This window comes from Polyodon spathula, chromosome 22 (assembly GCF_017654505.1).
Source record: "Polyodon spathula isolate WHYD16114869_AA chromosome 22, ASM1765450v1, whole genome shotgun sequence".
Taxonomy (NCBI): Eukaryota; Metazoa; Chordata; class Actinopteri; order Acipenseriformes; family Polyodontidae; genus Polyodon; species Polyodon spathula.
Window position 1 is genome coordinate 6,685,124 of NC_054555.1, and position 108,014 is coordinate 6,793,137.

Sequence of the window (108,014 nt, forward strand, 5' to 3'; positions counted from 1 at the left end):
TTTATTTGTTGATAAAGGTTTTGCTTTACGGTTACTATAAATAAATTGTCATACATTTTATTTATTTTCAAGAAGCCAAAACTATGTCAATCTCCCAACTTCTTTTGGTTGTAAAAGCCCAAGCTGCTAGAAAGACTAATACAAGTATATAATGAAAAGTACAATAACAGAGAAGACACTAATCATGTATCATGTAAAACCAGTCACGAACTGCACGTCTTTCTACATATGCATACAGTTATGGACCATGTAAGTACAGGAAACAGTAATGTTACAATCCAAAAACTGTCAATAGAATGTAAACGTTACTTAACATTTAATCTTTTACAAAATATAAATATGTTTAGGTCAGGAGTCAAAGGTGAATTGCTACTGTGGCTGTTGTTTCTTGGGGTCTTGGTGTTCCCATGGAATAGGGTCGTTCTCTTGAGTTGTGGATTCAGCTTCTCGCTCATGCCAAAACTGCTCTACATCAGGCAGGATAATGTCCTTGTTTATTGGACTGTGTGGGTTTTCCTTGCTGGAGGACGGTTCTTGATTTTGGTTAAATTTGGTCTGTTCATCCTGGCAATGATCGGAATTGGGGGGTGCCTCTGCTGGACTATTTTCGACTTGAGTTTCCTGTGGTTCTGAATCGGGATTTTGTTTCTTCATGATCAGCCTTGTCCACAAGCCTTTATATCCTTCTCTAAATTCTTCAGACATGGACAAGATGATGAGCGGGTTCAGCAAGGAGATGGCAAACATGATTACCTGGGCTGAAATTACAAAAAACAGCGGTGGGGCAGGACCATTCTCCATAATGTGGTTCACCCAAACCCAAGACACCCATTCGGGCAGCCACATTGAAGAAAAAGTCATTGCAGTACTCAACAGCATTACAGTCAGCTTTCTGGAGCGTATTTGGTTTCTCAAGTTTAGTGTTTTTGTCCCTCTCCTCTGGCATCTTCCGTAAGAACGCCAGAAGTAAATAAACGCAAAGCTTAAGGGAGCCCAGAAGATAACAAAAGGGTAGAGCTTCACATAAACCGACATGAAGTCTTGTGCTGATAAAGGAATGGCTTGGATACAAACAAGTCCACCTCCTTCGTGCTTTAGTGTTGCAAAAAGCCAGGCAGGGAGTGGTAAAATGGAAGCCAGTATCCACGAAGTCATCAGGACAGCCAGGATAGTTTTGTTTTTTATCTTGATTTGTTTGTTTGGGTTACTCACATACATGAAACAGGCTTTAGCCAGGATTGTAATGGTGAAACTTTTAGCTGCCATGCAAGACTGGATGAACCAATCATTGGTCTTACAGACAAACCACCCAAGAGTCCAGCTCGCCTTCGAGTACGCGGCAGCTTTGAACGGAACTGCAAACGCCAGAATCAGAAGATCAGCCATGCTTAGATTTAATATTAAGGAATTGATCAGAGAAGGCTTTTTTTTCCGGGCGTTGCTGATCAAAACGCCGATAACTGTGAGGTTGCCAGCAGAACCCAGAACGCAGATAACTGCCAGTACCGCAGGTAACAGAACTTTCCACTCCTTCGAATCGAGGTGCTGATGCCCACCTGCAATGTAGCGCAGATGGTCAACGGAGCTGTTCGTGGTGCTGAAGTTAGATACTTTGCTGGCTAACTTCTCCATGATCAGACTGCAACGGGTTTCCAAAGACGAAAAACTGAAAATGGTTTTAACAGTTCGACTTCAGCTTGTTCGCAATCCTGGGCATATCGGAATGAGGAGTTGATGTATTCTGCGAACCCAGGTTAAGGTTGGATATATAAAGGGATTTGATTGACAGATATTTGATCCAGCAGGTTGGTCGCCTTTCATTAGCAAATATAATATTAACAACTATCACAGCTGCCTCGCGGGGCCAATTAAAACATTAAAAGCGGGCGCGTGATAAATAAATCATAGGCTCCCGAAACAGAAATGTAACTCAGTTTTCAGTCATTTTTTTTATGAGCCTGCCCTTTTAGCGAATTCTTATTATTTACACCTACGCTACACAGCTGGATTTTTTTTCTTAGAAGTTTAATGAGGTTGCTAATTATCCTCTTGTCTACACCACTGTTTCTTTTTAATTCCCCCAAACTAACAATTAAATGGGAGATATTATTATTTGAGAAACATGCCAACATAAAACTATATTTGTTTTATATGTTGCGTTGTATTTACACAATCTGATTGCTTTTTTTCTTATGTGTTTGATAACCCCTGTGTTATTATAATATCTTTCTGAAAGACTGACACTATTCCATCTTTTTTTTCCCCTCTCACACAAAAAAACTATCCGCATCTTTGTTAAATGGTTTACATTTGTGATAAATAATTACGAAAAAAAAAAAAAAAAAAAAACAACAACAACCCTACCAATGGAACATATTCTCGTGAATAAGAATATTATAACCTGACATAAAACGAAGGATGGTTTATACTGTAAATATAAAACAGCTGTGTGTAACTAAGGGTTACGATTAAGACCAGATTCGATGACAACATTATTTTAAACTGCTTCTTCTGGGACAAGAGAGGGACTAAAGTCTGCTGATCAAGTACGTTATTATTATTATTATTATTATTATTATTATTATTATTATTATTATTATTATTATTATTATTTTGGTCGGAAGAAGCAGCTTCCAACTTTTTGTTTTGTTTTGTTTCATCTTCCTCAATCGCAATAAACGAAAAAAACCGGAGTACGGGTGTATAATAATAATACTAATGATGATGCTGTAGCACGACTAACTAGAAAGCAATTTGTCGACAATGTCTACTGATTCGTGTTCTCCCAGTTCTTCCATTGTGTTGTTGATCAACAGGTACAACAAAATAATAAACTGTTTTGGGTAGAAGTTTAATTGATCCAATTAAAAACACGATTGGATTTAAGACCAGGTCTGGAATGACACGAGTTGATTAGCCCTGATTTAATTCAAAGCTGAATATCATTGTTTGATATATTGTATACCACAAGATGGCGCTGTTGCACTTTGAAATATTACAAAATCATTAGTACCTGTTTTTATCAAAAAAATTATGGGAACTGATTTTTGCTTTAGGCTGTAATCTTTAAACAAAACTTTGACACGATTTTAATAATTTTAAAGTATTTTTTAGGTATTCATCCTCCTGCTGCTACATTCAGACAGGAAGAGCAACAGATAGCATGCGCAGAGCTTCAAGTGTGATTCCATGTTCTGAAAGGTAAATCTGTACCAGTTGACATGTCAGGGATCTTGACTGGAGCTCTGCTCTTTTTGTTCTCTCTGGGTCTTCAATCAGACACCTCATCCTGAAGCTTTCTTCTTTACTGACGCACTGTATTGCCGTAGCTGTGATCAAACAGCTCAGCCGTCCATAGCCAGGACTCCTAACTGCATACAGCGGTCTGGGTTGATATGACGGCTGATCCTGCCATTGAAATCATCAGCATGGTTACACACGCAGGCTATTACCTCTCTGAATAACCCTAAAGTGTTTACGTGGGTAGAGCGGTCCAAGTGTTTGTCTTGCAGTGCCAGCTGCTATGAAGAATGAGCGGGCGCATCTATTTATCAGGCAGACAGAGATTTAACAGGAAAGGCTGTGCAGGGGTTGTACAACAAATGTTTTAATGATCCATGCAATTACAGTGTTTGATGAGTTTTTATGGTGATAAAAGATTAGTAACGCTGGTTATAGCCTATAGCCAGGCCTGGTGTAAGTGGGCGCTAAGAAAAGGTGATTTCCAAAATAAGAAATGATAATTGTTGATGAAACATGACCAAGCATTCAATACAACCATCACATTGGCATTAATTAGAGCCAGTGCTTTCATTAAAAATAAAATTGATGGGAAGAAAGTTTTTTTTTACTGACAGCTGTGTGCCGTGGAGATGGTTGGTTTTATTAATTACAACTTGAAAAGGAAGACTTCTGCCAGTTGAGCCTGTGTATCAGTCCATGTGCCTAACCTGTAAGAATTATCTATTGGAATCAATGTAGCTGTCAAAAGTTCATTTGGCTATTGATTGTTCCATCTGCCTTCTCCCAGTCACTGCTTAAACAGACACAACTCTTGTTTGATATGTCTCAGCAGTACTGACGTGAATAATGAAACTCTACTTCTATTGTGTGATTTCACCTGCTCGTAGCGATACAGGGATCCCGTGTTCAAGGTGATCCTGTTTAGCGCACAGCCACGTTGATTGACAGCTAAACCGTTCCCCCTGTCCCTGGAGGCCAACAATGACTCATTTCATTACCCTTAAGGCTGGTGTGATTGCCACCCAAAAAACAAAATACCTGCTGCATTATTGCATCAGCTCGAATTAAACGCTGTCCCTCTCTCCCAGTGTTCCAGAAACCCCACTAAAGTAATTGATAATAACTTTGATTCATGTGCTGGTCTGCCAGTGTTGTAAGTAGAATGTGATCTATGGAACCTGGCAGGGTCCTGTGCTGGAGAGTGTTGGAAACTTCTGCACACTCATTTGCATTTTTGTTCTTGTAAAAGGGCACTGGTTGCAGCAAGTACTGTACAAACAGGGTCGTTTGAGCCACCTATCAAAGCTGTATGAATGCACATGACCTGAACATGTTTCACAGATAGATGCATATGACCTCGTAGACCGTCTGTTTGTGGAGCATTCATTAGACTGCAATGTATTCACCAATCTGGCAAATCCATGTTTTATTATTCCTGGTGTTGCTGCCACTCCTGCAATCATGCTTAAAATAAAAACCTTTGATTAGTTCAAACAATGTTAGGAACATTTAGGAAAGAATACCACATCAGCTTGAACCTTGAACCACCCTGCTTGAGAAGTGTGTTGCATTGCGGGCAAGGGAGTGAGGGGGTTAGTTATGATGCCTGCTGCCCATGTAACTTGTATTTCACGGCCGCATTGCTTGGATTTGCACCAAGAGATACATGGCTACTGTCAAGTCAAGAGCAAGTCTTCATTTTTAATGGGTTAGAACACTCAAAGGGCTTGTTTAAATTCTATAATATAAATACCAGGTGACAGACTTCATTTTGGTGGTGGCGTTTCTATTTTAAATTAGTTTAAAATAGCAATGTGCTGCTATAGCTTTTATCATCACATAAATCTGTTAACCAGGCAAAACACATTTAGTCTTGAAATGAAGCTATTTAAATGATAGATACATAATTGAAAAACAAATATGATCATAACGAATTAGCTGAGCATTACCAGGCGCCACACTGACAATAATGCGCTGCAGGAAAGTTGAAAGCACTGACATACAAAAAACAGATTTTGATCATATATCAGTCAGTGAAGCAGAATATGCAAATAGGTTTAAAGTGATCAAAATCCTTGGAGGATAACGAATGTAGTTCCATTCAGTATAGGTCATTAAGAAAAAGACATAATTGCTCTCCAGTGACAGACTTACTAATAAAATGATGTCCCAAACTGAAGTGTCAGCTAATGTGTGGTTTTAAATTGCATTTTCCTCTTTGAATGTTGTAGAGGACATCAATCTGTATACCCAATCATAGACCTACATACGCGCATTCAACAAACTTTCACGTTATTTCTGGTCGTACAATCCATTACGGTAGCTAAAAAGTAAGACTGCTGTGTTTATTCAACAGAGACAGTAGATCCAAATACCAATGCTGTTCACTGAGGTGGGAAAGAATTTAAAACAGGGGGGAGTGGCTTTCATGTTCCAGCGCTGCGCATCTCGCATAGTACTGTCTGCAATTGTGTGGGAGGGTCTTTAATTATTCAAAGAATGGTGGTATTTAGATCACATGCAGAACCCATTATGATTTTAAATTACAAATAATCATTTATTTCTTTAATTTATGGGAGGTTCTTACTGTTCATATGTGTATCCTATAACAAAAGCTAAACCAAGTATCGACAAGAGTCTGTTTGCTCAATAAGCTCTTTAAAACCAGAGTAAGTAATATGCATGGTCATACATACAAACAATTGCTGTGAAAGGTATAAGCCGGGGGTTGTTCAGAATGACATTTTGTTGCTGGAGTAGCTCTGTAAAAATGTTGTTTGCGGAGGGCAGTTTGGATATGCTAGAGGCAACCAGAGGGTTTGAATATAATGTGTGGAACAGAATGGATGGTGGCTCATAATGGGACATGACAAATCCTGCTCTTGTGCCCTGAGATCAGCGGGGCCCAGTGATCCAAGACCAGCCATTACTCGCTGGGATGAACACAGCACAGACTCTGACACTTGCCTTTTCTTCTCTGTCCTCCAGCGCTGTGGAGCACAGCCAAAGCTTCGGCAGACTGACTGGGAGACTTTGGCAAAGGCCTGTCTGCTTGTCCACTGGCGCCAGAACATCGAAGCACAAACCAATATTTATGTAAATGGCACAGTGCAATGTCATTCCCTGTGGCTGTCTTTTAGGGGATGAATGCACCTGTTGCTGGGACATGACAGCCAGCGTTAGGATATTGAAAGGAGTCCACTTTTCTTCTTTTTTGATTGCACATGGCACTGCTTTCCCCCAGAATCATGTACAGTAAATTATAATCCCCATTATAGTTCTACTGGATCTAAAATGAATCTGATGAATCTGAATCCCAAATGCACCACAGTAGAGTCTGTTATCTCTGATTGTCTGGAAGTAGCCCATACAGCAGCCTTCTATTAGTCTAAAACTAAAGGCCATTATCACAAGTAACCATGCTCACTCTTGCTTCTAGGATATTCTTTAAGAAGGGAATGCAAAAACAGCTCTGATGGCTGGTTTGTTCTCTGCCTCCTGTTGTAACACTTTACAGTTTGTGCATTGAAGGAAAACATCGCTTAATAGAGGCTAATCATTTTGGCTAACAATTGTATGTTTGACAGTTTTTCAGAAATTAGGGGAGAGCAATTTATTTGATCATTGCTGCCGACACAGTTTATATGGGGCTAGTCGCTGGCAATGTGCCGCTGGCTGGAAATGTCTTTCAATGAGCCTAATTGGAAAGAGAGCATGCGTTTTCCCAGCATTCTCAATTTGCTGCACTTCCTATTTATTAGAGAATGCACTGAGCTGTTTCATTGGGAGGTTGTGGCTCTGAATTGAGACACCTGCCACCAAGTCCTTCCCTAGAGTCCTCCCGACTGTTCAAACCACATCACAGAGACAGAATGATGTCATTCCTCTGATGCACAACCTGCTGTCGTACTTCAAGTTGATCAAATTGCCTGGCAAGACAGCTAACTATTACTATATATAAGCTTAAGGATATCTATATTGTATGTCACAAACATTTAATCAGCACTCAGGATGTGGGTACCTTGTGGCTGAAACTAATTGCATTTTGTTCAAGTTCAACAGCCTTTTACACTGTTCCCAAGTTCATTACCAATTCAGAAATATCTAAAATGACAGACTATGGCAAACCCCAAGGCAAATTATCATGCATTTTTGTGTATATTCATTAGTTCTGTTTCTTTCTGGTTTGATCTGAATAGAACTGAAACCTTTCTGGCATCTGATGAAAACAAAGGGTTATGTTGCTTGACTGCTTTTTACTTTTTCAAGCTTGTCTGCTCTCTCCTCCTCATGCTGCTTTCCCCTCGCCCCACTTGCACAAACATTTAATTTCCAGCCTTAAAAGTGAAGTTGTAAAGAATATTCTCTCTCTCTTTCTTATCTGCTGTACTATAAGATGCCTGTATTTTTCCCCCTCCCAAGACCTACTTGAACCAGAAGGATGGTTGCTACTGTACTACCTACAAAAATGCAGGCACTGCAAGATCATATCATGGCATGGCTCTTGATTTTTCAGCTGTGTAACAAATTGCAATTTTCTTTTATGAACCAACCTTACAAAAACACACTCAGCCTGCAACTAAGCATATTAACTGTTCACCACTAATGGAATGCAGCCATTTCTTTCATGTTGTGTTAACTGTTAGGTCAGAAACATTGGTCCCTGCCACTCATTAATGTCTAGTTAGTGAAAATATTTAAGGTTGGCGTTTGATTTTGCTGTAAAGCCCAGGATGTGATGATGATCTGTCCTGCGCTGCTGAACACAATATTGATTGTAAGCTGTCAAATCCTATGAATGAATGCCATGCAGGCGGCTGACAGAAATAATAGCATGTCAGGTGAGCTAATTTACTTAAACCATTTTAAAAGCATCATCTTTTTTCTGAGCACCGGCTTCTTAGCATGATGCGCCAAAGGCTTTGTCCAATAGATCTGCATAAGAAAGATTCACATCTGAAAAAGACAGACATGGACCACAAAGCTACAGTTTTGCAGGTTGCAGTTTCGGTATATTATAAAAAGCACTCTGCTGTCAATTATGCATTTATGAATGACACATTAACTTGGAAACCTCCATAATGGTAAACTACATGTCCCACATTTTCAACATAACCCAACCTCATTCACAGACCCTGTTGCTATACATGTTATGAAAAGGAAACAAGCAGTACAATGCACATTTTACTAAGTTGGTGTGTGCCAGAATGGGAATACTCAATTTCTACATTTTTGTTTATAAGTATTTGCAGTGCACAGTAATCTCTCTGCACAGATAGATTCTTGGTGATTTTTCACTCTAAATACAGGGGCATGTTCAAAGATATATGTATTCTTTGTGGCTCTGCTGTTGAGATATAGAACTCATCACAATCTCTGATGCATTGAGTACCAGCTGTACAGTCAGATGAAGAGTAGCCAGCCTGAACCCATAAACCTTCCAGAGCATGAGCTGCCATAAAAAACAAAATCTTGCCGCATTGGCAGACCTACCACTCCCCAGTGGATTCAGTGTATTGCACTGGCCATACGGTAACTTGATTTTCAGAAGTTATGTTCTTAATTTATTCAGGAAAAGACACAAAACACAAGGTTGCATTTGAACTTTGTAAAGGGCCCCCAGCTGTGTGTTTGCATGATTTTATTGGATTATTTTGTGCATTATGATCTATATGGATGAACAGTTGTGTCCTTCCCTTCTGTGACTGAGCAGCAAAGAACAATAGAGTCCAGCCTCTCTAATGGTCATCCTTAAGAAGGTAAACCTGTGCCCAGAGCGAAAGAAGAAAAGTACAGCACATTTGGCTCTTGAGCTCTTTAGACAACATATGTACAGAAATACTACATATAGAATAACCAATTCAATTGTTGCAGTGACTTGTATCGAGTTATGCATTCTGAGAATGTTGTATGGGGTTTTTGTGCAACTTTTGTCCACTGGAAACACAGCGGCATGTGCCTTGTTTCAACTGACATAACTTTTTTTTTTTTTTTTTTTTTTACTTCAATGAATTCTAGTAAGCAAAATGACGGCATGACAATTAAATACATTTAAATACATTCTAAGAAAACTTTGTTTCATTAAGAAGTTTACAACTTTAGTTGTTTTAGAAGACATGTATTGGAATTATACCTAAAATTCCCTGATTTTAAAAGCTTTTGCCACCTGTTTCAGTTACATCATGGTACAAACTCCCAATATTCTCTAAACCCAGATGCCATACAAACAGGAGAGACAGACATGCAGATGGGAAGAAACGTTTTTTTTTTTTTTTTTTTTTTTTTTATATGTATGACGTTTTTGACATAAATTGTCCAGAAGCAGCTATTGCATGTTCAAACACTGGTTGTAGCAAAATACCTAAGAAATTAGCAGCATAAAAAACATTAAATAGAACTAATTTATAATAATACAAATGACTTAAATAAACTTAAATACATTTTTTTACAGACAAAAACAAATTAAATGAACAGATGAATAAAAGATTTAGCTAGCAATGCGAAAGGGATTTAAAAAAAAAAAAAAAAAACACTTTTAAATGAGTGTGATGCTGAAATTGCTGCTGATTTTGAAGTCATGGCATTGACTTCAGTACTGCTTGTCTTGACAGAAGTTACTTACCAGGGGCAAGGATAGTGCAATGTATCTGCTATTACCCCACAGCTACATAATATAGTCAGTTAACACAAATCTGCATTTTATAATATGCTTGACATGAGGCACTGGGACTCAGTAGTTTTTTTTTTTCTTTTTGCATTTATAAAATGACATTGGTTTCTTGCAAGTATAAAATGAGCTGGATTTCAAAATCAGAAGCCATTCTAAGGGGCGTATAACAGTTGAGGCTTCACAGAGCTCCCTCTGCATCTGGACAAGCACTGTAAGCTTAGTGATGTCGATCGCATCTACAAGTGAGGTTGGTTCAGAACAGACCCACTAGCTCACAAGCTCAGCAATCTGTGCTCCACAAAAAGGCACCACGGCTTCTAAAGAAGACCAAACTGCTCGCTGGAAGTCCATCCCGGCAGTGTTTGTTCAAAAGTACCATACAAGTCCAGCCGAACTGAGATGAGGAAGTGGGATTGAGAGATGCAGTAACACAGCAAAAAGCTCCCCTTGGCCTGGGTTCAGACAGCTTGGATCACAACTTCCTTTCGTGAGAAGCTGTACCATCTGTATAACGCCTTCAGTGGGAATTTACACGACCTATTCAGCTCCGAACGATCAAGCAAAGAAACAACAGGAAGAGTGTCTGACTAAATTATCTGCAGAGACTGCATTATGAAGACAGAACACACATAAATTTTTTTTTTTAAAAACACAACCAGTAAAGAATAGACCATTTTTGCAATTCTTAGGTTTCAAACATAACACTTAAAAGTTTCCTTCTGCAGCAAATTGGAAAACACACAAAAAATAAAAACATTTACCAGGTGTGTGAAAATAAACAGGGGTGGCTGTGAAGAGAAAAAAAAAAATCAGTTTTTTATCAACAGACCAGCAGCACCTCTTATCATCAAAACAGGAGTGTTGGATTTGTGGCACTGGGGTTGTTTTTATTTATTTATTTAAAACACAAGTCCCCCTGTATTACAATGATCACACCCAATGTTTTATTAACTGACTATAAAGCAAAAAAAAGTGACAAGATTTAAAAAAAAAAAAAAAAAAAAAAAAAAAAAAGATCCAATATTTACTAATTAGCCACTAGAGTTGGTGGTGATGGAATACAGAAGAATCCTAGTTCACTTTGTCCTGGAATATATATAGGTTGTTAGTGGCGGCTACAGCTATAATGTTCTCTGAAGGGTGCCACGCGGTGTGCAGGATCTTCTTGCTGAAGTCCAGGCTGTCCACACTGATCTCGTCCTTCCTTCTCTTCCCTCCCATGCACACTTTGCGAGGTTTCAGGATGGCTCTCGGCTTGCTGTTCTCTCTCGAAGCCTCCAGAGTCACGTCACGTTTGGTATTGCGATCAAACATTCGGAAGAAATTGTTATAGGAGCCGGTCATTATAACGCTGTAAACAAAAAAACAAAAAATACATTATACATATAATACAGAGAATTCAAATTCGATAAACAGCTCTATACCCAAGGACAAATCAGAAATCGATGAAATGCTTAATATAAAACAAAAGTAATTGATAAACTGGAAACTATTTCAATAATTAGCTACAACGTTGTGCCTTCTTCGTTCTTCAGATAACATGGTAGAAACAGCTGGGTAGAGTGACGATGCTGTTTAAAGTAGAAAGTTTCAAACTTGAACAACTTAAAACTTTCAATTACTTTATACTTTTAAAAGGCTCCTTTGAAAATAAGTCAGAGATTCCTATGTTTGATTAGGCTCAAAATTCACTATTAAATAAAACCAAAAAATATATACCTTTTTAAATTACATTTTTTAAATATGCCTTTCCAGCTGGTGTTAAACTTAACACATCAGAACCAAATGTCAATGTTTCAAGAGAATAGCTGTTGGCCGTTACAAAAAATATATTTATATTCCTATACATTTTACATGTATATTTAATAGTACATATGATGAGTTTAAAATGTATGGAAACTGTCACAGACAAGCAAAAAGCAATTTAAGACAGCTGATTGCAAAATGTGTAAGATGCCTTTTTAAATAAAAAAAAAAAAAAAAAAAATTAAATAATCTAACTCACCTGTCAGATCCATTCCAGACACATTCGAATTTATCAAATATGCAGTCGTTTTCATAGAGTGAACACAGCTTGCTCCTTAGATAATCATGCACCTAACAAAAGAAAATACAATTTTAAAGGTGGCTCTGCAAAGGACCATGAAGCGATACAGTGTTTCAGCTTCCATTGTATGAAGCGATACAGTGTTTCAGCTTAAATTGTATGAAGCGATACAGTGTTTCAGCTTCCATTGTATGAAGCGATACAGTGTTTCAGCTTCCATTGTATGAAGCAATACAGTGTTTCAGCTTCCATTGTATGAAGCGATACAGTGTTTCAGCTTCCATTGTATGAAGCGATACAGTGTTTCAGCTTCCATTGTATGAAGCGATACAGTGTTTCAGCTTCCATTGTATGAAGCGATACAGTGTTTCAGCTTCCATTGTATGAAGCGATACAGTGTTTCAGCTTACATTGTCAAGTTGATTATTGTTTTACTCTCACCTTCAAGCCTTGAAAACACAACAACTGAACAATGTAATGAAGATCAGGTGTGTTTGTTTGTGAACACCGCTAACATGAAATGCACAGCTCAAACTACAGCAGACAGCAAAGCCAGACTTCTTCAAGGGGCACAGGACAATGCTGAAGAAGGAGATCACAAAAGAACAATACATACCTGGTATGTCTCTATGGGTCTGTTCTCCATGTTTAGGTCCCACACCTTGACTGTGAGGTAATCCCGTGTCATCATGTACCTCCCGCTGTGACTGAATTTGACATCCGAAATCGATGAGATTATTTCAGAGAAAAAGGATCTATTACTGGGGTCCTCTGGCTCTTCAAAGACTGCACAGAGACAATGACAAACATTTGGATAGTATTACAGGGCCTGGTAGCACAGTGGGAAAATACACAAGGCTTTCCACCTCTGAATTTCATGGAAAAACCATTAAATGATGAAAAATAACCGCAAGTTTGTAAAAATGAAGTCTGCGTTTAAACAGGAAGTCCCCTGTGACTCGCACCTTGTGTGAACACGCGGCCTAATAAATACCAGGCCGACAGTGTGCTCCCCTCGAACAAAGCAATTACAAAGGACGCGGCATGGAACATTTTGTACAACGTCAAAACTTTGTTTGCAACATGACCCCACTTCTTAAATGTGAAGATTGGATTGATTTTCAATCACTTCAGTCTAGGCTGGAGAGCTGGTCCCCTGGAGTGAGTGACAATAATTGAGGGAAGAGAATGAATCCTTCAGATTGAATGCAGCCGCTGTTGCATACGGCTTTGCCTAACAGTTTCTTCAAATGGGGAAAAAAAACCAACAGGTTTATAAAATGTATGCTTTAATAATAAGTAATGGCTACAGATAAAATCAGAATTGATGGATGATATTCAATTACAATTAAAAATCCTAAAAGGTGGGGGTTGGGTATTCTTGCAAATGATTTAAACAAAACAATAAAATAATGGGAGAAGCATCTCTCTGTGCAGTGCAGCAGTAAAAGGATGCTGCTGCCTCTAGGTAGAAACAGAATTAGCTGGGCAATAGGAACGGAATGCAGCCAGCACATTCCTGTGGCTCCCTCTGCTATACTGCAGTGGCCCTGCTCTCAGCACGTTGGGAATTCCAATCTTTCGACTGGGAAACAAACTGCCTGCAGCCTTCAACAACTGATATGTCCGCAAATGAGAGCATGCACCATCCCAGATCTCCACAAGCCAGCGGGAATCCCGCTGACCCACTAGATAAAAAACGAGCTCTGCCACTCATGAGGCAGCCAGTGAATTCCAGGACCCGTTCTCTCTACGGAGAATTTCATAATCGCCAAGACATTCCTCACTGACAGAGTTCTCTTATTTAATTAGCACTGCTGTCTTTGTTGTTGCTAAGTTACAAATGTATCGCCTGTTTCAATTTTAGTGTGACTGTGAGTAGTGTCACCTGATAAGGCATATCTTGTCTATAAAGTATTATATATATATATATATAAATGTAAGGTATAAACCACAACAGGCCGTGTGGTTCCTATGTTATATACCACGCATTTTAAATTAAGACAAAACCAAAACGTTTATTGTGTATACATCTGCAGTGTAATATAGTCCCAAATGTAATCCAATGTATTGTTCACTTATTAAAAATAAACTGCACAAGTCAGTCTATTGTAAATTTCCGCATCGAAAGTGGCATCTCACTAGAAACTAGAGGACTGAGCACAAGCTGGTGGAGTTTCAAATGAGGAAGGAGCAGCTGCGATGGATGCTGAAGCCTGATCTTCAGGTGAGTTTGTGTCACACATATTCAAGTCAGTTTTCATCCTTTTGAATGTTGTTGTTAGTTTGTAGGACACTCTTGCGTCGTGCCATCGAAACAGACTTTACGCACCAATCCGACCACGGTGTCAGGGAACAGTGCTTCAGTTTCCCGCAGACACTTCAAATCCAGGCCGGTAATTTGGGGGGTGGTGTCTGGCCTTCATGACTGACAGGAATACATTACTGCTGGTTTTAAACTCGCTGTCAGTAGAGATGTTAAAACCTCTACTGTTAAAATATTTATTTAGCCCAGTTCAGCATTATAAAACTGAATACTGGTCCCCAGTTGAACTAGTTACACTGGCATAAAATTCCCTTAATCTTGTTGAGATTTTTTTGTACTTATTTCCTTAAAATGAATGTCCTTTTTTTTTTCTTTACGCGCATTAACAGCCTGTGTGTTTTTCTCAATCTATTTTCTTCTATTTCATTTAGCTGTTCCTCATTTACTGTTATGTGTCTACTCTTGACAGTTGCTGGTGCACTTGTTTTATTAGATTTTTTTCAGATGGACTGCTGTCTTCAATGGGAAAGTTGGAGTCTCATCCTCAAATATATTAAAGGAAACAGGTAGAATGTCACTCATTTTTGGCTGTGGTTTTGTAACTAATAACAAATAAAATGGAAGTTTGCCATGGAATTTAGAATGTAGTGGTGCGTAGTGATTTATTCAGTGTGAAGCGGCTCATTAGTATGCAAGCCATGGTACACGATATATATACGCACGGATCATGTGACACTGTTTATATATATATATATATATATATATATATATATATATATATATATATATATAGAGAGAGAGAGAGAGAGAGAGAGAGAGAGAGAGAGAGAGAGAGAGAGAGAGAGAGAGACACACACACACACACACACACACAAATACATATTTTCTTCTCAGTTCATTTTCATTTAATGCTGGCCGTGCCTGTATCCGACGTTCAAGGTGAATTCAGTGTGAGTTGCTTCATAATTCACTGTATAGTCCCTGGTCTGGAACACCAACACTGACAACCCAGACTACATCATTCTCATCACCCAGCAATGCCCAATGATTCAGTGTGTTCTGACAGCAGAGACCAGGGTCAGTCTCCTGCCTCTTCTCAACAGGAACACTGGAGAGGAATATTCTAGCAGGCAACAAATGAATCAGCTGAGTTTTGAACCTGTCGACTTGTGGTTTTTAATTGGGTCACAGCCCAGGTCAAGGTGAAGGGTACTGTTACATTTTTGGAGATTCCTGAACACTGAAAAGTCGGTATCACGAGTGGATTATGATGTCTATATTGCAACAATTTTGTTGTAAATGTTGGTTTTATTTTGAATTAAATAAGCAACTGTTGCAATTTCAGTGCAATATCAGTTTAATCAGAACAAAACACAAACTCTACCAGGAAGACACAACGATGTGTATTTGTATATCAAATGTGCAAGGGTAGAGTTTATGTATATTGCCTGCTTTTAAAGGGGAGATCTGGCCTTAATTTATAGACTTTCATTAAATTTCTAAATGTCTAATCGTTTGCACTGCATTTCAAATTATCACATTTGCTGGTTGACATGACAGCAAAAAAACAAGTCGTTGTACTTTGGGAATGGAAACATGAAAAGAATGTGTTTTTTCTATAATAATATGCATGTGATTAGCTTGACAAGAAGAGCAGGGTCATCTGTGGTATCTGGACCACTCCAACAGCAATCACCCACAATATTACAAGCAAAATACAAGCAGCCAGCACCCGGCATTACTGCATGCTATTGATTGTGTGAGCGTCTAAGGAGATGCAAGCCTTTTAACATGCAATGCAGTGTAGCTTACACAGCCTGAATAAGGTGGAACACAGTCCTTTAATATTCAACTCTGTCACTATCCAAGACACTGCTGAATGAAATTTTATAAAAACGTGCATTTATCATGAGGGAAACTGATGTAAATTGTACAATCTTGGTGTCGATGAACTGTCCTAATTTAGTTGTCCCTCCAGAGGATGTGCCAGGGCTGTGTATGCTAAAGTATAAAGTCAGGAGAGGTAACTGAGTCTCTCTTCTTGAATGAACTGCTCGGGGTTGTCATGGTGATCAAAATAAGGAGAATAACAGTGCTTGGCTCTTATTTAAAGCTGAGGAAAACCTGGAATTCATTAACCTACTGAGAACCTCACTATGAATTGAATTGATTTTGAATTCAGAAGTCAAGCAAAGAGGTACTTAGATAGATATATGTCAATTTAGAAATCAGATTCGGAAAATAGGATGAAAAACCTTATCAGGCAATGGCTTTCTTAATTACCAATAACTTAAAAATCTCAATGAAATGGTCACACTTCATTTGGAAGGGAACTATTTTAGTTTATTAACAGTTAACAGCTAGCTTACTAACATGTGTTATTAGTTACTTACTATAGCAAACTATTTCTAATATGATAAACACAGAATAAAATAAAAACCTGAGCTGATCTACTGTACATTACTACAGTGCCATACAAAAGTGCCTTTTATAAAATGTAACGATATAAAGTTAATAATCCCAACCTATGAATTTGTTTATAAATAGGTTACTATACAGTATTTTAAGTATTAATTAAAAAATTGCATTACCAAAAACGCACAATATTTTTTTCAACACGTCAGTCAGATAGTTGATAATAGCTTGTTTCTTACAGGTTTTGTAAGTGTTTACAGCAAAAACGTTTCAAAGAAATGTGAATTTTGTATAAACATAATTTCCAGAATTTCTCAATGTTGTGCTACCATCAAATGTTTTTAAATTGGAACCCAGGTCCAAAGAAAACTGGAAAGGCAATTATCTGAACAGGCATTCAAGTCAAGTACGCTAATAAGTGCAGGGATGACACTAAAGTAAACTTGGCACCAATAAAGGTGTTCAACATCTAGCCAGCGGTTGGCATTTTTTGTTAATAAAGCGATCATGAAAAAGAAAACAACTAAAAAGCCTTACATTTGGAGTGCTTGTCGCACAGCGCCAATGCTCTCATGTCACACAGCCGGATGGTGCCCTTGCTGCTGCTGTAGACGAAGGCGTTGCACTGGCTGGGGTGGAACTCTGCGGCCGTGATCACCTCTGTCAGCTCCTCCATGTTGGCAGGCTTTATATCGACAATATCTGGACACAGTGAGGTCAGGAAACAAAACGAAACCAGCAGAGTTCATGTGCAAGACATGCAGCTTGTGCTTCATTCAGCACGGGCCTCTATTGCCACACTACAAATATAAAATATATATATATAATTCATTCTTATAAAAAAAATGCAGTTATACCTCCTTTTAAACATTAGTTCTACTGCAGCATACAGACATGTGTATTTACAGTGATGGTTACACAAAACACAGGGCTTGCCATTGATAAACACTGTACTGTATACCCAGTGCTTTATATCAATAACATTTTATACCAGTAATTACAGTAACAGTGTACCCCTTTCAAATAGATTTTTTTTTTTGATTGATTATTGGCTGGGCAATGATTACACTACACCTGAGATGAGAGGTGAGAAGTAAGACCATTTGATTGTGTTAGGAGGTAACTTATTGTAAAAGGTGCCGCTGACCTTTGGATGAGACTTAAAACTGAAGTCTGATCTACTCCACAGGCATTCCCAGTACATAAATGATTTTGCTTTTTGAAAAATGCAAAAGGATACTAAAGCTCCTGTTGGTTATTTCCAGATTCCACAGATTGATCCTCAAGTCATCCGCAGACATGTAGGTCTCGTAGTCGCTGTTGACGGATATGGAGTTGATGTGATATGTGTGTGCATTGGCAAATACCCTCCTGGGTGTGGCTTCAACCATGAGGTCCATGGGCTGCAGTACAGGTACCTGTAGGAGCAGAGGTCAAACAAGAAGCCTTCAGAAATCACACTTTAAAACACACTGCGCCTGCCTATACTGTAATGAGCAGATGGGTTCAACAGCATTAGTGTTTCACTTCACTGTGATACAGAGCCACTGGCTATTCATATGGCTCTTCTAGTGCACATTCTGGATGTGACACCAAGTCGGTGGGTGGCCTGAACTACACTCTAAGAGGTTTCTTTAATTGCCCTTAATGAAACAACGTCTTCTGCTCTGTATTTCCTGAGTGGGTCTGTCAGTGTGTGTCAGTGTGCAGGCCCTGGTGCTTCTCGGGCACAGCTGCAGGGAACAGGAGTTGACAATCGGGGTCGAGAGACACCAGAACATGGAATATACTGGCTCAGGGCCCAAGCTGTGATGTGTCTGCTTTGCAGACAAATTCAGTGATTCATCATTGACGACAGCCAAGCTTTACTCATCTGTGTGGGGACAGGCTCTGGCACGTTAACCGCATGAGTCACAAAGACATAACAGAAAAGTTAATGGTTCAAACTTTAAAACATATTGCTTTGTAGCTCTGTTTTTTCAGCATTTCTCTATGATTGTTACAGGCACGAAACAGTTGTACAGAATCAATGTTTGATGTTGATTTAAAACATGTATCTTACTCCATCCATAGATGATTTGGAAAGAAAAACTACAACATCTTCATATTGTCATGTATTTTATACGCAATTTTTGAGGAATATTCCCTATTTCTAGTGTTACACATTTAAATATTTTGAATAAAAGTATATTTGTGAGGTATCCTTACTTATGGCAAACTACTGAACCATGCAGTAACTACATGCACCTCATTAAGAAAGTAGCACCTCATTGAAAAACAGCTTCTACACAACACTGTCAAGAAGTGTTGACACACGTTTTAATATCAAATACTGTACAGATGACTCCAGTCATATTTCACTTGTGATTGCTGCTATCCAGTTTTTAATAAAAAAAAAAAAATAAAAAAAAATTGAAAAATGTGTATTTGGGGAGCCCTTCTAAAATGTGGCAAATCGAATCCATCGCACTCTATACACAGAAAAGCAATACAAAGCAATCCATCCACCAGCGAGGGCTATAAGAGGTTTCATACAAGCTTACTTATTTCACAAAAATAGAATGATGCTGAAGTTACTGAGCTTTAATGCTATATATTTTTTGTTATTTGTAGCATATAATTGGATTCTGTTCTAGCCATGCAATATGTCATTTTGAACATGACACTTTATTACACAGAGAATCCATACAGCAAATGGCATGGTACAATATTAGGGTAAAGCCTAAGGCAGTGATCTCAAGGAGTTGTTTAAAGGATGACATTTTCCTCAAACTGCTTCCAAGTAACTGACCTCAGCACTGAGCACCTCTCTTTCTGCAGTTGCCAGAACTATAATTGAAGTTAAGATGCCATTTAAAACTTCTTACCAGTGATCATTTTGAAAGTACTGTAGGTGCCCTTCTCTCTGCAGGGAATGTAGCTTTCCTTTCCTTACAATAAGGTGCCCAAGTCAGTTCCAGGATAAAAGACTTCAGGATTCCCATGAATGTTAAATGTGATGTGCCGCTGTCTACCTTTTTTTTGTGCTGCAGGAATATTATTCCCTTTTAAACAATGGTGCTTGTATAGTGTGTCAGGCACTGCAAACACTCTAAGCTTTGAACAACTAGAGACTTGACAAGCACCAACAGCTAGGCAGCAATCTGCTATTCCATCCACAATGACAGAGCTGATCCAACAGAATCCATATTCTAGACAGTTTTACTGTTTAATATGGTAATTGTAATAATTTCCATGAAAAACGCTCAAAAGAATCCCTGGTAAATTGAATTAAGCAGCAGCTAAAGCTAGGGTAGGAATGCTGTAGAGGAACAGGGCTTTGTTACTGTTCATGCAGTAAGTCAGTATTCAAATCTCAACATTGCTGGATCCATGGTGCGTAATATTACAGTTATATATGCCAATGAATCCCATCTGACATAAGCCATACTGTACCAAAACTACATTTGAATTACAGCTGGAATTATTAATGGTAATCTGAATTAAAAAAAATATTCTGAACAACTTGAGCAAACCGAACTTAAACACAGATTTCAACCTCTGCCTCCAGGCAAACACCGTGATGACATATATTATACACCTATATAATTAGTCAAAACGCTGAGAATACCAGCTGCTGCTTTAAAGACAAAGTAACTCTGAATCTGTATCAGTAAATTGCACATGATTAACTATTTTCAAAAAGCTAAGGATAGCATTTAGAGCTGTAGGCTTATGAAGTTTGATAGCCACTGTGGTATTGTTCTTCAGAGCCGGTCTCATCTCCCTTCAAGATATTTTACAATGCTCAGGTTCACTCAATTTACAACCAGCCAGTTTGATTTGTATTTTAATTGCACATCATGCCCAAAATGTTCATCTCAAATCAACGATTAAAGAACATAATTTTGCAAATTAGCAGGATACTACGATAGATGTGTCATAAATCACTAAACATATGGGACGCTATTTAGAGGCACATTTAAAATTGGTTTTAGGAGTACAAAAAAAAAAAAAAAAAAAAAAAAAAACCCTTTTAAGCTTTTAAAAATGTCTTAATTGGATTTTAATTCACATTTAGAGGACACTAGGTGCTTTTCAAGATTACATTAATATTAATACATTGCATTCTGCTTTGTTTTATTTAATTCAATTTGAATGATTCCTTTACATTCTAAATGAGCTGACTTTTGAATTGTGCATGCTTCATCTCCTGTTTGAAATTTCTGTAATCTCAATAATCCACATCAACACAACCAAAACAGTGAAATGAACGAAGCATATTCAGTGATTGCTGACATTTTTTAGTAATTTGCTGCTAAAGATGAGAAGAAATGCAAACCGTCTTGTTCAGTGTTCCCTGCTGAACAGACCCAATGCCTTGTGTGTAACAAACAAATGAGTAAACCAATGCAATAAAGCCCAAATCAGTTCAGTATCGTACACCCAAATATATAACCATCATTGACATTAAAAAACACTCCCGTCAACCTAGCTGATCACTGGTGCCATGGTGATTTTCTCTAAAAGCTGGCAGTGACTAATTACCCCCCAAAGCCTGTTTCTATGGATGTACACACTTTCAGTGGACATGGACATCAAACCCAGACCCTTCGTTAAATGTCACATCAATACTAAATCGAATGTGTGCAACTTGACACAGATGCTAATGACAAGAGAGCTGATCTGAAAGCCTTTTTGCACTTGGGCCAGTTAAAACCTTTTTGTTATTTCCAGTCATGAGTAATGACAGCATCCTTGACATCTTGGTGGGGGTTGGCGGTAACAATATCTGCTTTGAGCCAGATGAAGACCAGCAGAAGATAAGGACGAAGCACAACATGAACAAATCTGTACGGCTTACAAACCTAACCTTCTCAACTGTTCCCAATCACTTTCTTGCCGTAAATGACTGTGTTCTGCTGTGTGTACTGTTGCACAAACATGCAAACATAAAAAAATTATGGAATCAAAAGGAATATGCAACTAAAACTTGTGGTAAATCAACATCTATATCAATATCTAGATCTATATCCTCCAGGAAACAAAACAATGCAATGGCACAGAACACAGATTGGCTGTGTGGTTTTCATTTCATGCTGCACATCACTCCAACAGTAATGTTAAGCGCAGGGCAGGGCCAGCCTGACTAAAGTGTAATGCTACTGGAAATGTATGAACAAGAATAATCCTACAAGGGGCGATCCTGGTCAAGAGCAATACAAGCAACATAGCAGAGGTTAATTTGATTTCATATGGGTGAATTGTGCGTAGAATATGGCTCTTTTCTACTATTTTTTTTTGCTGTGCATGTACGACTGTTAATCAAGGCCGTAGGCAGACCTTGTGGACAGCAAACTTGAGACTTTTTCTTTGACTCAACAGAACGGCAACCACTTTGTCCTAAAAATCACAAGCAGTAGTATCCCTAGTGCTGTTTTTTTCCACATTATCTACATGAGACCGACATGAATTCCTGAAACATGGTATGCTGTTTTTTTTCAGTTTTTTATTATTTATTTATTTATTTATTTATTTATTTTAATCTAGTCGTTTCCAATGATTTTTACCCCATTTTTCTCCCCAATTTAGAATTGCCAATTGTGTTGTTATTAATTCCGGTTCACCGCTGCAACCCCCAGGCAACTTGGCAAACAGTTGCTGACACACGCGTCCTCCAAAACATGTCCCTGCCTAGCCGTCTTTTTTCGCACTACGGATCCACAGCGAACCTGTCAGACCTATAGTGCCTGAGGACAACACAGATCTCAATGACTCCACTGCAGCCCTATTAGCCCCATGGGTTGCTGGTGCGTGGTGAACCATGGATTGCCCTGCCGACCTAAGCCCTCCTTACCCAGGTGGCGCTCGGACAATTGTGCGCCGCCCCCTGGGAGCTCCCGGTCCCGGTCGGCAATGACATAGCCTGGATTCGAATCTGTGATCTCCAGTCTATAGGGCGCATCCTGCACTCCACGCGGAGCACCTTTACTAGATGTGCCACTCGGGAGGCCCCTCCAGTACTCTGTCTTACAGTATTCTTTTAAAACACATTATAGATTCCAGACCTTTGTTTCAAGATGCTACAAACAATGTTTTATGTTTTATCATCTTGCATGTTATAATATTCTATTTGAAAATTTTCAATACAAAATGTACTGGGTTACTGTATTTCCTTCACACATGTTTTTTTTTTTTTTTTTTACTTCAATCTTACTCTATTTTGGGATATTGAAAATCCCACAGTGCCTGGAAAAGATCTGATGATCCTGACACCCTGGGACAATTCTACAGAAGAAAGGTTCACGCTGTCTTTTGCGTGAAGTTCCCCATTCCACCAAGGACTTGCATTGGAGAACTTAATACAAGTTTACCCTTTACACTTTTCATTATAAAATTCTAAGGCTGTTAAAACAAGCTTGCAATAAGTTATTTGCATTTACGGATCAATAGATTTTAGTCAGTATGCTGGGGCAGGTAATTCTTAGGCATGTCCTCTAATTTAGACACCATTACAGTAATTAGGAATCTGTCTAAGGTTCAATATTCCGGTTAAACTAAATAATAATAACACAATAAGGGTCAGTAATTCAAATACTGTATGAACGGACAGTTTTCTGATTGAAAAACAAAGGCAAAAAATACAACCATAGCCTTGCAAAGGGGCAGCTGTATCAAGAACCCTGGCAATAACAAAAACTATTACAGCAATAATCAAACGGATCTAACGTAATATTACATAGCCTGTGTTAGCACTACAATTAAAAATATAAGCTTTCTACTGGTCTGTTTTCCTTTCCACTGTAAGCCAATAACACAGCTAGCTCATTTGGCATTCCAGTCTCATAAGCACTACTCTTAAACAGAGGGTAAATCCTCTGCTCTTTCTATCCAACGCTTCAGAAGATTAAAAATAAGTCCCTTCTTATAGCACATGTGAAATGGGTCGCCTGGCTTAGCTGCAGTGACTTTTCATATGTCATGCATGCACACTGACATGGCTGCTTTATCACATGAGTGTTTTATTACACCATGAAGCTCTGACAGCTATACAGTGCCGTGTGAGCTTTTAAGCCTGGTACCTTAGAGCCTTTGGTGAATGCACAGCAATTTCAATCCCAAATGTCACATGAAATGCAGAGGAATCAAGGGCTATATAAAGAAGATTAGCGGCATGTGCAGCAAAGACATAGCAAAAATGATCTAAAACTGAACAAATAACATGAGATAAAAAAAATGAGGACAGGGTTTAAACCTCATTTACTGTCCTGCTTCTTGCTTTTGAAATTGCTGCCTAGTACAGTAACCATTTCCCACGTGTGTCCCTGTAGAGCCTCAGTATTGAGAGCAGACGTGTGTGTAAAGCAGGCGCAGGTCCTGCTGTACAGTATCTGCTGCGTGCAAACACTGACTTCACTCGCCATGGGGAGATAGTATTCTCAACCCATGTGGATAAACCCTCATCTTGTCATTAAAAAAAGCCACCCCCTGCTGCCCAGTGTAGCTAAAATCTGGAAACTTGCCTCACCACTGTCACCTTTCTATTCCAACCTGCCCTCCAGCAGTATATTAACCTGCGTAGGACCATATATTTCTTACACCTCCAGCGTCTCCATATTAGAATTGCACGCAACTTGTTTTAGTAGATAGAAGGCTAAGGCTTTTTATTTTTTATTTAGAATCTCCATATAGCTTTTATTAGTCTAGAAATGGAACAAGAAAAAAAAAAAACATAAAGACCATAATTAATTGCTTGACTTGCGAGAATTAAGCATGCATACTTTAAGAGTTTTACAAAAAGCAGGAGCTAGAATTAAAAGCTGTGTTTATTATTAAATCCCACAGATTTACAGAAGGTACATTCCATTCCACAAAGGCGCTTCCACCTCCAGCCTGCGTGGTGTGATAAATTCACGTTTTTCCACACATAAATTTCACGTTCCAAATGGGATTTTTGCAGGCTTGAGACATACATCACGGTCCTTGTGCTATATTCTCCAGGTTTAATGATCTTCTGCAGAACAGAGAAGGGAGCAGTGGTAACAACTCAGGGATACATCAACACAATGATTCTAGAAATGGGTTCAGTACTATAAATACACCTAACCACATCAACGGAGCATCTGCACAGAGCATCACTAATGCTATTCATGGCCGTCACCCTTGTGAACACTTCTATCACTCATCAGACTGGGCTGATGACAGTCATTGGCTAGCTGTCTGACAGAAAAGTAGACCATCTGTCATCTCTGCTGCTTAACACTGTAAAATGCGATTATAGATCCGAATTTAATAGAAAAGTGAATCTTCCTCGCTATTTTAACAAGATCACACACCAAAAGATACAGACAAGAAGCAAGCAACAGAAATGCATTGTAAATATTACTGGCTAATAATATTGCTAGCTAGTAAGTAATGCAGCTCTATTACAACCTGTCTGATATATTGAGTCTATATATAGTAAAAGGGTGGTCAACATGTTTGATTTGTTTTCAGATAACGTTTGGTGTGACAAGGAACTGTCTACATTGATCTCTAAAGAGTACTCAGCATGTTTAAAGTAACACACAGTAGGTAGGAAATACAAGGCAGGTAACTTTAAAATAACAGGTTCTCTACACTATTGAATTCCTCTTGATAAAAAAACATTAATAATCAATGTACAATGATTGTGATTGCTTATATATTCCCTACTTTGTTTTCTCGGTTTAATTTATAAATTACACTAACATAAATTCTTATTAAATTGAAACATTTCTACATAGTCAAATTACCTGTAAACTGTACACTAAGAACCATTGTCAAACTACAGCAAACAATGATCTAGATATTGTAGTGTGTAGGTATTAGCATCTGTTAAAATCAGACACAGTTACCAGAGTAACATATTAAAAAGACACAATCAGTTTTGGCTAATGGAGACAGTAGTCAAAGCTACTGTTAAATATACCTTTGTCTCCCTTAACTGAAAGTATTATCAATTAAAATAACACTTTGAAATAATTGTTATTGACAGGTATTATTAGGGCAGCTGGTGTGTGTGTGTGTGTGTGTGTGCGTGTGCGTGTGCGCACAGAACACTGCCTCAGATTGAATTAGGTGCCTGTAATATTCTCACTGCTATGTTTGTACACCACGTAGATTTTTACAGTTTCTGACTGTTCATGCAGCGGAAATGGCTTTTTTCAGTTTTTCGTCTGAATTAAATATTGCTGATTTTTAAAACAGGTAGCATGTAATACTCAATTAGATGTCGGTTTACAAAAAAACAACCATTTAAATACCAACAGAGACACAGCACCGCTGGAATCAACTTGACTGTTTAAAGCAAATCACAGAATAGGGAGCTTTCTTCTCTGGAAATCCTGTGTTCAGTTTAGTTCTTGATCTGGCAATAAGGTGCAGTGGAGGTATTTTTTCATCAGATTTTTAAAACAGCGGTACAATGAGAGAATGAACTACTTCAGGGTCTGGATGGAAGTTTAATTGGTTGAATTAAAAAAATCTAGAACAGGGCTGCAACAAAGGCCTGGCCACCCCTAATTTAAACAGTAGCAGATCTTAATTCCGCAGCTCTAAAATGTGCAGCGTTTGATTTTTTGCAATGCTGATAAGTGGGTCAGTAAACATCCAAGTGGGGAAAACCACAGCTGGATTAAAGAGAGAGGCTGCTTAGATCCAACACTGTTTAGATTATTAAAAAAGACCCTCATGAATTGGTTCCAGTTTTGTAAAAATGAGTTGGTGTTTTTCTCCGTTCACAAATTGGAGTAGCTTACAAAACATGTTTTTATATACAATTACTACATTTTAGTAAAAAAACAAACAAACAAAAAAAACAAACTAAATAGTATTCATATATTCTTTTTTAATGGTCCTGTGTGACTTGAATTGTAATTCAACTGTCTTTATAAATAGGCAGACACCATAGTGAGTGAGGTTGGCTGCACAGATGAACAGCTGACCTCTGGACCAAAAGTAACAGATTTGAATTGTGCCTTGGAAAAATCTGGACCTGCTCCATCTACCAAAACCATAGCACAGCACTCAGGGGGGGGCTGTCCTTCAAGACATGTGTATATGTAAAGCCAAGGTCATGCCTACCGAATTCCTCCCGCTGCACATCATGTCCCTATTAACCCTTTACACCCCTGTGGAACAGTACTTGTATATCCCTGGGAATCAGTACAGAACATAGGGATAATAATAATACTAATAATAATAATAATAATAATAATAATAATAATAATAATAATAATAATAATAATAATACATAACCCTGAAGCCAAAAAAAAAAAAATGTTTCAAGAGGACAAACTGGTCTTTCAAAATTTATGTAGCTTGTCAGGCCATGCAAACTAAAAGTTGTTCTGCATTAACAAACATAATGGATTTGTATTAAGAAGGGAAAAACTGAAAGATGCAATAAAAGAAGAGCCTTTTCCTTGTGCACATATATAATGAATGTCTAAGCATGAAAAAAATGCTGCCTTACCCGTAGCGTTGTGATTGTGGAAGGATCTCGAATTCTGCCATCGTCATCCTTGAGATTATAACCTTCTGGTCTTTTATCTCTTTCACTTATCTTCCAGAGTTTGACTGTTTTATCTGAAGAGAAACATTGAAATGAAATATTAGATTTATAACCAGGGGTGCACAACTCTCAAGGTTAATTATTATTTGCTTATTTACTAGATGCCTTTACCTAAGGTGACTTAAAGAGACTAGAGGGTGTGTGAACTATGAATCAGCTGTAGAGTCACTTACAACAATGTCTCACCCCAAAGCATAAGCAGGTTAAATGACTTGCTTAGGGTCAGTGGCTGAGCTAGGATTTGAACCAGGAACCTCATGACTATAAGCCCGTTTCTCTAACCACTGGACCACACAGCCTCCATTTATAGGTTATGAATTAAAGAGTGAACTGAGCATGACACAGAAAATAGTTTAACTGGTACAACTGAGTAATTTAGGGTATAGTCAGAACAAATACCTAGACTAATGGCCCTGGTTTAGTTGGTCTGGACATTTAATGTCTTCTGAAGACTGGATTAGACAACTCTGCTTACTCAGCCTGTCTAAAGTCAGCCTTACTGTAGTGCTGGGGTGTCCACAGCTCCACTCCTGGTCTTGGTTCCAACTTGTTCTAAGTTGTTTAATTGAACCAAGTAAACCTCCATTCAGACCCTGAAGTAGTTAATTCTCTCATATTACCTGTTAAACTTGGAGCGGAATGGTCCTTCAGGACTGTGACTGGACAGCCCTGCTGCAGTGGGATGCAAACAACTTCACCCTTGAGATTATAACCTCCCTATCTTTAATCTCGTTCACTTATCTTCCAGAGTTTGACCATTTTGGCATGTTCTGATGACTACTAAACTAGCTTCTATAGAACTATACAGTAACCTCATCACTGTGTAGATATGGAATGGAAGGGCTCACAGAGAAACTCTAAAGGAGCATGTGTAGCAGCGCTAGTGGCAGAACTGTCTGTAACGTACCGTTTGTGGACAGCAGGAAGTATGCAGCATTCTGCTGAGGAAGCCACCTGATTTTGTTGATCTTCTCTTCGATCTCCAAGCTCTTCAGGTAATCGAACTCTGGCTCATGGCTCTGAAAGGTACTGTAGACATTGTACTCCCCTCTTCTGTGAGGCTGGTTTTTACTCTTAATAGGAAACAGCAAGAGAGAGACAATGAAATACAATACAATGACACTGGCTCCTGCATCGAAGGTCCTACATTGGAACTCGTATGCACCTGAGGTCAGTGTAGCCTTCGGCTGCTGTGTGTTTCCCATGATGCAAGAAAACACTTACTTCATTGTCAAAATGTTATAGAAAATGCAAATGAAAATAAAATTAACCTAATAACATGCTGAGAACTGTCTTTATGTTATAGACTGTATCCCGGACTCTTCCAGCTCAATCATTTACAAGAAATGCTTATTACTTATTTTTACCGAAAATAGAAAAGCAGAAGGAAGAAATATATAACAGACAAAATACAACTAGACTAGGATTTTGCATATATAAAACAAAACATCCGAGAGGCAGCCCTTTTACAAATGTCTGACTAGATGATTAAACAGGCCAAACAGTTTCATTCGTGTAGCAAAACGAAAAGATGACAGTGTATTAAACATCCCTCTAACAAGCCTTAAAAAGCCAATTCCAAAATCAGGGCTGGGTTAGACCTCGGGAAGTCTGCAAATCAATAACAAACGCATTAACATAAAGACTTTTTACTCAGCAGGCCGACAGTTATTTGTTGTGAAGGCGACGCAGGCAGACAATCTGTTCTATAGGGGAGGATTAGGAGCCAGCTTGAAGCTACTTCAAAAGAAAACAAAACTGGGGTTTGACATTCTGTGCCACTTACCTCCTGCTCTCGCTGGAATATTACCACGCGCCCTCCCTTGTCCCCTGTCGCGAGCAACTCTCCTGTGTGGTCAAATTCGACAGTGGAGATTATGTCAGCTGAAAGACAAAAGAAAATATGCAATTTGTTAGCAGAGAAAGAGGAAAATGTCTGGCCATTTTAAATTCATCATATGAAATTAGTTTTTTTTTTTCTTTTTTAGGTTGTGTGCTACGTAAAATGATTCATGTTTAATAACTAAAAATAGCAGAGTACAGATTGTATTATGTGGTTTAAGAACCATTACTCATTATTCTATACTTTATTATTATTATTATTGTTATTGTTATTGTTATTGTTATTGTTATTATTATTATTATTATTATTATTATTATTGTTATTATTATTATTATTATTATTATGTGTTTGGTATCTGGACAACATTATTAACCATGCAATTGTATTTCCACACACAAGATGTTACCACCACTAAGACAAATTGTTTTTTTATTGAATTTCAGGCATAAAAAATAAATAAAACAATTTTATTTTCAACAATGCAACACTCAAGCAATAATAATAAGTTTTGACTTTGTCTTTTAAAACTAAGATGAATTGTTTCACATTTCTCCAAACACATAATGCAACTTGACTTGTCTCATTCAAATATATTTTTCAGAATGATGTCTGTGCTTACAACAGTTCATTGGGCTAATAAGTACCACAAATGGAAGAAGACCATTCTAATTTGACCATTTCTGTTAATGACCTTTCAACTGTGTCAGGACAGTATAATCAGTCACAACATTTCTCACACTGCTTTATTGATATGCAAATTCACAAACAACTTCAATGGGTCTAATTACACCAATTTAGAACTCATAGTGTTATAATTGCACCGTACTATGGTGCTATTGAGAACAGGGGATCCAGGCAATAACGTGCATACTCCATTCATGTTCAGTAAGCATGACAAGGTCCCGGAAATTAACATGACATCAATGTGACAGCAGATCACGTCACAGGAAGAATTAATTCATTTGCAATAGATTATTTTTTTGCTCTTCCTGCCTATGTTTTATTATACTAAACAGCATTGCAAAACTAGGGCAAAATCGAATGTTTAATTAACGCCACCTGACAGAAATGAGGACAATGGATTACTAGATTAATGGAATGCAACCGCAAAGACTAAAAGTCACATGTCTGGTTCTGAGAACACAACACATGCAACCAGGGTCACTGCTTAAATAAACTAGCTTACTATCAATGTCATGCCTCTGAGCAAACTATATATATTTATTGCACACAAGCAACAAAGAGTTATTCTGTCATTGCACGTACAGCACTTTTATCTTAGATGACAACCTCAAAAGACCAGATCCAGACCTCTTTGGATAGCTTCCATGTAGTATAAAAGTATGCTTCGTAGAGCAATCTAACTTGTACGGCAGCAAAAGAAGAAGATGATTGTGCTCTGTGGTCAGATTGAGACTGGCACCCATAGACATGATAAGAGACCACATCTCTTTTACACCAGATGCCAACCTTACCAACCTCTTCCCTGCAGTCCACTGCTGCCAACAGCTTAGCATTATTGCTTTACAGTGTATGCTTTTTTTTACCAGGAAAAACTGGTTCATTCACTATTAAGCAACTCTGTTTTGTTCATGGTAGGCATTCTGTTTAACCAGGGATTTGACCAAATGACTACAAAACCCAGATCTTTGTCTTTTTAGTCTTTTTTTGAGAGAGAACAACTGATACACTTATCCGTATAATTTACTGACTTTGAATCAATTAGTGTGAAATACTACAAAACCTGAAAAATTTGGGATCACAGCACTGTCCCTCCTTCCCAGATCCATTTTGAGCACTCTGATGGGCACTGCTGGGGGGGGGACGGGGACGGGGGGGACTAAACAGACACTGTGAGCCAATCTTCATTGCACACTGAAATATTGGGACATCTACATATTCATCATAAAACAACAAATTAATGATATTAGGTTGTCAAAATTAAGTGCATCGTCCATCATTCGCAATATGCTCCTTTTCTTTGAATAAAAATCATGGAATGTAGTATCAAACTCAATCTGAAGACCCGAATAGCTAACTAACAAAATGGAACAGCCTGGTAATCCAAATTCTACATGCAGCAATACTGCTGGTAAATGGCTGTTGCCACAGTATAGAGCTTTAAGTCTTCCAACCACTCCTTTATTCTTAATAGGCTCTTTATTCTTTTGCTGTAAATCACTGACATAATAACTACCTTTCAAACATGTTCTTTTGTCATCTTCAAAGAGATGCATCTGTGTCGGTATCTTTATTATATGCTAGTTCCCTTTAGCCATGTTCATGCAGGGTCCCCCGAAATGTGATAATATCTTTGTTATGGTGTCATTTATCAGAGGCCCTTAACACTAGGCTGTGGCACTTCCTCTCTTGAAACAGCTCAGAATCTATTTCTGCTGTACTGCATGCATATTAACACAATGAAATGCGGTGTTGTTCAAAGTGGAAATTGTTCTATAACACAGCATTGTTTAAGATAAAGGCAGAAAGGAAGATTCTTAAATAAACAATGCAGTTTCTCTCCGGAGAAGTGTCTGAGTGAAGAAGTAGTCTTAAGGGATAGAGAGTCTGTTTTCGCCACACCCCTAGACGGTTTTAATGCCTGCAGTGTGGAGAATTTAAGCAAAGGGTTGCCATGGAGATACTTCCTCTTTTGTAGAGAGTAGTGTGCAGCAACTGCAAATATTTTGTCTAGGTTCTCATTTTCTCACAAAATTGCCTTTTTACAAAAAAATATATTCAATCACAAAATGTTTATTGAGACACTGCTGGCAGAATGAGGAGCTTTTGATCTGCTTCTACTCTGCTGGTTTCTGAGAATTTATGCAAATGTATTTCTGTACCATAACAGTTCCATAGAATGCAATCTTTATGCATCTATTCATCTACCCTTCTTTCGTTGCTGAACACTGCTTGTAAAATGCTGTTGGCTTACAAACGCCCACAATGCATTTCTTACCCACTAGCTTCCAGAATACAGAATGCCCTATATTCCCCTTCCTTTTTATTGAATCCATCAGGTTTATTTTGTATGCTTAAGGAAGCATATTTTATTTATAATAAACTCACTGCAAAGGCTAGCAGAGTTCCCAGTGGGCCCCTTTGTGCTGATTTTACACTGCGATAGGTCTTGTGTAGAAATCTGCCTGAGGGACAAAAAATCAGCAAAATCAGTATCCAAATTCCTGGAAACTGTTCCTTCTTGATTGCATGCACAATCTGTTGTTTTTCTTTTGGACAAAAAAAGTTGGATATATCATAAGTATATTAAAGTAGGCATACTACAGCAGTGTGTCAGCATGTCAGCAGAGATCTGCCAGTTTTCAAAAGGCAACATAGCCATCATATCCATATTTTAACAGGTGTCCAGTATCATATATAATACCAGTACTCAGTTCTAAACCATAGGCAGCAGAACACCCAGCAAGTGTTTCAATGAAAAGTCAATAAAATGCATTATCAAACAAACCACTGAATAGCTGACCACTGCACGATGTCAAAAACAACCTTCATCTAATTAGTGACCCATGACTGTGTTCTGTGTTATGCAGGCATGAACAATAATGTGTTATTCAGATTTATCCCTATTGTTGACTCCACCAAAGGGCTAATTCTTTTATTTTTTTGTAACAAAAATAAAATATTTGGACAAGCACTGTTTCGCATGGTGTCACGGGAACAATGGCACTGGCTTGCGATCGCTGAAAGAGGCCTTTTGTAAGCAGCTCGAATGTTTGTCTTTTCAGTCAGTCATAAGACATGTATCCCCTGGACTTGCACAATGCAGTGTGGAAACACGTTATTCTACTACACTTGAATGGAGGGCTTGTGGCCCTTGCTGCTCTATAATCTGTTGACGCATTGTAGCACAATAGGAAACAACTTGCTCTAAGCTTGTGTGTCGCTAGTGGCGAGAAAACAGCAATGAAAGGAAAGACATGGCTATATGCAAGAGTTAAACACAGCAGAACACCACCTGATACACTAGGACTTGGCTTGGGGGCTGATCGATTCAATTCAGTTATGACTTTGGGGAAAATAATTTATGCAGGTAGAATTAACACACCGTAGATTTCTGTATTCCCCTCCATTCCTTTTTTCTTCTTTCTTCCTGTACGATGTACTTTATGAACATATCAGTGTAATGCGAATGCTTCAGCCTTGACAGAAGATTGGCTTTTTAAAATCCATGAAATAACTGCTTACTTAAAAAAAAGGGAAGGATCTGATTAAAAAAGGGTTCAGAACATCACCAACACGGAAAAACACAGTGGTATTCAAAAATATATTGATTTCAAAACGTAAACACTGGTAACCGAGAAATAGCCACTAACTAGCAGATAAACTGCCTTTCAGGAAAAATGATTGAGAGGAATTATTTGTCACAGCTTAGTTAAAGCTGTACATAGTTCATTAGTCATGGGATAAATGGAAAACACAGCCAAATGAAGACTTAAAACAGGCAATTGAGTCATTAGGTGTCACACCTGCAATAAGTCAATAGCGCTTCACTAAGATTATTAGCACAATGAATGATGCTACCACTCAGACACAGTTCTTGTTTAAAAGGAAATGAACAGCTGTTTTGTGCCATCCCGGATTATTACACTGTGCAGGGGATCCCGATCAGACCTTCGTGAATATCCACAGAAATAAAAATACATGTAACTCCGGAATGACACAACAGATGTTCAGCAGTTGGTAGAGAAATGATTGGGCCAGTCCTGTGAGAGAAATTGAACTGAAAGGAATATCAATAAAATGTATCCAACAAATAGATTGGGGAACAGTTGACAAAAAGAATGGTGTCCTTATGCACCAATATACTGCAAAATGGCTGACTTGCATTTCTGGTAATTACTGCCCGGAGTCAGTTTCCACGCTGTAATAGTGACTCTTGAATATATAATCAAGACATTAAGAACCAAAGCAAAAACTACCAGACTGCTTGAATAATATACTCAACAATTAGTAGGGAAACTGATCCTGCATTATTATGGGTAATTCAAGCTAGTTTTAAAAGCATTCTGAATCAATATCAGACCTACATACAATAACCTAATAAAAGTGGTGTAGGAGCAGGGCAGGATGCATAGCATATAACAATATGTATTATACCTAGGAAAACCACCAATTCACATGATAGGGCTTCCCAATATACAATGGTCACATCTGCCTTGTAGCCTAAAATTATTTTCTGTTTTTATTTATTTTTTCCGCCACTGTAGCAAAGCATAGAACAGCTGGGCTACGCTCATGAAGTCAATAATACATCCACAAGCCGGTCAGCTTTGTGAATATAAGGTCAGGGGTCAGAGCATGCTCCTGATGTGCAGCATTCTGATAACAGAAACCCATCTTCTGTAATAATGCTGAGTTCATATCATTACTCAGGGGAGTCATGGTAGGTTATCACACCTGCACACCCATGACAACATTATATATATATATATATATATATATATATATATATATATATACAACACACACACACATGTATATATATATATATATATATATATATATATATATATATATATATATATATATATATATATAGTATATATATTCAATATACTTTTCTGGGGGAAAAAACACATTATTATGTATATCTGTTATCTTATTAGATCCCATCTAGGGTATCGTGTTGACTAGCACAGACTGAGGTTAAGAGAGCAGCTCTCTCAACTTTTGAAGGCTTTGGATGGCCTTTCTAATATTTATTATTATTATTATTATTATTATTATTATTATTAAAAGCTGACTTGACAATTCTACACGTCAAGTCATTGCTTATCTCAAATGAAAAAAAAAAAAAAAAAAAAAAAAAAAAAAAAAGAAAAATGATTTATCTAAAAACATAAATTGGAGTGCCCAGACTTCTAAACACAGCTACTAAACAACAGGTCATTCAAAAATAAAAAATCTCTCTTCTGTGTAGCAGCACAGAAAACATCTGCCGAGAAGAACTATTGTCAAAAAGGCCTGTTAATGCATGGATAAGCATGGATGCTTATCATCTGGAATGTGGGATCATCTGTAACAGGCTGGCCACCCAAGCAGCAATCACTACACAGGATACTAAAAAAGGAAACTCTTTCCAATATTACATTGATTGTCTGAATACAGGGTCACAGATTTATCATCACTGGTAGGTGAAGAGGTCAGAAACCCGAATCAATCATTTTTAAAACAATCTAAACAGTGTCTTTTCTGAACCACCTCTGTTTAAATGAACCTAGTGTTTTTACAATTGGAATAGGATTATCACGACCTGATGAAACAGAACCAGGTTGATGTTACCTGTTCAGCTCTAAATCACCCACTGCATGGGCCACACGCTGCATTGTGCTGACTGGATTTTACAGCTACTGTACAATAGGGGTTTGGTATACTAGAACAACCTTCATTACTGATAAAGGCATGGGAAACAAGAGGGGATTATGGATAATGCTCATCAAGCGTTCTGTAACTCATCCAAGGACCTGCAGTCCTCTTAGTTACATCTGACTCCCAATTAGAAAAATAGGTTCAAGCTGATGAGCAGATCTAAACATGTTCCTGCCAAAACCCTGGCTAAAGTCTTCTTTAAGGGCGAAATAATCCTGGGACTCCAAGAAGATCATGAAACAAATTCATCTCCAAGGAATTATAAATTAGATTTTGAATGCACACTGCAGACTGTGCAAGTGCTGTACACGCTGCAGGCTGCAAACCCTGCTACTACTGCCTTGGTACAGTACTGCACTGCAGCTAACTGTATAGGGATAGGAAATTCTGATCTATGTACAGGCGAGAACAGAAAACAAAGACACAAAAAGAGTTGTGGGTCATTACAGCCCCAGCCTGTAGAATATAAGCATGCATTATAAACAAGTACCAACAGGATGCTGGGCAGTGTGTTGAAAATAGTTCTGCAAAAGACAGTTACATTCGTGGAATTCCAGGAAAGGCTTAACAGACAGCAGCAAGTGATAAAGTATAGCAAGTGAGTCAGCTATTATTTGATAAAATACAGCATCTACACACATGTAAAACAGATATAATTGTTATACTGCACAAGAACTGTGCTCAACTGTGTATTGCACAATATGCTCTGTTTGTATCGAATAAAGCAGATTTACCCAATTGTATTAAGTCTGGTCTTTCTCCAGACGGTAACCAAGCTCACACAAGCCTTTTCAAAATGTAGATCAAGGAGCTGTCCAAGCCTGACCTTGCCATCCTTAGTTACAGTGTTGATATGTGTGCTTAAACTGTTTGTAGTTATCAAAATAAGTGCATGCCTCGCTTGTTGTCCAGTTCCATAAATAGGTCTATAATGTTCAAAACTGTGCACGTAAGAAACACAGTGCAGTATATAGTGAATGGAATTATTTCATCAAAAACATCTGTGCACCATGTTACAGAGCACCGTAATTCATTTTCACCACAGAGACTTACCATAGTGCCTGTCAAGTTTCTTTCTTCTGTTCTTTCCTTGCTTATTTATTTATCTATTTATTTAACAGCATCCTAGGATTTACATTACATTTGTCTTACCTTGGCAGTGTTTTCTACAGCGTTTTAAGGTCAGCTTTGTATAGTTATTCTCCAGAGTACCAGACGTTGACATTGCACAGCAGGGCTCTCACTCACTGGATATTTATAGAAGCACACAGACACAGGTGACACACTGCAGGGTAGTCTTTAAGGGAATCACCTGCTCAGCACAGGTACAGGAATGGATCTGACCTGTCTCCAGTAACTGGGTTACGCGCGACTGCTAATCACCATCCTGCAGCTGCAACAGCAACATCTTAACGATGTATTCATAATTCCTGAACATTTGAATCTATTGAATAAACATGGGCTTTATCATAATTATAATCACTGCTGTAGCAATATTATTATCTGTAGTTATTATCTGATGGCATTATAATTCAGATCTTAGTGTTGAAATGAAAATACTGGTTACTGGTAACATGAATTTGTTGTAAAGGCTACATTAAATGCATATAAAATTATAGCACCAGACTTTACAAAAAATGAAAAATAACTGTATCATGCTCACTGTTTCTACCTTTGAAAAAAAAGCTATTGATATGTAATAGAAATGCTGACTGCTGTCTGTTTATCTTTATAGAGCTTCAAATGTAGAACAACTAACCTGGCTCCTTTCAAACGTTACCTTGTCCCCAGCTCAATTGTTAACAGTAGTTTTGGACATAATACTGTGCCCACCATAAATTTACAAGCACCAGTTTGCAACTAAGACGCTAGTGTCTACCAGGGGATCTCCAATTGATGTCTGTTCTGTACGGCAAGGGTTAAATAGCCCATTTCAAAATGTCGAGTAGCATGTAGCCTGAAGTGTCTGCCTCTGCTGGGATTTTTAATAGGTGACCACCTGGTGCAATACAGCATTGTAAAGCATGCTGAATATTACAAATATTCAATCCCCAAGCGAGTGGGGGGGGGGGGGGGGGGGGGGGGGGGGTGCTAATTAACCTCATTTCTTGAAAAAGAACGTTCTGTGGAAATGTGACATCGAACGGGTCACAAATCATAAAAAAAGCCCCCAAGCTTCAGGGACACTGAGTGATTACCGAGAGTTGTTATTCAAGTGATTTTCACACTTCATTAACATATCCATAATTTAAAGAAACGTGCTGAAGACCTTTTTATCTCCCTCTCTCCAAAATGTACTGGACAAACAGTGTAAATGTGTAAATGTTTAAATACCTTGTCTGTGTGCCATCTTCATATTGGGTCTATAAAAAAATAAAAAATAAAATAAAAATAAAAAAAACAACTACCCTGGAGTACCTCAAACATGCAGTCTGTGTACTGATCACATAAATGATGTGGTATTTTAATTTTCTTTAAATATAAACAATGTTTACAGAAGTCATTCTTCTACTTCATAGGAATTAGAAAGTGCAATTTCAAGCTAGTGTGTTTAATATTGCCGAGTCGATCGCTGTGCCCTCCTGGCAAACATGAAGAACACACTCAGAGCCTTCCCCTGTGGCAATTAATCCTCAACTCTTTACCCATAGACACAATCAGTAAAACCTCATCATAGTTCAATAAAATGGCTTAAACTGGTTTAACCACGCAATATTCAACTGTATGAAGTTAGGAGGCTTTTAGTGGCCTCTCATTGTCATACATATCAAAAACCTACTGCTCTTTATAAGTGGCTGAGCCCTGACCTGAATAAGAAACAGTGTGATGTTAAAAAAAAAAAAAAAATGTTTAGCGGGCATGTGCATTTAATGCTAAAGAGATCTTTTGCCCAAATATTTGATTTGATTTAAAAAAAAAAAAAAAAAAAAAAAAATCTCTTTTATTTTTATCTGGCACACACTTTGACAGTTTTTTTTTTTTTTTTTCCTGAATAATAAATAAATCGCCCAAAGGATTCTGAAATATTTCTGTCATGATTAAATCCTAAAGTGTAGCCAGAGGGCGTTTGTCTAACTGCAGACTGCCTGAATGGCCCCTACCCCATTCTTCATTCTGTCCTGGCAATAAAAACGGAGCAGATCTCCAGCGAGACACTGGAGATTAGGGCTGGAAATTGCTTCACCCTTCTCTACATTAGCTGAGAGAGGAGGAGGATAAGGAAGATGAGAAACAGATTAGATTAGAAGTTTGCTCTTTGAAGAAAAGTCTGTGTTAGTAGTACTATTTAAGTAAATAATTATGATCAACATAATTATTTTTACGTTTCAGGTATTAGATTTGTAAGAATGAGCACTTTGAAAAGCGTGTTTACCATTGGAAGGGCTAGCACTCTATAACAAATAAACCTAGATTACATACACTTAGGCACAATGAGCGTGAAACCCCAGTCATAAGTAAATTATGGGATGATGTGGGGTCACTGGACTTGTACAGCAACACCTAGTCATTAAACCAGTAGCACTTGAAAAAAACATTACATAACAGAAAACTTTTCCTTACTTCAAAACCATAATGAAGCTTTCTAGTTACAGTGATAACTTGAATGACTAATTCCAATGGAATGCTGGATCACACAATATTCTGATTTATGGGTCTCTGTCTTCTCCTGGTTTTCCACATGGTACCCAATCCCCAGCCGCACAGTTCCTGATTCTCCTCACAATACTTCTACACCTCTGGTGAGGAGGAGGCAGAAATGATGAACTTGAGATACTCATTTAATCAGCTTTCTAATTTCTAAATGCACGGTTTGAATAGCGATTATGCATAGCCTAACGTTTTTTTTTTTTTTTGGGGGGGGGGGGGGTTCTCATAAAATTGGGGTAGCAGAGCAAGGTGCAGAAGGACTGTTGACAAAGCTAATCTTGCCACCTAAAGCAGGTCTGTTCTGTGTAAATCAGGACAAAAGGATTGTATTCACTTCCACACAGGTGGATGCTTAGCTCAGGAATGGAAACAAGACTCCCACTGCATAGAGATGTCATCCATACCTGGTTTTACTATGAGTTTAATAAAACACACCTGAGCTTGTTACCTATACACTGTGGCATTGCAATATATTAACAAGGAGTCATTACTAGGGCCACCATACACCATTTGATCCTTCTACAGTCTGCTCCATTATGGCTTCTACCCACTTCGGGTAGTAAAGAACTAATCCTGGATTATCCTACCTAAAATAACATTAGATAGTCCAAGATTAATGCTAATCTAAACCTCTGAAACCAGCAAAGAGAATTTACTTTTAACTAGAAAAGAGGAATACATTTAGGCCTGTAATAAAGATGAAAACCTACAATTGCTTAATTCCTACAAAATTACATTATGTGTATTTATTTGGTTGGAACTACCAATACAGCAGCCCACCACATGGTGTGAATTTAGTTTATTTGATCAGCACCATATAAAGAAGGATTGCTTTCCTTAACATCCCCATTCCTGCTGCTACAAACTCAGGGCTCTTTATCTCTCAAATTGGTACCAAAGTGTAAATTCATTTATATTAGAAGAATCATCTGGAGTTACACGTGAAAAAATGTAAAAGCAAAACACGGAGTTTGGTCGCGCGTAGCTGAAACAGGAAACACGGGTGCTATCGTTGATTTCCTGGTGATGAATGGAACTGCTTCAGCAGGACAGCGTGGCGAGTAATTAACACTGAATGCTGATATTTTGGATGACGTGCCTTTGGTAGAATCAACCAATCCAAGAAACCTGCAGATTTATTTTTATTTTCAGGAGCAATAATTGATCTTTCTCTTGTATATAATTAGGAGTACTACAGATTCAATTTTTCTTTTTCTCCATTATTAACTGTTGCATGTAAAATGGAATGTTCTCCCTGGGTTGCAAATCTGATTATTTTATTTGTTTCTCACATGTATATCTCAAAAGCATATCTCCTATTAAAACTTATTAACTAATCAATAAATAATGTGAATGGGTTGTTATACTGCTGATCAGCATATTCATAAAACACATCTAATGGATTATTAAAGCAACAACAAGTGCAGCACTGGCACAGTATTTATACATATATTACTGTACATTACATTCTAGAAATGTGTGGTTTTTCGGCGAACAAATACTCTATAATCAAGCACCATTTTAACTGGAGTGCACTGAAAATATACGTGTGGCTACAAAAGGGCTCTATGGATGACCCTGGAATTCTATGGAGTGATAGGAATTCTAAGGGCTCTATGGATGACCCTGGAATTCTGTGGAGTGATAGGAATTCTAAGGGCTCTATGGATGTCCCTGGAATTCTACGGAGTGATAGGAATTCTAACATGTTTACACCCATGATAGAGCAAGCCACTGAACTGCAGCCATAAACAAACAGTGTGCAACATTCCTGCAGCTTGCTAATGATTAAAAAAAAACAACAATTTTATAGCGACTGTGCTACTGTCCACGCGGCACATACAGTGACTGTGTGTAAATAAGGAACACATGAAACATCATTTTATGGAGATAGCTCCTAAAAGAATATTCACTGCAGTGTAAGTGAGCATGCGCTGCCTGTTTCACAATTTTATCGGCTCTTTAACTGTAAAACTGGGCAATGGTGCTTTTTAAACCAAACCACTCCCTAATTATTTTTCAAGTGCAATCCTCTGCTGTGTAAAACAAAGAAAGACATTTGTTTCTTTCAACCTCCCTCTCCTTCAAATAGACTGACATTGTATAGCAGCTATCTATTGCTTTAGGTTACCTGAGTTTGTGCTTAAATATTATTTGCTTCTTAAGAATTATGACTCTAGTGGTTCTATATTAATATACATAAATAACCTTCATCATATTCATAGGAGATTAAATTCATGAATATCATTCACCAGTGGGCTGTGAAAATAGCGTCTTACAGCAATACTACTTACTACTACTGTGTTGCTAAATCATCATTTAAAATGGGTAGAAAAGATAATTGTATATTTCTATATGTGGTAAATATCTGGAAAAAGAAACCCTGTATTAAATCATACATTTAAATGACCTTTTTATCATGGGGATACATTTCTTCTTCAACTAAGATTCTTTTAAGCAAAGCACTGCAATGTTAATGAGAAGTGCAGTTCCACAGATCTATTTATTTTATCTGCAGTGCCACTGAAGCACAACCTACATTTAAACCACAGATCTTCAGTGGGACAAATGTTCAAACGGAATCTAGTCGTGTGACTAATGGCATGGCTAATTCCTCAAGTACTTAATTACGCCATTTAATGATTTCATCAAAATGGAAAAATGTCAATTCAGCACTAATTAAACATCATTTCTGCCCTTGCTACAGTTTATGTTTTATATTTTCTGCAACATATTTGAACATCATTTTTTAGTACAATATAAAACAGTGCCATATTCATAAAGCATGCTATTAAATGCATTGCAAATACACTAACATGCTAAAGCTTTATGAATGTGTCGCATTGTCTTTGTAAATGTAATTACATAATTTTAAAAGGGTTAGAAGCTGCAATAAACCCTACTAATACTAACCAGCTCAAGCATTAAAAGGAAAGTCATTCTATGGTTCACTTCCTGATTAGTAAGATTTTTCAGTATTTTTTAATTGTTCACTTCCAATGAAAATCATCACATGGAGATGATTACGATGTATGTTTTACTGCTGTATTTTTGACTGGTGTTTTGTGCTCACAGGATATAAGAAGTCCCCAGGATTCCCATGTTGCAAATGGAACCCGGAACAGAACCCTGAGTGTGCAGCATGACTTGGGCCGAAGCCAGAGCCAGAGCAAATTAGAATGCTTTGATCGATTACTGCTGGGAGGATCTGATAGTGCAGATAATTAAAATCAATTCCTGGATAAAATTAGCAGTGAACTCCCCTAATCCCCAACTTCCCAGGCCTCCACGCAAGATACAGTCAGGTCTTCAGTGCATATATTATGACATTACAGATAACTGGGGGGGAAATCCATCGGACAACGTTTATTAAGCTTTTTTTTGTGTGATTTATCAGCTTTACAGAGACACTTCCTATAATGATGTACTTCATTCCTACCAACATACTTTATGCTATTTTCAGTATTCTGACATTTAGTGGCAATAATTTATTACCAGAATATAAGAATGCATATATATATATATATATATATATATATATATATATATATATATATATATATATATATATATAATCACACATTTATTTTACAAATACAGATATCCACAATGCTTAACCTAAAACAGTGTTATTGTCTGCTTAGAAATTAGATCATTTAAACAGTCTTCTTAAAAACAGAATTTCAATGTCTTTATTCAAATTAAAGTCAAAACCAAGATTTCTGATTGATACTTTGTATGGAACACTCTGAATTATATCATTCAACAACACTAATGGAAAATAGATTTTAATAAAATCAGATATTGCATTATCTAAAAATGTGCTTTAGATATACATTGTTTCTTGTGCATGGTCACTTTGGATGGAAGGGTGAGGTGAGAATGAGAGCTATTTACTCAAGACACTAAACTGAGATAGCTTCGCCACAATGCCTGCAGCTCACAGTTTAGAATGATTTCCACCTCGGTTAGTTCTGTGAGGACTCTACAGGCTTATCAAGCAGGAGACCAGTGAATTACTCACTGACCATCAAGCAGCCCACAGCTATAAAACTGCAACTGGGATGGGACTGAATAGCAAACACAGATATCTGTTTTTAATCAATAAACCGGGACTGTAATGAAGTGTGGTGTAGTGTGTACCGTGCACAGCCATGACTCCCCTCTGATCCAGTACTGGTAACAATGCTATAGACCATGGGTGGACAACCCTGGTCCTGGAGCGCCACAATCCTGCAGGTTTAAATCATCAGTGGCCAACCTGGACATTTTTTTAGTGTTGAGCAATTATGAAACTAATTGGTTCAATTAAGTAATTGGGAACTCAGGTGGAATGAAGAACCAGAAGATCCTGCGGCTCTCCAAGACCAGAGTTGGCCACTACTGCTATAGACTGTGCTATTGTCCCATAAGCAAAAATATAAAAAAAATATACACAAAATGGGAAAGTGCACTACCCTGAAGAAAACAAAAAAGAGATCCACAAATGAATACTGAACTGAAAATGAAAGTGTGCCCTCCTGCTGGCTTGAATGCACACAGCAGCTCCCAGGCCTCCTTACACTGTACACACAACCACACATCCTCTTTCCTTGAAGGCAGAAAAGGCCCATCTGGGAGCTTCCCCTGTCTTTGCCTGAGGACCCCACTGCTCAGGAATTGAGATAGTCGAGTTGTGCTGTTTTTTTTTTTCATTAGGATTGGAGCTCGGGGCTTGGGATGCAATGTGAAAGCTTGGCTGCCGGGATCAAGGCTAAACTCAATATATCCCCAGCTCAATATTGCCTGAACGCACGTATCCGCTTCCAAAGAGACAAGAGAGACCATACCCTCCCCCCCGATTTCAGCATCATCTAAAAGCTCAGTGGTGAGAAACTACAATCCTCTAAAACTGAGCCATGTTGAACGCACTATAAAAATGAATAGACTAAAACTCACTGATATTTTCAGCTATCTACTGTATCTTTAATTTACTGTACCATATTGTACAATTTGCACTGTATTATATAGAGTAACAGCATAAGCAGTACCCCTCAACCCCCCCACCCCACCACAAACTAAAGCATTTGTTAATTCAGGAGTTAGGTGGACACAGTCCACAATCTCCTTCTGCAGTGAAGGTGGGCAATAATCTTCTTGATACTTACTGAAAAGTTTTGAGAAAATGGTATGACTTACCTTACTTATTCATCTGCATTTGAAATCATAATGAACCTATTATTAATTATAAGTAGAAAATGATCACTTCATGATTCCAATTTCCTAGCGAAACATTTATACCACAATATATATGGTTAGCAACAGCAGAAAATTGTGAGTTTGATCCTTATCAATAACAAAGAAACAGAACTTTTGTCACACAAAATTGTAATAAAATATATGCTTGCCTTGTTATTTTCTGTGATCTGTGATCCTAATACCTGCAGAAATGCTGGAGAGCAAATATCTGATCAAACATATCTGATCTCTGGGCTGTCAGTCATAACATTTCCAGATTAAGCAAAAAACGCATGATATGCTTTTCTTATAATTTGTTTTGTGTTCGATGCACTGGAGGGTAGAAGGACAGGGCGTCTCAGAGGAGGATTCCTGTATTGATGTGATCATATGGATGAACACACGTCTTGTGTGCAAACCATCGCTCATAGGCCAACGGCTAGCAGCTGTCTGCAGTGCTGAAAGAGCCCACCTGAATCTCCTCAAGATAGGAACAAGGTGCTGGCAAGTCCAGATAGCATACTGGCACTTCAATTCATCAGACTGTATCTTACTATTATAACACACTGACGTTTTTATTTTATAGAGATTACTTGAGCTTACTGTAATAAAGGATTTACATGAGAAATGAAAAAATGCAGGTTATAAGTGCTATGCAACAAAAAAATGCATGCAATCCACACTTACTAAAAACAGTTGTTGTAAACATTACATTTGGATATTTAAAAAAATTTAAAAAAATAAAAAATACCCAGAATATTGTGTTTTGAATATTTACGGTTGGTTCCATAATTTCTGAAATAAAACATAACAACAGATAGAAAAATATAAATTAACAGGCTGAGCTACATATATAAGAAGAAAAAAAAAACATACGTTGATCCCATACATTAAGGTCTGTGTAAAGGGGATTAATGTACTCTGATGCAGTTATTTTGAGCTGGTAATGCTTTTATCTCCTCTTTGTCTCCTCTGCTGACTTCATAGATCCATAATGCTGGGACAACTTAACTACTTTAAAGAAATGTTTTTAAATATCCCAAACTACTTCATACCATTTACATGCACAAAACAATATACTTTGTCTACACAATCTATCTTAGGTTACCACTAAGCCACCAACCACATTTTATACAGACGTCTATCTAGGACCAAGCAAAAGTATTAAGTCCCTTGCATCTACTGTAACACAGCAGGTTTTGTATAGAATAAACACACAAGTTCTTTTAAAATGGATACGGCTGCAGTCAAGAAACTGCACAGCTGCTCACAGAACTCCCTTGAAAAAGTTGTACAATTGCAAAGCCTGGGGCTAGGTCTCATTGGGGCCTTGTCCTATGAGTGCTGAGCAAGACTCATTAACACCAGCGACGTGACTTTCAGGTGTTCTCAAACATCTTGCATTCCACCCACTCCAAAGAATGGGAGACGTGTCCTTGATTTAGTGCATAAATGAGACATATCACTGCTCTACACAGTCAGTCTTGATTAAAGGGGGTGGTGGGTTGCTGTGTCAGCACGCAGCTGTTGGGGGTGGGGTGGGGGTGGGGGGTAGGTTGATACAGGGGTAGATGCAGACTGTGATTAACATGCAATGAGTTTTCTGCACCTGTCCATTCTCATTGTTTTTGAAACTATAAAATAATGAAGGTTTTCCAAAGTGCAGTGGATCTTCATAAGGTGAATCCCTACTGACTGTAGTGTGCTCAGCAATGGCTTGGGAATAGCTCCAATAAATGTGTACAATGAAAACAGCATGTGTACAATGAAGAATGCATACTGTATTGCGTCAAAATAGAATCTATTTAATGATTTAAAATTTAATGAACCCAAAACTCTGATCACTGTAATTTCATAAAGAATTCCCTGATGAAATCGCACCATTGTTATTCTAATTCAAGGGTAAAGGCCAAGTGGCACCTGAAGGGTACGTCAACCTTTCTGTCAAAGCAAATGAATGTTTCAGGAAATAATTCTCAAAGACAGGCCCTAATACAGACTCCTTCTTTGTTAACTGGCAATAGAAACAAGTGGCTACCATGTGCAGAATGTTTAAAAAGGGGGAGATGCAGGTCTACAATTAAAAACGACTATTTAAAAGCTTAAGTGCAAATGGCATGGCCTTCATAGCAATGTTTTTTGCTCTGTGGGTCTAATATTACTACCATGGAAACAAGCACATCATGTTAACACCACTGTCCTTTTATTTTAATTTATTTGTTATGTATTTGCTCATTCCTTGAAAAAGGAAAAGAAAAACAGTCACAGTTATGCAACCCTTGAAAATAAAACACACAAATCTGTTTAAGTTGTTCCCATTGTAAGGGAGTTATGGGATGGTTTCTTTAATATTTCTGGGATCAAATCTTAAAAGATATAATTCAAGTTATTTACTGGTGGGTAATCTAAAACACACCACTATGGACTTTTTACCTGTAAAATTTCATTTAATAGCTCTGACACTGTGTTGCTTTAAGTGTGATAATCTGGATTCAGTCCTTAAGAGATGAGATCTCCATCTGCATCAGCCCACTGCAGTTGAATTTCATCTATTAATAGTTGCCAATACATACTTAGTCACAGCTAGGAGTTAGGAAGCTACATAAGCTTGCCGCAGACAGCCAGTTGGACACAGATCATATTTCAGTTGTCTTTTGGCCAAAAACCTTCCATTCTACTTCGAAGTGTCTTGCTGCACGTTTTACAATATAGGCAGCAAGTGTCCAGCAGTGCCGACCTCGAAAGAGTGCAGGCCATTCTTCCGACAGACATTAACCGCTTCTGCTCTGGTATTTGTTTGATGTTGCACTGCTCTGGACAAACACACAATCATTACTGTACAAAACATTCGTTCTGTTCTGAAGCTAAAATACTTTTTGTCAAAGTGAACTCTTTTTTCAACCTTTTCTCTTCATCCAGAAGCTCGTCAGAGCCTGGGCCTCTAGCTTGTGCAGGACAATTATAATTATTCTCCTTGTGCTAGATACTACTTCACTATTGTAGGAACTTGGCTGCCCAGTTCAAACATAACTTTAATGTCAGGTTATGTAACTGACTGCAAGTTTCTGTGTGTCAACAGGATCAACAACATTCAGTGTGAGATATTATCATCCTATTGTTCCCCAAACTGTGGACCCAGGGACTCAGCAGATGGATAGGCCTAATATTAATCCAGCTGAGCCCCGTCACACACAGACAGAACAAAGACTACAAATCACTGACAAGAGCAATGTTTCCTCCAACTCTTCAGTCCCGTGGCATCATTTAAAAGAATTTTGTAATTATTTTAAAATTTTTCACATAACCACAAGTCGTACTTAGAATATACATTATAATGTAAAATTAATTATGCAGCTGAATAATAAACCGTATACCTCAGGAAAATATCCAAGTCACCTCAGGTGTTCTGCTGCTAAGGAAATTAGTCGAATTGCCCCCCCCCCCCCCCCCCCCCCCCCCCCCCCCCGAGAAAACATGTACAGTGCAATCAGATGGACATCTGTCCATGCACCATTCGCATGCTAATGTATTTACAGTAGGATGCGCATGATGTGTTATTAGTGCCCGTGAGACTGACAGACACCATGGGGAGGAAGACACACACACAGGGCAGACACCCAGGTAGCCAGAGGGAAAGATGACGCCCAACTGCTTGGAAGCAAAGGCTGTGAACCAGAGAACTTACTCTGCAGTCCCAGAAGTATAAATGGTGCACTATACTGCTTGACGCAATCTCTTCAGACCCAGCTGAAACTGAATCATCCTTTACTGACGACTTGCACTAGAGGTATGGTAACAAAGGTTTTAAAAGAACATTATTTAGTTAGGATGACTCAAGCCCACACCAAGTTGCTGGTCCAATCAGAAGGCGATCTTCAGATTGTCTCCGAAAAGAAACGGGCTGACAGAGAGTGGTCTTAATGGTGAACTGGTTTGCCATGATAAGGGAGCTTACTGTAAAATCACTCACTCCCCACTGTTGAAGCACTGCAGCTTTTACTTTGAATCATATTTGTATCGTCTCCAGTGTGTTCATTCACAAGGACTGGTTCTTTTCTACTGTATTTAAACCTAGTTTTCCTTAGCACAACCTCATATTTCAAAATCAAGTGGCTTCTTCTCAATTTAGAAAGAACACATTTTTTCCTGTATAAGGCATATTTATTTTAGAAAGTGCCAAAGAGACAATCCATCTGTCTTGTATCAACATGATTTTGTTACATTGTCTCACAGAGTCTCTAACAAGTGCAGTTGAATATAACTTATTGTTTTTACTATTCTGACCTATGGCCTTTTCGACCAGTCAGTTTTATGTCTGGAATTTACGTGCACATATCTATCACTCTCGACCTGGGAACGCTTTATGAGTTTATTGTTCGCAAACACAAATTCATCAAGAGCTTGGCCTGTGAGATGACAGCAGCCTGTCTGACCGGGGAGAAGATTAATGTTCGTGCCAAATGCTGGCTGTCCTAATGGGCACGAGTTTGAATTCCAGTCATGCCTTTCATCAAAAGTGGGACTCTCCTCTTAGTCTGGACAGTGGGGAGGCTAGAGGTGTGTGTGTGTGTGTGTGTGTATGTGTGTGCATGTGCGTGTGTGTGAGACTGGTTTATTTTAAACTAAGACTTATGATTGATCAGACTACTGTATACAAACATCCTTTATTATTCCATCAGACATTCAAATAAAATGTTTTGATATAAACAACTATATAAAATCTAATGTCACTATCAGCACTTAAGGTAAAATTGTGCTAATGGAGATTTGGTCCAAACTAAATGGGATATTCAGTATGTTATCTGAATACTTTACTTTAACCATGTACAGTAGCTTGGGCAATCTATTTTTTTGTTTGTAATTTTATTCCCACTATTTGAATGTGCATAACACAACCCAACACGTATCCTATTCTTTTTGTGCTTAAAATTGTCCCCTTCCACCCCCCTTCAAGCAGAGAATCTCTGCTTCATCAAGTACGTCTTCAGTTTCCAGTTTCACTGCGGAAGCCTCTCTGACACATAGTAGTCACTCTGACCTTGAACAGTTTTAAACCTGGTTCCCAAAGGACACAAGCAAAAGAAAGGCTTGGTAAAAACTCACCCTGGCACCTGGGGCCCCTTCTTGGTTTTAAAAGAAAGAAGCACAAACATGACATGCCAAATGTGTTTTTTTTTTTTTGGGGGGGGGGGGGGTTGTTCTTAAGTAAGAAGAATTCTTCCATAAAACGGCTACTGTTCAAACAGTACAACGTGTAACTTGACAATCAGCATGAAACAGCTACAGTACAAAAACCAAAACAAATGCAAAAAGTCATGTAAAAAGGTCAGGCATTAGGCTGAAGTGTGGAAAGAAAAGGCCAAAGAACCCTAACAAGCAACATAACAAACCCATTGGGAAAAGTAACACACACAAAAAAAAAAAAAGAAAAATCACCTTTATCAGGTTCCTGGGGCGAACAAACACACAAGCTCAAATGAAACATAAATGCGGAGACGCTGACCTTTGTGTTGCAGTGTGTAATCTGCTTCATGAGTCAATCTACAAAAGAAACTGATTGAACGTCCTTTGAGTGGCCATTGCATCTGCTATGTAAATAGCCAAGCCTTTAAATTATTCAATTTTGTTACCTCTTAATAACATTAGAAATGTTATCACCCTTCCCTTACCGTTGTGCTGGAATAACTTTTCCCTTCCATCATTCATTTTAATAAGCACACAACATGAGTAAGAAAAGTAATGCATTTCTGTGGAATATTTAAAACATCCTACAATACCCATGTAATCTCCAGTGAGCTACTTTAATAAAATGCCTTACAATTTTAGTGCTTCTTCACTGGTTCCTACAGTCAAGCTATCCCCTGAAAGCCTCGTTTCTAATTACCTTTAGTAAAAATGCATGTAGCCTGTGATAGCACTAGCTTGCCCTAAAGGCTTGGTTTTAAAGCATGTGGTTATTGCCAGCATCAAGCTATATTTATTTCACTGGGCGCATGTGCCAATTTGTAACAGATTTTAGCATTAAAATGCAATTTTAAATTTATGCTAGATATTAGAGAACAGGGCCCCTGAAGGCAAATTGGTCACATTAGGAAGCCTTCCTCTTTATATACCGTATTACAGTTTTTCTGCCACTCGATTACCCAAAACCCAATTATCCAAAGTTTATATATATTCAAGGCAGCCTCACTTAACACAAACATAATGTAATCTGAAAAAATATGCATGTCTTTAAGGGAAGTTATTCAGATAATGCCTTGTAGTCACCAAAATTACACCTTTCATCATTCAGGTATCAGAAGCTGTAAGAGAAGACAGGTACTGTATCTTCCTGCTTCCAGTTTGGTGTCTGGTGAAGGCAGGGGAAACTGAAGCACCGAAGAGGACACAGAAGTCCCTTTAGCAGCTGGTGGGTTTTGAATTGGTTTAGTTTAATGGAAAGGGTGGGTGGCAGGGGGGGAGCTATATGAGAAACTAAACACAGCAAATCACCCCCCAATATATAACGAATGGTCAATACATGGAAACTATTCTCGTGACTCAATACATGACTTCACAGCACATACATGCTGCAGTGCTCCAACTACACTGATCAACTATTAGACACATCCTTGAAAAGGAGGAAGACATTACTTAGTACACAACTTAACTTTTATTTAAGCCATTCCAAGTCTGAATCTATAATGCTTCATAATTGTATTATTTTAACTGCTTTCTACAGCCCTTGGCTATACTGTATAATGGAAAACTACTGTAGCCAATAAATTATTTCCTCTTTAGTATTTCATCTTACTCTACCAAGACACTCAGTTCAATGCAATTTGCCTCAGTGCTACAATCTCTTTTCAAGCGGCTGCAACACCTGTATTTTTCTATAGCAGGTTTGGTGAGATTACTGCACTGTTCAGCAGAAATATAATTATCATCATGTCATTTTGTTAAGCTCATAACTTTAGGCAACATCAATTTGTTTCCTGTACAATACCCTCTAGTCCTATAACCGATGGTATTTAAGGCTCTAAAAATTCACAAGGTGGAACACTTGCCAAGCGATTAAAAAAGGGGGGGTGGGCGGTAAAGACACGCTAGCAGCACCTTTTTTTTTTGTAACCAAGGGACTAATTAAAATGTGGGTCTATGAGTCTTAGAGGGAAACCATGCATACTCAGTAGGCTTGCAAATCGCTTGTAGCCTTGTCTAGTTTTCATGTTTTATCACACTGAACAGGGATGCTGATTTTATTTATTCTGGGTGACTACCTAACCTACTCTAACACCTTCTCTAGCACATTACGGATCTGTAACTCTGTAGGCCGTGGCAGCTGATCTCTCTTTGTGGGTGGGTGCTAAGGTCCGTTTGAAATGTTGAATTTGATGAGTCGATGCCTTAAAAAAAAAAAAAAAAAGGTTTCTGAAATCTTCATCCACAATGAAGTAGCTTTAACCACAGTGATTAATATTGAATTAAAATGTAGTGCTGAACATGAAGTCAGAGGGGAGCATTAATCCCAGCTGTCTGCCATGCGGTGTGCTTGTGCTTGTGTTTGGGGGATGTTTAGCTCGCCAATCTAATTTACAGTATTTTAATTTGCAGCACTTTGACCTGCAAATGATGCCATGAAAAACAGACCTGTATGAGGTAAATGGCAAATATGGACAAAATGGTGTAATAAAATAATTGGCACGGCTGTTTTTAACCAATAATCCAGCAAATAAAAAAGCACCCAAATGACAATATAAATGTTTTAATAACCAGACAACACAGCTTTCACATCGTCTGCAGATGATACAATACCCGACTGGCTACCCAGGTCCATAATCACTGCCTCTGTCTTGCAGTGGAATGTGAGCATGCAGCCTTGAACAAGCACCAGAGGTGCAGTACCGTTCTCTCCACTACTGCTGCATTTCATTTCCATAAATAAATTCCACCTTGTGATCTAAAGCATACATCATCAATCCCTGCGTCCCACTGGCAAAAAATAGGAATGCCATTAAACCTTTAGAATAAAAGGACTACCATTCGAGTCCTAATTATTTTCCCCCACTGTCAACTTCTGTTCTGTTTTGACCCACATAAGATCAGAATGGATTAATTTCAACATCACGCATTCGGTACGTTGGACTGAAGTCTCAATTAACATTATTCCACCTGCGTTCAGGGCAAGGCAACCTTGGCTCTCCCCCTCCCATTCCATTAAAGAACCTTGTCTTACCAGGTCCTTAATTATTTAATTCGCTACGCTGAAGATTAGTAATGGAATGGGCCGAGATTGCCAATGTTGCCTACCCTGGTCTACACCTCCAGCCTTCACTTAGTTCTGGCAGGAGACACATGTAACTTGTGATCAAGTTGATACAATGAAATGGCCTTTTGCATGTTGAGGCTTTTCTGCTATAGAAACTCTAGATTTGGTGATAGCCCTACAGGAATGGTCAAAGGTTGTGCATTTACAAAACTGATCATACATATTAAACGGGTAGAGTGCTAGAGTGTGAGGATCTGCACTGAAGTACATTTAGAGTAGGACTGAGATCTGTTTTGATTACTACGACTGCAAGCAATCAGGAAGATACCAGCTGTCAGCCAGTTATACCACAAAACACAGAAAAATCCACTGATGGGTATACATTCTTTATTTAATCTTTTATTATAAAATATTATTGGCTAGGTCAACTGAGAATTGCAAGTACTGCAAATTGTATTTCAATCTATAACCTGGTTACCCCTTTAAATCACATTGACGTCATGTCGGCCTTTGACAGATGCAAATCTAAATGCAGTACATTTGTAATACTATATGAAAACAAGCTCCTTCCTTCCAAGTTAATGGTTAAGGAAGCCATGGTGGTATCCATAATTTAAGAGGACACAAAAAAAGCCCTTTGTAAACCTAATGCTCTCCTTTCTTGGATTTGGGGCTTGGGGTAGCCAAATGCCTTCAAGGGAAATAATAAATAATATAATATTGGTAATATCCAGCTGCCAAAAGCTTTCCCCTTGCATTTGGAATACATTTTTCATTGGAGCTTTGCGTGCCCTTACTACCCTCTAAATATCCCATATATTCACAAATAAGAAAACAAGCAAAGAGAGATAAAACAGCATAAAACGGTCTAAAAAATGTATGAGTAATTACATCAAGAGTTTTTGAAAAATAAGTGTGCAAAGACTGTCTATGTGAGAGCAGATCTGTTACATTTCCCTGACTCAGGTCATGTATTAGCAACAAGAGCCTCGTACTGCTGGCAACTATGTTTTTCAATGTGTAAACTGGGAATCTGAAAGGAGTTTTCAGATGGTAGGCACCAGCTCTTTCAGTCCATGATAACAGCCACTCCCAAACTGCTGAACCCAACTATACAAAGTGGGGACACACCATGCTACTGTGGCACAGAACCCCTACGGCATAAATGAGGCTATGCAAGCAGGAAAGACACCAGGTCAGTAACATCTCCCTCAAGAGATCCTGGTTATTTTGTTCAGTTGTCTGGGAAGATCTGGGAATTCAGAACATGCAGCACCGGATCATGCCTATGAATTGGGTTGCCTCGCACAGATGATCTCTCTTCAATCTGCATTCAGATTGACGTAGCCTGCTGGAAACCCATACACCAGCAACCCGCTCCCCAACAAACCCCTTGCTGGCCTACTTACTTTACCACATAATTAATCTAAGGGTCTGTCGTTGATTTCAAAAGTATCAGACAGCCACCACCCATCCACAATGTTTCATCAACATGTCCCTGACACTTCAAGGTGGCTCATGCTGTATATCATGCTGAGACATGTACGGGACAGAACGTTATCAAACTATTCCTCAGATTGAAGTCTGTCCCTGGCTCTCGGGGTCTCACCTAGCTGTCTAGCTCTGAATATTTTCACACTGATCTTCAAGTAATTAAACACATTTCTACTTAACAATTTGGTTACAATTTAAAATAATGGGAATGGATTCATAACCTTTCAAATGGAATCCAAGAAGAAACCTATTGTAACCGTTTATCTGTTTTGTGTGGATTTCATAGCTATAAGCCCAAGTGGTCATTAAAAAAAATTGTCCACAAATTCATAAAACACCTAATCCATTGAAATCCACAATGATTTGCGACCATTATGGGAGAGCATGTTCCAATTAAAATGACACACACAAAAAAGCAACGCCTGTTAAAAACAGCTGCACTCCAACTGCATTAATCACTTGGAATCAACAGTAGTTCAATAGACTATTCAGATATTCAGCTGCACTACATGTTGTCATGAATGTCTATGCAGTATGCTAAATCCAACAATATTAAAATGTTCACCGTGCTGAATGGCTTAAATTTCTTCCTGAGCAAAGCAATTTCTCCCTTTGTATTGATTTATTTCAAACTTAAAATAAAAAAAGAACAAAAACAATGACATAGTTGCAGACATTTTCATCAGCAAACTAAGTGTTGTGTACGATATATATTTAAGAGGAAATAAAACGATGAAAAACAGAACTGGGCTGCTGAACACAGCTTACACCCCACCATAGCAGGGTGTGGTCGCACTAATGCTGGCTGTAGTTTGACTCTGAGTGCATTTCCACAAGCATTCAAGAGTTGATGGCAGATTATATTAAACAGGATGGGGAACCACAATTTGGTGTCTTGCTTCTAGGAAATGAAAAACACAACTGTCATTTCAGATGTCAGGAATCTAGTGGAAAATCCATTATACAATATACTGCCATTGTACATTCCTGTTCTACTCAACATAGCTTGTCTTTTGTTGTTACTATTTTTCTGATTAATGTCTTAAATATGTTTTTCACTGGTAGTAGTGATAATCTAATAGTGTTTCAGTCAGTCCCTGGTGTGTGAAGGGATCAACAATAGGTTGTTTTCATAGTATCTGGTTCTGCAATCATGCTTTAGATGTTTCCACATACATATTCTGTATTCTAACATGTATTCTAACATGTTTGCCATGGATGATGTAATGAACTTCAATAATGGATGAGGTTTTTAAAAATGTGGTTCCTTGCAGCATACAGGGAATTCTCTCATTGGGTCAGTGGGTGAAACAAGGCTGTTCATATAAAATGAGGTGATAGTCTCACAGCTGCCTCAGTCTGCCATGCAGCCTGGGATTGGAGAAGCCTGTATCAATCTCCAGCACTGAGGCTACGACACTAGGGCAACCAGCGGTCACAACACCTAGGGTTATCATTCCTCGGCTGCAGCCCCGCTAGATATCGGTCCACTGAGATACTTGGAAAACACTGCAACACGGCCATAAAACCTTCACCAGTTCCAGCTGAATAGCTGTTATTCCAAATGAATCCCACAGGAATTCACTGTGAATTTGTTGACATTATATTCAGTATAATAAGACATTTGTCAAGTTATATAGAAAAAGACCAAGGAGATACCACTCTACCATTGACTACTGTAGCTTGTCAGGCTGAGTATACAGTATTGTGTAATACATAACATTTCTCTGAGAGGAATAATATCATTTTACAGTATAAAACTAGCAATGAACTACTCAGAACAGAAATGTAATTACTCTGTCATAAACAGCGTCTAAACTGTTTCTTGCTAATTTTTATACTATTATGATGGTATTATTCCTTTGAAAACCTGCTCTTCAAAAAAGGCCCCACAGCGCAGGTTTGCCAGCACTTGTCCAATATGATGCCCTGCTTTCATAATATAGTTACATAGAGTGGACATCATAAATACAAATAACTTATCCCCCCCCCCCACCCCCCCCCCGCCCCCCCCACCCCCCCCCCCACCCCCCCACACACCCCCCACCCCCCCCCCCCCACCCCCCCCCCCACCACCCCCCCCCCCCCCCACCCCCCCCCCCCCCCCCCCCCCCCCCCCCCCCCCCCCCCCCCCCCCCCCCCCCCCCCCCCCCCCCCCCCCCCATCCAAATGAATCCCCCCCCCCCCCCCCCCCCCCCCCTCTAATTATCTATGCATTTGTATTTGCATAATAAATAAAAGTTGGACTGGAATTCCAACACAATCAGTCAAGTCACATACTGTAACATTGACACTCCCTTTTAACCAGTGCTTTCAATTAAAAAAAGTGCTTTCTTCTGGAGTTGGCAGCGATTTGAACAGTTTGAATATACTCAATGTAACTAGCTAGTGCTGTACACTTTTATTCCTAATCCCAGGGAACCTTTACAGTTTACAAAGCGCACTGTCAATCTGCTTTACCACTATTTGCAGCTGTCACTTGATCAATAACTCTTTACAATATAAAACTCATGCAAGATAATATATTCAGGGGCTGGACTAAGTAAATTCCACTTACCCAATTACAGTGCATAAAAGGGTGTGCAAGTATTTTATGTCCAGCTCCTAGACAGACACATGGCATCTTAAATCTGACATGTTGAGCTACAGTGGTGGCATGCTCTCAGGTATTCTGTTGTCTTGTTGAGCACTCATTGAGCCAATAATTCAAACTGTTTCCACCTGCAGTAAACTGAAGACCTGTATTCAACCTGTGCTAAAAATAGGAAGTCACATGATACATTGATGGCATTGAGGTCTTGGACCTGTTGAGTCATGATTGCTCTCTTCCTGCATTAGAATGCAATTACCAACCATTACAGAAAGCTGAATGAACCCACTGACAGAGGGAGTGGGGGACGTTTATTGGAACAGCACAGCTCTCATCAATCATTTCAGTTTACTAGAAGTCTTACAAAAATATTCTGTGCATGCATTCTTTCCTAATCAAGCTGGGGATGCAATGCATGCCGGGGCTCAAAACGTATAATTTTTCCTCCTGGCTAGGTTTTAATAACTAAAAATAAATCAGGACTGCGAGTTCCTTCTGCAAAGTCACTTTACCTTTTCTTAAATTGTGTTATTGCAGTCAACCAGTACACTGCTCCCAATCCAACTATCTGCCCCACAGTGGACTGGTGTTGTGTTTCAAACTATCATATAGTATGTATGTTTTTTACACTTCTGACTTCAACATTATTTGTTGAAGTCAGAAGTGTAAAAAAAATAAAAACAATAGCTATAGACGCTAACTTTAGTAGCAAATGGGTTTTAAAATACAACTGACTGGTTGAATGTTAGAGAGGAGGTTCCAACATAAGGTGCCCACGCAAACTACCTTTTTTGCGATACTGTTACAAAACAACCCTTTGGATAATATGGATTCATGAATTTTGTGGATTACTGGCATCACCAAATAAAACAGAACTGATAGAAAAAGAAAAAGAAAAACATAACGCAATGGAAAGTACCTTCTGTTGCATAGCTGTGGTCGCGAAGAAAACTGTTGTTGATTTTGCGGGTGTCAATGTCTTCCTCCATTTACAATACGGTTACTTTGGGATTCTAGAAAAGCGAACAGACAAGTATCCATGATGCCAAAACCGGCGCCTCAGCAAAGGGACAGAGAGAGCCACAGGCTGCACGGCATGGTAACAACCCTTCAGCAAATATAAATTATATTCGCGCTGAGAGTCCCTCCTTCCTCCCGGAGATGCGAAGCAGCAATCAATGCAGGTGCAGCAGCCGCCTCTTAAAACACTGTAAATATTAAACGGGTTTGTGCTGTATACCGGTGTTTTTTTTTTTTTTTAAATATAAATAAATAAAATAATTTTAATTTTAAAAATACTCCAATATTAAAATGACGTATTTTTTATCAGAACAAATACTAATAGATAAATAAATAACGGTATATTTGCCCTACTAACACAACAAGGTATGCGGAGTTGAAGATTTGGCTGTTACGATGTTCTGTAGTTTGCAGCAGCATGGGCCTGAATTATGCGTCAGTCAGAGGCACCTTACTGTTTATCCTCCTTCCTTGCTCGGTGCTGTAGGTTTCTCGCACAGCTGAGTGCTGCAGGAGACTGCTTCTGCAGCTTGAGCCGTATGCTGCATTAGGAAAGGCTCCTCCCATTTAGTTTGGCATTGTCCAACTGCGTCAGCATCAACTCGTTCACACGTTGCTCGCTGGAGATGTGCTGAATTCAGTGCTGCAGTGGAGTTGGGCCCTGGGGTCGTGGACTTTTGGCCACTATGCCTGTACTGTACAACTTGCCAAGTGAGTAGAAAGAAGATACTTTATGAAATATAAAGAACGGCATGCTTCTGCAGTCACAATGATCAGAATTCTGATTCACTTATGCAACTTTTGTGGCTACCATAAAGCTAAATGCCTAAACTTCAAAATGCCCCTTAACAGTAAAACGTTTACTTTTATTTTCTTTACCCTTATCACTAAGATTGATTGGTCTAAACAAAAAATAATTTATCATTAAAAAAAAAAAAAAAAAAAAAAAAAAAACTATGGCAACTTTATTAGCATAAGAAATAGTACCTTAAGGTGTGTGTATATATATATATATATATATATATATATATATATATATATATATATATATATATAAATATATATATATATATATATATATATATATATAGTATAGCATCTTAGAGCTAGACTGGCCTATCACAATGCACGAGTTAGACAGCCATAAGCAATTTACACCCCTAAACCCAGGCTGACGCCTTCATACTGCAATCTGGCTTTTGGGGTGCAATATTACATGTGGCAGTCTGGCTGTGGAGGCATGTCATATAAATGCTACATGGATGGGGATCATAATCTATTCATTCACAGACAGGAAAAAAAACAAAAAAAACAAACAAAAACATAATGCATGTCTAACCAGAAAATGTATTACTGTAATAATTCAAATGTGTTCTCTGATACTGAAGTTAATTTGCATTAGTGTAAACTATCTGGTTACATACCTGTGGGAAATACCACAAGGCAGATAAATCTGGTAAAATTGATAAATCCTTATTACATTTCTTTTTCCTATGGGATTTGTCTACTTGACAGTAGATGACAGGGTTGATTTGATCAAACTATAACCCTATAAAAATCCATCTGTGTTTTGTTTTTTTACACAAAAGCAAGAGAGTTACACAAAAGCATGAACTGGTTCAATGTATCCATTTAAAAATATGATTAACTTTGCTTGGGTATCTGGCTTTCCCCTATATTATTCCCTTCCTTGGGAACCACATTGTATATTACCATAGCAATATCAGCACAGATGAATTGGAAAAGACTGGGTCTGCTTCCAAACCTGGGATGAGTTTTTGACAATACCGGCGTTATCATACAGACACCTATCTCAGAGAAGCAGGCAGCTTGAATAGACAGATAGATACAGACGCGGTATTTATTCTCGACACCAAGCAGAAACGCTGTTACAAGATGGAATGATAACACTGTTGAAAAGCACGAAAACAATGGTAAGTACATTTCCTAATAAATATCAAACAGACTACAGTGGGCTTTACACGAAAATATAATTTTTTCCCAGACAATCCAAATGATGTACGTTTTTGACAAATCTGACACCAGTATTCATAGGCTATAGAATGCTTTGATAACAGATAGAGATGCAACAATGAATCGATTATTGATTGCCATGGCTTTTATTTCTCAATTTGAAGTCTGAAGTAAATATAGTTTGATTGATCAAACTGGTTCCATGTTTGGAATCCCATGTAGATATTATATTACAAGCACAGACATGTTTTAATTGCATTTGAAGGTTTCTGTGAACTTTTTTTTGATAAAAAAAAAAAATTTAAAAATGGTTGCACATAAGAATTCTGCCTTTCCCACAAGTGGATATAGGAACAGATAATAACTTCCAGTAATAAGTAATGTATAACCAAACACATGGAAGGGCTTGATTTTACACCTAGCCCTCAATGGAAGAAAAGATTTCTGACCTCCAGTCAATATTGTTTTCATCAATTTTAAAAAGGGTGGGTTACAAATCTACATACTGTATAGCCGGGGGGAAAAGTGTTCCCTAAAAGCATTAGCCATTAGCTTAAGCACAAGCCAATTTGCAAATTAAATCCCACGTAAGGTCATCTTGCAGCTGTCACAGAACTGAGAAACTGTCCTGCCCTACCCATGTTCAACTTCACTTGCCAATGCATGTCATTTTCCACTTCACTGATTTCCTACTTTAATTACAATAAATTGAAGGGATTCTCTGTTCCATCCGTAATGTGGACCCAGTGCTGCATAGGGATCATATATATTACAAGCTGCCTGTTGAAGAATCCTTGGTTTTAAATTGAGCCTAATGGAAAACATTCCCAAAACCCAAATAATTTAATACAGTTACAAGGATTTTTATTTTTGATTGACAAAAGCGCTTCTGTATTTCAGAAAATAAATTAAATTAAGTCACATTATAATGCATCAAGAATAGAGGAGCACAACTGCCTTAAAAAAAATAATATATATATATATATATATATATATATATATATATATATATATATATATATATATATATATATATATATATATATATATATATATAAAACTCATAACCCTGTCGCTACAGAATACATGTTATATAAGAAATAAGACATATTGCATATAATATAATACCATACAATATCATATATCATATAATACAATATCATGTTGTTCTTGTTCAATCAAAATCAGTCACATTTTTGTTAAAACTAAGTTACATACTTTACAAGATAAAATGACTTTTCCAAAACCTTCACTGACCAACCAAAACACATTTCATTCACTAGTATTTAGCTTGTAGACATGGCTTGCTGTGAGTCAGTGATTCCCAAGATTCTCAGAATGTGTAAATCCATTTCAATCATTTTCGCTTCACCAAGTCAGTGGATATGAACAAGAAAGAGCAGTAGCTCCCGTCAACCAAAACTGCATTCAGAAATCACCCAGCAGGAAAGTTGCTTTAGAATCTATTTTGTTAATTAGAAGTTTGGGTGAAAGGTTTTCACCCTCTTGGCTAAACCTCAATCAAAGACTAACTACTATGCATGCATTAAAGTAGACATCCTATATGACAATGGGCTACATTCTCAAAGCTATTTATTCCAAATCATCATTGGTATCATTTTTGTCTGGATTATTTTTTTTTTTTGTACAAATTCCAAAACGTATAAGAAACAACTCAAGATTATCCAGCAGGATAATGCCCCATGCCACAAGGCTAGGATTGTCCAGGAATGGTTCCACAAACACTACAGTGAATTCAGCTTACTGCAGTGGCCTGCCCAGTCAACAGATCTCAATCTAATTGAGCATCTGTGGAATGAGATGGAACAAGCTATTCGGAGTAGAGATCCACTACCAGCCAACTTGACACAACTGTGGGAAGCATTGGAGTCAACACGGGCCAGCATCCCTGTGGAACGCTTTCAACACCTTGTAGAGTCCATGCTTCGACGAATTGAGGCTGTTCTGAGGGCAAAAGGTGATGCAACTCAATATTAGGAAGGTGTTCCTAATATTTTGTACACTCAGTGTAATCAACGCAATGTCAAACAAAAACTGATTTTGCTATGGGAAATTACAACCATTATAAATAAAAAGGGAATATTCTCTGCATGGCTAAAAGTCTTAAATGAATGTGTGTCAGAAACAAATCCCATCTACAGTCAAGTGTAGGGATGGTATGGTCTATTAGGTATGGGATCTTCCACTTCTAATACCTCAGTGTGCATTGCCAATACTGCACGCTGATCCCCGTTACTCCACTGTAACTAATGCAAGCTGTCATTAATCTGCACAGAATGTAGTGTATTAGATGCAGGAGGCTTTGCAGATTAATTACTTTTATTTCTTGGTTCTCGACATACTACAGTGTGTCACCACTGATGAAATGCAGTATAAGAATGACCCTTGCTGGAAATAAGGTGCTGCATTCAAGGGAAATCATTTATTACTGTATTACTTATTAAGTTAACCTTGCAAAACATTGAGATTTGCATTACCCTTTCAGCTTATTTCACAGGCATGAAGACTACCTTACCTGGGGTAGGTAGTCCAAGATTAGTGCTAAATCGAGAGCAGTCAAACCAGTCATTTCTATTTTTAGTTTTCTCTAGACATTCAAATTTAGACTGCAAGATCAGCAGAATAAATTACACAAAGGGACACCTTGAAGACTTAAACGGCAGTGGTTTTTCACGAGCTTTGAAAGTCTGCTTAATTTGTCATTGAGCTAAGCCTCTGGCCATTTCATATTAAAATGAATCCATCTAACCTGGGCTTTTAGATACTTGGAAAATCCTTTTATTAAAGAGATATCATGCTTAAGAGATAGCTCCCACCTATGCAGTCTAGCTTAAGAAGCAACTAAAATATCTTGATTTGTTCATGGTGGAGATTGGGGCTTCGGTAATGTATAAAACTTAAATACATAAATATCTGTTTAATTAAATGCAGAAATTCCACCCTGTTAGAACATCTACTGCAGCTGTGACTTTCCATGTACTGTATGATGCTTGTAGTGCATGAGAGGATGAAAGTGAGAAAAAGCAAGTTTATACCAGCGAGGGACACGGTTGTCTTCCACAATCCGTTCTCTGTGTGGAAGTTATGGGGTTCTGCTTTGAAATTCTCCTTAGCCCAGCACACTTCCCTTTCAAAGGCAGCCATTGTCCATTGATCCGCATGCAACAATAGAAAAGCACTGAACTTGTACACAGGATGGAAACTAAAAACAGCAATAAAAAAGAGACACATGAGAAGAAAGGAGGCGAACGAAACATTTTCACATCAGTCTGGACAGATAGAGGAAAATGTCATAGAAATTGATAGGTTATCCTGTACGCAATACTGCCTCTTTGTGCTGCTGTACTCTGCCTTTGATAAAAGACAGGTGGACACAAGGTTTCCAAAACAACAATTGCTTTGCAGGAAGTGTGGACTAGTGGTATCAAAAATGTATTTAAATGTATTTGGAATCCCTGATCTATATTGTAAATTATTCTCTATTAAAGCTGCATCTCCCTGTTGCTTGCACAAACAGCAGATCCGATAGAGATGACAGACTTTGACAGAGAGCTGATAGTAGGTACTCACTTGGCAGGTGCGTCAGTATTTTAAACTTCACTATGAACAGACCTAGTTGCAGATTTCCTATAGAAACAGAAGATGGTTATCCCATCTGGCTGTGTTCACCTCCAGAGGCACCTAGAGTGCTTCAACACATAAGAACTACACAGGAACTGTTTCATCATAATGTTCCTGCAATATGACCCAAAACTACTGTAACAAATGTACACAATGCTCCTTGAATATCTTGCATTTAAATGTTTCCTCAGCCTGATGTTATGAATTGTTAATAGCCCATTTCTCTATCTCTGAACTTAAAATAAAAACAACATTTACATTTCTTCAGGCCTGGTGCAAATACTGTAAATCCAAGCAAGCCAAACAGAATTTAAATTAAAAAAGCAAATGTGACTTCTTACCAATGCAAAAATGCAGTAGAAGCAAAATACATAAATAAATAAATAAAATACAAAAAAAAATCTCAACCAAGAGAGAAACCCTGTTTAAATGCTGACCTCTCAGTGCTAAGGTTTATGTGTAGATGCATTTTCAGCAGTAGATGTTCCTGGACATGTCTACAACCTGCAAGGTCATCACTGGACTTATAATGGAGTAAAGGTCTAATATTCCTCTTGAACAGTTCTGCACAACTCCCATAGTGGCCCTACACCATATTGACTGTCCATGTCAGATGCTTCAAACCATTTGTCCAAGCCTTGTACGATAATAATAATAATAATAATAATAATAATAATAATAATAATAATAATAATAATAATAATAATAATAATACATATACTGTAAAAGCTCAAATAAGATTGGTGGCTTGTGGTAACATTTTAACAGTGATTGATGAGAGATTCATATTTAATAACCCTGCGCTCCACACTATTTAATTAGTTTAGTTTCACACAAAGCAGATTTTTGACAGATGAGAATTTTTTTCCTGCATCTCTTGTCCCTGAAGGTTTTTGGTTTGCTCAGAACAAGAAATCAATTCTTATTACTTCCCCTCTTTTGTGCATATGCTTTCTACACACACCCTAACACAAAATTACTATTCTGCAAGCAGACAAAAAGAATATCATATGTGAAAAAAAACAGAACTAATATGCTAAACTTGCTGTTCTGAAGTTCAATACAAAGTCATGACGATAATGGTATTGTTTATTTAAGTGGGACCTCTCTGCCTTTCACTTTCATTGGAATTCCAAATCCTGTTATCCAGACCCTTAACTGACAAAAGAAAATAAAAAGAACCTTAAAGCCAGGCCAAAGTCCTTGTTAATTAGATAATGCACCTAGAGTTCTTTGAGAACACATTCCAAGTGCATTGCGCCCTGTAACGCTTAAATGTTGGTATCACTGACTAACCCTTTACTGGTCAAACAAATACCCTGGTAAGAAACAAATTCATACAATATATGACTTTGTAAGCTGTATTGTTTGCAATGGTTTGAGATAGCATGCTATTAAAATCATCCAGCAATATTTAAACCCATTAAAAAGCACAAGGGAGACCTGTGGCAGAGTACAAAATAAAAACCCAGTTTCTATTTTAGGTTATAATTAAAGCTGGTGCATAACCTGAGAGCAGGCAGCACTTTAATTAAAACTTTTCTGCAGAGTGCTTCTTCCCTTTTGTGTCTCAGTATTCGGCAACAGACTTAATTGAAAGCTGTTTTTGAAATATAGGGCCTCACATTGAAGCAAGTACAAAGACAACTTTTCTGAAAGGAATACAATATTTTAAACAGATGTTGGCTAATGGCATTATTTATTTATAGTTATATGAAATATCCTAAGCCTTGATTTATGAATTGATAGTGAATAACAAATGACAACAGTATTTTAAGAAGAACAGAATGGCACGCATTATTAGATAACAAACATCCATTAGTTACTGATATCACAGAAACAAAACAGTTACTGCAACACATTTCTCTAGACGTGATATATGTAGTCAGACTAGTTTTAACAGTTTCAAAATAATTGATCAGGATTACTTGAACTGGGAGAACATCTTATAGGCAAATCTGGAGATGTATCTGGTCTGAGGAACTGAAACGCACTGCACAAACTTCTTAGTTTATATATGTATCTCAACAGAGAGTTTTATGTCTTATATGGTATACAGCAAATGGTCCACCATGTCTCAGAATTACTCACTCCAGTGCTATGCAGCTGACCAACTTCACCCTCGCTTTCAATAATTAATATGAAACTAGAAAGTTGAGTGCTGATTTTGAGAAAGGTATTGGGCATTGCTTTTCTCAAACACATTACCACCTGTTGTTCCTTTTGTATTCATTGTACATTTACAGTAACCTAAACTATGCATATACACCAGTAACAACTTTTAATGTGGCTTTAAACTCACTGAACCCCTTTTCAATGACTGAATTGATGATGAATGATTTGGACTTGACTGTCCCAAAGTATGGGTACAATTTTTTTCTATACAGTTCAAATAATTCTTTCAGGAACCTTTGCCATCCTAAGAAGGCCTATAATATTTCAAGAGAGAGGTTCCAAATACGCTATAAAATGAAGTATGGCACAGTAAAATAAAACAACAAGTTCTTGTGAACACCACAGTTGATGACATCCTTTTAGTTATTCATCTACAGCTCGAGCCCAAAAGAAGTTCAATTAGGCATGTTTAACACAAAGCTCTTATTTATACTGGGGAAATGTGACGATACTGCATTTCAGCCTCTGAATGCATCCATGATCCTATCCACAGAATCTGCACAAACCCTTGCTGTAATGGTCTCCTTCCACATGCTTTCAAGTTTCAGCTACTCCTTAGGAACATATATGCAGTTTACTCGGCTGGTATCTTTGCATTCACTCTCTGGTAGAATGGAGAACCGCTTGCTGGTTTCCTCCCCTTCTTTATTGATCACTCCGCTGGCTTCAATCTTTGAACATACAGCACAATTGAGATTTTTTAAATCTGACAGCGCAGGAGATGGGAAGTTTGTTTTTCCTAATTCTTAGGCTTTTTTTATTAGCCTTCAGAATCCATGGCAGATGTTGCTGTCTTTTTCAAGATGGAGATGTATTTATTTAGACCATGTGGTGTTCTTAGTTGTAAACTTAATGCCATTTATATAGAAATTCAATCTCTATAGATCAAACTGGGTTCTACAACTGATTTAGAGTTGTCCAGTGATTACAGCCTTACCCTTGTATATGGCATGACTATCAAAAGTGATACAGTATTTTTTAATAACACACACCCTTTGTATAACACGCATGACTGGACAGCCTTGCATTACATCTCCAGTATAAAACACTCCTCTTGTATAACTCATACCTCTTGCAAACTATGAAAGAATGCCATAGTATACTATATCAGGCACGTTCCTTTGTCTCGTCTAGAAAATCGTCACTCCATTCCATTGCTCTGGTGTTGTACTCTGAAAACTGTGCCATGAGCTACCCTCCTACAAGTATTTGATTTGTTATTGAAAATCCCAAAGCCGGATACTAGCAAACCTACCTGAATGGATTGCCATTAGCGGTTTAGGGCATTGTGCAGCTCAAGCCCCATAACTCCTTCTTTTATTACCCTGTCAATGCATGCTGTGTGCATGTGTGATAATAAAAAACAACTCAAAGGGTCTCTATGGATGGACGATTAAATCAGTCGCACACAAGCTCACTTATGAAACGATATTTGTCAAAACAGAAAGTTGTCATACTTAAGTGGTTAAGCTTCATTAAATGGCAGTCTAGACATTGAATAATACAATAAACTGCAGAGTGTTGAAATGTGTTGAGGTACAAATGAAAACCAAATGCCCACACAAAGTAATCAAACCTCAAATCCTATTTACATATGCCCCAATCTTCTGTTGTACTATATTAAGAATACATTAGGGCATTTGTATCTATTCATGTGTACAGTTTCCATTATGAGAGGCAGGTATCATGCTATTTGACATGTGTTTATGAAACCAAGTTATTTTTCAATTTAGAAATCTTACTTTTTCTATCCATAAGTTCAAAATGATAGTTGTATACTCCTCTTTAATGTATTTGTTGAACTTTCTAATGGAAGTTCTTTATCAGTATATATTCTACACAAAACATTGTGTAAATTGCCTTGAAATTTGAATTTTGTCAGTGGATTAAGTATAGTCCCAGTATCAAATCTCTTTATTTAAAGTTTAAATATGGCACCAGTCTCTAAAATAACTATAACTGCAAAGTTGCAAACATATGGTGACATTTAAAGACATTTACAACTAGTAAAGTAGCAAAGAAGAACCATGCAGAACTCAATACTGAAAGCATCAGTACTTGACGTGGCTCAGTTCTATGACACTGTGGCAGCACAGATTTTGCAGAGCAGTTCAGATTCCCATGGTTCAACATGACCTACATCTGAACTGACAGACCATCACAGTGATACTGTAAACTCAAGCAGTCCTGTCATAGCAGGGGCACAATCATACGTCTGCTATCACTAATGCGGTTCAACTGAAGGTTGGAGCCATATAACATGAGTGTTATTATGGTCAGGGGGCTATATAAGTCACATCATATCATAGCTCTACATCAGAGGGGTTTTTATATGTTTGAGAAATTGCACTCCCCCACCCAAAATCGCTTTATATAAAATGGTTATATATATATATATATATATATATATATATATATATATATATATATATATATATATAATATATAGAGAGTAGTGAAGAAACAACTATAAAAAGGTGAAAGTTATAGTTGCTGTATTTTTTGACAACCAAAATGTAGGGTCACAGGAAAATAGCCTTTACGAAATAAAAATAAAAAATCTCTTGGATTAAAGACATTGTTAAAGCCAATGCAATGGAAGGATAACCTTTGACTGGAGTTTTTGAACACATTAGCTATCTGAATGCCTCTAACTCAACGTACTTCACAATCAATAAAGGGAAAGTTACACAGAGATGTCAAAAACACATTTGGGAAAACATGCAAAAGAAAATCAATGAAATATAGAATTCTATTATTATTATTATTATTATTATTATATTATTATTACAGTACAAATGTGAGGTAAATTTTAAAAATTTAAATAAATGAATAATCTTAATGTTGTGCAGTAATGATTTTAGCCAATATTTGCCCTTGCCTTATCTTACCTACATATTTATGTAATGAATGCCATTACTTATTGCAAAATTCATATTACCCAGAAAGCAGATGCATATGTTAAAGAGACAGCAAACAAGATAAATTAGTGGTTTTAGCAGAGCGGATTAAAAGCAGCCTCAGGGAGGGTAATCTAATATCAGTTCTTAAATCATGAGGACTCAGACAATCCATCACTTAACCTGGTTTGTTGTGTGCACTCAAAGGGAGCAAGAGCAACAGCTTTAGGGTTATAAATTTTCTGAAAGGAAAATATTTTTATACCAACTGTTTAATACTACCAATAAAATATTCTTCTGGTATTCTTAATGTATTTTTCCAAATGTAGTTTTTGCTTGGAATAAAACCATGTCTGTCTTTGGAACAGAGCATTCCAATAACCCAATGTTATTATTAATATTTTTGGGTTTAAAAAAAATCAGAAACAGTTTTGTAATCTGCAAAGTTTTGTTCAGAATAAGGATTCAGCACATGCCCATTCCCAGTACGAGATCTTTACACTACTTTACCACTGGAGTCCCCAGCGATATTTGTATATGAATCAAAACTGATTTTAACATTGAAGACATTGAAAAGACTTCTAATCGAACTGTTTGTTACTAAATTCATTATGTTTCTTTTTGTATTTATTGGATTGCAATAGGACTTGGATGTGCGTACTGTATGCTAGCCTTGCCAGCTGTAGAGAGCTGACTCAGTCTATCTCTGTTTGGCTGGGATGTGACCAGGGAGCATGGGACTCTCCTTGACCTCAATTCCATAATCAACAGGATCACTTTCCATGGAGATGGCAGAAACCATTCTACCGGATCCTCAACCAGACCATATGGATGACTACTTAACAGAGGCAGACAGTGGTCACGTGGGAGCCTGTAGCATTACAAGCCATTGACGTCTCAGCAGGATTCACTGTGAAGCAAGTTTTCAAGGTCCATGACATAGAAATATAGTATTCATTAATAAATTAATTGATAAATTCATACCTTTGGATTAATTACTACACTGGGTGCATAAGGCATATTCCCTTTTTTAAATAAAATAGGGTCATTTTAGTCTCTCTAGGCTGATTTTGATTAACACAATGCAGCAGCAACTGCCTCACCTATTTCCTTTCCCTCACATATGAAACCTGGTTCCCTCTGAAATTAAAACAGTGAGGCCCAAAATCATATTGAAAACAGAGCCATTATGTGTCTCTATCAATATATTCATGCCTTTTCCAAACAGCTTCCACACTGTTTCCCCCTGATATGAGTAAATCTGACAGAGGCCGCTTGATGCAGCCTGTTTTCTCAGCTCTGCTGGAAACATGGAGAGACTGTCTGAACCCCCATCTGCTCCCACTCGCTTTTGAAATGCAAACTTGGGTTCATGAACTCCAAGTGCCCGTGAGAGTTGCTAGCTACACATCTAGCTAGCAACATGCTCAACGTATTCAAAACATATATCACAGCCACAACCATGACAATGAAATAGTCACAACAGTTCCTTCCAATAGATACCTCACATCATTAATTTATGGTAATCGCGTTATCATTGTCTATCACTGTACATCTGGTGTGGCTGAAGATGCATTCATTCACTACTGTGAATCTGATGAGCCTATACCCTACAGCTGGAACGGGGCTGTTAGGAAACAGCCAATGACGTATTATGCCCCCCTGGCATAGAGTCTAGGGTGAACACTGCTCAATGATCTGAAAAAATGGACACTTCTCAAGAGGTGCAAAAGTGCCCCGAAATATCTTAGAAACGTCTCAGCAGACCTCACACTAACACATAAGACTTACTCATTTGATCGCTGGAATGTAAGCATATAAAATCAACAGATAGACAATTAAGGTGCATTAGCGTGAACGTTCAAATCAAATGAAAGCAACCTGAAACAACAAAAGAAAAATGTGTACATGTCACAATAGGATACCTATTATTGTTAGTCTGCATGCAGCAGGCCAAGGCCTCCACTGTGCTGTGCAGAACTGTAGTATCTGTATTTAACAGTTTCTCAATATAACCTCATTCTTCTACACCTGGGGTAATACCTGTATTTTTCAGATCAAAGGGAGATTATTCATTTAAAATTACATATGCAATGCCTGGTAATGTGATCAAGGAAACCCTGCTACTTTGTATTATGGATTTAATTGGCAAAGATCGGGCATCTGAGATGGGAGAGGTGAAAGACTGACAGGAGAAACTTTCCTCAAGAAAATCACCCTGCACACACTGGCTAAATATACCCATTAATATTGTCATCACAAGAAGCATTGGAATTGATTTCATATCAGCAGATTACACTGCTCTCATTATATTGATAACGTATGGTAAAGGTTTCTGATTATCCTAATTCAAGTAGATTTAAATATAGGGTTGTTGTTTCCTCATATCTCTTTTTCTTTGTAAAAAAAAAAACCCAAAAAATAATTACATTTTTTTTTTTTTTTACAATTTTCAAAATTCATAATAAAAAAGAGTCATTGGTCAACAGTAAAATATCATCTTTATTTAATCATTAATATCTGTCACAGCTGTCATTACCTGTAAGACAGTAAGAGACTGAGGTGACAGTTACTGTAGATGCCCCAAGTACCAAAAACACAGGGCACTTAATGTAATACAAAGCCAATCACCTAGCAGGTCTTGACTGCAGGGGACTATATTAATGCCTTTTTAAACCACACAAATACAGTATGTTTGTTTTTAAAATATGATATAAAGTTGCATAATGACCGCTCTGCTCTGAAACTAATTTGCCGAGATGATCCATGAGGTTTCACAGTGATTGGCATGACAAAGACTAGAAATAAGAATATATATATATATATATATATATATATATATATATATATATATATATATATATATATATATATATATCAATGTTCTGAATGCAAAGGCAGTTTTTTATGCCTATGTATTATGCCTATGCACTATCGCTTCAGGCTACCTTACTAGTTAACCCCTTTTCAGTTGGTTGCTAGGAAACAGTTTGATTTGGCAGCAGTGGTGTATGGAATAGCTTTCCTGGACAGTCTAGCAGGCTAAGATAGTGAGATCAACATTTATGATATACTTAAAATGCAGTCACTGTTTTAGCACAAACATGTTTTTAATATCTGTCTGACTGTCTATCTTTCTGTCTACTGCATATATTTTTGAAAAACAGCCTAAATCTATTTACATTGTAGGTTATTGTAAATTCCTTAAGTCTTGTTTCAGGACCATGGACAGCTCCCCTTATTATATGCTGCTAAGATAAAGACATTTCACATTCATACCTTTTGTCTATGTTTTACATAATGTATTCATCCTTCAGATGCATTTTGAAGTTACTAACCTCGATCACTCTAAAATATAACAGCCACTTAAGATGTGAGTATGTAGTAATCAGCTTCAACATTAAAAATGCACAGAACAGTTCATTTACATCATTTTCCCTTTCTGAAGCATAGGCCCCAGAAGGATTACACACTTCTGCCTAATTTAACCTGCTCCTCATAAACCCAGTCTGGTTATAATTAAGAGTAGATAAAGAATATATATAATATTAGTTTTTAAGAACAGATATATTATTATTATTATTATTATAAATTACTTCAGCATCTAGAAACTATTCAGAAGCAATATCCATTCCATCCATTGATTAGAAATAAAAACTGCAATTCAAATTAAAGCAACTGCGCCCCCTTCTGGAATGTTCTATTAAATAAATTGGATAATGAGCACAATTCAATTAACATTGTAGGTGTCAAATATATATATATATAAACTTGCATACTTTTATGTAAAAGGCTAAATAATTACCGGTACCACATCAGCCAAACTGAATCTCAGTGGGTCTAATATTGTTCTTTAATGACTGTGGTTTTTGGTTCAGATGACAAATATACAACCTTGTCATATATCTTATTTTAGCTGAAATTCGGTGTTCAGAGCTGACATTAGTCATCTAATTAAATTAGTCTGGTGGTTTTAGACCCAAGAGGACATTAGTCTGCATAAAAAAAAACACCACCCAGTTTGGCACTATTCCCAGTCTCTGCTTGAGAGAGGCCCAGGAACAGGTAGGCTCAATTCCTGTTTTTCAATCTTTGCGATTGTCCTTTCATTTGAAGCCAATTTAACCGATTAACAGTGATTGTTTTAAGTAATTTGTTGCCACTGTGAGAAGCTAATTTTAACAGAATACCGCCAATTGCAATTTTGATCAATCATTGATTGGAATTGATTAAAAGGGAATAGGAATTAGGTATTGATTTTAAAAAGGAACTGGAATTGAAAAACAGGAATTGACTCGACCCTGCCCAGGACTGAATGGTAGGAGGTGTTCAGGTCCGGAAAGCAGCATGCTTGTGAGGGAAGCTCTCATAACATCTGACAGCTCCATACTTGCCTCACTGTATCCAGTGCCATTGTGCCTCAGTTTTCATCAGCACTAAATTTGCAGATTTGAAATATTAAAAAATATATATCTAGCAAAGCCAGATGCGAGTCTAGGCTGGGATAATTTTAAACCACATGTTGGTATCACATCTATTGGCTCTGGGCACACTATCAGACCAATTTCATCGTGAAACCTTTGGTTGAAAAACATTAAAAATCCTTACATGTTTCCAATATTCAGGCAAGTTTAAACATGTGGCATAATCTCATCATAGTTTCCAGACCAAGCCTTTCGATTGTAGCCATAACTGCTGGGCAAATCTCGTTTTGAAAAGCCGCCAGCACCAATCAATGCGACGACTATTTCCAGGGTACCTGCAGGGGCTGAAAGCTGGCAGGAGACAAATAATCAAATCTATAATACAATAGATACCAGAATGCTTCAGCACCTCAAAATGTGCCTGTAAAAGACGATACTTGCTGTAAGACTTTTGCATCAAAATGTTTGCAAAACAACTAACCGTCACAGACTCTGGAGGAATGCTGAGGCAGTTCAGTGTGAATCAGTTGTACATGGTGAACTGCAACTCCAGCTCATGTGCTGAATACCAATTAAAGCAGCCATATGGCTGCCAGCGAGCCGATAATGCATTTTCTGGCTATAGACAGCATGATTATCCCATGGCAGTCTAGTTTCTGTTTTTTTTTTTTTTTTCTTTAATTCAACTAAGGAAATCGTTTGCAGTTCACAGGAGCTGTCTCTACTGAAGTAGAAATAATTTGTCTCATTCTCACGTCTCAGAACTGTCAATGAAGAAATCTGAGGACTTCCAGCAGGCTGAGAAAATGAATAAAGAAATCGGTCAATAGAATTACAATTCTTCAAGGTTGTCCAAAAATAGATTGGCGAGTTCTTACTTCCTCCTGTAATTATCTCAGGAGCTCAAACAGAGCAAGCACTATTAATAATGATAATAGTCGTGAATACAATAATACATGGATAGTAAAACTGTGTGCTTGTATGTATGGTAACTTGCTCCTGCCTGCCTCCTGAGACACCTTTGTAAACATGCTATCTGTAGCTCATATTCCAGGCAATGAATAAATAATTTAAAAGTTACTTAAGGGTGCATTTTTGGTCAAAACTCAGTGACCTCATATCAGGAATAGGGTTAAAAAAAAAAAAAAAAAAAAAAAGTGAGTTTTGTTTGGTTATTTTAAAAAGTCGCTATAAGGATATCTGTGCCATAATCAAAATGTAATCCTAGGCTTTGAGACAGTTTACAAACATTCTTTAAATACCACAGGAGGTAACGTTTTATTAACTGTGGATATTTTGCACTGTGTATTAGGAACATGTAGCTCAGTACAGCTGTATGCAAGGGCTCCGAGGGGTTAAACAGACCTGCAGAGTGGGAAAAACAACACAATCCACCTGTTTTCAACACATCATGTTCTAGAGAGGTTAGAAACACCAGATAGTGTTTGTACTTTACTGTACAGTCTGCAATCACTGCAGTGGCAGCAGACTTCTAGTTGTTACCTCTTTTTAAAAAATTACATTTCATTCTTTATTTTTAGTTCTCCAAAGATCCCAAGGTGCATGTTAAACAACACAACAAGCTATTTGTTCTATGCACAAACAGCACCACAGCACCACCCCATGGTGAAATATCAGTACTACAGTAGCCGTTTCCTGCTTCCACTACTTCTATATTGTACACACACACACAAACCATCATGTGCAAATTTATTAGAACACCTCATTGCTTCTGTAGCTTTGATTTGTTTAGCATATGAAATCAAACCTCTGGAACAGAACATCTTGGAAAGTGGTCAGATTAGTAATTGCCTATTTTAATTGATGACTTTTATAGGCCACACATGCATTTAATTTAAAATAGTCAGAGAAAAGGAACACATAGCCACAAATGGTAAAATGCATGAGACTTTGTAGAAGTTGTTTAAGATGCCTAATTAAAAAGCAAAAAAGCGGTCTAACAGTTTCACACATGCATGCCTGTTGTTTCTATACCACTGATTACTGACCGAAGATTGAAATTCTCTCACCCTGAGGTTTTCATGCAGGTAGGTTAGTGCACTCCATTTATGAGAATCACATCTGTCCTGGATGATTTGATTCTTATAAGCGGTTGATTCTTAAAAGCAGACCGATATGATTACAATTAGCAAAAGCATGCCTCCTTGCATCAGCAGTTTAAATACAGTATGCAAATGTCAATGGTGCTCAACCACGCAGGACAATACATCAAAACAGGTCCTTGTGGGTAAGCAGCTTATTATATGTTCATGATTATGTTAACTCAGGCTGCACAATCATATTTAACTACAGTGTACTTGAGAAGCGACCATCTCGTGAGGGTGCCAAGATTAACTGCCGTGCGGTGTTACATGTAATGGCCTTTGAATTAAAATTACATTACAGCACAGTATTTTACTGTCAGGACTACCACTGCATTTAAGCATCTGTGGCTTAGCTCCACAATCCCCACCCCCCATCACCTTTGTTGCTGTTACAATCCCCCTTCCTCTCCATGCATATCACACAATAACAGTGCTATACCCAGTACATATTCAATGAATGTGTATTCACTTTATTAAAACACATTTTCACTAAGAGAACACAAAAAATACCTGTACAATGCAGTCGCGTGTCTTTCTTTTTCCTGCCATGCCATAAACTGCATGACTTGCTTTTTATTACTAGGTGTCACTGTGGACCAGGGACTATTACTGCACATGCAGTGTACGTGCCTAATCACGCGAGATGTGATCAAATTCAAATTCAAAAACAGCTTTATTGGTTGTACATGCCATTGCACTTGAAACAAAATTGTATTACATGCAGTCAGTTTGCCCGGAAATGATTCTTATAAGCAGATTGCTTGATTCTTACAAGCAGATTATTTTACATCAGTTAGTATAGGAATGATTTGGTCCCAGTGGTCTTGATCATTATATGCAGTTGATTATTATATCAGTAATTCCAAAAAATGGAGTGCACTGTATATAAAGGATATAAATGCCAGATCTTGAGGCCAGATCTTTACTGGAAACAAACCTGCCCAATAGGTTACTAGGGTGTCAGTTATAAATATATATATATATATATATATATATATATATATTATATCTATATATATATATGTAGTTATATATATTATAATATATACACCGGCTCAATTTCAAATGTGACCTCACAAAAATACCAGAAGTATTTATAAAACATTTGGAAATGCTGTTAATAATTTGCTCCAAAAAACCTAATTAAAACATTGCATCTAATACATTAAGCATCCCACTATTAAATATGCCTACCTGAGCCCAGCTGACACACAGCACTGCAATTATTTCACAGAAACGCTAAACAAGTTGAAATTGAGGTCGATTCAAATAATTTGGGGTCCATTGACCCGCAGTATTCAATATTGTCCAGTAGGTATGTGCATGAGAAATGCAGATGAAAAGGGCTATGAATGTTCATCTCTGTTATCATTCATCTACAAATTCAAAGCATTGTCAATTACGTTATTTTGGAGACTCTTTTCTGAAGGAGGTTCGCAGCACAAAGAAACTCTGCAGCCCAGTTCACAATAAACAGCTGCCCCCTGCAGGTGATATTTCAGTGAAAGCCTTGTTTTTACACAACAAGGTGATTTTTAGAGGTATCCTCCAAGTAACACAGAAACTACTTCTGCTTCAAAGCAAGGATCACAAGATCTTTACTGGAAACAAACAGCTGTCCAGTAGATTACCAGTCTGTGCTGAATTATACAATCTGCCAGAGAAAATTATTATCATATAGCCAGACCTGTTGTGGTGAGGGTCATGAACGATCATCATTTAATACAAAGCGGCAGGAGCAGCTTTCTTCAGCAGCGCGGTAAAGACAACACACTGGACTGCCCAACTCCAATGCTGAGTGGCAAGTTATTCAACAGGAGTCTTATTTCCACCTCTGCAGCACACTGGGCTGCATTTCTCATCTAATGTATCTGGGAAACAGTTTTGGCCCTCATTATAACTGTTGGAGGTTCCAACATTGTGCAGCAGGCAACTGTACATTGGTTTAACAGTTAACCATCAATGCACAGTATTTTATAGTAGTTAATATTTAATATACAACAATGAATTTGTTTTTGGTTGAATGTTACCATATAAATGCTCCACCAGTCAGATGACTTACTCAGATTTCTCAAAAATGTGTGAAACCTCTTTGTTAAAGCATGGGTAAGCATGGTGGCAAAGAGAGGTATAGTAACAGAAATTTAAAAACAAACAAACATGCAAACCATGGTAAACTATGGTAAACGCATAGGAAACCTGAAAAATGACAGCAAATTTAGTGTAGTAACCCTTTATTAGGGGCTCTACTGCAGAAAAGAAGCAGTCACTCTGCAACAAGTTAAAGTGCTGATACCTTATAGATAACTGATGTTAAAATCAGCCTAATTCCGTGAATTGAGCTGCCTTACAGTTGAAGCCATGGAAGACCAGGTGTTTGCTCTGATTATCGATCATGGAGAGTAGCTCAGAAAAGCTGTGAAACTTGCCTGGGGCCATGATCAAGTTTGCAATCGAATAATTCTAATAACTGCTGCAATATTAATAACATCAACGTGTCTGTACAGTCTCCAGTCCAGAGGTTATTTTCTTAAGAGAAAGAGACATGTTTTGTTAATAGAAGAAAGGCAAGGGCAAGCAAACAGAAAGCCTAAAGTTTGAGTGAAATTCCTTTCACATAAACTATTTTCTACTTTTATTTTTTTTAACTGCCAGATAAATTTAGAGAGAAAGTTTTCTTGCAATAGTTATGTCCTTATGAAGACAGTGCAATATCTATGAGAATAGGAATGTAAGTAGCACACTGATAAAAACTCCACTAGACGAATCTTCAGAGTTGTCGACAGTTTTCAGTTGGCATTGTAATATAGGCCTCATCCCTCTGGGAAACTTTCCGTTGCAGACACTACCCTCTTTGTATCCAATCAGCTTGGACTGTTTACTGTGATATAGGCACACATTGCTGTAGAGAGCATGTGACAGACAATGAATAGATTGAACATGGGATCCATAGAGTATCTTCTAACTTTAGAAACACAAAGGTAGCTGTTTCTTTTACTACTTATAACCAGTCACCATTGATCTAAACAGTAGATTTAAAAACAGTTCAAAATCACAAACTACTTTTGTTCTTATGTAGACAAATAGACATTTGAGTGATGTTGGTTTCCATTACCATGGTACACAAAAGATCCCACTTTCAAGGACATTAATGGAACAATAATAAATAAACTGCATTGTTTATTGCAGGAATATAAATATTCCCTGCTAAAATGTTGATTTGAATTGGGTCTTAAATGACTGTACCTACTTCAGTTGAAGTTAAATGAAAAATGACTTTTTCCTAGCAGTTTCTAAAAACAAATCTGCATTATAGTTCATTGTAGTCCAATGAGGTCCTTTAAACAATCTTCTTTCTTTATGAATGAACAGTTGACATAGAATTAAAAAGCACTGAATCTAGTCTTTTTACCTTCACCTCGTAGGCTACTCCATGCATTTATAACCCCAATTAACCGGAAATGTACAAGAAAATCTGAACACTAAGAACAAGGTCTGGATGTATTCTGTGTGCATGCATGTAAGATTACTCCATGCAATGTATTTCTGTGTGCATGTATGTAAGATTACTCCATGCAATGTACTTCTGTGTACATGCATGTAAGATTACTCCATGCAATGTATTTCTGTGTGCATGTTTGTTAGATTACTGCATGCAATGTATTTCTGTGTGCATGCATGTAAGATTCCTCCATTCAATGTATTTCTGTGTGCATGTGTGTAAGATTCCTCCATTCAATGTATTTCTGTGTGCATGTGTGTTAGATTACTCCATGCATATTTTATGGCACCATTAAGCCTTAGGATGTTAAAATGCTCTCAAAAGAATAACTCAAATATCAGGCCCCAGCTATTGATTTTTGGAAGCCACATTCATATATTACACTGCACCCTGACCAATGTAATTTTTACGGTATAGTTTGTGTGGGTCCTCAGTTATCAGGGAAATATAAGCAAGTTAACAGAAAATCTTGTGGGGCTGAAATACAAGTAGATTCCTTCACGAGAAAAATCCAGGGCTATTTTTAGACATTTCCAAGCTATTTTCATAAATTACTGGAATAATTTAAACACTTGCCATTCTCTATTCCCAGAGCCCATGCTAATTATACCATGTTCCCTCTGGTAATAAATCTTTGATACACTCTTGATCTTGCATGGGATTTGTCATTGCTTTACAACCCTTAAACTTATATTTCCCTTATGTTTTCTCAGTTACGTTTACCTAATGTTCTTTCAGTCAGATACTGGTTTTAAGCTCACAGCCTTAGAAGTTATTCAAACTACTGGGGTTGTTTGAGTTGCTTATATAGACCCTGATTTACCACTAACAGATTCACCTCATCACATCTATCGATCCTGAGCTGTGTAATGGCTGTGATCAATAATTTGCCATGGGGTATTCACTGCCTTCATGTTTTGTAAAGTAGGCTAAATTACTGTCCCTGTTTGCCGATTTGGAAGTATTGTTACACAGGGAACAAGGGTGGTCTGTTAAATAAAATAAAATGCAAACAACAGGGGTCCCCTGTGGCTCCCCTGCTAAAAGCAATGCTGTTTAGAGAGCAGGGTGAGTCATGCAAGTGTGGTTTGAATCCTGCTGTTGTCAATTTGCAGATCTTGGCTGAGGACCCTGAGAGAGCGTTGCATTGACACTGCACTTCTAAAAGGTGAGGGACGCAAACAGAATGAGGACTACAGTGACTAGTGGTCAGGTGCCTGAACAGTCAAGGCAGAGACTCCTTGGCTGGGCCATTGCACCAGGGTAACATCTGTTGCTTATGTTTTGCGGGTGAAAAGATTAGCATTAACATTGTCCTCTTAAGTCTAAAAATTGAATTGAATACAATGGAATAACACAGAATGGATTGCATTTACTCCTTACTCGTGTCAAAAGAATATAACCCTTTCTGTTTGGTAAGCCTTGCCCCCCGTATTTACCCAGCTGGCAACAGAGAGACATCAATCACAATTTTAATTGGCTCTGGGAATACAAGTTTGTTTGTGCCAAGCTGCTTCGATAGCTCACGACAGAAGTAATATCCTGTTACTTATTTATTTTTGTTTCTGGATTTATTTCTGATAATTAAATTATTTCATGGTGACAGCCGTTTAAAATGCCAACTCATCAGAACAAAAAAAAAATATCCTCCCAGCTTGCACTTTAATTTCCATATAAATCTTACTAAAGTCTGTAATTGCAAAGATGCACTGAACATATCCGAAATGAATGGTTTGATATTCAAATATATCACTTTAGATTGTTTAGAGGTCAGAAAATGAAACAGCTATTGAATTTGGAGTGGTTTGCCTGGGATAATTCTAATGGTTCAGCTTTGAGCTTTCAATGATGGCAGAAGGAAATGGTTCGATCCGCTCTTTGGTAGTATTACAAAATAAAAGACCCAATAAACACAGATATTCAGCTAGAAAAAAAGTTTAAAATTGATACATTCTAAAAGCACTCCAGAAATAAATGCTTAAAAGAGCAGGTGCAATGTGAGGACTCTTCAAAGCCCTAATTTTACATCTGAAAATGTATCTCTGGCTCCAGTGGGGTCAGGTTGACCCAAAATAAGAGCAATGAAATTGTGTATAGTGTGCCTCTTCCTATAAAACCTATTTAAAATGCTGCTTGCTCTACACAATGCCTGCTGTATGACTGAAAATCTTCAAGGCAAGAAACATGACAATATCACTGTATGCTGTGCACATCAATTGTTGGTTATTACTGGTATCATTAAACATGGCTTAGTGCAAAGCAATTTTTCTAACTTCAATATCTTCTATTCTGTGAAGTATTTAGCTTCAAGCAAGGGAGAACAACAGGGGATTTGTGAAATGGCTCAGCAGTCTTAATGTGCAAGAGAAATGCTGCAGACATGCAGGCATATGTCATGAAACGCAAGCAAAATGTATTCAGCTTGCAATTCTTGTTTTGATTCTGAATATTCACACAGCAGGAATAAAAATCCTCCATCATCACTTTGATAACTTGCAGTAATGAAGTTATTACTAGCATTAATAATGCAGGATCAGCCAGTCAGTGGAAAATATATTCTAACCAATTCAAGATTTCATCTAGCCTCATGCACACTTTTGTATTGCAATGCATAATGTCAAATTAAGTGATAACCAGAGGGTGCATTGAGTGTGCAAGAAGATATTCTGACTGTACAGAAATTAGTGTGGTCACTTGACATCATGGGATTCTCTACACCTAGGTAAGGTTTGTCAGTATTAACTGCAATGTTTCAGCATCAATCACAGGAACACAGTGTGCATGATAGATGGTGCCCTTGCAGTCTACAAGAGTTCCTGGAATGGCAATGTTTGCAGAAAACCACCACCAGCAACTCTGATCGTATGGTGTTCATAACACAGATCAGACCTAACATATTGTTGCAAGCAACAGACAGGCTGCGCTGGCCCAAACCACAGAACCCTTCAACAGTGGACAAGCCACACATACCTGCTTCCGCGCAAACCATGCTCCGGGAGGTATGCCATGTTTACTTCTTGTTTTGCAACTTTAACAGGTGTTGCTTTCAGTCATTTAAAATGCTTTAAAAAGCATCTCCATTGCCAGGTGTGAAAATATCCTGCCAACAACAAACGCCATCCCTTCACACAGGAGGTCTTTCCAAAGACTCAAGGGAATTATCTTCAGCTGTGCTTAGATAACCCTTAATCTAAATCCTTGCAGTGCAGGGTTGGCACAGCAGCACTAGAAAGCCCAGAGATTAGAGAGATATGGCTCAATTACATGAGCAGTTTTATATATCAACTGAAATCAAAGGGTATGATGTTGAAAGGAGAGAAAAAATAAATAAAAGAGAAACAATAACAGCTGTAAAGTACAAAAAATAGAACACACACAAACACATTGTTTTGTGCTCTTCGCTCTCTCAGTGCAATGCGATTGACTTTATCTGTTATAAATAAACTGTTAGTCATGCACTTGAATCAATTTACATTGTGAATAATCCGACTGAGGTGATTTATTCAAGTGATAGAGAATCCCAGCAGGTGTTTCCTACAGGGAACAGCAGACTCTGTTTCCATATGCCTTCCTGACTTCCTACGACCGCAGATTCACATCGACATTTAATCTACTTGTATCAGTCAATCTCGAATAAACGCATACGAGGAGGCTTTTCCTGATAAATGATACCCTGCCTCCAGCCCCACAGTGTGGGCCGCAAGGCGGGGCCGATCTGTTCTCATTGTGTGGTGGATGGCACTGAAGCAGCCGTATAATTAATCAAGCTACCTTCCTCCCACCACCGCTTCTGTGAAGAAAAGTTTTCTAAAAATAAAACCATTGAAGAACGGCAGTTTATTTGATCTCTGTAGTTGGAATCCAATCAACTCAGGACGTCAGCAATCTTTAAAAGCTTTTCATGGCTTGATTTATACTGTACCACTGTTCAAGTTAGCTTTGCATGTCTAAAATGTTTTGTTGTTTCATTTAATTTCACTTGATTTACAATATAGGACAGGAAAAACAATCTGTGTATACAGGAGAGTCTAGTCAATGGATGCAATAATGTTAATTTAGGACCAAACTTACACTTTGAGTGTGTAGGGAAAACCCTAAATGTTGGGTCTGAATTGCCTTCCTCGTTCCACGCAAGTCCCATGACGGTGTGGCTTTTGTATTCTGTAAGCCCTGGTTACTCTGTGTATAAAAAGTTAGAATAGGTGGAGCTGGAAGAGTTCAAAGGTGACACCTCAGTCCAAGCACTTTGGATTATCAAGATAAGCTCAAATCAAGGCAAAGTGAAATTTAAAGATAGAAAATAAAAAGTCATTATTGAAGTACCAGAAGTCAGAACCTCTCATTCATCAGCAGGGCTTTTTTTTCTCAGGATATATCAGTAATGACAGTCTTTGTTTGCTGTCCATTTCTTTGATTCCAAAAAGCAGAGCTGTAACTTGAAATCAGAATTAACTTCTGCATTTTCACCACTACTGCTCTGTAACTAAAATAACACGTTTTGGGTTGGACAGCAGCTGTCATGCGATCAGTATGTTTAAGGTGTGAAGATTATATTTGGAGTAAAATGTGTTATTTGCACAGCATGCAACTGCATTCAACAACAGATTCCCAGTTGCCTGAAGAGATAGATAGATAGATAGATAGATAGATAGATAGATAGATAGATAGATAGATATTGACGGAAATAAAAACTGTAAAAGCAATTTACAGTTATTTACCATGTTTAACCTTTGGTTGCATTTTGTTTAAACTTCCCGTTCATTATCATTGTCACATGATTTCCTGGAAGCTGGAATCATAGGAGAGTTATGCAATCACATGACTCACTGGAATCTGTTGTTGCTTACAGAGGCCAGTAGCTTGTCTTTACCCTCCCAAACAACTGGGTCTCACATGAGCCACATAAATACTGTGCATGACCCTCCCACCCCCTGGATTCCAACAACCAGAAAACCTCGAGGACCAAGAAAACAGTTCCCCCTGAAAAATGTATCTATCTCTTAAAATCCGTTAAAATCTGTTAAAAAGAGTGACCCCAGAGCGAGCTGTCAAACTGAAAGGAATTCCAACTGTACCTCACATAGCTGCTGTCTTCTCTCGCTTGCTTCTCAGCCGGGGAAAAAATTGTTCACCAAAGATATAAAATACTGCAGGGTGTAGCGTGCGAAAACTGAGAACTGAATACTCACCCCTCAGGTGGCTTTACATTCTCATATCACACACTTCCCCCTGCATTATTCTCTATATTATTATTACTTATTTGTTGTACAATTGTTATATCGACATGTATTATAACAAATAATATACACCAAAATATCAATAGAATTACAGCCTTATTGCACAGTTGGGCGTAAATTATTATTATTATTATTATTATTATTATTATTATTATTATTATTATTAGTGTTCAAGGTGACATTAAAGTACATTATTAGCTTTTAGCTACTGGGTTTTGGGGGTTTGTGTTCTGCAGTTCAACTGTATCATGGTGCTAGTTTTTCTGCACTAATGCTTTTAACAGTGTGTATTACTGATTATTTCTTATAACGTGAAAATAGATCTGATAAATTTTGGTGCATACATGTTCTGCTAAAAATTAGCATGAATCTTTTAGGGATTTTGAATACTAAATCCCTAAGGGACTTGCTATTGCTCCAGTCACAGTGTTGGGTATCTGGTTATAAGCATGCCTTTAGTTACAGTAAGTCCACAGACTCCTTTATACTTTCAGATAGGCAGATGCCCAGCCATATATGAAACCAGTTCTGTTGATCTTACATCCTAGTAAAAAGTCTTCACTATAGTGCCAAACATGCACTTAATTAGCTTGACGTGGGGAAAGTAAATGCTGCCCGTGTGATTATATACCATTTCAAGGGGCACTCAACTCACTGTTATTTTCTTCCAATACTCAAGCAGCAGTTCTCTCGTTTTTCATTCAGTGTTTTCACCAAAGTAATTAAGCATATTAACTGCAATCGAACAACATTACACATTATTAAACTTGAAACAATGTGGTTTAATGGCGTTCTAAAGATTGCCTGCTGTGAACAACTTTTTCTTTGCAGTCATGAATGTCAAATGCAGTTAGACTGAACTCTACAGTAATGCAGATGGAACAAAGAACTACAATATTCTGTTCTCCAAAGGTTCCCAATTTGCTGTATCACAAAAAGGTTATAGAATTTACTGACAAATGGCAATTTGTGATTTGATAAAGTACCTAATGCACCAATACGTTTTAGAGCTTGACAAGTAAGTTCTGAGTAAGGGTGACACCTGCTCATTTGGTCTGCTCCTTTAGAGTCATTACAGCATCAAATTACAGCAATTATTTTGTAAATGAAAAGCTAACCCCGGTGGAGGAGGGGTGTGTGGATTTATGTATTCTTCTTGTGCATCAACACCTGACTTCTGATATAAGGCAACTGAATTCAAAAGCAGCCCTTCATGAACTGAAAACAACTTCTTCTCATGTATCGCCTGACCTGTGTAAAACAAGTCATCTCCCAATAATTATTCCAAAGGAATGCAAGTCCGCAATAAAATCCCAGCAGAATTAGCACATTCCAGACATTCCCTGCTATGAAGGCCTCTGGGCTAGCAGTAAATCATTAAAATGCTTTTGTGTGGAAGCATTAAAGCATACTTAGCTACCGTAATAATAATAATAATAATAATAATAATAATAATAATAATAATAATAATAATAATCCAGTAAATCTTACTCATATCTCCCATACGTAAAAAGACGCACACAGTATGTATTTCAATATTTAATCGTATTTTTTTTCAGTCATGGATAAATTACATTTATCAGTTGCTCTATCCAGATCCTACAGAAGCTCATAAGCGCTACAAAAAAAAGGAACAAACGATTGCCTTATTACAAGCTAATATTGCGCTGTTTTGTACTAACGATTACGTTATTTTGCAATAAGGAGTTCTGCTAATTAACACCACTTATGTCACGATTCCCATTCGGTCTTTGTTTTGCTTTCAAATGGGTTGCATGCTTGTACAGTATTTAATGATTAACTAGGACACAGTATATATTGTACAGGTAAAACCCTCAATCTGCACCCCCACACACTTTGCCCACCGTTACAAGGAAGGGTTCCCTGCTTTTTTCTCTCTAGGGGTCCGGTCACACAAGAGGTTGTGGCCTAACCTATGTGATCACGAATGAAATGTGGGCTGAATGAAAATGTGCATTAATTTACTGCAGTAACTATACTATGTATTAGTGAAGTTTAAAAAAAAAAAAATCTAATATACATTATAGAAAACTCTGAATGTGTTGTTTTTTCAACAAAGCCAGACGTTCCAACGTACACATACTGACACCATTGCAAAGAATAAATGTAACTGTGTTTCTGCACACCATATATATATATATATATATATATATATATATATATATATATATATAGAGAGAGAGAGAGAGAGAGAGAGAGAGAGAGAGAGAGAGAGAGAGAGAGAGAGAGAGAGAGAGAGAGAGAGAGAGAGATATATATATATATATATATATATATATATATATATATATATATATATATATATAGATATAGATATAAATATATACACATGATTATATTCGCTCACTGCATGTGGGTTTCTAAAGAGTCTATATCATTAGATAATAACCCAAGTCCATGCCAATTAACTTTTGATTTACTCAGTGCTGGGTTACAGTCTCTGAGATTTCACTGCCATGTAATTGAAAATCAATCATGTAAATACAATCAGACAAGTAAAATAAAACACCTCTGTGGCTAAGAATGGCTCATATTTCATCTGACCAGTCACTAACCTAATAACCTCCCAGCCTGGCCTTGAAACGGTATTAGGTATCTGAATTATAAAATCCCTTTCACTGCTGCGCAAAGCTGTACCCAAACACATGCACAGCAGAGACAGGCTTTTAAAAAAAGAAATACAGAGAGAAAGACAACATGCAGATTAGTCTGGGTGGTGTACCAGTCACCCCCCTCCCACTCCTCACCCCTCACTCTCCAAACAAACCCCCCTTGGACCCTACCTTCTGTGTGGCAGCTGGAGGACAGGATGGTGCTCGGAGGTCTGAAGATGTAAGGCAGGTAACGGGAAAAGCATTTCATCTTTTCTTTTTTATTATTATTACAAAGCAGCAGCTTCCTACTATTCAATCCATCTGAGCTTAAAGAACCACCGGGAGCGCTCCCTACTACTACTGCATCACTTATTCAGCGCTTAATCCTCCCTGCATGGCAGGCACAGCTGGGGGACCCGAGTGATCTCTGTGGATAGAGGCTCTCGCGTTCATGGTGTCTTCCCCAGTCGCTAGCAGGAAGAGGGGCTGTGCATTCCTGGGTTTTCTCAGAGTGTTGCTTCTGGCTTCTAGCTGCTGCTGCACTAGAGCTCCAAAGTCCCAGAGCACGTACAGGCACACACATGCACACACACACACGGCACAGGATGTATCTTCACTGGCTCCTACCCATCACAGCAACAGAATTTGCTAAGTAAGCAATTGCCTGTAAACAAACTGTGATCAGGGCTGTGCAAGTGCTGTGGCTGCGGCTGCTGCTGCCGCTTCATTTACCTGACCTGCCCTTTTCGATCGAGAGAGAGAGAGAGAGAGAGAGAGAGAGAGAGAGAGAGAGAGAGAGAGAGAGAGAGAAAAGGGAATACTAAGAAAGCAATAGGGGCTGTAGTGGCTGGATGCTACTTTCATCAAAGTAAATCTCTCTTGGTTCTGCTGAGCTGGGCTGCAGTTAAAGCTGTAGTGTCTCTAATAACTGTAGAACCTGCTGTAATCCAGCTATTTAAAGCTAGCATGTTTTATTCAGGTAACAAAGGCACTGCTTTCCCTTTTCTTTTCTGAAGGTTCTCAGGCGAGTGGCTGGGAGATCAAAATGTCTCCGTTTTTTCCCTTCTTAATTTGATTTTCATATACACAAGGCACTCACAGTGAATGATCTGAGAGTGATGGATCGAATCACTGCCACTGTCTTTTTGAGACCCTTTGTGTACCAAGTTTACGAAAACGTCTTCAGTTACTGTCTGTAAAAGCCAACTACATTATTAAATCTTTACACACGCTGGGAAGCAGTTGCAAGGATCCATTGGTTAAATGTCAATTAAGCTGTGTTATCATAGGAGAGTGAGATAACTGTAAGATATAGTAGGGTAGCATGGTTAGAAAATGAATGAAATAGATACCTTTAAATGCATACCACCATGAATTAATGAAACTAATACAACACATAAAAAAAAAAAAAACATGCTGTTGTGTGCTTTCAATTGTTCACTCCTTGGTCAAGCAGGGGAACTTTTTGAAAGTGTATTTCAGTACAAAGCATTATGCAACTTTCATTCCGAACATAATGACACTATACTAAGACCAAGCTGAGGCACTAATACCAAGACTGACACAGTACACCCTGGCTTTCCTTGGAGGTTGACCACTCATACAAACTAACCCACATTCTAACATCTACCATGTCAGAGATGCCATTCAGTGAAAAAGAGAAAAGTAGCGTAGCAAAGCTGCCAGCAGGCAGAGATTGGAGAGTGGGGCATGAACCGCTTTATTGTGCTTGCCAGACTCGCTCCGTCTACTAGCGCAAGGGGCACCTTTTACTTTAATTATCATTTTTAAAACATGTCAGTGAATTCACACCTTGTATGTATAGTGTGTGCCCTGAAGACAACAGTAATGGCACTGATATTCACTTATATAACGAATGATTTAATAGGCCCTTAAATGTGAAATTTAATTCAACCTTAAAAGGGCACATAAGGACCTTTTTTATTTTATTGCGTTACATGTTCCCATGTGTTGTTACAACTGTTTACGTAAGGTGTGTACATTGTTTTAATTGCTTGTTTTTTTAAATTTTTTTTACATTTTGACCACTTTTTTAAACTTTTAAATTGCATTCCCTGCTTCAAAGTGGCGTCCCACATACCAGCTGGTGTATGGGACGCCACCTTGAGGCAGGGAATGCAATTTAAAAGTTAAAAAATATATATAATTAAAAGAATATACACTCCTTATGTAAACATGTAACACAATAAAATAAAAAGGTCCTTATGTGCCGTTAACTACATTCTTACACAGATTTACTGCGGCAAAGTGCAGGATTTTATTAATTCACTTGCAGGCCATAAACCCCCATTAATCTCCACCGTCATGGTGAAAAGCAGACAGATGCTTTGCTTTTGTAAATCTTGAACTGGAGCGTTTAGACTCGAGAGAATCAAGCCGGTTTTCAGTGGTATTATCTCAGAGGGATATTCATACACAACGGTACAGTTTCCAAGCCGGGGTTTTGAATTTTAAGACCAGTTTATGTGGGCTACAGCGCTCCTGTAATGCAAATCACATGACTGCACTTCCCTGAGCTGTCTTCATCACAGTCTGCGGAAAACACACAGTACTAAAATGTCTGGAATCCATCAAACTTGTCTGTATTTTTTTAAAATTTGTATTATTATTATTTTTTTGATATATTCATCTGCGTTGACTTTAAAGTCTGGTCAATGTTTTGAAAGACAGTACATTACTTATTTAACCTTTTCTGTACCTTTGACAAGAGGTCTCTATTTTACTACAAAATGTAGTCATAATAAACTGTTCCCGTCCGAGTCTGTATGTTATTAGTAAAACACATGAATACATTTTAACAGAACGATGTACTGTAATAGTGTAGTTGCCTTTGTGTTGAGGAATGAAAGATTGTTAGGTTGGAGTGGCCCTAAGTGGTTGACCATATCCCACAATTCCCTTAGTTTCAGTGCTTGACAATCCTCGACAAAGCATCTCCCTCATACCGCATGAGCACAGGAGCTAAAAACCCTGGCATCGCAAATCCTGAAGCGAAATCTAAGGACACACAAAGACTATACCCAGCAGCATCTAAGGAGTTAGAAGCTCACTGAAATCCAGAAACATGAATTGCCTTGCAAGTAAAACCATTTAAAACCAATACGACACTAGCTGGTTGCCAATGCAAGGGTCAGAGTGATATGGTGAGTAGTTTTAAGCGAGTCAGTGTTCTAGCTTCTGTATCCGCTGCAGTTTGTCTAGTGAAACATCTGAAAAGCCTGCATACAACTGAGTTGCTATAATCCCGACAGCAACACCTGCACAAAACGCCTTGGCCAGTGTTCTGCGTGGGTCGATCATATATGTTCCACGCTTTCCTACCATTATTATTTGAACACAAAGTATATTGCTGGAATTTATTTGTACGCCTCCAAATATAGAAATATGTGAATCTGACTCACACAATATAGTATGATACAGTTAAATGATTTACACCCACAACATCAAACTGCTCAGGCTGAGCTTATTTTAAGTGTTTATGCATGTTTGAGTATCCTTATAGCACTGTAATTAGTCTACAAATGTAATAACTGCATTGTACAATTACAGGTTTAAGCACAGTGCAGTTAATGCAACTTTTAAAAGCCAAATGTATATAAAGCCTCACTCACAAGTATACATAATAAAAAATAAACAGTTTCAGTTTACAGGAAAAAGATCAAAACACGACTTTTATACTTTAAACAATGCATTAATACAAGGAAACTGACTAACGGTGGTTATAATTAAAGTGTCGCTCAGGAGACAAATGGAGGAAATGCTGCGGACCCACAGACAAAAGGGTTTGTGTATATCCGCCTTCCTTTTCTGAGAGTGAGCCAGCTGGAAAGGACTGACAATGCACACACCCTGTGGAAGTATCGGGAAATGTTGAGGCGAAGACCGGTTTATAGCCAGCAATGCCCAACTCTGTCGGCAAGGAGCCATGTTTTTCCTCCGATAAGCAAATTGGGGTTAATTGGAGGTTCCAATATAACATAATCAAGGTCCCAGTTCAGTACATTCACTCACCACAGAAGGTAGAATTTATTTTTTACAAAATCAAGAGAACAATAAAGTGCAAACCTTTTTTTTAAATTTGTGAAGCCACATAGTAACTTGCAAGTGCCAGAATCGGTAAGCAAAGTAATAAAAAAAAACTTCAAATGTGTTTTAGTACAAGTACTTGGACTGGTATATAAATATTTATGACAACCGGTTTGCTCAGTTCATCTTTAGCATCAAAAGGACTGTTAGCTTTTCCGATCCTCCCATTCTGACAGAACCCAGTTGTCTGTGACTGAGGACTACATCACCAGGTTTTTAGCAAACAATTAAATGGGAAATTAGCTGACTGAGACATAGTAACCAAACAACATCTGAAAACCCAACATTACCAATCCCAATGGCTCAGTCAGGATCACAAATCAACAAAAGCTCTCTGATGTTTCCAATTAAAAACTTCTGAAGCACCCAGGAGAGGTAAAAAAAAAAAAAAAGAAATTCTCTTCAATGAAAAATACAACCAATAAGACCTTTATCAGCTTGTGTAGCTTTTTGACCAAAAAACAATAATACATTAACCAGCAGCAATGTATTCGATTAATTTGTAAAGCAACAGGGCAATGTACTGGCGACAAACAGGAAACATTTAGAGTGGGTATTTCATTACCTCATAGACTGAAGCAGCGAAACAGTTTTTACTTATCCAGTAATTGAAGTAGCATATTAGTAGTAGAAGATCATAAATCTGAAGTACTCAAATATGTTTTTGTTTTTTTTATTATTATTATAATGTTCCCCCTAAAAGGCTAACAGGGGTAATTCTGCTGCTGCCTACTATACTTAAGATTAAAAAAAAGAGCCATTTACATCACAGGTCTACATTAAATACCGATGGTTCACACTTCAGTGCAGAAATGTATATACACTACAACGCAAGCAAAAAGAGTGAGAACTATGAATAATACATGTCCAGAACAGGGCATGATGGTTAATTAACTAAGAGCATCAGCAAGTGACCTCTGACCTTGCTAACCTAACCTCCCTCCAGCAAGCAATTAAAGATGATTGAAATGTGTTATTCACATAACGTACTTTATTTATGACCGCCCCTCCCCCCCCAAACTAAGTGTTTGAAGATGTAAGAGGGAAAACTACAGAACACAGTTCTTTACATACAGTACAGTTTGAATGAGTTATAGCTGTTCAAAAATAAAAAATAATAACAGTAATAATAATGTGTGCATGTAAACGGGCAGTGTTGTGATACCATGGCTACTGTTTTCTTGAGTGTACGCCACCAAAATCATACTCCCAGGCAATAGCTTGTATACCAGTATGCACCTGGCTGTTTTGCATCGTTTTTAAGAGGCTTACATGCGGTGTAAGCTGATATAATTGCTTGCTTGTGAGCTATGCAGGTAATTCATTTATAATTGTATCTTGCACAAGCTTCTACGAAAATTGACCAAAATGTAGGACTTCCTTACTTAAATAAAGCAAAGAATAAGAATTGCTTTATCACAACCAGCGCTTAACGCTCTGAACAGCAAGCTGTGGAATGTGATTACTTCCTCAATACTTCTCAATTATACTGGGTTTCATAAAGGGCAACTGTGGAGACTGATATGTTTAATATGGAATGATTTATATAAGCCAATGATGGGCCACATACAAATCTTCATTGATCTTTTTAACAAAGCTTAAGAAAAGCGTGTTAATATAATTGCTTGATAGATCCCATGTTTTCATGGGACGCATTTCAGTTGATTTAACAGCAAAATGAAATTGACACGGGGGGGGTGGGGCCGTGATACAACTTGTCAAAAGGAAATCTCACTGATTGAATTATGAAATGCAAAAAGCATCAGCAAATTCACATGCACTGCTGTGCATTTCAGAAAGCAGGCCTTGTTGACCGTTTAGTTTATTTCCATTTTAATTGTAACATTGTACACAACAGCCATTTTCAATGTGTAAAAAATGCTTTTAAAACAGCACCAGGCAACTACACCTCTTATCAATCACAGAGTAAAGCACTAATTAAGTTCAACATAAAGCCTAAAATGGCTTAACCCGCTATGCAACGGGAGTCTATTAACCTATTAATCAATATTAATAAATGTAAAATCCTCAGACTGTTTTTTTGTTATTTCTGTTCAAGCTTCAGTGGCCTGGTTTCGAGACTCTGGTGCAAGCTGACATTTTAACAGGAAGTGCTTCTGAAACTTGTCACCAGTATTCTGAATTAATTCAGTTTCAGCTTTGGAGACTGCAGAGGGCAATCGGCATCTCTCCCTGTAACAGAAATAAATGAGAGCCACCTGCCATTGATTGATCACTTCAAACACTCCACCAGAACAGGTGAACAAACAGAAACTCAGTTATAAAAATAGAATGCCTTTTTAACCTTCTACACTTATGCTAAAATTGAGTGTCCTTTCTGTTGAACACACTGTTGTTCTGTATCGTTCTCTACTGCGGTTTCTGCTCAGCTAATGTTTACTAACCAATCCAAAAAAAAAGTATTCTGATTCTGGAGAAACAGAGACAACATTAGAGAATTATACAGGTATTAAATATGATATTAAATAATTTATTAGACAACACTCAGGATAACTTAGAATTGGATATGGATAATGAGGTTCTGAGAAGCAGCCACAGTTTATTTAATTTTGTATATATAAATAATATTTTTGTGTAAACATTCCTGACAAAATCCGTACTTCCTCACTGTGTGTGTTTCCTTGTGCCACCTGTCGATAGTGCACATTAGTGAAATCATTCCTCACTTCTGAATCAATCACAGTGCCATCTTGTGAAAACAGCTGAAATTCACAGTGCAAGCTCTATTTCTGTAATACTTGAATTAGTAGTGTTTTTGTTGGACTGTACTTTTGAACAGGAAAGTGTTCTATTTCCTACACAAGATCACCAACTGTCATACTTGCTTCACTCTAGCTAGTGGCATTACTTGAGGTATACTCATGTAATAATAACATAGAATTACAGTGCTGATTACAGTCGGCTATAGGAAAAGTAGCACCCGAAAGTCAATACTTTTAAGCAGCCCGCGGCTTATAAAATGTCCAGGGTTTTGAAAACTGACATCTAATTTATCAGGGGTTTTATCCTGGAGTCATCACCATAGCAAGGCTTTGCCTTCCTCCCCTATCTCGCATCGTTTGGTGTTGCCACACAGTGAATTCATATCACAGTGAGGATCCTTCTGAACAGTTTATTTTCAACACTGATGAATATTTCTCAGGGTGTACTTAAACAGGATTGTTTGTGTTAACCTGGGCATGCCACCGAGTGCACAGTATCATATTGCGAGACGTTCTTCAAGGTGTTACAGTTTTACTTCAATCGCTTCAAATTTGTTTTTAAGTCATATTTTGGCGTAACAGTAAGTAAATCAACAGTGTCATTTATAATCATAAGCAAGCCTCGCAGCCAAAGTGTTTTGCTGTCTTTCAGTTTCCAATTCAACAGTGTATTTGTTTAACGTTCCAGCATATTCAGCAGAACAAATATTTGTGTGCTTTGTCTGAACCTCAACACGGACCAGTGTTTGACTGGGTCGTCCCGTGCTAATTGTGCCTTTTACAACATAACGCTTGTGTTATACAAAACAAGATAATGGGGAAACTTCCAATATCATTTACAGCGTGTTATTTGTGTATTATTAGCCTACACCTGGTGAACATTAGGCATCCAAGCTGTTCATTAAAGAGACTCAGTTCAAACACCTGTTTTGTGCGCTCATCCACTCTACAAACAGAATACTGCGATTACAACTGCACTTCTTTTGAGTGTAAACCTTACTAACATATTAAACTCAGTCACTGTATGTGAGATGCAACTCCACTGTGAAAGTATACCATCTGAGAAGTATAGCCTGTTTGATTTCCTTAGTTTGATATCTTCACACTCCAGTGTAGTTCACGGCTGCTCATCTGCACAGCCAAAAAGAAGCATGACGGATACAGATCGGTTGCTCTCTGCAGTCTCCAATACTACTTTGATAAGAAACTGCCACCCCCAGTGGGTGGTGCTGTTATTTTAATATCTCGCCCTCCTTAGGACATCGTATCAATTAAAACAGAACCAACACTTTAGCATCACATCAGGGCACATTAATGGAAATGTAAGCGATTATTCCTTCATCTTTGCTTAAGGGTCTTTGAGGCTTTTACAAGTCATTTCACATAAAAAAAGTCTTGTATAATCCCTCTTTAATACAGAATAAGAAATGCCTGCACACACTTCAACTGGAAAAACAGTCCATCACAAATAGATGTCAAGCAAATTTATGACCCATCACGATTTAAACATCAAGGTAGTATACTGTGCCTGAAGAGATAAGTCAACTCTCTTCCCCGATTGGATCAATGAAGGTTTCCATGGAAACAGCTTGGAGTTCAAGAAATTGGCCTAACAAGTATTTATTTTATGAAATAAACAACTCGCTAACAGAAAGCCCAGCTCTCTCTCTCTCTCTCTCTCTCTCTATATATATATATATAAATCGAAAAAATCGCATTCGTGCACAGGCTACACAATCTTACTACTAGTGATGATAAAAATGCCTATGGCACAAAGATATTGGCAATTCATTTAAGCTACTTTATTTATTTATTTATTTAAATGAAACTAAAACAGAGAAATAACTTACCTTCCGTGACATGCACCTCAATGGTGCCTTTCACCTGAGCAAAGCACCACTGCGGGTCCTTCGCGTTGCCTCCGAATCCTGCGTGAAACAGGTGTAAAGTTATAATTAGCCCACCGGTTTGCACACCTTACAAACGTATTTGTTTAGGCAGGAATATGCAGGTGTCATACCGGGGATCATGTTTCCAGATGGAAGGTGTTAATTCCTCCGCTGTCCGCAATTAGTTGATTCTCCTAAATGAGTGTGGGTGCGATTTCTGCATGGATACCTGCTTGTTTTGCAAATACTGTAGAGATGCTCTGACACTGCCAGATTAATCGCAATTCAAAATGGCGCAAAGGGAGCTGTCAGTCCACCTTTCCACCGCTGACTGAAGATGATACAGAAATAACAGCACAGGAGACAAGCGCAGCCTGCTTTGGTAAGTGCTCGTGTCAGATAAGAGACTCACGCAGGAGATCTAATCAGGCTGCAGAGTCGATGAAGTTGTGGTTTAGGAGTGATAGCATCTGGTAGTATAGCGTGGGATTGCGTCCATATACCTGCCTTGACCATTAAAGCTGTTATAGGTCCTGAATTATTGAGCTCGATGTTTGCAATATCACAGCGACACAGTGCATATAAATAAATAAATAAAATCAGCCACCGATTTTCTTTGCTGTTTAATTAAATATGATTAAACTGGAATATGGAACCTTATTTAATTAACATTTACCAGTATTGTATTCTACAGTATTACTACTACAATATTTTACAACAGCTACGCTTTAGGCATAAAAAAAAAAAAAAAAAAAAAGCTTATTTTGATGACAGATAGGTTTCCAGGCGTGTTAATGCAAGAATACATTAAGAAGTGTGAAAATAACACGGTGAAGTGAAGAAAGTGTCACTTCTCCGACCGTGAAATGGATTCTTACTCAACGAGTCTCAGTTTGTATTTAATCCGAAAACTGAATGCATTCCTTTAATAAGGGGCTGTGGTTGGAGTTACAGATTTAATAGAAGATGCTGTGGTGCAAATGGAGTTTTAAACTTGCTGTTACTTTGCTGTAGAATGTGAATACTGTAAAGATGTTTCACGTTGTGTGTGAATTGCTTGCTTGTTTATTATTATTTATTTATTTATTTATTAGCAGGTGCCCTTACCCAAGGCGACTTACAGTTGTATACAAAAAATACAGATCAAGAATTAAAGTACAATTAAGAGCAAGATACAAAATACAATGACTAGGCAGTACCACAGCGCTGGAGCCCAGGGGTAAGTCACAATAGTACTGGCAGTGATATCAGTGACGTCCCTGCTTTTTGAAGAAAAACTCACCTATGGGCCTCCAAAAACTGGAAAAAGTACATTACCAGAACAATTACTATTGCTAAACAGCGAAACATGTAATCGTGATCAGTAATTAAATTAAATAAATAAATAAATAAATAAATAAAAACACATACTAAGATACATCTTGCCCTTGTGGTATTTCTTGTTTTACCAGTTTGTTTCGTTCTAAAGTTTGTGCAGTATAGAACACTTTTTTTTTTTTTTTTTTTTTCCCCTAGGATTCTAATAAAATGTAATTGTTGTTTCAAAGACAAGTAATAATACCCGAACATTGGGAGTACCTTGAACTGCAGTGTACAGCTGTAGCCACAAGAGGGAGATTCGAAAGGGATTGCTGCTGTTCTAGCTTGAGATCATTTTCTATAGGCAGTCTAAATATTGGCAGCCGTTTAAAAGCTGTTTTATTATTGCTGAACACCTTTTTGCACCGCTAATGAAGTGGAATGCCAAAAGGGCCATCATTTTTCTAAATGCTGTGAGGCCGGCCAACCAGATGCAAAGTTCAAGTGAAGAGTCATCACCTAATAATAATATTTTAGGTGAACAAGGAATCTTCCTATCAAGAATGACAGATAGGCTTGAGGAAACCTTCTTCCAAAACACAACCACATCAGAACATTCCCAGACCATATGCAAAAATGTACCAACGGTACCCTGGGACAAGTCATGCAGAGGGGAGTAGGGGCCAGTTTCATACACCATCGTTTGCGAGGGGTTAGATATGTTCTGTGTTAAAAAGTTAAAATGAATCAAATAACGGTTAGGATTCTTAGATGCTGTCCTTAAATTATTCCACACTGTGACCCAAGATATTTCCTCGTCTACAAGGGATAAGTTCCTATAAGTGGAATGCCATCTATAATATTATTCGGTGTACTAATTCTTTCGATTTTCAGTGTTCTGCAAGATTCAGTATCATGTTATTCCTAGCTTGGAGTTGCTGGTGAGTGTGTGGTGTAGGTGTTATCAGTCTGTAGTCAAAACCTGATCAGTAGCTGTGCCATTTACAAGACTGTTGAAGATGACTAATACAGAGATTAGTGTCGCATGGCATTGTCTTACTAACACACTGTTTAGGAAGGAGCAGAGTGGTTCCTGCATATCATAAACAGCAGATGATGGCCCAGTCATGGACTCTTTGTTCTTCATGGTATGTAATAATTTTATTATTATTTTTTTTAAATGATGTCTTTGGTCCTCATATTTTACATTTTTAGTGTCTTCTGCTCTGATATGAATAAATGTGCTTCTGTTTTGTCTTAGTATACGTTCCTTGCATCCTCCAGCTTTCTTATATGATAAACTGTTTCTGGGAATTCATAAATGAAACCAATGGGTTTTGATAATTATGAACATTTTATTAGAGTAACATTTTAATTGCACATTACTAGTGAACAGCATCATGACGTGTTATAAATTGTTTATGGGTTTCTTATAAAGGTATTCGTTACATTCTTATAGCACTGCATGGCTATAGTATTTCGTTATTATTAATCACTGTGTAATAGTGTTTATAACACACATTATAACATATGTATTTGTAACAGATACTTGTACAACTAATTTATATTAAGGAGGGGCTGTAACATAAATGATAATACCATATGTCTAAATTAGAGATGTACATATGATTGAATTGGAAACAGAAGTGACATGTATATGTTGCTAATTATACAAGAATAAAATAGAAAGTGAAAATGATATGGGCCATCTAACACCAGTATATTCTGTAAACAAAACAAATAGTTCATATTAAAAATCTTCACAGAAAAACCCCAGATATGCTTATTTATAAGAGCTCCTGCACATAGCAGTGGTTTCTTACTGGTGTGTAGCGTAAAGAAAAACAAAAATAAAAAATCTTAGCACAGTGGTAAATGCTTTGTGAATATCGCATTATATGTTCATTCAAAAAGAAAATCATTCCTTATGTAGAATAAGTTTGTAATATATTATTTTGCTGTTGAATTCTTTTATATTGCATTATAAATACATGCTTTTGCATTAATAACATGCATTTAGTAAATCAAGCAAGCTTAATCATTCACCTGACTTGCATACTATTGAATTGATTAAGAAACCAGTTTGAATACAAGGACAGAGTGATTCTTGAATCTAAAAAAAAAATTATGTGGAGAGGCAGAATGGAAAAAGATAACCGTCGAGTGAAAGGAAGGAAGGATTACATCTGAGAGTTTTTTTCAAGTAACAAGCCGACAAATTAGCTTTAGCATGCAATCTTACTCTGCACTTTCTCTAACTGACCATGCGTCCTCTTGTAGTGATTTCCTCTTGCCAGTACAGCTATGGCCAGAGGTTTTGCATCACCCTGTAGAATTAATTTTGCTTCATAGTTGAATGACACCTGTTGAATAATGTTACGTTAACATATTGAATGAATACTTTGTAGTTTTCCATATACTGTCAAAAAGGGAAGAATTTCTAAATCTAACATGAACTACTGTACTACTATTATGGCTTTCAGTAGATTTTTGAAATAGCATTTTGTAGTTTCTTTGATAATGATTATATGTTCATATAGATTTATGTCTCAGTCGTAAAATTATAGATGATGCAAAACCTTCGGCCGTAGCTATATACACTGTAACAATCAAATTACTTAGTTCTCCATTGCAATCATTTTGAACCAGAAAGAAGAACTTGCCTGTGTTTGTTTTGGTAGTCTTTTGTTTCAGTTGATGCTGTGATAAGCATCCAAGCTATAGAACTGAGCTCAGTGGGTTGGAGTTGATATTAAAACCCATGGAATTCAGTTCTCAAAGCCAAGACCTCATTTCAGTTCTTATTTTCGCATACCTCTTCAAACTAGTTTCCGAAAATGCTTCCTTTGTTGCCTGTTGATGCTGGTGTACAGAAATGTCTTCGAATGTGTTTTCTTTGTATTGTCAGAGAAAAAGGTTAATCCAAGAAAAAGAAAAGTTATCAGTGAAGGATCAAGGCACACTGGGAAAATGTAGGATAAACCCCATCCTACTTCATACCCACAAAACTCGCATGTAAGAGAACCCACATAAGCTATGATTACTTCTTACACCAGGTCACACGCATGCACAAAAGCCATGTGCTCAACACACGTACCGTTGAATATGAGAGCCTCTATCTCTTTGTACAAGTTGTTAACCAGACAAATTAATTATTCATCAGAGTAAATGATTAAAAAGTTTTACAGTGCATTGCTCTCTCAATAGGCATATTATGACTTTTGAGATGTTACAGGTTTCTTGCTATGAATCTATGCAGAATGGCCATGCATTAAAAAAAAAAACACACACACTAACAGAAGAGATCTCTCACCATAGCTGGATGTAACACCCACTTCAGTGCTGTCCAAAAAAAGTCTTTAGACTGCCTCTCTTCCTGTCACTTCGTGGCTATATGTGTTTCTTCTCATCCAATGACAGTACACTACAATATACCTAGTTTACTCTTCCTGTCACATGATTGTGATCATTTGCATCATCAGTAACATCAGCACAGGAGCCATGTTGAATACTAAACAATTACACGACATACAAAACTGCCCAACGCTTCATGAAGTCCAACGAACTCACGAAATCTCTCCATTGAAAGGCCCTTAAACGAGCAGTTTGCATGCGCTGGGTATTATAGCGAGAGCTGTGAAAACCAAATGCCTTGCACTACTGGTTCTTCTTCTTTTTACTTCACAGGACTGTGGCCTGTTGGTGCACATGTTCCTGTGGCGCTAGCCAACGAAAAACAGCCAAAACCAAACTTGTTTTACATCAGCCCACCTGATGAAGATCTGTTTTCGAACCAGACATGGAGCATGACATAAGCAATCTCACTGGAGCATCTTAAATCACTGTGCAGGCAGAGCTCAGGGTTTCTTTTACAGTGTTCTGAGGGTTCACTCCGCAGCTACAAGTAATCAAGGTTCCTGTTTTGCTCTCAAACATTATCACCGTGATTTTTTTCATTATGTTTCATGAGTACTTCACACACCCTCTCTTTGTGTTCTCACTTCGGAATGTTCCTCTTGACTCAATTGCCCCTGTTTTCTACAGTGCCAGCATTGCTCCACTTTTACACACCTCCATGCACGTGTCAATAGCTGGGCGTTCACATCTGTTTTGTACTTGGGGAACTGGCTCTGGTGCCAGTGCACTCATATTTTATAGCGTTTTCATGCCCTAATAGTCCTAACAAACATTTTTTCTGATGCTGGTTTTGCAGTAATACTCGTGTCATTATTACACTATAATTAACAGTGTCATTACCATGCACTATTCAACCCCAATAAAAATGTGCAGCTATACCCTAAGCAAAGACACCATCCCCATACTTTGTTAATAGAAAAGTATTTGGTTAATTATAATATATTCAAACAGTAAAACTAGTCTGATATACAAAAGCTGTAAAAAATAACAATTGTAATTATAATAAGAATGACAGATGGCTCAGCAGTCAATATTAATTAAAGAACATACATAATTTATCCAGCTCTTGTTTTCTTTGTGATCTCGCCAGACCCATTACTTAACTTCAATATAACTGAACTCCCTTATGAAAAACATGTTTAAAGATTAATACGTTCTGTTCAATAGCCCAGATTTGTTCTAGCTTGTGTTTGAATCACTGCTAATTAACTTACACAATGGGTGGTTTTATACAAATGTTCAACATGCAGTAAAACTAATCTGAGATATAGAAATACAAAAATAATTTGAAATATCAACGAAACAGCATTCATGAATGACTTTGCAGTGATACATAACATACGGGAAAACAATTCTTGAAACGACAAAAGGTCTAAACAGTGGCAGATCTAAAACAGCCACACCAACCTTTCTGAACTGAGCGTTCTCGTGTGTAGTAATGTTAAGAAGTAGGTCAACACATCCTTTTTTTTTTCCTTAATTGGAATTGCTTCTTGTAATCACACTGTTCATTTTGAAAAACGTTATCATGAGCTACAGCGAGGGTGCATTAATCAAATACCAATAATATGATTTGACATATATATATATATATATATATATATATATCCCATGGTTCTTTCTTTGTCTCGTATTGATAAAGCACATGTATCTCTACATACACCTAGCCTGTTTTTAAAATGAGACCAAAGTGCAATAGAATGTGTTAAATCAGCTCTTTTACAGAGGACAGGTGCAGAGGGCTTTATTCATACTTGCATTAACAATGCTTTGGTAGTAGTCTTTGCCCGACTGGCTCAACAACTTGAGTTGTTTCTTATCAAATATATACTGTTATAATCGCTACAATTCCTCACAATTAAGTTTCTCTTGTCTGTACGGCTGAGTGTGTTTGAGTTAGGACCACACAGTTCATAATAATAAAAGATATGTGTTAAAGGAAAATAAAACTATTTGAACTAGCTGGAACCTAGTTTAATAATGTTACTATTTTATTTTTTCTCAGAAAAATGATGTACATTCACAGTGGTGCGTTCTTTATCGGAGTTCCAACACCAAAGGTATGGTTTTCTTCATCAAACATGTTTGTTGTTCAATATTCATGCATCAACTAATCTTTTAATGTCTAAAATATGAGTAAAGAAGTATTAAGTTTGTACCATATTAGTTTATTTGATTTTCAAAATCTCAAAGCTAGAAACAAGATTTCTGTACAACAAGGTAAATACAGCAGTTACTGTTTACAACAACAGAGTGGAAGTGAGATAGGATTTTATTACTTACTCAAAAACAAATGTGTATTATCTGATGTGAGTTAACAGCTGATATTGAAAATCAGAGGCAATATATGTCCAATGACAAACATGCATTTCTTTGGTATAAAAGTCATTTTATTTCATGTTATGACAAACCAAGTACACCAAGTTATACATTAATAAGGATGTCTTATTTTAAATCAGGTGACAAATATAAGCCATACTAGTTTAACATTACACCTTTATTATCTATAGTACACGTGTATTTGTTATGAAATTTTGACTTATGAACAGCGAGAATAATGTATTCAGCATGAAAATGCAGCAACACAATGACCAAAATATATAAAAAGAGCATGCTATTCTGTACATGTAAGCTGCCCATTTTAACTAGGGATTGATGACATGAGTAACCCCACACTGCTTTGCTCTGGATGATTTATATTGTTACCAGAAAGCATTGATACGATTAGAACCTTACCATGTATAGCTGGTTGCATTTGTTTCCTTATATAAATTCAATTTGTACTGTAGATTTATGGAGATTTATAGATTGTATTTATAACAGTGCACGGTTTTATTCTTGTGAACTTCAGAAGCCTTTATATGGTAATAAAACAGGAGCTGATAGGCACAGGCTGGGGAAAGGAAGTTGCACAATGACAGCTTTGCAACACTTGGCAAGGGACAGCTATTGGTATTTTTCCATTCTTTCTTCATAATGGGTGTATTTATCACGTGCCTTATAGTAAGGCTTTTGTAGTTTAGATTTTCGTATTTCAATGTCAAATAGCTGGATTTTTGGAAAGGATCTAACTATCTGAAATAAGGAGCATTAGTAATATTTTCTGTTAAAGCGTCATCATTTTTATCCCTTTGTGGTATTGTCATTGGTAAAGGTAATTGTGTTGCATGGCTTCTGTCTGCTCACAAAGTCTCACTTTGTAATGGCGTATTAAAATATGATAGCCCTTTATCATTGGGTTCCTTCCGAAAGACACCGCAGACAGAATCCTTTTGGGGGTCTATGGAGCTGATCTACTAAACATAGTTGGGTTTTGTGAGCAGACTGGCTGATTTCGATGTCCTTGTATTTACTTACTGTACAGTACTGTAGGTTTAGCTGTTTTGTTCAGCTGACACACCATGGTGATTTGACTTAGAGGGACACCATGGTGATTTGACTTAGAGGGCTCCCCTTTTTATAAATGTAAAATGTAATTCTTTCTTTTTTTTTTTACAAAGTAAAATGACAGAAAATAAAATTACTGTTAATGTTTTCACACAAGCCATGATTACTAGCTCCTTAATCAGTATTGTTTTGTGTATCATTTTTCAATTTCAAGCATCAGTTTATTGATGAAACACTGGTATCATAACGTTGCTTGGTAGTTGCAAAGGTCAGAAATGCTGTATTTCATTTTGAATTGTCAATCCAGTGACATTTAAAAAGTCAGCTTAGATCTGAAAGTATATCAGCCTTCTAAAATGGAGTCTGTATTGCATTACAATAAGATATATTTTCTCATTCATAATCCTGCTATAAACTTGGGGCTTGACGTTTTCTGGTTTTATTTTTGATCACGTGACATCCCTTTAAACTTATTTTGATCTGATTCTGTTTCCTAATTAAACTTTAAAAAGCTGTTAATTACAAAACAATGTCACTGGTTTGTATCTTCATATCTTGGCTGAGCCTGATTCTGTTTTGCTTAATTTGTATTTCAAATTACGTTAATTGCTTACTTATCAATTATCCTAATTGCATTTCATTTTTGCTGTCTCCTGGCTTGTCGTGGTGCTTTTCACTTGTCTAACCTAGCTGTCCTGACAGATTTTCTTTTTAGCATAAAATACATAGTATGGAGTGCATACTGATAGCAAGTCGAGCATTTCAAATCTCCTTGATTTTTAGCAAAGAAATCTTAAATCCAGTCTTTATTAAGCAGTTTTGTCTTTTATTAGCTTGTATTAGACCGCTTAACCATTATTAACAAACATTTAAAAGGGAGATAGAGATTTGGAAAATAAAAAACAAAATGTTCAAGCCCTAATTACACGTCTCTTTCCATTAACACGGGTTGCTAAAATCAACTATTTTATATAACATATTTTCCAGCAATGCAATTAGAAAGTTGATATCGCAAAATGAATGCATATACATTTTGAATACACAGACACATACAATGTACTAAAGGGTTGGTTTGATTAGAATAACTACATTTTAATTAAACATTTCAAAAACCATAAATAAATTGGTCAACAGCAACCTTTCTACTGTACAAGTGAATTAGTTAGTACAACATTATCTCTCCTAATTAAACTAGTATATTCGATAGATTATTTGAAAGTATGAAGAAGATTTGTTGGCTTGTGTTTTTACGTATGTAATGTAGACCAAGCCCGTACTGTTCTCTGATGTGTAAACTACTCCGGCTGTATTTTCAAAGTGTTCACTCCAGTCGTTAATTCGCTCCTATTTATTTTAAAGAGGCACGTGGTGTGCAGGTTGACAGAACTAGAACCAAACAACTAAGTCATATATTTGAAGTCCTCCTAAGCACTCTCAATGTGTTTTGTTTTTCATTCTGTAACATTAACATAATTTATTCTCCTTTCAAAAAACAGGAGTTCATTAAAGAAAGGAGGCAAGGCTTTGAAAATAGGGCCCCTCGTGTATGAACTATTTGACACCCTTAGCATGTAGTCAATATGCACTTTAACGTGCCCATAAATAAAGGGCTTTTATAGAATATCAAATAACTGATGATAATGTTGTACATTATTAAAAAGTAACAGTTGCCAAAAAAAATCATTATACTGCATTTTACTTTTCAAACAAATGGTACTGCTTACTGTATGAATTATTTAAACAATAGAATAACTTGTTTGTATTGACCAATGCATAGAATATGAAATAGCTTTAAAACACCAGTCTAAGAAAGGATTCTAACATCCAGATGTCATTAAAACAGAAATACATTAACTATGTGAGTGCTTCGCATTCATCTGTCTGTGTCACCAGCCTCGTTGCTGAAAATGCAGTCTGCTCCTTTCACGCTGTGCACATGCTCAGTGATAATACTGGGAAACATTTGCATGAAATAAACCTGTAATATTTCCAGTTTTTACTCACAGGCAGTCAGGGCGAAGGTGGCTTAAATGTGTGTGTCCTCTTTTTCTTACTTCGGTTTTTCTTTCATTTTCCTTCCACCTCTTTGTTCACCTGAAACTTGCTACTCCAGTCTTACAAAATGATGATTCATTCAGAGACCTGTACTGGAGCTCTGGCCTGCTGCAGCCGATCAGCTATCAAAATGATTGATGTCACAGATATTTAAAAAAAATACCACCTCCAATCAAATTGCTCTGTTTCACTCTTTTAGACACTTAAGTATATAAGGGAACAGATGAACAGCTCATTTGCATAAACGTATATTCCATTTACACATCCAGCACACATTTAGCTGTGGAAAGTCCCTTTTTAATCCCTAGCTCAGTTGAAAGTGGGCTCCATTTACTGCACAGGAATATGCAAGCTCAACAATGTACCCTTTTTGCAGAAGAACAAAAGCAATAGAATTAGCAATAAAATGTATTTAAAAATTCGCAAATGTTGAAAAAGTGCATATTTAATGCAAATTGTCAGCCAAATAGAGCGTCTGTATTTCAACGGAAGAGCTCTCAGAAAACCCCAAACGACACCCAAGAAGGAAACTATGGTCAAGTGCTCGATACTGAGCTTCCTGTCTGTAAACTCCATGGGTTGATATGGGGAAATCCTGACAGCTGTTATCAACTGGTTGATAAGCTTGTCTGCTTTTCAAGCACTGTTTAGCAGAGTTTTGTTCAAAACCTCAAAATAATCAAAAGAAAATGTGAAAACATTTTGTTCTGCCAAACATTTACCATGAATGCTGGTATGCATTTGGGCCCAGTGTGTTAGTTTCAATCTGTCACTAGAATAAAAAAAAGCATTACATGTTTTATCAGGTTCAAATATTCCTTCAAAATGTAAATGTATATTCTAATATTATGTAGAAAATACAAGTATAATTAATGCCATATCACAAAACTAAAATAGGAGAGATTTCCTGTACACTAGAATGAATATGTGTGTTTCAGGCGTCATTTATGCATCTGTTTTATTTGTCTGATACCTTTTTTGATTAATTCTGTTATATGAACAAATAAAAAGGTCATTTTTTGCTACCAAACACATTTCATGCAGTGTTGGTTTGAATATTTGTCCCAGTATGAATTGCACTGCATACATATAATTTAAAAAAGAAAAAAAAAAAGATTGTGCTTCATTCTGCTTGTATACACTGCTCCAGCACTCTTTGTCATACCCCCTTCTCAAAATCCAACATAAGCATGCATAACATCATCTCTGCCACACTAGATGATGCAAATTCCATCCAAATGGTTTTGTTGTCACAATCAAATTAGGCTGATCTATGGTCCTCGTTAACTGTGTTGGTTTAAATTATCCTGCTCCTAACACTGCACTGTGCAGTTTAAAAAATCCTGCTCCTAATGCTGTACTCTGCAGCTGTGCCTGTTACCTGTCATACAATGTGGACAGTGTAAAGAATACCGTAAAGGGATGAACAATAATCTTTTACCAATAATACATAAAAGAAGAAAACATTTCAAGAAAACCGACTCGTAAGCACGTGGTTGAAACAGGTTACTGCCTGGAATCTTGAGCAGTATCGGTTTGATGCCACTCATGAGAAATGACCTTTAATAATGTCGCTCGATGATGCTTGTTTTGAGAAGTTAGTGTGTCATTCCTCTTCATAAAACTGACAGAACAAACAGCAGTTCACCCTTTTGAGATACTTCCCTAATCCTACATTTAAGGTTCCCAGTCACTTAACCTTTAGCAAGAAAAAATGGATGAAATAAACATAGTGCATGTTGATCCATTCATTGCTATTTATTACATGTATTTCTGTTTTTCTAAAATGTATTTATTTCCCAGTTAAAGCTTAATTAAACTGACCCTAAGTATGGTGCTACGCACGAAGCCCTTGGTAAACCTGCTCTACTGTCTTCTCAGTGAGAGGGCACACGGGCACAACTAAACCCTATAGATATTAAATAGCATTATCCTTTTTTAAATCCACATGTAGACCTAGATGATAATACCCTTTCCTTTTAGCACAAGCGCTTTTCACTGGGACTTTATTCTCGTGATCACTATCTGTGTTCATGTTCTGCTTGTGCAGAGACACTGAAGCTAAATTTAATTTGCATTCGTAATCCACATTCATCCACACAAGCCTTCAACTCTCAACCCTAGCAAACTGCTCCTCAGGACCCCCGATTCAAACCCGAGCTGATCCCATGTGCCGCCCTAAACGCAATGTATGAAAATGCACTGCACCTAAAAATAAAGACTTTCTGTAACATCAGTGTGTGAATGCCAGTAGTTTAAAACATGACCTTTATAAGAAATTACCTTTATAAACTGCAAAGCTTGGCCTAAAGTTTATAGCAGCTTTATTTTCATACGACCAGTGAGAACACGTGAACCTAAATAAATAAATTAGAATGCTGGTAATATTAATTCCCTGGGCTCCAGCTATACTTGAATATATTTGGAAAGCTTTAAATGCATAATAAAACTGTTATCATACAATGTAAGCTAAAGTAAGTTGGATTTTTTTTTTTTTTTTTTTTAATCAAATGCTGCCGGCACTGGGGAATCCCCTTTGCTTCCACCAGCCGCTTGGAGCAGGAAACGCTCATGGCTTACCGCCGCTGTAGAGCCAGGCGTGGGGGAGATGCAGAAGTTGCATTTTTCAATAATAATGACTTCTGGGGGGTTTCATTAGCTTGATTTTTTTAAAAAAGGATAATTATAATAAAATAACTTTTATTACTGTCATGTTAATACAACATAGTTAATACTTCATATGCACACAGATATATATATATATATATATATATATATATATATATATATATATATATATATATATATATATATATATACATACATACATACACACACACACACAGTGGCTTGCAAAAGTATTCAGACCCCTGCCAATTCTCTCATATTACTGAATTAC

The 108,014-nt window shown here is 37.5% G+C and overlaps 2 protein-coding genes across 5 annotated transcripts; both read right to left on the reverse strand.

Moving 5' to 3' along the window:
- Positions 1 to 369: 369 nt before the first annotated feature.
- LOC121297501 (G-protein coupled receptor 151-like) lies at positions 370 to 1,632 on the reverse strand. Its single transcript, XM_041223850.1, has one exon. It carries the CDS (start codon positions 1,630 to 1,632, stop codon positions 370 to 372), a length of 1,263 nt encoding a protein of 420 aa, XP_041079784.1.
- Positions 1,633 to 8,320: 6,688 nt separating this feature from the next.
- LOC121297401 (serine/threonine-protein phosphatase 2A 55 kDa regulatory subunit B beta isoform-like) lies at positions 8,321 to 95,277 on the reverse strand. Of its 4 annotated transcripts, none has more exons than XM_041223716.1 (10): positions 95,089 to 95,277; positions 94,919 to 94,996; positions 29,001 to 29,098; positions 28,122 to 28,287; positions 27,116 to 27,228; positions 17,882 to 18,059; positions 17,179 to 17,343; positions 12,577 to 12,746; positions 11,919 to 12,010; positions 8,321 to 11,264 (listed from the first exon to the last, which is right to left on the reverse strand). In XM_041223716.1, the coding sequence occupies exons 1-10, from the start codon at positions 95,096 to 95,098 to the stop codon at positions 10,985 to 10,987; spliced, it is 1,350 nt and encodes a 449-aa protein (XP_041079650.1). In that variant the 5' UTR covers positions 95,099 to 95,277; the 3' UTR covers positions 8,321 to 10,984. The 4 variants fall into 4 exon arrangements, with proteins under 4 accessions (XP_041079650.1, XP_041079649.1, XP_041079651.1 ...); XM_041223715.1 differs by lacking the exons at positions 94,919 to 94,996; positions 95,089 to 95,277 and adding exons at positions 37,782 to 37,810; positions 86,428 to 86,955; XM_041223717.1 differs by lacking the exons at positions 94,919 to 94,996; positions 95,089 to 95,277 and adding an exon at positions 86,428 to 86,954.
- Positions 95,278 to 108,014: the final 12,737 nt, after the last annotated feature.

Excerpts from the sequence above, each read along its gene's own strand:
- LOC121297501 (XM_041223850.1), bottom strand. The coding sequence starts at position 1,632 with ATGGAGAAGTTAGCCAGCAAAGTATCTAACTTCAGCACCACGAACAGC.
- LOC121297401 (XM_041223715.1), bottom strand. The coding sequence starts at position 86,501 with ATGCTTTTCCCGTTACCTGCCTTACATCTTCAGACCTCCGAGCACCAT. Across the intron at positions 17,344-17,881 it reads AATAACCAACAGGAGCTTTA|ATATTGTCGATATAAAGCCT; the intron begins GTATCCTTTTGC and ends CACTGTGTCCAG. Across the intron at positions 12,747-17,178 it reads GTGCGACAAGCACTCCAAAT|TCTTTGAAGAGCCAGAGGAC; the intron begins GTAAGGCTTTTT and ends GTCTCTGTGCAG.